The sequence below is a fragment of the Amblyomma maculatum genome, chromosome 10, assembly GCF_055883805.1.
Source record: "Amblyomma maculatum isolate TAMU_Amacu chromosome 10, ASM5588380v1, whole genome shotgun sequence".
NCBI lineage: Eukaryota > Metazoa > Arthropoda > Arachnida > Ixodida > Ixodidae > Amblyomma > Amblyomma maculatum.
In genome coordinates, this window is record NC_139353.1 from 178,285,584 (window position 1) to 178,395,842 (window position 110,259).

General features: G+C 44.2%; 2 protein-coding genes and 1 long non-coding RNA gene across 3 annotated transcripts; 2 read left to right on the top strand and 1 right to left on the bottom strand.

Moving 5' to 3' along the window:
• The first annotated feature begins 8,229 nt into the window (after positions 1-8,229).
• LOC146178015 (uncharacterized) lies at positions 8,230-28,232 on the top strand. The gene is made up of 5 exons (XM_084580704.1): positions 8,230-8,373; positions 12,669-12,820; positions 25,691-25,758; positions 26,403-26,489; positions 28,090-28,232. The coding sequence occupies exons 1-5, from the start codon at positions 8,275-8,277 to the stop codon at positions 28,215-28,217; spliced, it is 534 nt and encodes a 177-aa protein (XP_084436830.1). The 5' UTR covers positions 8,230-8,274; the 3' UTR covers positions 28,218-28,232.
• On the bottom strand, positions 17,882-23,626 carry LOC146178016 (uncharacterized). Its single transcript, XR_014701130.1, has 4 exons — positions 22,987-23,626; positions 21,003-21,175; positions 20,449-20,529; positions 17,882-18,540 (listed from the first exon to the last, which is right to left on the bottom strand). It is a non-coding gene; the product is annotated as an uncharacterized LOC146178016 (long non-coding RNA).
• An 8,043-nt stretch (positions 28,233-36,275) lies between the features above and the next one.
• On the top strand, positions 36,276-70,185 carry LOC146178017 (uncharacterized). The gene is made up of 5 exons (XM_084581915.1): positions 36,276-36,411; positions 46,350-46,501; positions 65,557-65,624; positions 68,167-68,253; positions 69,687-70,185. The coding sequence occupies exons 1-5, from the start codon at positions 36,316-36,318 to the stop codon at positions 69,812-69,814; spliced, it is 531 nt and encodes a 176-aa protein (XP_084438041.1). The 5' UTR covers positions 36,276-36,315; the 3' UTR covers positions 69,815-70,185.
• The last annotated feature ends 40,074 nt before the right edge of the window (positions 70,186-110,259 follow it).

Genomic DNA, 110,259 nt, shown 5'->3' on the forward strand with positions numbered 1-110,259 from the left:
TACATCATTCGGTGCAAATTAACTATGTAACTAGGAGAACACCTTATCAGACTATGCAGTGTTATTAGACTGGCGGAGTATATTTAATACACCGCAAATCATATGGTGGTACACGTCGGGACCATGGCCATGGGAACACATGCAAAACAAAACTTAGCAAAACAATTTTCCACTTTAGCAGAGCGCCAGTAAACACGGCAGGTTTTTAAAAGTTAGCGAATGTTTTCAAGAAAAAAACTGTGACAAAATATGCTGCATCATTTCGGAGCCAATCAATGTTTAACGTGCCTCGATAAATCATGAAACCTAGCTCTCCATTGGGTGCTTTTCGCAATCGCGAGAGCCAGTCTTGTTTTGCTGCATGTCGCATAGGCTACGTTCCCTCTTAAATACTGCCACTCAAATGATCCAAGCTTTAAGCTGGAGATAGTCTTTACTCGGCACGATGAACGAACCGCGCACAGCAGCAGACGACTAACAGTCCGTCTGCTCACACGAATGTCGTTCGCGGTCGCCGGCGTCGTCTGCGATCGAATAGAGCGTTGGCTGCGCTGCCATCAGCTACAATGGGCCGTTCTCTTTCGTTCTCTTGCTTTGATGTTTAAAAAGTGCTCTTTGAATTAGTTTTGTCTATGGGTTGCTTACTTTGAACGATCGGTATTAGAAAAAATTTAGTGCTTAAGCGCAGCATATCAAACTCTACGAGAATCTTGCGAGATAGAGAGAAGCCCCCAGCACATTGCGAGCCTATAGATGGTATGGACGACTTCACAACACATATTTTAGCGGTATTTATATTCGTCTGTTCAAGGATGTTTGTGGTTGCTCTGTGCGAACAAAAAAAACGACAACATATGTGCCCTCTGAAGACATAAAACGGCTTTGAACTTTTGGCTTCCACGTATTCGCATGGATGGTACGCCCATTTTTCACCCGTAGTCTGTGGCGGCGTCACGAACAGCACCTATGTAAACACGGCTCTGGCCCATACATGTAAGGCCTGCGGGAAGCTTGATACTTACTGCTTCAGGCTTTAGCGATCCTGGCGACGAAGTACACCGGCACATTCTCATACACAACGAGAGCAACATGCAGACGGTTTAGCGAACGCCCGCAGAGATAGGGATATCTGCGTACGCGAGCAACGTGTACGCAGTAAGCAAGATTCGTGCTGCGTATTACGCATGCGCAGTAAGCAGCACGCAGGCCGCCTACGTACGCAAGTGTTGTGCGTATGCTTACGTATGTAGTACTAAAACTCTCTAATGTGCAAATACTGTGGGACGAGAGGTCCTCTCGATCACATAATGTTGGAATGCCCACAATCCCCAGTGATTGGATAAAGTATCACATGTAGAGAAGCCTGCGAAACCTTGTAGGGAAGCGCGTACCCAGCGATTAAGCGACGCACCATCCATCTGGCGGAACAGGCCGCAACAAGCCAAGGGCTACCTGCAAGCCCCTAATCCGCGGGTTCACAACTCCCGGTCTTCCATGCATTCCGATAGCGGGGAAGAGGACGCCATTTTCCGGTGGAAATAAAAGGTATCCAACCTATCAACCAATTCGATTTTGTCGTTCTTCTATACCAAGGTAGCAACTACCGTTCAGTTTTTATTCTCACCAGTATGTCTTCTTGTTCTTGCTCTTGTAATTCGTCTTCATCGAGCCTTTGGATGTAACGGACGGACGGTCACCGCCAGTATGAGGGCTGGCTTTCGCCTTAAGAACAGGTCAAATACTTCAATGATTACAGTTGAGGGATGGAATTAGTTCACGTGTGTTTATCTGTTATAACGTGTTTTGAAGGAGTCTGTCCAACGTACAAAGAGCCAATCTCACGATAGAGGCAATTGGCCAGAAAAAAAAAACCCTGGCTGAGATTAAATTATATGCTGATAAAAAAATATGCAGGGAAAAAATTACTGGCGACACTGAAGTTTCACCTTTAAGGGGATAACGCGATAGCGTAGGCTAGCAACCCACATATATTCACCCTAATTGTGGCCACATTCACTCAGTACAATTTCACCGTAATATTAAAGCATTCGGTCACTGCATTTATAGGCTCATAGTGAAAATCCAGCTTCGGCGAATAAATGAATGAATAAAAACTTTATTTTCCCCGAAAAGGAGCCCTTCACCTCCGACCTTCGGCACGCAGGCTGGTGGGCGGGTCAGGAGGGCCCCGCAGGCTGAGGTCAGGTGAGGTTATAAGAACTCTTCACGTCCTCAGCCGCCAGGCATGTCGCGTGCCGCTGAACTGCGGGATCTCCGCTCAGTAGCCAAACCTCCCAGACTTCTCTACTGTCAGTGTCCAAACTCGGAAATATACAGTACAACCGGCGCGAGAGAATAACGAAGGGGCACCTGAGGTCCTCGCAAATAGCGAACGAAGCGGCTGCACTGTTGTCGGCCGGTCGAAATGCCATTACGCACGATGCTTTTGGGTTTTAGATTCCGCCTGCAAACAGCATCAGTAAATTATATTGGACAGCCTGCCTGGTGCATACAACCAGGAAATATCTCTTCTTGACTGCGTAGGCAGTACTCGGACGCTGTTTTCATTGTAAACCGAAAACCGCTCATGCGCTACTGTAATCCATAGGTTTCTTGTGTTGCTACCGCCGCACTCTCTTGAAATTGGCCCGACAATGGCGATGCTTTTGGGCACACACGGAAACTCTCTCTCGCTACTCTCTACGTTCTAGCTGAATATGGTGCGGTCTTACAGTACCCGTCGTGGCAGTCCGAACAAATACATATCGGACAGTCTTGTGAATGACAGCTTTCAGATCATGAGGGACCTCTCAAATATGCCGCATTGTGCATTAAAGAAAACTGAGTGACTCTCCTTCCACCCGCCCCTCGAATTCTATTGTAATATGAAAACGTTTGCAGTCTATAAACACGAAATAATGAAACGAACAACAATTGGGTGCTAACTACTGGTTTTTACGAAAAAGAAATCTACCTTTGATACGTTGCAGCAAAGAACCATTGAGATAGCAGGTTTAATTAAGCATTGCTTCCTTAACACTGCACTTGTCCTTGCTTGCCACTACATGTCATCGGAGGCACTGAGAATCGCACTGCTATTGGTATTAACAAAATTTCTCCGCTTGACAACCTGTTGATTGCGCTCGGTAGGAAGCGCTTTCAACGTTTGACTGCAACTTGTACAGAGCGGGTGCGTGCTTTTCACTCACGCTGCTGGCGACTAAGAAGCCAAGTTTTCGGTGGTATGATAGGTATTGCTCAAATTTCGCGCCCCCATGTATCGTATCTATCGGCGAATTTACTAAGCAAGTTCATCATCCTATTTGTAGAGCTACATTTCTCAGGGAATTGTGTCACCCTTTCAGATTAAAGCTGTGCTTAACAAACCGGAAATACCTGTCTTTTTTCAGCGATCTGTCCAGAAATGTGTTTTTCGTAACTACCTAAAATAATTTCTTTCATTGGAAGAGGGAAAGACGGGGTGCGGCAGGTGGGAGGTTGGTGCCGAAATCTGCCACTGAATTAAAATTTTGAGAGCACCATTAATCTTAGCTTTCATGGACATGAATCAAAAGTGTCAGTGACGCGCAAACCTCCTTCGTGGCGCCTTCTTGCGAATTTTTTGCGTATTATTTTTTTCCGTACACTTACTCCTCACTGACCTGCATTGTTCGACTCGCTAATAACTCGCTCCTAAACTAGCGCCTTTGCAGTGTACTGACAACTGAATACTGACTAACATTCAACCATAAGCTATCATATGGCGTGAAAGACCACCCGACATATAAACAAGTCTACGCTATCACCTAGCCGAACGAACTTCTCTGCGTTGCTAATAAAACATTTATTTGAGAAAATAGGTTTTGGATTAGGGCGGGGCTGAAGCAGGTCCTATGTCCGCGACTAAGTTGGCTGAAACTGCTGTCCCAGCTCTCGCAAGTTTTACCGCAAAGCCGCTACTAAACAATTCCACCTCCCAATCCACCCACATTGTGTTTTCTTAGTATAGTCTGCTTTTTGGTCGCAAAACGTGTACTCCTCTGAGGAAGCACCCGGGTTAATGGCGTGCAGTTTATTTGGCTGTTATAGGACAGTGTTTGTGACCACATGAGGTCAGTAGCGTGCCTGATTAATATCTACAAGCAGATGATTCGGTTCCCCCGCCCATTGACTGAAATTAAGATTTTAAGTCCGTGGCCACGGCGATCGTCTGCGGTGAAGGCCTCCCAGGCACTGCTCCTCTTTATGAAAAGCACAGGCCTAATCAAAAGACTACTATTTTGCTGTTATGTTACGTGATATGACTGTGACGTGATGTGATGCGACATATGTCTGTGATGTGACTGTACTAACTTCACCCATCCGTCTCTCACAACTTTTATATCCACTCACCTCTTTCGCCAGTTCAGGGCAGGAAATTGGTTTCTTTTACGGGTTAACGTCCTTGCCTTTCCTCATCATCTTCCTCCTCTTCCGCCTCCTCCCATACCCCTTATGCAGGCTTTGTGGCCTGCCCATCAAGTTCAGTAATATACTCACTTGTCTTAACGACATTTGAGTCACGCTGCTAGCTTCGAATCACAATTTATGGAATGTTGAAACTTCCTTTTTACCGCGTCGCTCCGCGTCTCAGGTTAAGCCTCCGTGGTGGATTCGGGTATCTTGTACAATGCGGCGGCGGCGCTGCTATGTATTATCCGCTCAAAGGGAGCTTGTCTACTGTCTCAGATATGTTAGAAAGGTAGGAATCCATGATTTCTATAAGGAAGAACATTCTGCCTTCCTCCCTTGGCTACGTGCGGGATGGTGATACTCTCAAAATATGTGATACCTCTAAACTGCCTTTCTGGCCTACAATCGACGAGACTGCAGTGCAGACCAAATATACTTCGGCATTCCCACGCAAATGCGTGCGTGACCAAGACAACGATGTATGCGGCACAGCGCGCGGGGAAGAAGACGATGCTTGCAAATCAGCACAAGATGAACGGGAAACAAGATGAACGTATGGGGGGCCATAAAAAAAAAAGATGGCATTAATCAATTTTTTATTTTATGTTAGTTCTCAACATAATAAAAAAACGCACAGGAACGCATTCACATGCAGCCTCCCGACAACTTGGCGCAGGCATAAGTCACTTACTAATGCATTCCGATCCTGCCTCATTTTATCGCAAGTTCGTTGCGTAAGTAAAAAAGTACTGTACACTACACACAAATCACAATAATAAATATAATGACGCCGTAATCATGGCATACAGAAACTAACGTATAAAATTACAAGCTTTTTAAATAGTTATCATCCTGCTTTAAACATTATTCGTGAAAGCAATTTATTGAATGCTTGCAAAAAGCATATCGTTTTGCTTCTGTGGTTCCTCAAGGTATAACCATTCTATTCACTTTAATTGTTTTGGCGTGCTTTTTCTTTTTTCGTCGCCATAAAGGCGTTCATAAATATACGATGTTAACTGCCCACGTACATCTTCACACACCTCTTCTTTGTCCAGCACAGGTGCGTGGAGATGTACTTGGGTGTAGAATTCGTGACTGTCATGCTTGGACGATGTTTGAGTTCTGCGGGGAAGAGAGTGCTACGATCTCCTTGGCAAAGAAGAGGTGTGTGAAGAAGATGTACGTGGGTGTAGAAGATGATGAGTGGTGAAGAGGAACTGTGTTCATATTCATACTGTGACATATATGCTCTGCATCGCTGGACGTTTAAGAAGACAACGATCAGCAACAGTGACACAGAAGAAGACAAAGTGGTAGCAACGTTTAGTGCTACGTTTAGGTTGACGCTGCTGTGCTTTGTGTGCTGTGTCATCCTGGACTAACCTTCGTGCACTAACCTTGCCACGAATCAATAATATAATTGGTAGTGTGCGCCTGGGTTTTGTGGTTCTTCTCCATGTGATTGTGTTACTCTACAATTCTGGGTACTATGCAGCATCAATTTTCCCCTCAAGCTGTTCTTTTGGTTCTTAAAAGCCAAAAAACTATCCGTGAACAGACCCACAAAGTGACGATATGACAACGGTTACACTATGCACTTATCTTCATCGATCATTGCCTGCCTTCAGTGAGTGTATGTTACCTTTAGGTTGTGTTCAGAGACATCCTTCAGCATCAATCGCCGTTTAACTCGCTGTGAGCGTCGTCTGCTCGAGTGCTCATATATGGGGTATGATTTGGAAATATGCGTCCCGGGGGAAGTGGTGAAGGGGGGGGGGGGGGGGGGTACGCGCGATGTAGCGGTCCTCGAGCGCTGCATGCGTTCGCTTGCAATTTTTAACTGAATATTAAGCTGTAATTTCAATCGGTACCAACGCTTTTTTTTGTTTCTCGGAAATTCTGGTCTTCAAATGTGTGCCATTATCCTAATTACGCGAGGATAATGTTTTTTTATTTTTACGTAAAAATTTAAAAACACAAGTTACCGCACATCTATGGATGGGCCCACATGGTGCCTAATGTAACCTAAGTCAACAGGCTACACACTGACATATCTAGTCTGCGCCAGAGTATAGTGCCGGAGTAGTCGCCTCACCACCACGCATATGGCGGGCAAGCGGCCTTGACTATGCTGACGGTGCGGTTAAAGCGGCAAGCGGCAGCGAACCCGTGGTGATCCCGGCTCGCTGTTTTTGAATTGCCAATGCCAGTCTGGCGACTGACTAATTGGCGCTTGCAAGGTACTATATGGAGTGCTTATAACACTCGACGTTTGCTCCTGCTTCGTATTCGCCCGAGTTGTGCTCTTATACACGACTAATCTAGATATACTCATTAACCACGCTAGCCTCCACTTGCTCCACGTTGACGAGGAGTACAGGAAAAGCTACATCGGCAATATTCGATATTCCTAATATCCACTGTGCTTAGCATGATAAAAAAAAATCAATTAGTTAATTAGGTGGTTTGGTTAGAACATTTTAGGCTCTCACATAATAGAATTAGTTACATTGTGTCTCTGACGTCCACTACAGTCATTTTCTCTTCTATCCGTTTATATTAGAGTGACGTTGCGTGAGCTGATTTAGGATACTAAATTCCGTAAATAAAATCAAATTTTACGAAACCAAACTCTACATCACTGTGTTTTGTGAATATGTCTATATAATCTCCAGTTTGGTTTCGTTTGGCTTGGTTTGTGGGGTTTAACGTCCCATAGGAACTCAGGCTATGAGAGACACCGTAGTGGAAGGCTTCAAAAATGTCAATCACCTGGGGTTCGTTAACGTTCCAGTAGCGAGGAGCCTGTCAGGTATACTACCTGGCCAGCACCTGCATCCATCAATAAAGAGATCCGCGGTGGTGGCGCAGTGGTTAGGGAGCATGGTTACTGCGCCCAAGGATGCGGGGTTTATTCTCGGCTGCTACGGCCGCTTCTTGATGGAGGCTAAAAGCAAGGCGCCCGTGTGCTATGCAATCTCAGTGAACGTTAAGAAAGCGAAGCCCTCCACTATAGCATCTCTCATAGCCTAAGTTGCTTTGGGAAGTTAAACCCACAAACCAAACTAAACCTTAAATAAAGTGCGCCTCCTCTTTTTGTTAATTTCAAAGGCAGAGCGAATTTCTACACAACAATGAAATAACAGTTGAAATGGGGTCAACGTTCTATCGTATAAGCCTTAGCTAGGTCGGATAGATTTCATCCAGAAGAAACAGGATGCCCCATTTTACACGCTATCTATCGTTTCAAGAGTTCGAGGCCATCTGTTTCTGGGTCGAGATTGTTCATGGGGGCAGATAGATTTATTTTTCCACTCGTTGCTCCTTCTGTTTCCTTCGGAGAAGCAACGAGAGTCGGCGAGACGGACCATTCAGGCCTTATATGTTATCTGAGTAAGAATGTTGCTGAAAAAAGAAAACGGCTGAAAGCAGAGACTACAGCGAAATCCCGACCTCAAGAACGACACTTAGGTAGTGGAAACCTGTATGCGCGTGTTTTTAAATGGAACTCAGTTGCCTGGACATTGCATAATCCGTCACAAGAATGCCGGAACAACAAATAGACAAACACAAAAGCATATAACAGTAGGGCCCGGCCCTCTGTCTACCTCTCCCTGTAACGAAGGAGATAAGCAAAGGGCAGGCCGAGGGCCCTCAAATGGACTTGCAGGGGGAAAAGCACGTGGCGCAAGACTGGGGGCACCTCCTCTCTAGGTCTGTCTCAAACACACCCTCCCTATCTGCTCCGTTTAACCCGTCCTGCTTCATAAGAACACTGCCCAGACGAACGGCGCCTTCGTGTGAACTTGTGCAGCAGACATGGGTTGGCTCAACCTTTCGGCGTGTATGCTTTTCGCCGGGATAATCACGGCTAACATTGTGGCCGACCGGCGTCGTGAGCCTACGGACGTTTTTAGGGTGAGTACACTTCCTAGCAGCTTCACCGCGAATAAGTGTATACTCAGCAAAAATTATTCTTATACATTCATGTGGCCTAACACCATATAGGCTGTGCTGCTATTTGGAAGCGTAAAGTAAATTATGGTGTGAATCGATTCGCGTCAAACAAAAGCACTCCGTTCGCAATTGCTTTTTGCGGTTAAGTGCAGATTAAAAGAGGGAGCTAAAAGAACACCAAAAAATGTTTCCCAATCGTGGAATATGCAACAGGAGGAGAAAGCATATTGCACTTTACCTAAAGCATTTTATCCCATAAAAGAAGCACGGCGTTAAAACTGATATACGTACGAAAACGCTTTCTGACAGCCACTGACTGCCATAATTTATGAATTTAAGCAATATTCAGAGTGACAAAAATAATGTTTAATCATTTACCAAGTTGAAATATACAAAACGGGTATCAGAGCCTAACTTGAGGGAGTGAACATTTTGCACAGTTGTTTTGAGTGTCAGTATTACATTTTGCAAATAAACGTATTCTACAAGGTCGTGTTATGGTGACAAACAACTGGGTCATAAGCAACAACTTAATAGCAGAGAAAAAGATCACGTTGCTGAAAGTTGATTATTATCAGGGAGTAGTGAAGTCAAGTTTTAGCCAGTCATTTGAAATGCCATGTTGCTTCTTTCTATGCCAAATGACAGCGGCAAAATGAAGTGTAACACTGATGAGGATTGCAGTTCACATCAGGCAATTCTTCAATGCAAATCGTCTTTCAAAAGTTATGAAAGATAGCGTCAGAGAGCGTTTTTATGCCAAGCCGGATCATATGTACTCTATATATATTGATTAATTAGACCAACAACAAAGAAAAGTAGCTAATGAGTATTTTCATTGAGTTTAAGAAGTTGGAAGAGTTTCTAGAGAATGGTCGATGCTCCCCTGTGCAGCTAAAATGCAATAACTCAGGTACCTCCTTTATGGGCGCTGCCCTTCTCCTCTACAATGGTTTCCTCGAAGTCTAGCCTGTCACATGCTTTGTACTATGCGGCCGCCGCTATACTATCTTTCTTCAATTTTATCATCCTCTTCTCTCTGCTTCATTTTTTCTGGGAGGTTCTTGCTCTCGGAAATTATTGTCCCCGGTCATGTCGACCAACAAATCTTGAATACCAGCCTTTCAATTAGAATTGCTCATGAATCATAAACATCGTAAGTTTTCATTCTACCTTACGACTGCGTGTTAATGAGTATGTGCTCGATTGTAGAGGGTGCTGACATTAAGAGAATTAATCACTAACCGAGTATCAACAAGCACATATCGAACGAGTATCTGCAAGGCGCGCCGCAAACAGTAGTCATAGATCTGTGCGTCATACCCCCCCGAAAAAAAAAATAAAAAAGGCGCACAGCTCAAGTTTCTCTAAATACTTGAGACTCCTAATTTTAGCTTTTGGCATTTTTCGCGGTCTTAGGATTTTGAGCATATTGTCACCAACACACGTAGCAAGCAGCACAACAACCGAGCTGGCCCTTTTTAATCAAGCGAAAACTCGAGAAAGAAGAGGATGACGCTTAGCCATGTGCTAAGACATTGGGCCACTTGGTGGAGCCAGAAGATGGTCAGCGGTGTGGCAATAGCTAATAGTGTGTGGGAATGCTCACCTAGTCCTCAATACTGTGTAACAGCATTTCGGCAATGTGTATCTACGGTACGTTAGTAAACCACTATAAAATAGATGCCCCCCCCCTGTTGCACAAGCCTTCTTGAAGTTCGACGTGCGGGAAAAATCTCGTGATCGCATCTCCCTTGAATACGAGCATCTTGCTGGCAGAATTGTTCACTCCTAAATTCTGCTTTCTGCTTTCCTCTCGGATATTTCATTGAAATACCTCGCGCTTTTGTCTGCCAATCATCCCTCCTGAGTAAGAGGCGCCTAAAATGAATTACTTCACGTAAACCTGCTGGAAAGCTTACTGGGTGCGTTCTTGTAGCTAAAACGAACGCTTTCTATTCACAGCAGATTCAGTGCTATTTTGCGGGAGGAGACCTCGGCGACGTGTTTACTGGAAGGCGGGCTGAGTAATATATATTTATCCTTTGTGAAATAAATGTCAGCCATGGATTGAAAATCATTCTTTCTGAAACTTTATGCCTAATGAATGGAGTTTCAGTGGGAGCCCCATTGCGCTCGCCGACTGTTAGACATAAAGAAGTCTTCGTATCGATGTAAGGCTGATAATTTATTGAAAACCTTATGGCACACTGCAAGAGATATTCCTTGCACCTTTGTGAATTTTAATAATAGAGAGTTTTAGTTTAGCTTTACAGGGATAGCTATTACAAGGTAAAATAATCATTTGTACTGCAAGCAACCTGTTTCTAAATAGAGTCTTAGTGAAGCGTTCAAACGCTGCTAAACGCGGTATACTTTGTATGCAGGCAAGAGTCCGTTTATCATTGGTTGTTTCTACTTGTTTATTGTAAAAATATTATATACCAGTATTTTAGAGGCGACAAATAGCATAACACTCATTTCGGATACTTAGCACTTCTTGCAATGCCTATGCAATTAAAATTATGCGCAATAAGAATTATGCGAATCTAGTAGTGCCACTAGTTACGGGAATGCACAGTAAAAACCACTATAACATTACTAATGCAATCATGGAAATATTTGCATGTTTTAATCTTGACTACCGTATTAAAGAGCCAAATAAATAAAACGCCACTAGAAAACACCAAACCCTATTGTGCTTTGCACCTATTAGTTGTGCACCACTCGGAGCAGCCGCAGACAGTAACATTGCAGATTGAAGCTCCATTAAGCTTGAGGGGCCATAATCGAGGGTGTATCCCCAAACCCGTGCTTAATTAAAGTCTAAATTTGGTCGCTGACAATAAGTCATTGTCCAAGATACGTGCAAAACCTCTGCTGAATTACAGCCTCAACTTCATCGCCGAATCAAGACCAACCCTAGTGAAAGGTATCTCCAAAACTGCGCTGAATTAGAGCCTAACCTTTGTCGTCAAAGCAAGGTCTGCCATAGTGAAAGGCAGCAACACCAGTGGGTGTCGAAAAAGCGTAAGACTTAAACGACTCCTTAAGAATTAAGCTCATGCTTATTAGCAAACAAAGTGCGTAGAAGCGCCAACGTTTACTTCTGAAAACTACGTACACATGCTAACATTATCTCAGCGTTATGCGCATGCGCACACTAGACCAAATATTCATGTAAACAGGCAATCACTTTTTTTTTTAAAATCCGGTATACTAAACCTCTCTTATGCCACCCTCGCAGCAACTGACACGCTTAGGTTTTAGGGACGACGCGCCGATAAAACGGAAACGACGTGGTGCTATAGGACGCTATATCTGTCACCGCCTAACGGCACCCTCGTGCCTTCCTCATCCCACTGGGGTCTGCGATTACAGCGCGTGATATTCGTTTTTAATTGCATTACTGAAGAATTTGACAATGGGAGTTTTAAACTTTACTAATAAGTACAAGTTAACAAGCCCAAAAAGTATCACGTCTCAACCGTATTATAAGGCACAACACCGCTGACAGTGCTGCGTACAGAAGAGGGCTGTACCTCCAAAAATCGAATTTTCAGAATACTCCCAGTTTTAGTAACAACACCCTCTATATCTAGCACCGAGATTGGAAATTCCCCACTTCAGGCTCATCACCGCAATGAAATTGGTTAGTTAAGTTTCCGCATTACGAAAAACGTATTCATGATTTGCGAGTTACGGAAGGCAGTGGCACAATCGTTTTCTATTCGTGGAACTCTGTACTAATAGTTCAGAGGCACCAGCAGGGAAAGGCTCCACTTAAGTTTCGAATAGGTATCGTGGCTCAGGTGACAAGAAGCTGTTCCTTTTTTGTTTTTCGTTTTATGTCAATCTCAATAGTTCTGAGTTGACAAAAAAATAATTGCACAATTCTCCATTCAGCGGGAAATTCGGTGGTGAATCCAGTCTCAAAGTAGTAATGGTCATCGTATTATGAGCTATTGCATGGCCAGAAAAGTAACTAGAAGAGAGAGGTAAAGTTAGAGAACGAAACAGCACATGACTAAAGGAAACGGGATGATAGATAAAACCCACCGCAGAGCTGGTGACGAGACAGACGCGGAACTTGTCTCTAGTGCACTAGGGCATATCCATAGTGGTACTATTGCTGGGAAAGTGCAAGGTCTATGAATGTCGTTGTGAAAGGAGGACTCCGATTTTTTTTTTTTAGAAAGTTGCGCTTGCTTCAAACACCTCTCATTCGTATTATTCTTTTCTCTTTTCTGCCCCAGATGTTTGGCTTGTTTCGTAAAGTGGTCGCCATCTCATCTTCCAGCAATGACACGTCATTCAAATGCCTGAGAGCCACTTTGACCAGCTACAATCTAGAGGAGAAAAAGGCCACCTACGTATGGCATCTGAAGGCGCGCGGAGAAAAGCCGGCGTAAGTATTCTTCGTACTATATTGCAATCGTGCATCCCTGCCTTCTTTGAAATATCGAAGGTATTCAGCTGAGGCCTCCAGGCCTTACTGTTCTCCGCTCAAATAACGGCTTCAACGGTCATGGCATGGATTGTGCTTGGAGCCGCCGGAGTGGTGATATCATCTACTGTGATTTAAAAATCCCCTCTGCAACAATGTATACCTTCGCCGCTTTGCCTCCCTTGTAGCTTACTTTGCCAAATAACTCCGATAAACTTACGAAGTTTGCTAAATCTCGCAGGCAGGGACTAATTTTGTGAATTGCGCCAGTGTTGAACCAACAAAGAGAAGTAAAATTTGCATTTATAATTAAAATATATCTCCAGTAATAAACAGGGATTACTAATGCTTCCTCGTTCCACCATACAAACATGCAAAAATATAAACTTGGCCGAGATTTAAACCGACTCCCTAAATTATTACTATACTGCTGGGAAGCACGGTGCGGTTGGACATTGATGAGCAGTGAGTGGGCACACAAACATGTGAAAGAGGAGCTGCTAAAGAAGATTGCCTATAATAATGTATAGTTGTACTAGACGGCAAGACGAATCTGTGCGAAGGGGAACCATGCAGTCGCGTATTACACTCCAAAACAGGCCAGCTTTCGCCGCTTAGCTGATTAATGAATTTCACAGGCGAAATTCAGCATTAAGGCCGTGAGCGCTGTAATCCTTGAAGAATAGCGTGGCGCGAGCACCGTGGTAAATGACAAATATAGAGTAGAGGTCTGCAAACGTGCATAAAGAGAAATAAATTCTTTCGAGTCTTGCACATGTGAGGAGCCACTAGCATAGACAAAACAAATATGGCTTATTTCCAGGCTTCGTGAAATCCTGGATGTGATGAGCCTCCAAAACAGCCGTCAAACTGAAATCAAATCAATTTAGTCCTTAGCATCTAAAAATGGCGGATGGCGTTCAGTGGCAAGCGCTGATTTGCGTTCAATAATTGCATTGTTTTAATTTGTTCAGTAAAATTCGTCGTTATGTTAATTATCTAGGCTTGGGCCTGAATAACTCCTACCACATGGTGAGCTCTTTTTGTGCCCGTAGTTTACCGTCTGCTCCGAGCTTTCCCAACTTTTCTGCCCTTCACATATAATATATATATATATATATATATATATATATATATATAGACATGGTTTGCTTGTTACTAATGGGTCAGAGTTAAATTCAAACAGTATGTCACGCAAATTTTCCGATTGTCTATTTTAATCCAAAAGTTTCGGACAGTTTCCAACAGTTTCGTCAAAGTAGAATTCAGTTCAATTCAATTTTGCCTTGAAGAAGGACGGTCCACCGTCCGAAACTGTTGGAATAAATTAGATAATCGGGAAAGTTGTGTGACATCCTGAATATATATATATATATATATATATATATATATATATATATATATATATATATATATATATATATATATATATATATATATATAGGGAGGGGGTTGAATCTCGAATGGGTCCGGTAGGTCATAAACTTGAAGTAGGTGACACACGATGAAAAAACAACACTTTAATCCGACGTTTCGGCCGGGGTCCGGCCTTTGTCAAGGAATGTAGAAAGAAGCTGTCGGTTCCCATTTCTTATATACATGCACAATCGAAACACGTGACCAGCCACTGTCAACAAATAAACACCAAAATATCAAAAACAAGATTTCACACGCGTGAGGTAATGGCGGTGCAACGTATATAGACCGAATGACACGTGTTGCGCTTAGATCATGCATCTTAATATGTTGCACAAAGAAAAGAAGATATATCACTAAAGAGACTGCTGTCACTATCAGGGCACAAAACAAAATATCGCGAGGTTATAATGGGTGGAGTACATGTCACATTTAATCCTGCAATATTCAGGAGGGGGAGGGGGGGGATTGATCAACTGAAATATCATTCTCATTGGTAGGCGACAGTAGCAGATAACACGTCAGTAGAATTTAACAGTGAAATATAACTGTGATATAGCGCGGTACACACACAAACAAAAAGTAAACAGTCACTCAAATCGCGGCATGGTGACAAAACTCGATTTTCTGCTCAATGCTATGGGGACAAAAAGAAGCAATTAAAGTTAACTGTTCGTAACAGTGTTGATAAAAGGAATCGTGGGCAAGGTTATAGGATAAGGTGTAATGATCAGTGCATGTTACGGCGGGAAGCAATATGACAGTGAGAAACTGGCAAACATGAAAAGATCAGTGCAAGTAAAGCTTGGCATCCTGTGAGGGGCTTTGGGCTGTGACCGTAAAAGCGCAAGCGAAGAGGCAAACAGTGCAAAATGCAGCCAATGTCGATTAAACATGATATATTTTAAGAAGTTGCCAATGGTGCTACCATTTAGTTAAAATGCTACGACGAGAGACAAGTTAGCTTGCCAATGTTTTCATTCAGACCACAAGAAACCGTGTTAAACTTATGTATTAAAAATGATTCGCGAACTTCGCGTTCATGGTGGGTTCTGAAGCCTGATTCCAGTAAAGTTACTTGCATTTTTTCAAAGGGGTGCTTGGTAATGTTTACATGCTTAGAGATAGGAAGGTTAGGCAGTGTATTACAATGAGCTTTATGATTATTAAATCGGTATCTGAAGGGTGTTTCGGTTTTACCAATGTACTGAATTTCCCACGATTCCTTTTATCAACACTGTTACGAACAGTTAACTTTAATTGCTTCTTTTTGTCCCCATAGCATTGAGCAGAAAATCGAGTTTTGTCACCATGCCGCGATTTGAGTGACTGTTTACTTTTTGTTTGTGTGTGTACCGCGCTATATCACAGTTATATTTCACTGTTAAATTCTACTGACGTGTTATCTGCTACTGTCGCCTACCAATGAGAATAATATTTCAGTTGATCAATCCCCCCCCCCCCCCCTCCCCCTCCTGAATATTGCAGGATTAAATGTGACATGTACTCCACCCATTATAACCTCGCGATATTTTGTTTTGTGCCCTGATAGTGACAACCGTCTCTTTAGTGATATATCTTCTTTTCTTTGTGCAACATATTAAGATGCATGACCTAAGCGCAACACGTGTCATTCGGTCTATATACCTTGCACCGCCATTACATCACGCGTGTGAAATCTTGTTTTTGATATTTTGGTGTTTATTTGTTGACAGTGGCTGGTCACGTGTTTCGATTGTGCATGTATAAAAGAAATGGGAACCGACAGCTTCTTTCTACATTCCTTGACAAAGGCCGGACCCCGGCCGAAACGTCGGATTAAAGTGTTGTTTTTTCATCGTGTGTCACCTACTTCAAGTTTATATATATATATATATATATATATATATATATATATATATATATATTTATTTATTTATAGCGAAGATGACTACCACGTCATTTTTTTGCGTCTACGTTTCGACCGAGGTCCTGTCTTTTTCAAGACTGTGGTTACATTGCTTGAGTTACAGTTTTAAAGGTTTGAAAATTGTACAGATGCAGGAAAGAAGAACCACTAAAAAAAGGAGAAAGACAGCCGTGGGGATCTGTTGAATGCGAGGAAAGAGGGAGAAGACAAAACCTCAGGGTGGGCGGCCAAACCAAGAAAATGCGGGGAGCATGAAGATTTCGAAGGCCGGAAAAGAGGGGGGAAGCAGATTATCAAAAACAAAAAACGATGGTGGGGAGCGGGGGGGGGGGGGAGAAAAAAGCGAGAGGGAGGGTGGAATGATGAGAAAATGGACAACACAGTTTTGGCATGGTCGGAGACGACGGCGCCGGCAGTGTCTCTTCGTGAAGGTAGTTAACTAAATGCAGGTGAACTGGGCTAAGGTTATCTTCACAGTGAATCTGTTACTTGGAATGCTTCGATGGGTCAGTGACCCCGAAGGGCCGAAAGGATTCGCGGATGTACATTTATGCCGCAATACACTGCTTCAAATTTATGAATAAGATAATATTCACTTTGCTCACGCTCACGATTAGTTTTGAGTTGCTTTGTAGTAACTTTTAGTTTTAAGAATTCATGACCTGTTTGATTAGTGCGCTTGGATAGGGGAAGGTTAGGTAGTGACTTTGTGTGTGCGCGGTGATTATTGAATCTGATTCTGAAGGGAGTGTGGGTTTGACTTATGTGTTGTATCTGGCAGTGGCCATATTCCAGTAGGTATACAACGTTGCCAGAGTCGCAGTTTAAGTTTTTTTTTTAATGTCATGTTTGAAAGCTGAATGTGTGCTGTTAGCCTGTTTTGTTGTCTGCATATGTTTCCACAACTGGCATCGACTTTTGCCACAAGGTAGGCAACCGGCGGGAGGTATTTTGTTTACTTAATGTAAACTAAGTAATTTTGTATATTTGTAGCCGTCTGAAGGTTAACTGGGGATGATGTGGGAAAATTTTGGAGAGTCGGTCACTCTACTCAATAATAATAAAGTGCTTCTTCAAAATGTTATTCATATTGGGGGCGTTATTTATAAAGGTTAGAATCAGGTTTCATTTTGCACCATACAACCTCATATAACTATTTATATATACACTGTAAAAACAAAAACACCTTATTAGGTGTTTTCGCATGTCTATAACTAACACCCATGCACCCTTGAAAAAAAGTGGCTTCAGAGTGCCAGTACACCCTCAAAGATGGTGCTTCGGTTGGTCATAACACCCTTCTATGGGGCCAATGCACTGGGGTGTTTTCACCACCTTTACACCCTATTGCAGGGTGGAAGCAGTGGCATTGCACCCTTACACCCCTTGATAAAAATCAGTGCCGATAACGTCCATATATTGCATTCCCTAATTAGGAATTACTTTTGCCACTACACGTTCCTTAATGCTTTTCCTATGTGCACATGTGCAATCAAGCTTAATGATATTCCTTTTAACCACCTGTAATGCCAAATGAGTATGTAAAGAGATGCTGCATGCCATTATTTTGACATCGCGAATGGCCCATGCCAGTATGATTGTTTTTTTTTCACATTCACAGAGCATGTTACAAAAAAAAATGTCACACAGAAGGAAACTGGAAGTCTTTTATTCGGCATAGAAGGGTCAGGGTTCGGGCTAGTGGGTGCTCGGGTGCTGGTGGAGGGAGGGGGGGGGGGCAGGGGGCACTTGTGTTCTGTTTTTTCATTGATGCGCGCAATGGAACCTCATTTATTTAACAATACTGCCACTCTCCACCGAGAGCCTAGCAGACGGGCAAAAACATACATGGTATGTACGTAAATACCTAAAAAAATGAAAGAAGCAAAACAGTTCCAACAAATGCAGACAACAAAGTATACAATTTTTTTCAAAATCAGAACCGAACAATGAACACTACAGCATGGCGACATTTCTTAAAAAACAACAACAAAACTTTTAGTCGTATGCAACAATAATCGCAGTACACAATATTGATCCTATGCTCAGTGTCAACGCGTGCGCCTGCATAAAATTCGGCCTTAAGCGATGAAATAAAGCGTCGTGCAGCGCATCTTGGCTTCGACACGCAGACGCCCAAAAAGAGGTGCTCTATAAAGCAGCACAAATTGTCGGACCCCTTGTCATACGTCAGATTGAACAGCCAAAATCGACCCATTATTGGAACAATACCCTAAGTAGAGTCGATGACTCGAAGAAGCTTCCGCTGCTGAATGAAGGAGAAATGCTCTTCAGCTTCTTTGATGCTGCTCCCAGTATATCCGACGCACGGCGTGGCAGGCTTTTCTTCCTGTTCCTTGATAAAATTGTGAAAGAAGTGCATAACAGAGCAGCTGTATAAATATGAACTGCACCTGGCAAAAACCAAATTCAACATATTTTCTACTCTATATTTAGAATACGCCAATGCCCCTTTAGTGTACAGCAGGTGCTGGAAAAAGGCCCTATCGGAAACCACTGGTGGTTATCTCACAATTAACAATGCAGAGTATTGTTATGGTTGGTTCAGAAGGTACAAAGCCAACAGTCTGATCAAGTCATAAATGAGAGCACATAAGGTCAACCCATTTTTATTCATGCAGCATGCTGTTGCATGGTAATTTTAGATTATGCAAGCTATTTTATCAAACAAAAATGGCTACACTCATCAAAAGTACCTGGATAAGACAACTTCTATGCTGCCCCACGAACTTTTCATTTCACATGAACTGGAATGCTTATTATGATAGTTAAAAATGTAAATAAAGAATAAACAGCACTGGAGCACGGTGTTTACTAATAAAATATTAACAGCTGGCTCAATTGAAGGCTTCACACAAGGCCTACAACATACCCTGCACTGGCCAAGTAGATACTGCAGAACCAAACAAAAAAAAAAACGCGGAAAGAGCATACTTAGTAATGGGGCACTACAAAAAAAATCAAAGTGCATGTAATACATACACATAATGCATTTCTGAACTTTTGCACGTCTTCTTGTGCTAAGTATGAACCAGAAAAGCCCTAGGGCATCGCAATGCTTCCTGAAGTGTTTACATTTAAGGTTTAGTAACAAGGAAAAAGTGTTCTCGCTGCTCTATGTGGCAGTTCTGAAACTTAATCACACATTATTCATTGAAAGTGTACACTGGAGCTTTGAGTTGAGCGACAATTACATGTGCAACAGCAAAGCATTACCAAACAACCAATTCGCAGAAGCTCTAAAAAATGTCAACACTGAAGCATGGTATGTTAAAACATTTTCCACGCATAGCACATTGTATGCATAGACATCCAGAACATCAGTGGTGAGCCTCAAGAGGCGGCAGGAAGCTCAAGTGTTCAAGAAGTTGTAATCGTTATAGCGGCAGGCAGTCTGAGCACTTTGAAATACTAAAGTTTCGAATACTAAAAATATGTTCACTAACTTGAAATGCAAAAATAACAATTTGGATTTATTGAGAATGTTTACTATAAATGAGAATGTCTATGACAGTGCCACATGGTTATGCATGAAATGTTAGCATCTGTAGTTGAAGGCATTATATTTATACAGCATGAACCTTGGAACACAGCAGTATTTTCTCCCAACCAACGTGGTAAACCTCATCTCAGAAGAATTAAAATTATTACATCATTTCAAACTTGGCTAGCAAATTACAGCATTTTTTTAAAACAACTATTAAACTGCATTACCCACCTTCAGAAGCCTGTAGGATAAGACAATGTGGCAAATATTTCTTTTGAAGCAGTCTCAGATTTTATATTCCAGACATTAGGAACATGTTAGGTACTAGCATGCATGAGCAGGTTGAGAGACCCCTTTCCAGCAAATGCTAAACCCCACCAAGCTGCCTGCAAGAGCCATCTGATAAAGCACTGCTGGTCCACTGCAGCAGAGTGCTTAGTCAAATGGCACACTGCACCAATCTTGACATTACCAGTGCTTCATCAGGTGACTCTTGTATGCAATACGACGTGGTAAGCATGTGATGACAGGAGTCTCTTAAAAGTGCTTTTGATTGTACTTAGTGCAAATAATCCTTTCACAGCAAAGAATTCACAGTTGTGATGAAAACTTGTGTAGTATTTCTATTTGAATTATGAATCACTAATACATATTACAAGTTAGACTGTAAACCATTTTAGAAGCAAAGAAAATTTGCTAATAATGTCGGTTTCAAGTAGGCTTCCTGAATATTCAAATGAGAAAGAGAAAACTTACAAATGATACAAACAACATCCAGAGCTCCCGGCTGGTTCCCTATGTTTGCCAAGAGTTGCAGAATGCATACTGTCTGTACATCTACAATAGAAATAAGCAACACAACAATGGTGACCTCCTTGCCGGTAAAAAGAGACAGCCAAGTTTTGAGGCGATAATTTATTGTCTAATTTAGGAAGGCAAATAAACAAAATTGGAAACATGTAGAGGCACGCAAACTGAAAGCCAAACATCTGACAGCAAAAATTAGCAAAGCTTATGAAGATTTGAATCAGGTATCACATAATTCTCTGCTACTAGTTGAACAGATTCGAAAAGGCTGCACCATTACAATGGAGAAGAACAATAGGTAATTTAAATTTAGCTAATGCGAAAATTGTTACATATGAAGAAATGTACAGGCTAGTTATGCTTTTATTATTCTTTCTGATGCTCAGCCATGTTTTTAGTATATCTATAAGGCAATGCAAAATGGCAAAAATGTAGGTATTTAGCGAAAAACTGCCAATTAAATAGCACATGCAGCAAACAGAAGGAAACAGCTTAATACTTACGCTTCTTTCTCCTTTCACGCATTCCCTCAGAACATACTTCGAGCACCCGGGCAATGTCCTTTTTTTTTTGCACGAATGGTGTCCTTCAAAACCAAGACAAGTGTCTTGTTAAGGCCAATTTCAACTGCCTCTTTGCCGTCCTTCTTGATCAGCATGTTGACGTCATGTAAGAACTGCAAGTTTGTGTGAATGGTAGCCATAAAGAATTCATTTTACTCAATGTTTCAAGTAACTGAATATTAAAAATCATTGTACACAAGCTAAGGCAATTGATGCCTTTGTACATATCTGAAAAAAAAAAAAAAAAAAAACTGGCATTAGCAAACAGCAAATACAAATATTTACTAAGGTTAGAAAACTGAAAAAACCATCAGTATTTTGCCACTCATCGCCAAACTGCAAGCAATATTAAGGAAAGTCTAATATAAAAAATAACAAAGCAAAAATTATGATCCTCCTTCCCTCAACTTGGCACACGGCTGAATGGCAATAAAATATGTAATATATCTCTAAACTAAGGGTCCCCGCTCAGCTTTAAAAAGTAGGCTTCAATTCTTAGAGACAATCTACAGACATGCAGCGTTAGCATATGAAAGTCAAATTGTTTTCTGGGCCCTTTAAATCAGTAAACTGCTTTCAACACATACATTACAATTTTTTTAATAACAGTAAGTCACAAATTTGCCTGCAATATGCGCACTGTGATGAGCAAAGAAGGTAAACATATGCGACTATGGTTATGATAACCGCTTCATATGTACATTTAAGCAAAAGACAAAAAAAAAAAGTAAACATCTAGTCAGAATCAAACTCTGTAATAGCAACATCCGGTACAATATTTGGCCACATGATTCAAGCTGTCGACCTCTACTTGAATGCTGAGGCATCAGCATCGAATATCCATTTATTCTAGTCTAAAGACACTACAAAAATCAAGTAATGCGGTCAAACAGTTATGTTGAAATGTGACCACAAAAATAATGAAAACTGGATGGTTTGAACCACATCAGCTGACTTAGCACGTGTACAAGTGCCTTAATTGAAGTCTTGCTGAAAATAAAATACGTACCTAAACGATTCTTCGAGAGCGAAAGTAAACGCCATAACAAAAGCAGCATAACAAAAATGCAAATTCACATTCCATGCAACCGCAAAATATGGTCCCCGTAAAATGAAAAATGCTCCCATTGTGATTAAAAAAGGCAAATCCAGACGCGGGGAAGTTAACATAGGCTGATGATAGCGGCATATAGTCTACGCAGTTTGGAATAAACTATTATGCAACCAGGCCGGCCGACCAGCGCACTTCGATGCCGAGAGCACGAGCGCAGAGGCGTGCCGCGCTGAACGGCCGCCGAGAACGAACATAGCCTCCTCGAACAAAAAGTGTAAACAGAAGGGCTGCGGGAGGACGCTCCCTGAGCAGCAGGACGGTGCGCGCCTATGCTCAGAGTAAATAAAAAAAAAAGGGGGGGGGGGGTCGCAGCGCTCCGAGTGAAAGATGACGCCGAAGCATGAAAGAGGTTTCAGGAGAGCGAGCGCGAAGTGTAAGAGATAAGGGAGGAGGGGGGAGGGGGGAGTCGAGAGTGCTAGGAGAATTAAGGTAGTACGCCAACATGACCTTGCCGCACGAACGGAAACGGTAGAACAAAACCGAGTCGTTGCGAACTGAGCGCAAGTATCAAACTGTCAAGAAACGAAAATCGTTTCGTGAACCTCCTGCGCGTACAAAATGCAAGGAAACGTAGCACATACATAATTTCTGTTCAAGAAAGCCAAGACTGATGTTCTTGCGCGAAATCTGCGTAACTCGCCGCGACATCTACCACATGTGCGATGTCATTTTGGCAGCCAGGTGAAAACAAGCGCGTGTCTCACGTTTTCATTTCAATTCTGGAGCGTTCCGGCACAAAAGGACACAGAATGCAGCAATCCGGTAGGACACTGTTCCCACAAAGCGCAATATGCGTGAGAATAGGCTTACCTTTACAGACGATTGCATCAGCCGCAAAGTACGCTGTCCGCCTTCGTATCACCGGCACCGAACCAACCAGTGCGATTTCAGCGCGAGTGCAATGTAGTCGGCGCATATACCTCTTAGTCACGCAGAAAAAAAAAATCGTCCATGCCTTCTCCTTTCGAACATCTCAAACATAAAGCGGTGCAGCAGTCCTTCGGCCTGAGCAAAGCAAAAAGAAGCCCGGACACTTGCCGACACGATAAATGCCCGTTGGCGTTAAACACCACATGTAGAAGGCACTTCACAAGCGTACACACTTCTAAACACATATGCATGGGAAATGCAACACATTTCACGAGGGTACACAATCGAAGAAGCACATTCAGCATTCGCCGAAACGTGGTCGAAACGCACCCCACAATGCTAACGGCCATATTGTGAAATTTGAAAAGAGCGTTCGTAGCTACCGGCGGCCTCCTGGCGGTGAAATTTTCTTTCAGTTTCTGTTTCATTTTTAGAAAGCACTCGTGTGTAATTTTAATTTTAGCGTTACTTTTGGTGCTTTATTTAGGTGTTGGGTTATATTAGCAGCGCCGCTTGTGTATAAAAGGCTACGAAGTTACGCAGCCATATACCCCCAGCATGTTAGGTGATATTGCTTGCCCGTAACATCCTAAGGCATATTCTCCAACCAAAGCACCCCTTTGGCATGCAAGAGGTGATTTCCAATGACACGAACACCCTAGACCCAGGGTGTAAGGGTGTTTTGGTTCAGACAAATGCCCAAAAAGGTGTTTTTGTTTTTACAGTGTACCGTGTGTAAAGTCTTTTCGTTAATGCACTCGAGAAAGGCTGCTAAATGTTTCGTTCGGCTAACTAGCGAGAGAAAAGCTCTGCCGCACATAAGCAGTGAAGGCGCCAAGAGTCAAAAGCAATTCACAACGTTCTAGGATATTCTAATTACCATACTTAATTACCTACAAGCCGACAAGCAGGGCGCTCAAAAGCAATACAACTACACCGTTATGTAACAAACAACGTTTTTAGGCAACACACAAAACGGTTTTTCTAGCCATTTCAGTGTAATAGTTGATAGTTCTGCTCGAGAAAATGATAGATGTCACAGCACATGGAGAAAATGTTAAAAGTTTTAAATGTATGTAATTTTTTGATACCTGTTTTCGAACAGGAAAACTCGGTACCGCGGTTATTCTTTTTAAACTTTATTTTATAGTTGGAAGCCACACACACAAATGCATGGGGCGAACTTTTACATGATGATGCAATTTGGGAATTGATAATTAGAGGGACATGAGCAGAAATGATGGTTGCATTTTGATCACAGCGATTGTAATATCCCTCATGCATTCCGTTTTTCAATCGTGTCTGGCATGAACAGATATCTCCGAAGTTACGGCGACGGTGTTCAGACAGGCAAACCCTACGCCAACAATTTGCGGCAATGGCCTAGGCAGAGCTAGCTGAAATAATCGTAGTGCATAATTATATAAACCAAGAGACTTGGAACTGAAAACACCTTGCAATGATTTGGATTATTCTAATTTCAGCTTCTTTTCATTTATTTTCCATGAAGGGGCTATTCGAACAGAAATAAAATTTTTTTGCTAAGACATTATTAATTTATTCTTCTTCGCATGGAGTCCTTAGACTGTGTTCAACGTGCGTATATAAAAGAGATCAGAAAATCCTCACACGAAGGAATAGCTACCGGTATGTGGACAGCAGATTTTCGAACTGAAGAAACCTTGTTTTAGCTGTAATTGAGAAAGAGTTGGCCCCTCGCCCATGAATGTGGGGGAAGTTGAAATGCTTAAAAAAAACTTGCACTCTCATCACTGACACCATCCATCTCCTCTGCACACCAGTCAGCTAAATGATTTCTGTTTTGTGTGACGTGGCTGCAAAAGTAAGGAGGTAACCCAGAGAAGACAGCTGAGTTAGTTGGTGCGTTTTAGTAAATGACTGTGACATTGCAACCAGCGTGGAGAAAGACAAGGGACAGCGACAATAAGATACCGACGGATCACCACGCTACACTTCAATTGACGTTTTTTCCACACATAAAATTTGACATTCAAAATTAGCATATGCCCAGGCGACTCACTCTTTTTCCCCCTCTCCCCTAGTATTTCTTATGATAGCTTGATTTTTGATAAAAAAAAGGGAGGGGGCAGAAGTCTCTCCTGAGCACGCGCTATTGTCAAGAAAAAAATTCTCTTAGGTGCGAAATAAACGTCAGTTGCAGTCTAGCGTGCTTTCCCGTTGGTACATTATTGTCGCTGCCCATTCTCTCTTTCTACGCTAGCAGCAATGTTCCAGCCATTTAATGAAGTAAGTTAAGATACGACATGCATTTATATGAAGATTCGGGGCTTCTTGAACTGCTTTTTGGTCAATAAAGCGCACTACAATGACAGCACAACACACAGACACAACACACGTTCAGGGCAACACGCTGCAGAACACCTGGATTGCCTTTAGCGTTTGACGTCCACCGAAGTGCTGCCGCCATGATTTCCCGTCCTCCAGCCCCCCGCTAAACACCGCTCATTAGAGTCCGGGTAAGCCCCCTGACGCCTGGACTTGGAGCAAACGCATCCATTTCAGTAGAGTGGTCAAAGAAACAATATTGGGCAGGTTACGTAAACAATCTTCACTAAATTGTTGCATTGGAATATCTAATCTTCCCGTAATTTCCTTTTCTCAGGAGAAACATCACCTTCGACATCGAGGGCGGTGATATACCGGATCAGGCCACCTACTTCGTCAACAACGGTATGTATTGTAGTAGGATGTCGGGATTCACGAACTTTCTGCAATTTACGGATGGCTGCAAGCCAGGAAGTTCTGGCACTTTGCTAACAATTAGTTAGGATTGCTATCAGTACATATCAATTCAGGCCCACTTCTTGTCCTTCATTTTCGTTTTATGTTTTGCCTAAACCGGACTGCAATTCTCTAACAACTTTAAATAAGGCGCAGTTGTAATCTTCATTACCGACTACATGTGGAAGGCGAAATCCCAGTGGCGCGCTGTTGTGGTGCCTAGCAGTGCACATCAAAGCACAGGTGTGAAATAAACCCGCGTTCGGGATGAATGCAGTCGGTAGTGACTTCTGCTAATTAGCTACACATTCTGGATCGAATCGGGTCTGATAATTAGAATACAACACTGCAAACATCATCTGCATGTATTTCATACTAAGCGAAAATTTGTTTGTGGTCTTGCTATGCTGGAGAAGACTCGTTAACGCTTTCTGCAATGTTCGTTTTTTTTTTTAACCAGCTGGCCCACTTTGATCATAGATGATCGAAAACTGCACTAACGCTTTGCTATAGCTTTTATTTTAGAAAACGGAGCTTTTTTATAATTCCCCTATGCTTCTCATGTGACAAGATTGGTTTCCTTTCACTTTCAGACCGAACTCGTCCACACACTGCATACTACAACTACACTGACTACGAGAACTGCATGGTTATGATTGTTCCATACAACGACCACGACCGTGAGAACGCTCTCTATTTACTAATTAGTACCAAATTATATTTTGGAAGCACTTGAAAATTTTGGCTCTAGTGATTGATGATTGATTGGTCTGTGATAGGGATGACGAATTATAAAATCATTTTAAAATTTTCATTAATTGCTGCGTTAGATATGAAAAAAATTGGAAAAAGGTGGTTAAAAGCTCTCAAAGTGCTCAGAATGAAACGCCAATGCTTGATGAGATTTATTAAGAAAAGTTAGCGAGTGTATAGAATCAACAATTTTTTAAAATAATTTTGAAATGTCCTCAGAATGAAATGCACATGTTTGCTTATGCTAAGTACTGCTGTATACAAATAATTATATAAATATATCAAAAGTAATAACGAATTAAACTAAAACTTCGAAAATAAAAATAACGAATAGCAGACATAAAACAAAAAATTTAAACAAAACTGAAGTGACATCTTCCACGTGTGTTAGAAACACTATTGCCTCACAGTCATAAAAGCGGAGCTTTAGCATAGCCCTGATTATGAGCCAGGTTTTGAGGACAAGCGAAACGAAAAAAATACTCAAGCGTTAACATTATCTTAACCCTTATTTATTATTTTCCTAATACGTCATTAGTTTTTTTTTTTCCTGTCCAGGGGACCTCCTATGACAAAATGAATAAAATTTGTGGGTAACATACTAGGCAGGTATAAGAAAGGAATATAAAGGTGTGCAGAGAACAACTTATAATACTAACAATAATATATAATACAATGCAAACTACAAACAGTATAGAAAATTCAAAATAATCAAGAACTGGAAACAAAAGTGCACTAATTGCTGAAATCTGAGAATGCAATTTGGTAAAAAATAAAGAATTAATGTAAAGACAGAAACTTATGATCCAGAAAACATCTTCAGTCGGAGGAACAACACCAGGTGGAAAAAAGTAAGTCCTTAAAGAATAATGAAATGAATGAAGAGTACGCTGTGATTTGATTTCGGATGACAGTGAACTCCTCACAGATATGCCTGAGAAGTATACAGTTTGTTTGCCATAAGTAGTCCCGATTTTGGGCAATAGTAGATTATGATGTTCAGCAAATCTGGTGTTATTATTGTTAAAGAGCTTGAAGGACACACCCACTAAGAACGAGATGATTATTACGCGTTTTAAAGATAATTGATGCTAACCTAAATTTAAGCTGTAGCGACAATGGCAGTATGTTAAGTGTGCGAAAAAAACTGACAGCGGATGCACGATAAGGGCTGAAAGTAATCATTCGGAGCGCTTGATTTTGAAGGTGGCGAACACATGAAAGGTGAGTGTTGTATGTGTTACCCCAAGATGATATGCAATACGAGAGGTGGCTAAGTACGAAGGAGAAATATACCATGCGGAATGTAGGTAGGTCGAAGTAATGCCGGGCTTTAATTATCACGTGAATACCAAAAGCTGCTTTCAATTTAATGAATTGTATGTTGATGAATAGTGTAGGCGCATAGTGCTCTATCACTGGCAACGTGTGATATCCGCGGACAGCATAAATGCCAAAATGTCGGAGCCCCTTTGTGGTTACCTCCATAAAATGCTCATGGTGTTTTGGCTTGTCTCTTGCGTCCAGACTGTCTACTTTGGGTGAAACGGTCCGTGGTCCACAATGTTCCACAGAACTGCCTTGACAACTACGAGGAGACATGCGACGTTAGGTTTCCCCAGTACGAGCATGACCTCTGCGGGAATGACGAATAAAGTCTTCAGCTTCTACCTTGTGTCTTGTTTTATTTGATGCCGACACCTTTTAAGTGCAAAAGTGGTGGTCTCACAAATATATGTCATTGTTCTACTGCGGCTGTGCAAAACGCTTGTGCACTAATTATCAAGCCACCATTGTTACAGTCAGTCATGAAACGATTTTGTCGGCTTTGTTTATGACACTATTAACTATAATTTAACGTCGATACAGGGATGTATTTATAGATATATGCAAAGGGCTAGGTGACCAGATGAACAACTTCATGCCAGCGGCGCCCAGCACGAATCACACACACTTCGTCGTTCTTCACCTTCCACACACGAGCACAGCACTTTGTCGTCATCGTCCCTTAACATAATTCCCGGCGGCGAAAGCACCCTACGTAGAAAACGGATCAGGTGCATGATACGGCTTGAGGCGAACTACGTGAACAACTTCGGTGGCAGGGAGGGTGGATGATGTCGGAGAATCAAGAGGGGCAACCTCATATGTCCCATCAGTCATCTGACGGATCACGCGATAAGGGCCGTTGTACTGGCAAAGAAGCTTCTCAGAAAGACCGCAACGCCGAGAAGGAGACCAAACGAGAAAGAGTGATCCTGGGGCATAGTGTACTGTGCGATGCCGGCGGTCGTAAACAGACTTCTGGTAGGTCTGGGAGGCGGTGATACGATAGCGGGCAATTTCGCGGGCCATAGTTGCTTGGCTGATGGCGTCACGTGCGCACTCCGAGGTCGACTCCAAAGATGGCGGCAACAATGTATCCAATAGCAATGCGGGATGTCAACCAAATAGAAGATAGGAAGGCGAATTGCCTGCGGTGTCATGTCGCCACGAATTGTAAGCAAATGTTACATAGGGTAAGGCTATGTCCCAATCACAATGATCGGGTGCGACGTACATAGCATTTCAGTGAGGGTCCTGTTCAGTCGCTCGGTAAGCCCGTTTGTTTGAGAATGGAACAGGCCCGGAGTATGTCGTCAACTACCCGGGACAAAAAGTAGCCGTCGCGGTCCTTCAGCAATTGACATGGAGCACCGTGATGAAGGATGACATTTTGAATCAAGAAATTGGCGACATCGGTGCACCCGTGTAGCCTATCGGGTGGCGTAGTCGGTCGCAACAGCGATCCAGTGGTTGCCCGAACTGGACGTCAGAAAAGGTCCGAAGAGGTCTAGTAAGACACGATGGAAGGGTTCGAGGGGCACGTCGATAGGCTGCAGAAGACCGGCAGGCAATGTGGATGGGCGCTTTCTTCGTTGACAGACCTCCACCAATAATGTAACGTAGGTACACGGATGTATTTAAGGATATTTACAAAGAGGTAGCTGGGACCAGACTAACAACTTCATGCCAGCTGCGCTCAGCACGAATGACACACACTTCGTAGTTCTCCACCTTCCACACGCGAGCACAGCACTTTGTCGTCATCATTCCTTTACAATAGCATTACCTTTAGACATTGAAGTCTGAACTGTTCAAGGGAATTCGAACAGAAAGAAAGCTCTCGATTTCGACATACAGCTGTAAGTGCGTGCTATATAAGATGCGCTGCTGCTAGTAGCCATGATACTTCCGATGTTCCTGCATTAGGGAACATTGCAACTAATCTTAGAGAAGCCATTTATCCCGAAATGTGTGAGTAAGCTAAAACCTCCAGGTTTTTTAATGACTCGGGGAAAATGATTTCTGCGTTACAGTGTAAATTGACGGGCTTTATTAACCTTGGGAACGGGACCAACTACGCGTCAGAGAATCGCCATGAATCTCACGTGCTTACCAGACCGCCGCACAAATCGTTTTCTCCAGTGCGACTATTTGCATAACGCCTGAGTTGATTGTCGTAAGAAACTGACAGAATAACCGCTGCCTCAATCAAAATGCACAAAAAGGCGGAAGTCTTAATTGCTTCATTGTTGTCATCAGCAAAAGTGTCCCGCTTTTGCGGTGGCTCTGATTGACTGAGACGGGATAACGTCATGAAGGTCTCGACCAACCACACAACCCCACCACAGTATGCGCGAATGCGTCTTATATGGCCATATGCTGATCAATGATTAGTTACTAACGACTAATAAATAGTATATAAATAATTATTCACTAATTACTAATAACCAACCATTTATTTATTATTGCAACTTACTAATTGACTACTGAATAATAAATAATCCTCCACTAACTATAAATACTAATTATTGGTTACTTAAATACAATTACTGAATAGCGCCAGTGGCGCAATCAATTAAATAATTGCTAATTAATGCCGCGTACCCGGTAAACACAACCATACCACAGTAAACGGAGAACTGCGAAGATGCAAGGAGCATAAATGCACTCGCAGAATGTGAAATATTAGTCGCTTGCTTTTCTGGTAGCAGCATTCACCGCCACATGCGCAGCAGACGCGTAGCAGAATGCAGCGCTCAGGCCTTTCATCACTTTATTCGCCAGAGTGTCTGAATTTCTTTTTTCTGTTTCTGCGGATATATAATATTGGTTTCTATATTAGGCTCTTTCTTGTCTTGCGACATGTACACTTGTGGTCACCACCAGACACGTCCTGTTCTATTACCGGGTGCGCAAAAAACTACTATGTAAATAGGCACTGAGTCTGAAGAACAGATGGCTTGAGGCGATGTGGATTCGAAAATAACAGCGAGCAAGATGTCCTACGTTCACTGCTTATAAGGGATTTATATCACGGAGCACACAAAAAAAAATGAAAAAACAAGTGAAGTGCAAGTACCGTCATCAGCGACGATTCTCGTAAGTAAACTGTGAGCGCAGGCAACACTTTTTGAGGACGGATCCCGGGAGCTAGGCTACATTAGGCGTCACTCGAAGTAAGTCATAACTAAGCACCCTTGAGTTATGTCGTAGCTGTTTTGGACCTGAGAAGCGACTTTCTGGATCCAAATTCAAAGAAATAAATGCGTCACTTCCTGCCGGCAGAAGGGCAAATTAATTACAGGTTCCGTTCTTAAAATCAATTGGATGCAGTGTCATTAAGTACCTATACAAAGTCAGCTAGATAGCTGTCGCAGTTTTGCCGCGGCTAAACATTAAGCGGCCCAGTGTTCCAACACAAGGAAACGGCTTGAAGCAGATCTCGTCAGCAAAGGGTTACCACTTAATCACGGTGTACGTCAACATGAAAGTGTGCATTAAGCCACCATTCAAATTCTAACGGTTACGGGTCGCGGATGCTTTGAGAATGTTTTCAAACTTTTTACCCGTGTTAGGACTCTCTTAGAGGTAAAGGAGATAATATGAGTAGAGCCTGAGATCATATTTCGCTAGAAAGTCTATTACACACAGCGAAAAGTTGGCACTCTGTCTGGTGGTGAGGGACGCTAGGAACATAAAAAAATCTCGCCAATAGCAAAGTGCGCCGCGAATACTAGTTGAGCGCAATGCTTTGCTTGAGCGAAGACGCTTCTTCGCGACGTGCAGACAGATACAGTTAGCATCTGATTCTTGTAATATACTTGCTGTAGTAGTTTTAAAACAGTGGCAAATAATTCTTTTGGGAAAGCAATTTTCAACGCCAGGAAGTGAACTTCGGTTTCCAAATATAGCTCTATTAGGAGCCCTTATGACAACCTTGAACTTTGTGTTTATAATGGCGTTTATAAAATTCAAGCAAATAAAAAAAAATCTTCGTGAACTTCTCTTCCTAAAATAAAATCTCAATCGAACTTCATCAATAGGTTGCAGTGGCATCCTCTGCGGTATTTCTGCTCATTGCAAAGGTGGGATTCTTCCACGTTTGGTGCCCAATGAAAGCGCAGAAATAACGCTTCGAAGTAAGCGGCCGTGGACATGGTCCCCGGCCTGATTCCTTTTCATCAAGCGTCATCCGGCCGCTCGTTTTCCAGAAAAATACTAACAGCCGGCTTTGGGGTACCGAAACTTGGCTTTTGTCGTCATGTTCAAGTGCTTTCGCGTCCCTTCTGTGCTGTTTCCAGCAAGGCAATCCGTTTTGAATGACCAGGCCGACGCCAGTTTGCAGCTTTATTTTTCCGTAATGACACCGCACGCATATCGCAACGTTTATACGGTGTGCGCGGCCCAAGTTTGTGGGAAAGGGCGATTTAGTCATATAGGCTCGTTGAGTGACCTGGATGCCATGGAAACGTCTTTCAGTGGTTGTACCTCGTTGGGGCCAAGCTCTTCCCTAGGCGGCGTCCATTGTAATGTATCAGTCGCGCAGAACCATGTGGTAAGGGCGTGCTAGGCAGCCGATGCCCTGAAACAACTCGGGAAATTCCTTTCAGTGCTGTTCATGTGCACAGTGTTCACAGAACGCGACAACAGACCTAACGCTTCACTTGCAGACAGTCCCAATATGGCCTGGTTGCCCTTTTTTACAATGAAGAAGTCGAAGTACCCACTTTGGTCGGTCATAACCACTTGGAGCGTAGCCACGCCGATGTGCTTTATAACGTCACCGGTGTATGAGCGGAGGACGGAGGGGCTTGCTCTTAAAGCAGACTTCGCTTTGAGCCTTTGAAAAACGGAGTAAGGCAATAAATTCGCTTGCGAGCCTGTGTCTACTTTCAGAGACACTACTAGGGAAGCCACTCTCGCGTGAATGACCCAATCAGCTCTGTTGCCTAAGCAGACGTCGAGTATTTCAAAACCTTCCTGCTTGCCGCGTACTTCGCTTACTTGAAACACGCTTTTGCAACAGGCCGAAAAATGGTTAGCGCCACGGCACCGGAAGCATGTTTTGCCGAACGCTGGGCATCTGCCGCGTTCATGGACACGGTTGCACTTGGAGCATTCGAACTGCCGGCGTGTTTTTATACGAGCGACTTCCTGTTCTCGTTGAGCCTCGTCCTGCTCTGAACATTCTGCCGATATGCTTTCAAGATCGTCGCCAGTCGGTCCAAGACGTCGACGTTCATGCAGTGAGCGTGACTTTAGAGCTGGTGAGCAAGAAAATGTTTGATCGACTGGCAGAAGCGACAGCCTCTGACCCAGACTTGCAAACAGGGGAGAAGAAATTGAAGGCTCGATGAAACCTTTTGGTCCTGAGTTATCAGAAGTTAAGGGTATTATCATGAAGGGGACAAAGGTTGTCATTCCGAAGAATATGAGAGCTGAAATACTGGGTCGTATTCATGAAGGTCACTTAGGCATAAATAAGTGCAAAGCAAGAGCCCGTCACTTGGTATTCTGGCTGAGACTGAATACGGACATTGAAACCATGGTGAAGACCTGTTCTGTTTGTCAAAAATACGCTTACAAACAAGAAACCTAACCAGTGCTGCTTAAGCCGATCCCAGGCCATGCCTGGTACAGGGTGGGTGTTGACATCTTTATGTACGGCGGAAACTCCTACCTGTGCGTGTTCGGTGGGTTTTCAAACTTTCCTGAAGTCGAAAAGCTTACTCACACAACGACATGCACTGTCATTGCTAAGCTTAGCTCAGTTTTTGCACGGTATGGGATTCCGTTGGAAGTCTGCACCGACAACGGTCCTCAGTTTTCATCACATGAATTTGCTTTGTTCGCCTCTAGATACGACTTCAAGCATGTCACGTCCAGTCCGCGATTCCCACGGTCCAATGGCCTCGCCGAGAAGGGAGTCCAAATTGTCAAAAGAATAATGAAGAAGACTGGCGAACTCAACGAGGACTTCTTGTTGGGCCTTCTCGGTTATCGCTCGACTCCACTAGCCGAAGGCCGGTCCCCTGGGGAGCATCTTCAAGGCAAAAAGTTGCGCACTCGGCTACCAGACTTCGTGTCATGCTCCAGTCAACAGCAGTCCCGGCGCCAACCACGCCAGCAAAGGCCCTCAAAAGGGAAAAATCTGCCTGAACTAAAAAAAGATGCAGTTGTAGGAGTACGAGGGAATGCATGGGACTGCAAGGCTCGAGTCATGGGCCTGGTAGCACCAAGGTCCTATCGCGTCCTTACAGAGGACAACAACCGACGACATCTTCTAGCCACACGTGAGCCATTCCGAAGCGACTTAACGGAATATGACTCTGGCAGCGAAGACATTTCTCAGGAAAACGTGGAAGCGTCGCAGTCTACAATACAGTCCACTCAATTTGTGCCAAGGCGATCCACCCGACAAAAGAGACAGCCCAATCGTCTTCACTACGACCAGAATTTACAAGTGTCGCATATTGTGCTCTCAGACTTTTAAAGATTACACCGAGGAAGATGTAATGTATCAGTCGCGCATGCGCTCTGGCCGTTACCATGCAGCCGCTTGTAGGCTATAAATACCAGCATGCATCCCGAATAAACGCTCTTCTTGCTTTCACGCTGCTTGTTCATTGTTGGGCGCTGGAACATCCATCTACTCCTTTAATCATGAAGGCGTGCCCTGACTGCCGCCTTTGATTTCATGGAGCGGTTAACTCGACACTCCTAGCCTGTTTTAGGCTTTGTACGCATGGGGCACTCGTGCTCGACGCTGTGCCGTACAGGTGTGGCGCTGGTTTGGTTGTGTACTTTTTTCTAAGAGCATACCTCCTACGCAGAGGCACGGTCGCTCGATGGAAGCGCCACGGTGCGAGCGATCTAAGGAACGACAAGAGTGCGTGTAAGGGTGCCTTGTTACAGCAGGCTTCAGGCGAACTGCGCGGATGTGTGTGTCCGAAGTGCGTGGAGAAAGAAGCATTTGTTTTGTAATCTTGGGGATTAATATAACTAGTGTAGTTTTTAGTCTTTTATTTCTTAGGCATATTGTTTTAATTTTTATTTCCTTGTTTGTTGGTTGTTTACTTGTATGTCATTCTGAGCTGCTTCGTTTTTGCTGTCAACGAAGGTGTAAATATTACTGTCGGTACGAAATTCCAAAGCTCCCAATTTCTCTAGCAACCTTATGGCGAACTACACACCCAATGCTGAAACCCTTCTGAAAAAGAGAACAAAAACTTGCCCCGACATCTTTTTTGAAATAAACCATTTCTATTTTCGCGTGCAGTTGTGTGGTAGTTGGTGCAAAGCTTGGGTTGAGTTTCAATGAGGCCTCTGGTTGAAGATGGGCATGGGCGAAGTTTTATGTTATTTAGTGCAACGTCCACAGGTGTTTCCTTCACGCCCCTGCATCAAAAAACCTTATGTGGACCTTAAATATGACTGATAACTGCCATGACCTAAATTGTGCTATTAGCTCCTTTTAAATTAAACTAGTTTAAATAGCTATCGCAAATCCAAGTTCACAGCAAATTTGTTTTAAATCGATCTTTAATGCAGAATGAGTGAGCTCGTCATATATAATGAATGACTACAGTATGTAAAATATTTATGAATGCATGAATATAATTTGGTGCAAATGTGTTGTATGAATGTAATGTGGCCATATTGTATATCACTAGGTCAGCGCCTCTAGTTTTGATTGAAGTGTGCTCACGTCTTCATTGGTACTTTTGACACTAGAAGAAAATTAGAACAGAAGGGAGGTACACATTTATTATCAAGCGTCCTGGTACTCGTCCTAGGAAGTGCATCCACATGAATTCGGTTGCCTCCTTTTTGAGCCAGAGTTCTGCGTCGTAGGCTGAGACCATCCTTTCCTATGGCAACATTATTCGCCAGTTTCTGTGGCTACACTTAGCTGTAGCTTCTGCCTGAAGTCAAAAGACAACTATCTTTGCTGTACATCTTTCGGCTAAACATCTGACGAAGAAGATAAGCGACCGAAAGCACACAGCGAAGCGGAAACCCGAAACTAAGGGAGCCTCGCTTAGACAGCATATGGTTACTCTACTCGTATAAGAGGAGCTCAGTTTCCCACGTACTGCATCTCTAGGCCCCGAAGGGCAAAGACATGAATAAAAAAAAATATAGCAACACAGACGTGGTGCCTGCACTTGGTCGCTCGCTGCTGGCGAAAAACATTACGTCGGCACTTTCAAATAACAAACACATCGGAGCACATAGTAGCGTTTTACTGGCTGTAGCCTCCTCTGCTCTTCTTTGTCTTGTTGAAGCTGTCCTCTCGCTCCTTGTTTACTTTCACGCTACCCGCTCTAGCCGGATAAGAGCACAGTGGCGAGACGGTCAACGCCATAGCCAGCCACCTTGCTCAGCCGAAGTGCACATCTGACTGGTCCTTTACGTGTTGCCGAAATGGGCTGGCTTAAGTTTGCGGCATGCTTGCTGCTCGCCGGATTGGTCACGGCTCATTACGCAAATCATCTTCGTTTTCCAGTTGATGCTTTTAGGGTGAGTGCTGCTATCCTAGAGGCGGGCGTTCAATAATTCTCCAGTTCATTCCAATCAACCGGATTCCCTCAAATATGTATAGGGATACGTTTTACCCGCAGCTAACGCTGATATTTTTTGGGCCTTAACAATAACAAAACAATCTAATTGACATAATTTTTCTCTATAAACCTTACTTTCAGTCCCTGGTTTCATTAAGTATTTCAAATTGTCAACTAATCGAATTGGCGATTAAGCAAAGCCCTAATGGTAGATGCGAAAACGCTTTTCAAACTGCCTTTTCATTCTGCGAATTTGCTTTCTTTATCGTTTTTTGTGGCAAGAAAGACTCATTACCTGTCTCCTTACCTGCTGCGAAACTTGGTCTTTGCGCAGACTTTGCGCAGACCTAACTGTTTGTGGCATGATCTGTGCAACCTTAAGATCCCTTGTAACCTGATTATTCATTCGGCGTCGCTAGATAACAGGTCAAGGATAACGTTCACAGTTAGAGCCGACGGAGGCAATAGTTGCGATAAGACCAGAAAAAAAAAATACTCCCCGGTGTTTGCCAGTAGTAGTTTTTGGGTATTATATTCGTTGTGAGGACCAAATTGAGACCACTAACCTTGCGTACGGAGATCTAAGACTGCATCACGCTTCTTATCCCCCCCCCTCCCCCGCTGTAGTGCAGTGGTTAAGGCGCTCGGCTTCTGTGCCCTAGGATGCGAGATAGAATGCCGGCTGTAGATGCTACTTTTCAATGGAGAGGAAAACCATCCCGTTAGTGTCCTGTGAGATGTTAGTTGATGTCGAACAACCCCGATTGGTCGAAATTTCCGGAGTTCTCCCCTACACCGTCTCTGATGGTCTTAATTGCTGTGGGACGTTGATGCCTACAAAACAAAAGTAGACGTCTTCTTTGGAGCTAGCCCTGTTATAAGTTGCCTTTCCCACGATCGCCCATTCAAGAGAGAAGACGACCAGTTATGTATATGAGGAATAGAACCGATAACTGAAGTAGAGAGCTCCTTTTGAAAATTGACGTTTACGATCGCGCCTTAAAGCGATGAGTGGTGCTACTTGCGAATACCGCTGCAACATATACTTTATTTAAGCAAGCGAGGGCTAAACACGGTTTGACAAGTAAAACGCCTTGCGCGTGCTTTTACGGAACCAACCTTTCATATTTAGGTAGCCAAATTTGAGGCAGGTGAGTTACTTCTGCATTTAGGGAACCCGACTGGCAAATAGTTCGCCGCGAAATCCTATCGTGTTTATCAAATATTTTTCGGTCGTTGATTAGACGTGTTTCTTAAGTCTTATGTCACAAATTTTGACAGCGATGCATCGCCCCAAAAGCGTGAAAATAACTATATGTTAACAGTGAAATCTGCTGGTTTCAGTTCCGGGCCACGAAGTGTTCCTTTGAACGGTATAATAGGATTGCTGTACAAGACAGCATAAACAATAAGCCCAATCTTATTATTTTGTTGGAAGTACACTTGTCCTATGTTGGGCCAACACGTTGGGTCGACAATACCGACCAATACTGGGTCAATGTTTTGTACTGGCTGGGATGATCGCACGAGCTGAAAGCCTATCTAAAGGACAGAAATTGTATCATTCTTACCTCTGAGAGCCTTAACATACTTAGAGAAATCTTAAGCGACAGTGTGCCTGCCGCTGAAGAGCAGACCTTATGACATGACAACCTTTGAATTGGCAAAGAGTAACTGAATTTCTACAGAATAGGTATTCAGCTCTAACTGAGGATGGCGACATTACCCTAGAGGCAAGGAATAATAATTTCAGAGATATCATTACTGAGTGCGCGGTAGAAGTAGGCGGTAGGATAGTTAGAGAGGATACCGGTAAGCTGTCTAAGGAGACGAAAGATTTGATTAAGAAACGGCAGAGTATGAAAGCTTCCAATCCAACAGACCAGATCGAATTGGCCGAGATATCAAAGCTAATCAATAAGCGCAAGGTGGCCGATATAAGGAAGTATAACATGGAGAAAATTGAGCATGCTGTAAAGAACGGGGGAAGCCTTAAAGCGGTAAAGAAGAAATTGGGCATAGGCAAAAACCAGATGTATGCGATAAGGGACAAGGCGGGCAACGTCATCACTAATATGGAAAAGATAGTCAAAGTAGCCGAGGAGTTCTATACAGATCTCTACAGTAGCCAAAGTAGTCAGGACCGTAATGAGATTGGCGATAGGGAAAAACAGTCAGACGTTCCACCAGTGACGAAGGACGAGGTCAAGAAAGCACTAGAAACTATGAAAAGGGGGAAATCAGCTGGAGAGGATCGGATAACTACAGATTTGCTGAAGGACGGGGGGGATATCGTGCTAGAAAAACTGGCCACCCTGTATACGCAGTGCCTGGTGTCATCGACGGCACCGGAAGCATGGAAGAATGCAAACATTATCCTCATTCACAAGAAAGGGGACTCTAAGGACCTTAAAAATTACAGACCAATCAGCTTACTGTCTGTTACGTATAAGGTATTTACTAAGGTAATCGCTAATAGAATCAGGACAACCTTAGACTGCAATCAAGCAAAGGATCAAGCAGGGTTTCGGAAACGGTACTCTACTATCGATCATATACATGCCATCAATCAGGTGATAGAAAAATGCTCGGAATATAATCAGCCCTTATACATAGCATTCATTGATTACGAAAAAGCATTTGACTCAGTTGAAACCTCGGCGGTGATGCAGGCATTGCGAAATCAGGGGGTAGACGAGCCGTACGTGAAAGTGCTGGAAGATATATATAGTGGCTGCACAGCAACCATAGTTCTGCATAAAGAAAGTAACAAAATTCCCATAAAGAAAGGTGTTAGGCAAGGAGACACAATCTCCCCAGTACTATTCACAGCTTGTTTAGAGGAAGTATTCAGAGACTTGGAATGGGAGCAGTTAGGGATAAGGGTAGATGGAGAATACCTCAGTAATCTGCGATTTGCTGATGACATTGCCTTGCTAAGCAACTCGGGAGATGAACTGCAAATAATGATTGATGACCTAGACAGGAAAAGTAGAAAGGTAGGCTTGAAAATCAATATGCAGAAGACTAAGGTAATGTTCAACAGCCTCGGGAAGGAACAGGAGTTTACATTAGGTAGCGAAATACTGGAAGTAGTAGGCGAATATAACTACTTAGGACAGGTAGTAACCGCAGATCCGGACCATGAAAAGGAAATAACAAGAAGAATAAGATTGGGATGGAGCGCATTTGGCAAGCACTCGCAGATTATGAATAGCAGCTTACCGGTATCGCTCAAGAGGAAAGTATACAACAGTTGCATCTTGCCTGTACTCACCTATGGGGCTGAAACGTGGAGGCTAACCAAGAGAGTTCTACTTAAGTTGAGGACAACCCAGAGGGCTATGGAACGAAAAATGGTAGGGGTAACATTAAGAGATAGAAAGCGTGCAGAGTGGGTCAGAGAAATAACGCAAGTTAACGACATTCTAGTGGAAATTAAGAAGAAGAAATGGACATGGGCAGGACATGTAGTGCGAAGAGAGGATAACCGATGGTCGCTGAGGGTAACAAACTGGATTCCAAGGGAAGGAAAGCGTAGCAGGGGGCGGCAGAAAGTTAGGTGGGCGGATGAGATTAAGAAGTTCGCAGGGGTCAAGTGGATGCAGCTAGCACAGAACCGGGTTAAGTGGAGAGATATGGGAGAGGCCTTCGCCCTGCAGTGGGTATAATCAGGCTGATGATGATGATGATGAACTGAATTTCGGTCTAAAAAACGTAAACCGACTACGGCATCCTCAGGTACGCCTCACAACATCTTGAATGCACAATGACTAACATTTCTGCTAAAAATGAAAACCTGAAACACAGACTGGTAGCAACAACATCTAGAAGCGCTCCTTCGCCTATGGGCAGACAGCATCATCATGATTATTAACCTGACTATACCCACTGCAGGGCGAAGGCCTCTCCCATATTCCTCCAATTAACCCGGTCCTGTGCTAACTGCATCTACTTGCACCTGCTAACTTCTTAGCATGACATAACCTGGAGATAGCGCTGGCTTTTAAGGGCTGCTACTTGTTTATTCCCAAAATCACTAAATAGAAGCCAGAACTATGCCATAAAATGAAGAACATTTTTAAACGAAAGGATTCTCGCAACAAAGTGTTTATTTTTCCCTGAATGCGGGACGTGTCAAGATAGAAATATATTATTACTGTAAAATCTTGAAACCGCTATGAGAGCTCCTTCCAACGTCGCTGAATGCCAGAACAGAATTATAATTCCGTGTTTGTCCAGCAGTGCCACCCTAGCTATATGCCGATATGAATGAAGGAATTTTAAACTAAGCACAGTTACAACAGCTCAGTTCCTTCTCTTGCTGGCTCCACCGTCTGTGTGTGTGCTTCTTCCAGCAATTGTTAACATACTTGTCCCGCTCAACAAACGTAACAGCTCACGTGAAGGAAAAGCCTTTCACAGAATAGCTCTGAAAATGCAGGCAAGTACCGCAGCATAGATATTGTGTACATTACTTGCTGTACGTCATTACAAGATCGTCTTGCTACTTCATACGTACTAAGAGTATAGGCGAGAGAAAGGGAGATCGCTGTGCATAAGTCAAATGCCGAATTTTCCGCAAAGAAGTCGATGACTGAGCCTGCTATGCAAGTGCTTAAGCATCTACCAGGTGCTCTATATATACCGGCAGATATCTTTATAAAAGTAAAGCCGAAAGCCTAGATTACACGAAGTGCAGGAAAGTGAATCGCTGAGTCTAATCACAGTAACACGTAATTCCTGTTTATATATAAACACTGCACATCTGAGTTCACCATGTTAGTGGATTCAGCTCTTGGACAAAAATAATGAGACGGAATACTGGCCATGAGGCTGCCTGTTTATCACCGGTTAGGTGCTTGTCTCATAGAAGACAACTTGACGCTGACATGTAAGGCTTTATGCCGATTTTGATTTGTTCTTTGTGGTTCGCAGTGTACTAATAAACACATTCGCAAGCAACGGAATATGCGCGTGTTCCTATTTTATTGTTAACTTGTTAACTGTAGATAAAAACTTTAAAGTGATATTTACTGCTCTGTACGCTAATACAAATCTTACAGAGTCCGCTTTGGTAAGAATCTGGGGAGCGATCTCCTCTTTATTATGAGCACTCGCAGCCAGATTAATGACCGAATTCATGTTTTTGTCAAGGATGTGGTGTTTCAGTGTGAAACATGCCCGAAAAACCTCGCTGCTCGTTTTGTGTCGGACTACCCTCATGCTTGCTGTGACAAATCTATCCAATACCTAGGTTTGGACCTCTGTATACATGAAATGTTCAATATCACTAAGAAGGATGTGTTTGTTTTATCCGGTAACAGAAATCCATTTTGGATTCATAGCTATGAGTATTCTTACCGCTACACGCATCTCTTCACGTTAGCACTAATGATATTTGGATTCGAACAGGTTTAGGGGACACTAGTTTTTTTTTTTGTTATCACAAAAAAAGTTGAAAAAGCAAAATCCGCCATATTTTATTGAATGCTTAATGATCAGTTTTCTTCTCAAATTAGTCGCATATTTCTTAATCACTGAAAATGCCAGTTGCGTGAGCGCTAGCGCGACCTATTACACAGTAGGAGCATGTTGTCCCCTACTGCAAGCGCAAAGACATTGGAACTACAATACAAATCATATAAATGTACAATGCGAGGTCATTATTGACTCCTGTTCTCGGCTGCCCTTGTATGTTACCGTACAAGCGTATTTTATTAACTGCGAGCCTAATTTTTGCCTCTATTATGTCATACATGTTCTCTAACATACAGTCGTAAACTATGTGAAAGACATCATGGCATAGGTGCAAATCTCAGTTTTAACTGAGCCGGGCCAACAACCCTACATGACCTAGGAGTAGTGCATGACTCGTGATGCAAGGGTAAAATTGAAAATTGATTTATAGCAAAAGAAAGGCGCATTGTCTGTCAAATAGCCTTCGTGGACCCCTGACCCGCACCTTAAAGGTCCACGGAAATGGGCCCCAAGAAGCCACTGATAAACGTGTTCAGTGTGTAGAACACATCCTTTTGAGCATTAACGCAAAGTATAACTTCTTGGAACAAAGCCAGCGATTTATTATTAATTTTGAAAAACAGCGTTTTTTGAAATTCGCGGTCAGAGAGACAGTCGCTTGGCGGTGTCGCATGGAACTATTTCCTTATCCCGTGACGTCACGGGGGAGTTGACTGGCAAGGCTTGCTAGTAGCTGCCATTCGCTGAAGCCACTGCAGCCATAACGTCACGGACACACTTCCGGTAGCTGCGAAAGTCGTCTGCTCGTGCGCTGCTCGAACTCTGATCGGGCTGTTACACAGCTCGCCGCCGTTATCGGTTAGGTGATCATTGCCCATTAAGCACAACAACTGAAGCAACGCAGGGATTGGCAGAACGAAGCTGCATTTACAAGTATCTTATTTATATAACGTGGTTTCAGAAGTACCGCAGTGTCGTCCGACGAGACGTCAACAGCACGGTCAAGCACCGCACGATGGCAGCACCTCCTCGACCGCCGTAAACACCGCCGCGGCCCCTCCTCCCGCATACCGTATGCGAACTACACGGCGGATCGTTAGCACCGATGTCCGAAATAAAGCGTGCTAAAATTTGTTGGCGTCTGGAATACTGAGCCGAATATCAAGTATGAAGCCCTCGTGAGGATCGCTGACCAGCAGCAAATTGCTGGTAAGAGCGATAGCCGTGATACAAGCTAGTTTCTGCTCAAGCCAGCTGCCGCTGGTGCATTTCGGCTGATCCGATCTGCTCGTACTAGCTCTGGGATTAATGCGTCGGCAGAGTTAATCCTATATTTATTTTACTATGGCAGGATAGGATTCACTGTAAGGCAGTTTCATAAGTAGACGATTTACGACAGCGTTGATCATGTTTCAAAGCGTCGACCGCCGCGGCTTCGAAGCGAAACAGTTTAGGCCTAGCGACGACTAGGGACGGTCACGCACGGCGCCGTCGTTCGCCGCTCTCACGCGCCCCACCCCCGCGGTAATTGTGTAACGTACCTCAGTCTGCTCGCGGCATCCCGTGCTGCAACCGTTGCAAAGTCGTGTACTTTCATAGCTAAGGCCGCGCAATTTTTTGACGTTCTGCTCAGCAACAAGCCGTTCAAACGATACTGCAGGCAAGACAAGGCTTCAGTACGCAGTCGCTGCGCTGTCGGCCGTAATCAAAGACGTCGGGCGGCACCATATTCTATACACCGATCTTTAAACGTGATACAGTGGGCAAATGAATAACTTTGTGAAGCAGACCCGCTCGTACGTTTCGCGCACTCGGGCGCCGACGAGTAGCTTCCGTCAACAGACGCCGTCATAACCTCGGTTAACGACGCAAACCGAGGTCGCCAAGCTCGGTTTGCGATAACCGCGGTTAGTGGTATAACCATGATTTGGTCCGCCGTGTAACATAGGGTAACCACGGGTTCGCGGTTACACTAACCGTCGCTGCGCGAACTGGCGAACTCCTCAGGCGTGTGCGAGCGAGGACGGGTTGACGCGAGTACGCCAGCGAGCGAGCGCGCGGCAACCGGAAGTTCGTCGAAGTGACGTATGTCTGGGCGGAGCTTTGAACTTGCTTGTATTCTTTTTTTTTTTTTTTATGGCTCCCTTCGGCGTACGAGTTAAGAGGGAAAATTGGAAGGGTCATTTTTAATCGCCGATATCTCTGGTGTTGCAGAAGCTAGATCGAAAATTTTTGCGGGAGAATGATGGGTGGTTCAATAACTATGAGTGTTATGGCGTTGTTTACCCTTCTTGGTGACCCCTTTCAGTGGACCTTTAAGGGAAGGGAGGAAGATTGGTGTGGAAGTAGCAAGAGAAAAATAAGTGCTGGTAGTTGAGGCCTACTGAGTAATTCCGACTCTTGGCGATATTTACCGTGCACTTAACTTTTTTTCTTTCATTGCCTGTATTTGAGACAGTGCACACTACATAAAATATTATTTAAAATGATTACTTGCATGTGATCATTTTATGATCAACCAGTGTGAGCGGGGTTCGTCATGTTAAACTTCCCTCAGGGACAAGACAGGCTTTGCCTTCGAGAGCCACTCAGGAACTTGATCACATCTTTTCTGTATTTACACACAATAGTGCATTTTTTTTGGAAAATTAGATTTGGGCTAGCCTTGCATCTGGTTCAGAATGGTACCTGGCCATTTCGAACGCCAAATATTGTGCGAGTGAATAAACAATATTTTATCAAAAGCCACTCCGTCGTAATTTTATGCAGAGAGACATCTCATTCCATATGTGTCTACTGGAAAATATTTCTTAACTGTTCTTTGCAAGACGTCCCAGAAGTACACTTCCCCCCACCATAAAAATTCAAGAAAACATGTTCAGTTGTCTCCAATCGTCTGCAAATCATTCTGCACCCCACGAGAGAGAGTCCATTTTCTTTCAGAAATGCTTTCATGGGCAAAGTTTTCTTCTGTGTTAAAAAATAGTGGCAGTTGCTGGTACCTCCATTTGTTAGACCCGTTTCAATACATTGCTGCCCTAGCTTCGACAGTACAATGCCCTGTACCTAGCTTCAGGTAGAACAACCTCACATAAATCACAAAAGAGTTCTTCACGCTTTACAGTAGATACACACTGCTTTAAAAAATGCGCAGGTAAACCTCTAATACGTATAAAAACTTCCCTGAAGTAGCCCAAAATGCGCAATCCTATTTGCTCAGTTCCCACAACCCATTCTGGTGAGTCATTGCCCAGCCTTAACTGACAGACTGAATGCAAGAATGGGTAACTTGAGTCGCGAACATGCACCGGAGAGGCGTCCATGTGTTCTGCGAAGTCAGTGGATGCTTGAGGATAACTGCGTGCACGGATTTCGCAGGGCACACGGACACCTTTCCGTTTCGCCTTTATCAGGACGCAGCCGCCGGTGGTTGGGTTAAAACCCGGCTAGTACCCGATTCAGTATCTGGGTGTCTTAAGCACTGAGCCACCGTGGCGGAACCGTTTAAGGGTTTTAGAAAGATTCAGTTTCACCTCACCCTCCCATTTGAAAGAAGGTCATTTATATCATTTTTCACCAGCGTGAAAAAATATAACAAGCTCTAATGGAGGTACTTTCAGCACTTGCAGCGAAATCAAAATTGGTTGAGTAATACTAGGGGATAAGATTTAGGCTCCTCTATTGACATCGTACCCTTTTTTCACGCTGATTCAGTAAAGATCATGGAAGGCCAACTAGCCCTGCAGCAACTGTTGCTGAAAGAATCAGCCGAAGTGGAAGCTTTTGCCAACTAGGCCATGCCCTATCGCTCCGTGATGTCATACAAACCGCCGGCCATTCAGTTCCCATCAAAGTCACATGAAAACTAACAGATCGAGAACCATTTTCATTCTTTTTTATTCACAATCAGCACCATTTCTATTGCGGCAACAATGCCGCCGGATCTTCAGGAGAATGGCCCCAATAAAGCTATTTAAATGGTTGGAGGAACGTGACTGTATTATTGCGCTGAAGGCGTTTGAGATATCTCTTGGCTTACCAGCCAAATATTAATCACATCTCAGAAAAAGTGCTTGATATTCAGGATAACGTTATTGAGATATCGTGTAACTTTTTTCAAAGCTAACCTATTATTATTTGAGGTGCATGGTAGCCATAGCACGTAGGCCAATGTCTGGACATGTTGCCTCAACCCTTAGTGGATTTTTATTGATGCGTTGACCCATATTAGAAGGAACTATGAGATTACGAAATGAAAAGTCCTGAAGGGTGCATGTATATGCCACTCCCTTCTCAAGCGGCGTTCAAGGTTGCAGTCTTGGTGGTCAGTGTGAAGCCTTTTACAGTCCGAGAGAAATGACGCATTTTGCTCCCTCAAGCTTTCTTCACCGGAAAACCACATATGTCTTGCCACAGATGCTGAGAAGCTTTCCCCATTCCGTCGCCATGTCCTCTTCTAGCAATGACACCAGATTCAAGTGCCTGACAGGCTCACTGACACGCTACAACCAACGAGAGAAAAAGGCTACCTATGTATGGCACCTGAAGGCTCGGGGAGGAAATCCGGCGTAAGTATGTTTTAGACTCTAGACATCACAAATGAAGTGCGGCAATTGCTTAGGTTTCGTTGGTGCTATTATTTTTATGTCATATTGTTTTCCGCGATGACTGTGGGGTGTCCTGATGTCTTCCTGTTGTAGCTTACTCCCTAGTTCTGCTGCAGCTTCTTTCTTCTTGCCAGTCTAGTTTTCATAATTCGGTAGAATTATGAGTCCTGATTTTTTGTCGTGCATATTATCATATCAAAAGCATCGTGGTCAATTTCGAAGTCAGTTCGTGGGGTAATCGGCTCAGTTTGCGAATGAGCAGCAGCGGCCAGAACCTTTTTATAGGCCACGAATCCCAAGGGGTTCGTTATGGTGATTCGATTTGGTTTGGTTTAGCTTAACGTCCCAAAGCGACTCAGGCTATGATAGATGCCGTAACGGAGGACTCTGGAAATTTCGACCATCTGAGGTTCCTTAATGTGCACAGACATCGAAAAGCGATCGCTGAGGCCGGTATCCGATCCCGCACTCTTGGAAAAAGTGGTCGAGTGCCCAAACCACTGCGCCACCCCTGCGGGGCCGTTATGGTGATTCATCGGTAGAAATATATTAGCTGAAAAAGATAGCATTAGTCACCTTATCTTCTACAATGTATATTTAGATTTTTTGCAAATTCCACGTGGAATAAAGGACGGAATAAAATTGCGGCATGGGGACACTTTAGGACACTATAGAATTCAATCCGCAGTTCCCTTTCCGGATCCCCGTTCGCGTACATACATGCACTTTCGCATTCAAATAATCGCTAATATTGCAACGTTCCCCATTCATATGTCGCAAATGCTTTCAAGCATAAGGTACTAAACGATCGCTCGGTTTCGCCCTGCTCTTCGATAAACCAACTAGTCAGGAAGAACGTTCTACTACAGCATTTTCTTGTCTACCACTCCAACGAAGAAAATGAGAGCTAAATAACTGTAGCAAGTTCTAAAACAACTAAAATGGGAGCAGTGGTGTATAGAACGCTCTAGCATGTATAGATGGTACAGCTAGTTAACGAAAGAATATAATAACAAACACATGAATTTTAAGCTTTGACTCTGCACTACTGTAATAAACATGGCTCTGCGCTCCGATATATGGCACCCTGCGTCGAGAGTCGGAACTCGCAAGCCTGGTTAAAATATTCTGGTGTCTATGGAAACCATTTCGCAATGGCACCAAACGAAACAATATATTTTCTCTGTGTGAAAAGTTTTTTTTTTTTTCTTTGGTATAACAAAATTATTCAGCGGCCGTGTATGTGTTACTGAATTTTAGAGAGACAGCCTGTGACAGTGGAAGATATAAAATAGACAAGGTCGCGATTGGTTTTCGATTCAGCGACAGTGCTAGCAGATCAATCACTTTCGCTGATCACTGCACCAGAGCACCGGCTATCGCCGAAGCCTATCAGTGATTGTGTTTGACTGTTCCCTTCCCAGCCATGTAGTTCTCTTCAGCATCATCCGCAGGGGCGCGATGGGTACATGCAGAACACGCCGATTGTGCACTGCCCTTTGCAGGTGCCTGCATGGCGCTACAAAAACGCTCCATATATTCCGGCCATAGCATTGCCCTCGAATATCCCACAAGCGATACTGCGTTGCTTGGCAGATGCGAAGGGTGTCGAGTTTCTTTACTGTCATTTTGTTTTCATGTTTGTGTTACCTTTCATATAAATTTTGACACCGCTCTCACGGAAGTGATGTCATCGCTTCATATCCTAATGACATAAGGTTTGTCGTTACTACTGTGCTTATTGTCTTTACCTATCGCCACACTAGGAAATATAAAAGTCACAAAACGTAAGAAAGTACCTACAGTAATGCGAAAAAACAATGGCTAAAAGGCAGCGCGTGGCTGCTTTTCCTGATGTAAACTGATGTCTCAAAAAAGGAGCAACTGCAAATTTGTCTGTTCGTAGCCTATATTTAGGTAGCCACCACTTTTGGTTTAATTTTCACGCACAGAACGAAGTAACACGCAAAAAGAGTTACGTTCATGATGAGCGTCCTGAGATGGAATCAAATAGCAATATAATGGTGGCTGGCTTAAGTGTCTCTTGTGCAGATCCCGCGTCTGCTTCTAAGTTTTCCCACATATCAAACAAAACAGCCGCAGCATTCGTGCACCGCATTAAGGTCCTAAACCTTCATCTTACTCGAAATTCGAAAGGGCGGAGATGAGGGCTTTGCAACGGCTCTTTTCCTGCGCAAAAGTTTTGCTGCCACGCGGCGGCTCAGGATGTGTCCCCTGTAATAACAGGAACCAAAACCATTACTAATGTTGCTAAAATGACAAAAATCTTGTTGAAGTTCGCCTATGAGGTTGAAGGACAGATAGGTAGGATTTTTGGTTTGCAGCAGTCTTCGCAGGTGGCAAAGAGAGAACTTGGCCGTAAGTACAGTAGTCCACCCCCTGAGCGTGATGAGCATAGGAGACAAGTCACTCCCAAAGCGAAGCAAGCATTGGTGTTTATATCCAGTGTTTTGTCGGACAGCTGAGCAAACTGATAGAAAAAATATCGATCCCTGCTCTATTGGACTGAGAGACACCGAGATGCGGACATCGCGAGAAAGCCTCGTCATCGCAGGGAGCTTTGCTCAAAGCATCAAAAGACTTCAAGGGGACCTTATGTACAATGAGGCAATATGTACAAAAAAAGTAGAGACGAAATTTTTGTTAAAAACAGACCTCAAATCAAGGTGGTGGGAATATCGGAGCAGCTTCCTGCGAACAAGGTAGTCTTTCGAATTATCAATGAAAATGACTTGAGGTGCGAGGTAGAAGATATTAATTAGGCTCACAATGACATGAATGGGGAAACAATTAAGGCCCAATTGCACTCAATAACGCAGTGAGGAGGTTTTCGAAGCTCTAAGAGGGAGAAACCGTATGAATATCTTCTCGAGCAGATGTGCATTTTATTATAACATGTTTCTTCTATGCTCTAAAAATCGTGCCCGGGTTGGCCGCACTGAGAGATTTTGCAATTCAAGGTGCGTAGAGTTGTGAAGATAATCATTATAGACAATGCTGTGACCGCCTGAAAAACTGCAAACTTCTGTGAAGGCATGGTAGTCCACGCTAATCAAATGAAACATTCAGCACTAAACCTGAATTGGCCACTGTTCAGGTAGGCGCAGATCAAAGTGATAATTGAAATTGTTGCTGAATTGGAACGTTTTTACCGGTCAGCAGAAATCATCCTAGTATGGACACCCCAGATCCTAAAGTTTCTTAAAATCAATTTAGCTTGTTCATTCACAGTAGCGCAGCACTTTACAAATAACCAAGTTGTTTATAAGCAAAATGTGACATCAATACAAGAACCTCATGCAGTAAACAGTAAGCGCCTTGGATTTCCTAATAAGGAAACATATATGCTGGTAAAAACCTCAAACGTGCCATAGTGATTTATAAAGACAATACAGAAGTTTTTCCTATACAATTAAACCAAACTCTAGTAGCGGCTGAGGGAAATTGGCATGGAAAGAATCTCATTGTGATTATTTGTTATATATTCCGCAAACGCAAGAAGTCAACTCCATGCTGGACGAAATCAAGAAAATATTAAAGGTACATAGCAGCGGGTTTTTTTTTTTTTTTTACGATAGCTGACGACGTCATAGCTAAACATCAAAGTTGACGGGGCCATAAAAATGAGAAAAAAAATTACGTTTAAGAAATTTTAAACCGAAATAGGGTTAGCCTATAAAACTTTACCCATACTCCAACAAGATTTGAAACAGAATATGATAGAAGTTGAATAACCTCACTATCTTCTCCACATTTCTCGCTGCGCATCTAAACAGATCAGATGATTTTGGATGAGTTCACCTATAGAGATCATAAATACATATCATTGGAAATTTTGAATGAAGTGAATTTTTAGTGAATCTAAGCTGACACAAACAGAATTTAAAGTTCTAGTGCCCTTGAGGTAGATGGATTAAGTAAACAGCAAATGCCTACAATATTTCTAAAGATCATATAAATTACATAGTTGAGATGATCAAGGTAAAATTAATGCTGTAGTAAAACAGTATTCTAAAAGGGAAAATAAAACCGCAGAAATTAAACCATTATGGACACCAGAGCTGTAAACAGATACAATAACGAACAGTGCTCATAGAAAATGTTATCAGAGACGCAAGGATAACTTAAAGGACGTGTTACTGCTGATTATATATAAAAAAGAGGTAGAAAATATGACGACAGCTTCAGTGCAGCTAAAAAGGTATTGAAATAATTTTGTGGAACTATAAAAGGTCAGAATTCTTTTAATTTTCTACATACACTGGCAATAAATAAGTCTAAAAAGCAATAGTAATCCACAGTGTGGAAACCAGCGAAGGCCAAACTTCAATTTTCGGAGCAGGATTATATAGAATATATAATAGTGAACCTCTATCACATAGCACAATCTGACTAAGGACAATAAATAGCGATTAATAAAAATTATAATTTGTAAGAGGGTGATCCAACCAACAATTAAAGAACAAGAAGTTGACCTAATAGTATCATCATTTCAACAATTTATAGCGGTGGTGCTAGGCGTCTACGAACAGCTTTTATTCAATCAATGTATTATAGCAACATAAGGTTCTTTCTGAATACGTTTTTACTCTTGCCTTCGAACAGGTTGTTTGCGAGAAATTTAGAAGATCTCGAAAGTTGTATTAATCCCCAGTGGTAAAGAAAGAAATCAAGAAAATAATTTGGTGCTCATAGTGATAAATTATATCCTTAGTAAGATGCTGGAGAAGATATTACAAAGGATGTATTTATTTCTGGATAAAAACGATCTGCGATGAAAGCCCGATCAGAGTTTAAACGCTGAACCTCAGCGACTACGGCATTAAATGTGATGGAAGGAAATAATGAGCAGTAAATGGAAAAGGGTAATGAAGTTCTTATTTTATCAAGAGACATACAAAATGCATTTAGCTATATATATAGAGATCATAACAACACTACAGAAAAAGCAAGCACAAATACCACGCAACTTATATACGTTAAAATTAGAAACCTTAGGCAATAGAGTAATTGAATATGCCTAGTTAAACTGCTCTCTACTATAAAGTGAAGATAGGATTCCCCTAGAAATGATAGCAGCGCCTGTTCCTCTAGATTCTAATGATTGCAGAATTTTTAAAACTGGTTACACAAACACAATTCGATATTCAAGCCTTTGCAGAAAATATAACATTATTAGTCGACGGCTATCTAGAAAAGAGAACAAAATGGGCTATTAGCCATAAGCCATGTCTCACAGTGGGCCGATAACAAGTTTTATTGTTCAATTTTAACAAACCTTAACTTTTAATACTTGGAAAAGCCTGGCAGAAAAGGTTACGGCATGTTGAAATGAAAGGGCTGAAAATTAGAACTGAGAATATTAGGTGTTGTTTTCGATGGACAATATGCCTCATCCACACTTAAAATACATTCAAGAAAAATGACAGATATAACGTCCCTCTTGACCAAATGTATTGGTAAGGCATGACACCTGAACACTTTAAGCTATTCTATTTTAGAGCTATAAAAAAGTAATTATATAGAGTTTCCTCATATCGTACTCATCGCATTCTCATACATTATAGAAATTAAGATCTATTTGTATGTATTCCCCTTATGAAAATATGTAAAGCATAGAGAACATCTATCTTGATTCCCTGTGTCTTGAGCAATATTCCCCCTCTCTATCTAAGCATTGAAAAAGATAACAACCTGTTCATTATCTTACAAACGAAAAGCGTCTTCAAGTGTAAAATAAAATATTACAATAAAGGGAATGTTTACTGATGTGGACAATTGCATCCAGCTAAAGAAATTAGTATCTCATATAAAAAGAAGGCTATTCACCATGACTTCCAAATCTACACAGACTGATCGCAAACACAATGGGAGGCCATTTGTTGTTTTCGATAAAAGCTGCAATGTTATCTGCGCTGAATAATTTACACTTCCATAATAGGAATAATTGCATAGCACAAAAAAGTTATAAAGAAGCAGTAAATATAATAAATATCACAATCACGTAAACACTATCAGAGAATAATTGAAGATTTATCAATTATAGAGGTATTACGTAGCCCCATAATATCAATTATAGTATCTGAATTACTAGACATGAACTATTAACGGAAGGCACTGCTTACAAGATCTCTGTTATCTACAGCAAGGCTCATCAGAAAATAAAAGGAAGCAATATTGCTGATGAATTAGCCAATAAAGCATGATTGAAAGGTTTATTTAGCCATGAATAAATGACTAAATCGTCTCTTAAAAGAGAATTGTATAAAGAATAAATAACGAAGTGGAACCTAATCTAGAAACCCCAGAGCTGAGAATATTATAGTTATCAATAGATTCCAGATATTTTAATTTTACCAAAATCCTTTCTAACAAGCTATCTCTCTTCGCTAGCAGTAAGTGGCCTCGAAGGCTTTCACTTTATCTTGAATGATTTTGGCATCATCATCATCATCATCATCATCATCATCATCATCATCATCATCAACCTGACTATACCCACTGCAGGGCGAAGACCTCTCCCATATTTCTCCACTTAACCCGGTTCTGTACTAGCTGCATCCACATGACCCCCCCGAATTTCTTAACCTCATCCGCCCACCTAAATTTCTGCCGGCCCCTGCTATGCTTTCCTTCTCTTGGAATCCAGGTTGTTACCCTAAGCAAACATCGGTTATCCTCTCGTCGCTCTATATGTCCTGCCCATGCATATTCCTTCTTAATTTTCACTAGAATATCGGTAACCTGAGTTATTTCTCTGACCCACTCTGCACGCTTCCTATCTCTTAATGTTACCCCTACCATTTTTAGTTCCATAGCCCTCTGGGTTATCCTCAACTTGAGTAGAACTCTCTTGGTTAGCTTCCACATTTCGGCCCCATAGGTGAGTACAGAGCTTGGCATACAGATTTTGGCATATTATAAAGCCATGAATTTATTTGTACGAAACTTGAAGTAACATTTGATCAATTATAAAAGAATGTAGCAATGCTAAAGAACAAATTCGTGCCTTCATATTTTGACAGATGTGATAAGGCCCGAATTAGTTTAATATCATAAATGATATAAAATAATTGAAAAATTGTCCATGCCATTAATGAAAAATTGTTTCTCATAAGTATTAGTTTATCTAAAGGTCAGTAGCTAGACGAGAGGGAGAGGCACCAGAGAAAATTGCAGGCATTAATTAAAGTTGGACAAGGATGCCAACAACCACAAGCAAGTCCACTAAGTGGACAACACGTTTTATTCTCATGGGAAATGGGGCCAACACTCCCTGTGGGAGTAGTGTTCCTATAGGGAGCTTGCAAGAACGCTGACAGCGCTAGGCAGTCGGGTAACCTTGGTTTGCCCGCCATTTGTCTGCACAGCGCACCAGTCGACCGCGGCCCGCTCCACGTTCGACTTCTGCACTGTACAGGAGAATGGCGCTTGCAGCGTTTGTGCAAGCTCCCTTTAGATCTGCTCCAACTTCTTTGAGCGCTTGCAGTATTTTGCTATGTAAGTTTATCTTGTGCTCTCCAAAGGTTGGGTGTGAAAAAAAAAATCCAATGCGCAGTATGTCTCCGGACTTAACTTTCTCATATTGCGTTCAGATGCTCCCTTAAGAGAAAATGAACCAATTATTCGGCTTTGAAGTGGGCCATCAAAGCAATCGTCGTTATTATCTTGTTCCCTTTGAGTCCAGCAAACGTCGTAGTGCTACTGTTCCCAAACACCATCTCCCAAACGCTATCTGAACCTAGAGAGCGGATTAACATGTGTGGTAACCGCCGGAGTAGGCATGTTTGATGGTCAGTCTCTAGAAAATTAATATTTACGTCACGGTACTTGCAGAAAAAAACATGTCTGATCATCTTTGCGAAAACGTAGTTATAGTGTCCAAAATAACTGAGCAATCGAGAATCGTTGAGAGACCCTTGCCGGACAATTGGACAGAAGTAACAAAGAACCCTGGGAGTAGAAATGCTGTCTGTATAGGCGAATATTCGCCCCTCCTTCCATTCACTATTTTAGTGAATTCGCATACAAGTACGGTACCTTCCATTCACTATATTAGTCAATTCGCACACAAATACGCTAGCTTTACATTACATTATTAAATCTATCACCGCCTACCTTTTCAGTACATATAATGCGCAAATTATTATGCACTACTAAGGTAATGAGTTGGGAGGCAACCTGTAGATATGAAAAAACAGAGAGGAAAAATATGTACATGTGAAATGAAAAAGGAAATTTATGGCTGTCTACAAACAATTCCATAGCTTTGAGGCACATTCCACTCGCCCCCTCCTCCACCGTGGCTTTTCCCTTTTCTTTTTCTTCTGTGTAAAATTTTCCTTTCCCATCTTTTATGTTTTATGGCTGAATGCCGCTGAGCATTTGGTGGTGCAGGCTGGGCAACGTTATTTTATTTCGTTTTTAAAATGCCCACGCTAACTTCAGTTGAAAGAAACCGCAAAAATTGTTAAAACTTGCGTGCGGGCAAGGTTGCGACGGGATTCCCTGAACTGCTGGCGTTGCGTAGCTGACGTCCTTTTTTCAGCGTTTTCTAAATTCCATATAATGAACAATGAACAATGAAACGCCAGCAGATCAGAGAAGCGAAGCAGTCAGGTTGCCAGTAAAGGTAATCGAACGAAGATGAACCCCTAAAACTGAAAGCACATAAATAAAAACGGGCACTGTATCTCACAGAGATGTAGAAAGAAGAAAAAAAGATCGAGCTAAAAAAAAACCAGCTCCGTTGGTTTGGAGTCTTGTAGACTTCTCCTCTCGCTGCCGTGCTGTAAACTGAGCTCTCGACAGCTGCCGCCAAGCACTTATCACTCTCGCCATTCCGTTCCTGGCTCAAAATCAATCCCCTCTGCCCTTAGGCGAAAGCATGCAGCTTGAAAGCGTAAACGCTCAATGACATGAAGCTTACACAGGATTTCTTCTGCTGGTTGCCGGAAAACATATTAAGCGGCGAAAAACAAAATACGCTACCGAGCTCCCTTTCTAAACAAAATACAATTTAAGTGATTTAAGAATTTGTTTATATTTGTTATTCCTGTCTCACCGGTGCTTTTACTTCCTTTGCCATTCTTATTCACCATTGTTTTGCTTTGGTTGTTTTCTTCTCTGCTTGCTTCTGTTTCCTTTGATTTCGCCTTACTGACCTGCAACGGTTAGGATTTCTACTTAAGACCAATGGCAAATGCAGCCACACGTAATGAGTACTACTTTACTGTAATTTTATTTTATAATGTATTCATCACCGATGAACTTTACATACACCATCGAGCCGTTTTCAGTAGTTGTATATTATATGTCATGTGCCGTTGCGTTCTGGAACGTCTTGACCATGATCTCGTGGAGGGTTAAGGAATTTCACAAGCAGAAAATTCCTGCAATCAACTTTGCGTTTAGAAAAACAAACCCAAGCAGCACGCCGTCAATGGACCGCCAATGGTCCAATATTGGGATATATTGGTCCCAATATTGGTCAATATTGGCGTCTGATTGGGGCGCACAAAGAGCCAAGATATATGCCAACCAATTTGATCGGCTCTCCTATCAAAACCAGTATTGGCATACTATCTTGTTTACTGGCATTCAATGGCACTCAATGGCTACTCAATATCTTCCACCCAAGCTCACTCACTGGTTGTTATATCACGGCCATCCCGCCAAGCTCACTGGCCATCCAATATCTTGTATCCATGCTTATTCACTGGATATTCACAACTGGCATCCAGCCAGATTTATCGGGTACCCAATATTTCCAATCCAATCTTGCCCAGTGGTTTTGCATTATTGGCATCCAGCCAGAGCAATTGGCAATCCGGCTAGGTGCTTTTTCGTGCTATGACTAATAGGCACCTGCAAAGCCATCCCCTACTTATGCAGCGCAGATATTTTTCATGCAGCTTTTTATTTAAATAAAGCATGCTGAGGATATCAATGCACAGAAAATAATACAGCTGAAAGGTTCACTGCATGGTGATTTATTAGGTGTGCACGTATTACAGGGCATGGAAACATTTAGGCAGAACTCTTAGACTTCAGTGCTCCTCCTGTCTGCGTCCCCTTGGCAAGGTGTTCTCAGGTCCCAGGTTGGAGGAAGGCGCTGCGTTTATCGCAGCTTCTTTTGTGGTCGGTTGTAGGGGCAGCAGCTCCATGCAGCCTTTAAAGATATGGACTTCAGCAGCGTGCATAACAATGTATTTCCTTTCGCAGATAGCACCTGGAAATAAAAGCAACATTCATAAATCCCACTAAGACAAAAAACTTTTGGAAAGTGGAAGTGCAGCTAGACCATGGAGTAAAAATGCAAAATAAAGCACTACCTGCTGGCCCTCAGGCAACTTTCTTGTCTGATTTACTCAGGTTGAAATAAGCTGCATGCTCAGTGAGGCCGGCCATATTAACTTAGTTACATTGGTTGCGACATCTGGCAGTGCACGGCTTCCCATGTGGATGTGTTGTTGACGCTGGAAACATAAAACAAAATGATATTTGCCGTTATCTATTCTTAAACAGTAGTCAGTGCTTGCCCCCTTATACTTGTAGTGCCTTTGTGATCGAACACCTGTAGAAGAAAGACGTCGTCATAACTGGAAGCTTCAAATCAATAGCTTTCCTTTGAATAGATTGCCGCAATAACTAAAAAGAAACTACAAAGGAAAAAACAGACACAAAAAATGGCAGTCGCACTCCGACCGCGGCTGCTAAATTTAGTGTGCACCGCATCATTACTGCAAACAGAACGTTTTAAAAGTTGTAAAAGCTGCAGCCAAAACAACGTACGACACAGATGCTTTGGGGTTTGTATGACACACTCGAACTGAAAAAAATAAAAAAATCCGTAACTTAGCATCACGTTTGTTGTGGGAACAAGTTTGTACGTGTGGTAAAGTATAAGAACTATGGTAGCAACTGTAAATAACCTCTTTTAAGCGGCTATTTTATGACACTTCTACTACTCGGAATTAGCGCAAGAGAAAGATCAAACACGTGAATAAGCTACGCGTCGTTTAGACCATTCCAATAGCGCATTCATAACGGCAAATTACAATATTAAATATTCGCTCGCAACTAAAAATCATGTCCCAGAAAGCTAGACTTAACTCTGAGTTTTGAATATAGTTTGTAAGAGAAACTGACCACTTCAGACACACAGCACACGCGCGATGAAGTTGTAACCTGAAAATCACACAAAACACGCGTCATGTTTTACAGGACCACGTTATTCTTTTGCAATACAAATTGGCCACCTCTGCGCCGTAAATTTTGTCATTATGACCAGAGTTTATGCATACAAAATAGTGCGCTGAGAATACAGTTCAGAACTGACTGGCGTGGTGCGGTCGAAATAAATGTCTTTCCGTTCTCGCAAGCATATCGGTTATTGACATGATGATCAAGGCTGACAACATACTGCACCAAATAATGCAAAAAAAAAAGTATCTTACCATACGGCTAGGGCAGATTTGCAGACCTCAGCTGCAACAATCCAAACTGAATGCTGCCACGCAAAGTACATCCCAGGGATCTGATGCTTTATACACCTGGTAAGAAAAAGTAGCGATCTTACAAGGAGACAAAGCAAGAAATAATCTCAGAGAGCTCAGTTATGAACAAACAACTTAAAATGCTGGTGGTACTCACAAATATCCTCTTTCAGGCATGGCCATTAAAATGAATCGGAACTTTCACAAGGCTTGGTTTTTCGGTTCTGCTGTCCAAAGCTGCGGGAGCTCGAGCAGCTCGAGCGGGTGGGGATTGTGTGGCCGACCAGACGCCTCTGTATCAGCCGCTTGTGTCGAGTTTCGAGGCATGGTTGGAAGGGGGCAGAAGGATCGTTGTGTTTTCTCTCCCTCTTTTTTTTTTTTTTTTTTTTTGCTTGAGATCTGTCGAAAGAGTAGGCATAAAGCTCGAAAGGGGGTGAGAGGAATGAAAGAGGTCCCGCAGGACCACGTGAGCCCAGAAGGCTGCCGGCCAGGAAAGTTGGCGGGAAGGAAGGGAAGAGTGAGGGGGAGTGGAGTGGGGGGCATTGTGAGCAACGCCTGCCTAGCCGGGAGGAAAGAGAGGGCAGTGAAGGTCGCTGCCCCTCCGCGGTGACTGCTTTACGGGGAGAAAAGGCTACAAGACGGGAAGTTGAAAGCGGTTTTGAGAATTGCTTTAGTCAAGGCCCTCGGGCGGAGAGGCGACAAAAGGACGAGAGAATGGAAACCATATGTTCTTTGCGCCAAGCGTGTGAGGAGGAATGCGCAGAGTTTTGCCCTTGGCTTCGCTAAAACAACGAGGAGTGCGTTCGGAGCTCTTTGGTCGCCTCGACTGTTGGCTCGGTAACATTTTCAGTGGAATGATAATTTCGCTTTATTTTTTTGTTAATGCAAAATACGTTTTACCTCATAGTTTCAAATAATAATCACATACGTAAAACAATCTTCAGTTTTCACGGAATCGTCCTCGGTTCGAACAAATGGACATATTTTTTTTTATTAAAGACGGCACACAGGTCGCTGTTCATGACGGAGTGCTCTTCAAACGTCATCACGCGCAACTGAGTGATGCAACAGCCCGTATACTTGCTGTATTCCTATTAAGGAAAAGAAAAGCGAAAACGACCATAACTACGAGTACTTTAAGGTTAAAAATTCCCATGTTATTCATTTTTATTTTATTTTTTCAAATCAGGTGGACATTTAGAGTAAGAAAAAATCCGCGTAGAACTAAGCGTGGGCATATCAAGAAATACAAAATACTCGACGAGCTAAGATTGAAGAACTAAATTTGCAGTAAAGAAAAAATAGAAAGAAAGCAAGGGTCAACATTGAAACTATATCTACGAACTTGGGACAAGGTTGTCCTCAGAAAGAAGCGCGGTATAATAATCTTTCAGCCCGCGGAAGCAGCGCTTGTGAAAGCGGCAGAATATTTCACAAAGGAACCCTAATTCTCAATCATGTGTTAATTTCTTCGAGAGTGGTGTTCTCTAAAAATGCCTCAAAACTGCTAAAGTAACGCACTCGCATTACTTTTAATATATATGAATTGCAATTAGCTGCCTGGTTGACACGATGGGATAGAATTATTTAGTTCTCTGAAGGGAAACGCCTTCGGTGCGGTGATTATATAGTTGGATAATAAGGCATAGAATGCCTGAAGAATAGTTTCTGAACAATGCTTAGGAGAGTGCTGTCAAACGCTGTGGTCAAATGCATCATTATGAGCCATATATTACAGCTTTCGAACAAAAATAACTTCCGTAAAGAACATCGTTATTATGCAATTTCAATTTTGTTGCCATATATGCTGGCGACACATGTGCGCGCATTCATTACACTGTAGGTAATTGTTTTAAATTTTTATTTTTTTTTTTCGTTTGCCTTGCCCCATGCAGTGCTGTTGATTTTTTTTTATTATCTTTTACATGCACTACACTACTTTTTGGCAGTGTGCGATTTACGTCGCATTAGAATACGAGCCATTCCAGGAGAGTTCAGATTTGTTTTCTTGTCAAGTGAATTAGCTAGACATAACGTAGAATATATGTTGCTTGTATTTTTTCTTTTAGCTGAAATATTTTACGCGCTGCTGCACCGATGGCCAAAGTCGTTCAGTCTTTGTCTGTTGCTGAAGCCCACAGCAGAGCGCAAAAGAGTACAGTACAAATTTGTGTTTAGTAGATATTAGAACTCGAAGGCCCTGAAAGCAGCCCAACATATCTGTCTATAAGAACAGCTAGTACTGAGGCGTGGTATAGTCGGTGCTTATGCTGAATGCCGGAAACAGCTAGGGTAATGGCGAATCATGCAGTGCGTGTTTGATTGGCTAGCGCGATCGATCTCTCCCAGCTTGAACATGTTGGGTTTCTTTCCATCACGTAAAAAAAGGCGGAAATAATGATGCTACGCGTGCGTGTTTCCAATCATGGACAAACGTTTACAGGATGTGGATTCACCGGATATATTCGATCGTTTCTGCGTTTACTATCCAAACGTAACCCCTGGTGTTTGTTCAAGCGACACACACGTTCTGTTGCGTTCTTTGCATTTGAGTACCTTGCGTTTCTTGACTGCGCAGGATTTTTTTCGCGGACACACATCTATTAAACATTTGCTTGTCAGATCAGTTGTGTGCTCGAGCGTGCGCGTATGCTTGTACTCGTATGCGTATAAAGAGGCCCATGGAACGAAATCCCGTGCTCGACAGTTGTGCGCGAGATGTGTTCGAGGTCTGTGCATGGATATATCTGTGCACCGGATCTGTGCATTGATGTGTCAATCACTTTCAATCATCCTGATTTGACGAGATCAGAAAAACAAATCGTCTCCACCGGGAATCGAATTCCTAGCCTAGTTAACGCTTTAACCAACTGCGCTAAACCCTGGATCGCGAAACTAGCACCATACGTAATTCTCGTTGTCTACAGTGAGGATAGCGACGAGAAGGACGCTGCAATTAGTGATAATGACAATAATGACAGAATCAATGGTAATGACGCTGCGTTTAGTTGATAACGATAATGATACGTAACGCACCGTATGCAGTAGCATTAATCTCGTCTTCGCTAATTTTTGCAGTATAGATTCCACGTGCTGTCAGAATTTTTTCAACACTTGGCTAAAGTTTGGAACACTATCTGTGTTAGCTACGTCCACGCGTGATCGACATCCGGGCCTCTAGTCTGCAGGAATTGTCTCGAAGATATAATATGCAGAATTTTACATAACAATTAATCGTGCCTAAAGTCGTAAATAAAAGAGTTCTCTACCAAAATTGTCAAGTATAATCGCAGGTCATCCACAACAATTAGCGAATCACGAAAAATGTATTCAGAAAAATATATTCTACATTTTCCGTGATGGGCACTTCTGTACATTTTGTCTGGTCAGCTCAGTCAAACAATTTTAGGACAATCTATACATTAATCCCAATAAACATTATATATATGGCGGCCCAAATTACGTATGGCGTATGAATATCTTCTACAGTTGAACGTAAACTGACGTCCGGGCCAGCGAAAAATTTAGTTGCGACAAAATTAGCCCCAACACACTGTCATATTGAGATGCAAGCATTAGAAATGTCTCTGTCGGTCAGAGCTGCTTCTACTGTTTTTTTAGCGCCGCCGCAGCCTGAAATGTGCAAAGGTGGCCAGCCATCAAAGCTCGTTAGGCAATATCGACCACTAGAAACCATGATATATACAATGTTGGGATGCCATCAAAGCTGATGGGACAATATTGACCAATCTATGTCAAGATATATGCAATGTTGACAAGCCATCCATATTGGCAGAACATTATTGCCCAACCTATGCCATTAGGGTGCAATGCTGGCTAGCCATCACAGTCCATCGAACAATATTGAACAATATAATGCATATGTATACATTGTTGGCAGGCCGCCATGACAGGCGGGTCACTATTGACCAATATATGCCATGATTTATTTATTGCTGACAAGACAACCATAATGGCCGGACAATATTAACCTATTTATGCCATTATATGTGCAATGCTGGCCAGCCATCAGACCTCATTAGGCAATATTGACCGCTATAATCCAAGATATATACAATGTTAGGATGCCACCAAAGCTGGTGGGGCAATATTGACCAATGTATGCCAAGATATATTCAACGTTGACGAGGCAACCATAATGGCCGGACAATATTAGCCAAGCTATGCCATGATATGTGCAATGCTGGTCAGCCATCAAGGCTCATTAGACAATATCGACCACTAGAAACCAAGATATTACAATGTTAGGAAGCCGCCAAAGTTGGTTGGACATTATTGACCACTGTATGCCTAGATATAATCAATATTGAGAAGCCATTGTTATTGACAGGACAATATTTACCACGTTATACCATGGTGTGGAAGATATTGGCAACTAATTGCAGCTGGTTGGCCAATAATGACCAGGCTGCCTAATTGTGTATACAATAATGGCAAACTGTTCAATATGAATGGGCATTATTGACCGCTCTTAGCCGGTTGAATGCCAATAACGGATATGGGTGAAGTTCACTGGGCCAATAATGATTATGGTATAGCGTGGCTGCACATTATTGGTAGCTAAATGGCACCATTGGGCCACTTGTGGGCCAGTAATCCCCAATCAATCCCCATTATTGGGCCGATGAAATGTGCTGCCTGGGAATCTAAAATCATTCACCTTGAGCTTAGTCTGTTTACTATGTCAGCAGAAGTAAATAGGTACAATTAAAACTGTTGTTGCGACTTCTGTTTACGTCCCACCGCAGCTCTCAACTCATTTGGCGCATTAAGATGAGTACTGTTACAGTTACAAACAGCATTGCTTGGTATCGAACTCTGAACCATAAGTAAGGCAGCAACGGCTATCGCCAGACTCCAGTCGGCCTAGCAGCAGGTAATGCTTCGCTGCTGGATGGTCAGTCTGCGGTTACCCGCTAACAAAAACACTCAGCCGTAGCTGTAAAACTGGGGAAAGAAGAGGCTCTTGCTCGGCAAAAGATCATCCCGACATGTCAGAGTGTTTCGCCAGTGACCCATCCAGGAATAACGTACTAAAACCAGTGTGCACGGATGGCGCAACCTCCCGTCTGCCGCAGTGAGGGTGACAAAGATATCTCACAAGGCTTGACGTCGGCAAGTACGAGACCGTGTTGTACTTCCTGTTCATTTACAAGCTGCTAGAAGCGCTGAGGCAGACATGGACGAAAGAAGTTGACGGGACAAACGTAAAAGATCCCAAAGGAAAAGCAATAAAATGTAAAAGGTTGTTTGCTGGACTAGTTGGTATAGCATCATAACTAGTCCAGCAAAAAACCTGAAACCTGGTTAAACTATTGGGTTCTTTTAGCGTTTGTCCAGCCCACTTCTCTAGTCTATGTCTGCCTCAGGGCTTGTAGATGCTATCAGGCTATACCAACTAGCCCAGCAATAACTTGGCAAACTATATCGCGTGTTCTTTGGGTTATTTTAGCGTTTTCCGCCCCCTTCTCCCGTTCATGCCTGCCTCAGAGCTTCCAAATGTTATCCTATACCAACTAGCCAAGCGAACAACTATGTTAAGCTATATTGCTACTCCTTTGGGTTCTTTTAGCGTTTGTCCCGTCAGCTTCTCTCATCCATGTCTGCCTCAGAGCTTCCAAATGTTATTATGCTATACCAACTATCCCAGAAACTAACCTTGTGAAACTATGTCGCTACTCCTTTGGGTTCGTTTAGCGTTTGTGTCGACCGCTTCTCTCGTCCATATCTGCCTCAGAGCCTCTAAATGGTATTATGGTATACCAACGAGCCCAGCAGATCACCTTGTTAAACTATATCGCTTCTTCTTTAGGCCCCTTCACTATCCTATACCAACTAGCCCAGCAAACAACATTGTTAAAATATATCACTTCTCCTTGGGGTTCTTTTAGCTTTTGATCCATTCACTTCTCTCGTCCATGCCTCTCAGCGCTTCCTAAAGTTATGATGCTACACTAACTAGTCAAGAAAACAGCATCGCTTATGATCGGCAAAGTTAGGAGCAGTGACTTTCGGCAGGCAGTGCAGGCCACCCACGTGCCGATGATAAGCATCGATGATGCACAATCAACTTTAGGAGCTTTCGTCTCAGAATTCGTGCAAAGGGAACCGCATCGGGGCGGAAACGTAGGAAGAGTCATTACAAGTAATCTTACGTCTCCTTGCAACCACCTAGGCCACTGATATACGATTGTTTAACCGGGGCTCCAGATCTAGTAGCCTTTCTACGAGCTCTCTACGAGGACACTGCTCAATGCCTGATAATACGCAGGGTAACATGTCTGCGAATCCTAAACGTCGGCTATATTGTCTGCTTTTCATTAACGATTTCTCCTTTCTCTCTCTCTCTCTCTCGCTATCTTTCTCCAGGTAATTTTTATTTATTTATTTATTTAAATAAATAAAAAATACCTTGTTTTAAAATAAGGAAATACCTTGTTACAAAAGCCTCGAAGGCTTTATTTCATGATAGCGGGAAGTTAGGGGCAAGCATGCTAGTTATGGTCGGTGATCATTGCCTGCCTTGCGGGAAATTCCCAGAATGACAGCAGCACAAGTGGAGCCCGGGCGTCGTACCTGGATGTAGGCCATTCGCAGTAGGCGAGCATATGCATCGAGACATTGTTTTGCTTTGTAGTACCAAGAACAGCTCCACGACATTAGCTCTATTGTTCGGTGGGCACTCGTTCAACACTGTACCAATGTGACTGCTGACGATCGGTTGTCAGACTGTTCCTCAAGGCCATCATGCTTGCACGGGAGAAGCTCGTGGTGTATTATCTGCATGGAGAACAGCTTAATCACGTAGCTAGTTAACGGCTATTGCGTGCAAGGCTTGTGTATCAAGACGTGCAACATTCGGAAGCACAAATGTCCGCGCAATACGTTTAATGGAAGTCTACAGAGCGAGTGTAAGCCGGGTTTGTGTTTTGAAGAAGGTTTTGCAGGTCAAGGGCACCCAGAACCTTCCCAGCACGTTCCTCCATCGGTTGAAGTGCAGTCGAATATTTGATCGTCCGAATAATGCGTTGTAATATTTATGTCGTGAAATTTTAGAAATTGGGCACATCAGCCTGCGCCTAACTACACAGTTCCGCCGTCTCAGACTGTGATCCTCACTAAACGCTTTGATAAAGGTTTTCAGGAATGGCAAGCAGCCGCAGTTTTAAGTTTTTGGTAACATCGTTTGTGTGAAAAAAAAGAGCAGTTAAAGAATAGAGAACTTAGCTAAAAGAGTGCAAAGAACTGCTACAGCAAACGTATCCCTGCTTAGCTAAGCTAAATATCTTTTTGTTTTAATATGCTCACAATAGATATATTTGCAAATAATCCTGTATTAGAACAATGTCAAAGTGTTATGCTGCTTTGATATTTCTAAGTAACATTTTTCAAAACAAGAGGCAGTGACGTAATATCGCCTAATTTTATTTTGTTATGTTTGAAGGTCAGGCAATGTTTTTTTTTTCTTTTTTAAAGGCGAAACATCACCTTCGACATCACGGGAACCGACGTTCCTGACCAGGTCACCTATGTTGTCGATAATGGTAGGTCAATAATATTATTGTTTTTATCGTTGTTGTTTGTTTTCAGTACTACAGAAGACGAGAGATAAATATGCCCATTTTATTATACCTACTAAGGAACAACTTTTTATAATATGCGAATTAGGACCCACCTGATGAAAATCATTGTCTATTTTTGATCTCTAATAAGGCTTCAGTGCATAAATAATAATACCAAATAAATGCTAGTATCATTCATTCTTCTAAACTGCTGGTAATGCAATGATATGAACAATTAGTGGCACGTTTCAGGACCTGATTATATCGGAGTGAAATATCTGTATTCGTGTTCATGATGGCGGCAATAGAAACGAATTTCTATAGTCTTACCACACCACATGGAAACGAATAGCATCACAGTAGTATTCACAATAATGTCAAGCTCGACAACAACTATTGGAATCAATATTTGATACCAAAATACCTTCCCAGATGACAATGTCTATGCGACAAGAACAGATTATCGCTCTCTGTGTATTATGTGGTGTATATCTGCATTGCAACCTATTGGCTCCATTTTTGAAGGGGCAGCAAAGGTATCGCACTCCTGTGAGGCATGGCAACGCTTTGCCTGAGCGGTAAGGTTTCCGCTTGCTGACAAACTAGCAAATGAAATTTTCAAATGTTTTCTACATACAAATCTATCGTTAAATTTGCTTCTGTCAATACTATATTTATGGCGTCGTTGTTATCATAATTTCTGGACAAGAAGAGATAAAATAACAAGCCTGCGTCATGAACATCGAATATTCGCCGTTCTTTAGTTGAAAAACAATTATTCCATCTTTGCTAGTACTGTCTGTGCTACCAGAGGCAATTATTTTTTAACTAAGCCACGGCGAGTATTCAATGTTCGTGGCACAAGGTCTAGTAGCGACGAAATTGAGATCGTGACATCGTGGAGATATCGACATGACATTGACATGACGCCGTGATCATATCGACCTGTCATATTGTTGGTTTATACTCCGTGCGGTAGTGCCAGTCACTTATCGCCTTGCTAGCCAGTAAATATAGAAAGACCAAAGCGCATGCCCTTAATATGAGATGGTACTGCGTTTAAATTCGAATTGGTAGAGCCCTGCACCTGTATCATAACATTTCCAGCAAGAGCCAGTTCATCGAGGCTAAGAAAATATTGTTGAAAAAGAAAACCTTTTATGCAATACAATTTCGTGATATATATATATATATATATATATATATATATATATAGAAAGAGAGAGAGACTGAGATATTTTTCCAGGCGGCGCAAAACGCTGTCCTAAACTCTCTGATAGCCACAGTGGTAGGATATGACAGACCATGCGCGTGGAATTCTACAAGCTTGTTTGAAAGACCACCTACGACAGCAGTTGGCACTGCCGCTGGAACAGTGCTGCACGAGAAAGCAATAAACAAATACCCTTTGTTTTGTAGACTTCACCTGGGCCAGAAGTGCTATCTACATAAAGGGAAGTGTATGGCGATGAATTTTCTTGTGACCCCACCGGAGTGGCGCAGTGGTTACGGCACTCGACTACTGTTCCCAAGGAAGCGGGATCGAATCCCGGCCTCGGCGGCCGCTTTTCCGTGGAGGGGAAAAGCAAGGCGCCCGTGTGCTGTGCTATGTCAGTGCACGTTAAAGAACCCCAGGTGGTCGAAATTTCCGGAGTCCTCCACTACGGTGTCTCTCATAGCCTGAGTCGCTTTCGGACGTTAAACTCCACAAACGAACCAATTTTCTTGTGCTAAAATGCACTTCGGGCAGACAGTAACTTGTGTAAACACCCGTCTACGCTAGCATAAGATGTCCTTAAAAAGACCCGTCGCGTAACATTGCGTTACATCACATATGTTATCCCTCAAGTAATATGCCTGCCTTCCCTGATAGATTGTGCACACAACTTTTCAAAGAAACCAAGGTTACTTGCAGCCATGGGGACAAAATAGCAATAGAAATACGCCAGGCTTACCACATACATTTGAATGGTCACATGTGCGTAATTCAAGCTTGAGTGCTCCTTCGTGACTGTTAGATTTAATTTCTTGACTCTGATGATTACAAGCGTTTGCGGAGGCGCGTGCGTCCTGGGTATGTCGGAAAAATCAATACATGTGTTTCTTTAATCAACCTTCAGTGGTTAGTAAGCGCGCGTCCTTCTTTCGTGACCGTCATCGCGAAACCGCCCCAAATGCGGCGCCTTTCAGTCCACAGACCATCGGCTCGAGGGTCTTGGAAATGCCCGTATTACGAAGTACTTTACTCTGGGCTAGTTGGTACATGGTTGAAATGGATTATGAAGACGGCGCGAAAGGGACGAGGACGAGGACTGGTCCTCGTCTCTTTCGCGCCGTCTTCATAAGCCAGTATTACATTGGTACTATCCTGTTGAGGCTAATCTTTGTAAGTAATGATATTAAAAAAATTGCATTAATGTGTTCAAGTAATGAATTTCAAACCCCATTTCCCGAGGGATTATACATACTGAGGATGTTGATTGCTCCTCCGTGATTAAATTTGCTTATTTGTTTCTCTTTTCAGACCCCACTCACCCGCTGACTGCCTACTACAACTACACTGACTACAGAAACTGCATGGTCACGATAGTGCCGTACGACAACCACGATCGTAAGACCTTTCTCCTGTTAGCAATCAATCCTGATCAAAATGCTCGTAGGTTGTTGTGGCTGTATGTTTGAGGATGGCATTGCACAAAGACGAATGCATGAAAAACAAACCTTATTTTAGCCTTCCTTTCCGTCTTTTCAATACAAGCTGGCACTGTGTGTTTGTACGCTAGCATTGTATAACATACTGTCACAGCGTAAAGCCAAAGGAAGTCTCCGAAGACCACAAAGTGTCAGCGATCTGAGCAGGGCACGCGGTAGCGATCACATCTTTCGCAAAGACGCACCTTGGGGAGGTCGAGCAGGAGGTGCTGGACGGATGTGTGCTGAGACCCCTGTGTTCTGCAGCGCTGTGTCCTGTCTTGTTTTCAGTGCTTTATTGTCCCTGTCTTCCAACGCTTAGCATCCAGCAAAATTTATGCATCAACTGTCCGGCAAGAATGTTCTGCCAAATTACATTTCTTTCACGCGCATAGACTGGGCACGCCAATGTATAGTCCACAGTTACGGGTATGCCACAAGTTGAACATTTACGGCAAAATATTAGCGTCAGTCTCAAATTTCTAAAAGTATTGATGAAACCCGGCAGAAGAGCATTTCAAATAAAATAACAATAAAAATAATATTTTGGTAGAAAAAAGGTGTCTCAGAAATTCATCGCAGTCAGAACTTTGCTTTTCTCGCCTTGAGGGGGCACGCGCTCGCGATCGGCGCAGAGCGAAGAAATGGAATCCATCGTGTCAATACAAACGCATAACGATGCAAAATGTTTCCTCCGTCTATGTGAAATCCAGGCTCATATACATTATCAGTTATGAAAGTTAGAAAAAGAATTCTTCTATCTTTGTCTCTTGACTTATATTTTTGATTTCTGGACAAGTCCATATAATATGCGAGCAGATCCACCTTCTTCTGGCATAGTTTACTCAAAGCGAGAAGCAACCATCCAAATTGAAGAACCCAAGTCGGGCAAATTTACACTGAGCAGCAGAACACCCCAGCGCTGAGTCCTTTCACCCCTGCTGTTCAATGTTGCACTTTATCAAGCTTCCATCAAGGCTAGCTCAAAGCTCAGAGTCACCCGCGCAGCAGAAGAATCGGCGGCGGCTCCGACGCGGCTCTCCCGCTTTGTTTCATGTGACGTAACTCGCTTCTCGCGCATGCGCAATTGGGGCTCTCCGGGGCTGCGCGAAAAAGCTCAGCTTAGTGTTGATTTCGCAAAAAAATTATTGGATCTAAACATCGGAGCGTTATTTAGGAAAAAAAGGAAAATGAAAGCAATGACGACAATTCTAGGTGGCACTACGAGCGCGCAAACAACAAAAAAAACGGCATTTAAAATTATGCACATTTTGGAGCGGAATTTCACAACCAGCATGATTAAAGAAACCTGTATAAATCAAGAAACTTTGTTTCTGTTTTTCTTTCTTCCAGACTGCTTGCTATGGGTGAAGCCCTCGATTGTACACAGGATTCCTCGTAACTGCATTGTCGCCCATGAGGAGAATTGCGACGTAAGGAATCCGCTTTTCGAAGAAAATTTTTGCGGTGATGTTCAATAAAAATGACAGTCTATGTGTATTGTTCGATACTGCTTTTGAGAAAACATTGTGGGTGTTTAACCAGGGCTGAAAATTGTAGAAATAACCGCAAATAACGGAAAGCGCATACTAACGCTTTTGTATTTTTTTTTTCCAAGAATATTTGACAAATGGAATGCCCAAATGTACGAGTCATATCGGCTGTCGAAGTTGACAATGCACTTTGTGCGTTATCTCCAATTATATATGTAAACGATTAGACAATGTTATTGTTCTCTTTGTTTTGCAATGCAGCTGCTCGTGTATTGAGACAGTGCATTTTCCTGCCCACCCTACCTGGACCCAAATGAGGGTCTGTAGTATTGTGGAAATAATAATAAACTGCTTTTCAATCCGTGTTTTTTCATAATTTTTTTAATTAGGTTTTTGGGAAAGGAAGAGCCCTATACTTTTAATGAGCACAACGGAATTTGCATCTAACCAGTTGAAGGCTAGGGTCATTTTTTTATTCTACACCAGCTAGCTACACTAGTGTAGCAAAACACCATTGAATGCATTGGATATTTGCTGAACCGGTGTAGCTGATGCCGGGTAAAAAATGGCTAATATGTTTTCGTGTTTAGAAAGGAATGGTGCAGTATCTGTCTTTGAACTTCCAGGTTATTCGAATGAAATTTGCGGGACGCTGACAGCTCGTAAATTGAGTTTTGGGAATAGCAAGCAGCCTTATAGTTTTGACTGAATGCCATGCAATTGTGGACACCTACACATAAGCAGGTCAACATCATGTTTCATATATGTTCTTGGTTTATACGAACAGAAAGGGGTTTAATGTATTTGGTTGGTTTACTCGGCGGATGCGTTTCTATGGGGGCGAAACGAAGAGGCATCAGTGTGCTGTGCGATGTCAGCGCACGTTAAAGATCCCCAGCTGGTCGAAATTACTGCATAGCCCTCCACTACGGCTCCTCTTTCTCTCTTTCTACTTTCACTCCCACCTTCCTCCCTTCTCTTACGGCGCGGTTGCGGTGTCCATAGGAAACACATGAGAGTGTTACCGCGCCTTTCCCTTCCTCTAAATAAATCAGTTGGTTTATAAAAACGGAAAGGCGCAGTATCTGCCTTTGACACCATCAATGTTGTTCAAGGTGACATCGCACAACCCAGGGCTGCTTCTACATTTACTGGAGGGGGGAACAGAGGGGCGCCACCGTTTGCGGCGGGGGCTAGCCCGTCACCGGTTGTACTTGTAGGCCGTCCTTCAAACCGCCACCGCTTCAGTGGCGCACCACGGCTATTCCGACGTGCGTCTTTTCCTCTCCATCTTTTTTTTCTTCTCTATTTTCTACTCTCTACGCACAAGGCAGCGGCGGTGGCTCAGCAATAAAGCAAATAGCTGGCCCGTGCATTTTTTTTTCTTTCTTCCTACAGTTGTTGTGGCTGTAGGAAGAACGAAAAGAAAATGCACGGGCTCTTTCGCCGAGCCACCTCCGCTGCTCCGTGCGGACAGAAGAGAAAATAGACAAGAAAGAAAAGAGAAACGCGCGCCGCAACAACAGCCGTCGTCCACCACCACCGAAGCGGTGGCGGGTGCAATGACGGCCCGCAACAGATAAAAATCAGTGGCTGGCTAGCCTCCGCCGCAAGCGGCGTCGACCTACCATCCCAGCACCGTAGGGCCAGGAACTGCCACCCTTCACCACCTCTCGCCTTTGTGGCTGTAGGAACAGGAAAAGAAAATGCACGGGCCTGCTAGTGGCTCTGCTGTTGTTGTGGCTGTAGGAAAAAGGAAAAGAAAATGCACGGGCATGCTACTGGCTCTGTAGCTGAGCCACTGATTTGTTTATAGGATGGGAAAGGCGTGGTAACTGTCCCACTTGATTTCTGTGGACACCGCAACCGCGCCGTAAGGGAAGGGAGGAAGATGGGAGTGAAAGTGGAAAGAGAGAAAGAGGAGCCGTAGTGGAGGGCTACGAAGTAATTTCGACCACCTGGGAATCTTTAACGTGCGCTGACATCGAACAGCACACGACGCCTCTTCATTTCGCCTCCATCGAAACGCAGCCGCCGAGGTCGGGTTCGAACCCGGGTACTCCGGCACAGTAGTCGGGCACCTTACCACTGCACCACCCCGGCGGGGCAGCTGAGCCACCTCCGCTGCGTCGTGCTGACGAAAGAGTGGAGGGAGGTGGTGAATAGTGGCAGTTCTGGCCCTACGGGGCTGGTACGGTAGGTCAACGCCGCTTGCGGCGGGGGCTAGCCAGCACCGAATTTTTTCTGTTGTAGGCCGTCATTGCACCCGGCACTGCTTCGGTGGTGGATGACGGCTGTTGTGTGGCGTGCGTCTTTCTCTCCCTCTTCCTTTTGCTTTCATCTCTAATTTCTCTTCTGCCCGCCCCACCGGGGTGGTGCAGTGGTAAGACACCCGACCACTGTGCCGGAGTACCCAGGTTCGAATCCGACCTCGGCGGCTGCGTTTCGATTGAGGCGAAACGAAGAGGCGTTCGTGTGCTGTGCGATGGCAGCGCACGTTAAAGGTTCCCAGGTGGTCGAAATTAGTCCGAAGACCTCCACTACGACTCCTCTTTCTCTGTTTCCGCATTCACTCCCACCTTCCTCTATTCTCTTGCAGAGCGAAAGAAAGCGGAAAGCGCAGAGTGAAAGCGGAAAGAGACCAAAGATTGTTGTTGAAAACCTTTATTTCCACCGAGAAGAAGCTCCCTTTCGGGCTCCCCGGCACGCAGGCCTGATGGAGCCTTACTCAGGAGCCTCGCGAACTAAGGTCTGGTGAATATGCATTGTTGCTTCACGGCCTCAGCCGCCAGGCGGATGGCTTGCTGCTGCTAAGCGGGGTCCTCGCTTCGCAGTGCCGTTGCCGATATGACGTCAAGGATGTGACGTCACGCAATCGGAAGTAGAGTAAAAAAAAGGGCATAGGAAGGGATTGGCGCGCAATTTGAAAGTACCAGAGATGGTAAACATATGGGTAAAAAAGAAGTGAATGAATGTGTTGTAAAGTATGGGACGTCACGCGACTGTATTTAGAGCCGAAAGACGGCATAGGAAAGCACTGCCGCGCAATTTGAGAGTACCAAGAACTAAAATGGCCAAACAAGAACTGTATTGACCAACCAGAAGCAACCAGAAGCAACGGACAGCAGCATCCGTGCTTTTGCATTACTCCAATGCGGATTCTGCGGCGCTCTTTTCCTAGGCTGCAGTGCTCTATTTAAACAAGCGCTGCCTAATGCGACTTGCATTGTGAACTTCAATGATCGAACCAGTGGACTCGATGCTATCTGCCCTGCCGAGTTTAGGATTTTTTTCCCTCTTTGGAGTTCCAATAACATACGAACATTGTATCGTAGACGAACCGCGTCTACCTGACCCATCTCTTTAAAGAAACACAGAGAGAAATCGACGTCAGCATTTGTTGAGTTTCCTACTATAACAACGAACGAGTCACTGTCACTGTAGTTCTTCTAGTTATGAGATAGAAAAGGCAATAAAATTATATTCGGAGATTGCCATCATGAACGATCAAAAAGGGATCGAACCCGGCCGGCGGCGGCTGCGGTTTGGAGATGCCCGCCCTATTCTCCGACGGCTTTACAGAGTTACTCCTTCCGAATGCCGGATCATTCAGGAAGTGGAGAAAATGTTTGCCAGCAACATTATTGAGCCGTCGAGAGCAGCCCATGGGAGTCCCCGGTAATGCTGGTCAAAAAGAAAGACAATAGCTGGAGGTTTTGCGTAGATTATCGACACCTAAACATGATAACAAAGACGTGTACCTCCTTCCAAGGATCGATGACGCCCTCGACTGCCTGCATGCTGCCCAATACTTCTCCATCGATCTCCGTTCGGGATATTGGCAGATCTCTGTTAATTTATGTATTTATTTTTATTTTCCCTCAGGGCCCGGGGGCATTACAGAGGGGATTGTGATACATAAACGTATATGAAAGTACAGCAAAGTTACAGAAAAATACAGTACGTACAAGTACACAAAAAACATGCGCAAATCGAAAAAGGCAAACAAAACTTCAGAATGCAGTGGGGATAAGTAAAAACTATGGTAATGAAGTAAAAGGCAAATATTAGCATAGTAACAAGCATAGATATATTCAAAGAAAAACAATGTTGGTTTGGTTGGTTCGCGGGGTTTAACGTCCCAAAGCAACTCAGGCTATAAGAGACGCCGTAGTGGAGAACTCCGGAAATTCAGACCACCCGGGGTTCTTTAACGTGCACTGCCATCGCACAGCACACAGGCGCTTTGTTGTTCGCCTCCATTGAAAAGCTGCCGCCGAGGCCGGGATTCGAACCCGCGTCCTTGGGAACAGTAGTCCAGCGCCGTAACCTCTGCGCCACCCGGCTTTTTTTTTCTTTATTGCATGAATTGGTACAAATACATCGGTAAAAGATCGTGGTTGCAATGCCCCTTGGCTGACAACCGTGTCTAATGGACTTTCATTACTACAAGTTCGCCCATCAGACTCAAGACCTCTTCCGCAGCGTCTTGCTGCTTCAAAATGTCTTTTAGTTTATACACCCCGGCGGTGTAGAAAAACAATTTGTTCAGGAAGTAAAGGGCAAATATTAACATAGGAACAAGCATAGGTACGTTCAAAGAACAACAATGTCTTTGCGAAACGCGTCGTTATCTGGTATACATGCAATATCATGGGGAAGGTGATTCCAACTGACACGAAATCTAGGTATGATTGAGTCATGGAAACATTTTGTGTGACTAGATGGAACCCGAACTTTATGGCAGTGATCTATGCGCACTGATATGTGAGATTGTCTTGTTAATAATCTTCCTTTCAGGTAGCTGTTGTGGTAAATTTTATAAAAAAGGGATAATGATGCTACTGATCTGCGTTGAGATAGAAGTGGAAGGGTCAAGCTTGATCTCATGGCAGTTACACTACTTTTTATGTGATAGTTTGACGGTACGAAGCGAGAGGCGTGGTTCTGTACAGCTTCCAAATCGGAAACGAGTGAATCAATGCCAGGGTTCCAGACAGATGCAGAATATTCTAATTTAGAGCGTACCAGAGTTTTAAAAGCAATAATTTTAAAGAATTGGATGACGAGAGAAATTTCTCCGAAGGTACCCTAGCATGCGGTTTGAGTTATTTATGATATAGTCAACGTGGGGTTTCCAAGATAGGTTAGAAAAAATGTAAACATCTAGATACTTGTAAGAATACGCAGTCTCAAGAGAAACATTGTTAATCTGATAAGTAGTGGGTATGCTGGAACTACGAGAAATGTGCATATGCTTACACTTATTAATATTTAATTTCATATTTCATTCCTTACACTAATCAAGAACCTTGTTAATATCAGACTGAAGGCATTATTATCATCATTAATTACATGGTAAATAACGCAGTCATTATGGAAAAGGTTAATTGAAGAAGAAATGTTAGCCGGTAAGTCATTTATATAGATGAGAAAAAGGAGGGGCCCGAGAACGGACCCCTGAATCATGCCAGAACGGACAGGTATAGAATGTGAATCAACGTTACTTGCTGTAACGTATTGTGAACGGTTTGAAAGAAAACTCTTCAGCCATGCAAGTACCTTAGGGTCAACGTTCAGGTTATTGAATTTATGGAAGAGAAGCGCATGAGAGACCTTATCAAGCGCTTTAGAAAAGTCAATAAATATGCAATCTGCCTGAAGCCCGCGATCAATGATGCAATAATGGTCAAGTGTGAAGCATATTAGATGGGTTTCGCAGGAAAATGATTTACGAAATCCATGCTGGGTTATACTGAAAAAGGAATTCAACTCTAAAAAAAAAAAAAAACAAGATGCGAGTATATAACATGTTCCATGATCTCACAAGAGATGCTAGTGAGTGATATAGGACGAAAGTTGTGAGGACAATGTTTATTTTCAGACTTATGCAGAGGAATCACCTTCCCAACTTTCCAATCATTGGGAATACAACATGTTTCAAGAGTCTGATCAAATAATTTAGTAAGGATTATGGAGCAGGATGGCTTTGTGTTTATCAAAAACTTAGAATTACATTTGTCAACACTGCAGGAGGAGGAGACCTTAAGATTTTCAATAAGATTCATACCGCCTGATACCTCGAATAGAACTGGATCCATAGGAACAACATCAAAAGCAGGGCACTCGCGATTAGCAAGAGAAACGTTGTCAGAAAAAGCTGCCGCGAAAACATTGTTAAGACAAATGAGATCCTGAAAAGACGGATTTTGTGACCCCGGATGTGCTCTACCAATTCAAGGTGATGCCTTTCGGTTTATGTAATGCTCCTGCGACCTTCGAGCGCATGATGGACTCCTTACTACGCGGGCTCAAATGGACCACATGTCTCTGCTACCTCGATGACGTCATCGTATTTTCATCAACCTTTGAGGGCCACCTCCATCGTGTTTCGGCTGTTCTTGGCGTCTTCCGAAGAGCTGGCTTTCAGTTGAATTTCAAGAAGTGTAGCTTTGGTCGCCGGGAACTCAAGGTCCTAGGACATTTTGTCAACACCCATAGCATCCAGCCGGACCCCGACAAAATGCTGTAAGTGGTTTTCCTATAGGGGGTATTAACGTGACGTCACAGCTGACGTCAGTATGCAGCCGACGCCATCTTTGCGTCCTGTTCTGACTAGTACTAGTACGGGGCGGCGGTTAGCTTAGTCGTTCGTGCGCGTCCGTTTGCTCTGTCACTCTGCTTCATGCCAGCACCGTTATTATGAAAACTCAATCGGTATCATGAGTGACAGTTCGACTTATTGGCAAAGTGTGCGCGATGCGGACAGAGACCTGTACGAAACAAAACTTTGGTACCGACCCGTGTGCAGTCGATATGCGCAACTGCGCGGTAAGCGTCGGCCTATGTCCACGCATAAATATGTGCGACATTCTTGAATTCCTTGTCCTACGGACGAGCTTCGTCACAAGAAACCAATAGCAAGCCTACTGACCACTCGAAGAACGCAACTACGTCACAAGCGTCTGGGTCAAGAGCCGCGGTTGAAGCAGACGAACTCACTCTTTGTGCAATTACGTGCGTGCCGTCCAACGTTTATACCAACTAAACCGCTGAGTTTTTGTAGCTGATATCCTGCATAGAAATGGCGTTTGGTAGTCGGTATCTTTTATACAAAACGTGTTTAGTGTACTTTCCTCAATCGATCAGAAGAAGTCGGATGTTTGCATCGTCTGTGGCGGTAAGGAAGCAAGAAAAACCGCTGCCACAGGCCGCAGCGATGACACCGGTGGCGCCACCTCACTGCCTTGCGGGCTCGAAATAACTTTTTTCAACAAAACTCTTGAAATACAGCTCAGTTTTGGCCAAGCTAAACTTGATTTGTTATTAGAGATAAATTTGTTTACAAAGTTCTTCAAACATTCTGCAAAACAACTCTGCCCGCCTACGCTCCTTCGCCGAATATGCACGCGGTCTGCTTTGATTAGCAGCCGACACAGACGATGCGAACATCCGACTTATCGAATGAGGCAAGTACGGCAAACAAGGTTTAGCGAGCCCTCTTTGAAGGATTTTATTGCAGCAAAACACGACGAGGAGGTGCTGGCGGCGCGCTGCATGTATGCGCATGACTGGAGACGATACATTGCCGCGCTGCTTTTTTACCGGGAATGTGTCTTCCGAGTTCGTGAAGAACAGTCGTGCACGGATAGTGACAAGAGCTGGCTGCTAGGGCACATCCAGAAAATTCCAATCCAGCCAATTTTGACATACATTTCTCATATTTCATTATATTTGTGCGGTTGAGCCGTGCCAGCCATACGTGACGTCGCATCTCGGTGAGGTGTCTCGTTCGAATGGAGTTGCTCGTGTGTACTTCCAAAATGCCGGGGTCGTTCACGCAGCTCTTCAGCTTCAGTTGTTTACACTGTGCACGTGTCTATTACAGTCTACGATAGCTGAATAAACAACATATAGCTGCGGATGCCGCTGCTTCTAGAACCGCACGACAGCACTTGATACGTACGTTCACCCTGTTCGTTCCGTGGACACAAAAATGGCCGACTGCGCCTCAGTTACCCACGATGCACCGCGCACAGAGCGTCAGTGATACCCCCTATACCCAAATCTCGCAGCGACGTGTGTAGCTTCCTCGGACTTCACTCATATTTTCGATGATTTGTACCAAACTTCGCGGAAATCGCCCGTCCACTTACGCAGCTTCTCAAAAAAGAGGTTTCCTTTTCTTGGGGCACGAACAATCGGCGCTTTGGCCGCTCTTATTGGCCACCTTACCGGCCCACCAGTGCTGGCTCACTTCAATCCGTCAGCGCCCACAGAAGTACGCACCGACGCAAGTGGTCATGGAATTGGTGCCGTTCTCGCACAACGTCAGCTCGGTACCCCTCGCGTCATCGCCTATGCCAGCGAACTCCTCTCTGTGGCCGAACAGAATTGTTCCATAACTGAACGTGAGTGCTTAGCCCTAGTTTAGGCCATTACTAGTTCCGCCCTTACTTGTATGGGCGGCCATTCACAGTAGTCACTGACCACCACGCATTGTGCTGGCTTTCTACGCTCAAAGACCCCACTGGCTGCCTTGGACGTTGGGCCTTGCGCCTTCAGGAGTACAATTTTTCAGTGGTCTATAAGTCTAGCCAGTTGCATCGAGATGCGGATTGCCTGTCCCGTCATCCAGTCGACCCGCCAAGCCAACCTGAATGTGACAATGACACTTGCGTGCTCTCTATTTCTGACTTTTCCAACACTCGCTGTGACCCTCAGCTTTGCGAAATTATCAATCGCCTCAGCGCTGATCGCCATGACCCTTCCCTTCATTTCTTTGTCCTCCACGACGGCACCTTATACCGGCACAAAATGCGACCTGATGGCCCCGACCTTCTACTAGTAGTTCCTCAGCACCTACGCACAGCTGTTCTTGAACAGCTTCACGACGTTCCCACAGCGGGTCATCTAGGCATCTCTCGCACATACGACAGTGTGCGCCGTCGGTTCTTTTGGCCAGGCCTATATCGCACAGTCCGCCGCTACGTAGCTGCTTGTGACCGCTGTCAACACCGGAAAAAGTCATAAGTTTTACCAGCCGGACTCCTGCAGCCGATCGACATCCCCATAGACCCATTTTCTCGAGTGGGTGTGGATCTTTTAGGCTCTTTTCCACTGTCCGCATCGGGGAACAAATGGGTTGCGGGGGCAACTGATTGCACCACACGCTACGCGGTCATACGAGCTATACCAATCAATTGTGCAACTGATGTCGCTGCTTTCCTCCTCAACGATGTTATACTCGTCCATGGAGCTCCTCGCCAACTGCTCACCGACCGTGGCCGTTGCTTGCTTGCGCGTATAGTCGACGAGATCCTACGGTTGTGCAATGTTCGTCATTCTTTCACGACTTCCTACCATCCACAGGCGAACGGGCTTACCGAACGCCTTAACCGGACAATGACTGACATGCTGTAAATGTAGGTTTCTGATGGCCACCGCTGCTGGGACATAATGCTGCCGTTTGTGACCTTTGCATATAATAATCGCGCCACGACACTAACGACTACTCTCCCTCCCATCTTCAATACGGCCGTGAACCTCTGCTTCCTTTTGGCAGCCTGCTTCCTTCTGTCACCACTGCCAGCTCATGTGCTCGTGACTCCATAGCCCGAGCTGATGCTGCCCGCGTTGTTGCTCGCATCCGACTCGCAGCCTCCCAGCACTCCCAGAAACGTCGCTATGATTTCTTTCATCGCAACACCTAGTATTCTTGCGGGTCTCCACGAACTCTGAGACCACGAACTCTGCATGCGTTAGGGAGCAGTACCCATTTCCGAAAATACGGGATATTTTCGCCAACCTAAACTGGAGTGAAGTCTACAGCATTATAGATTTGAAAGATGCTTACAATCAATTGCTGCTTGACGAAGAAACCAGGAAGCTCTTGGTCGTAAACACCCTGAAAGGCCTGTCTTGTTTTAATCGACTTCCTTTTGGTGTAGCCTCTGCTCCTGCAATATTTCAGAGACGTATGGGAAGAATACTGCATGGCATTCCGGGCATTCAAGTTTACCTGGACGATGTAGCAATTGCGGAGAAACACGGAAACTCTGACACACTGCGTGAGGTTTTCAGGTGTTCCCGGCAGCATGGTGTTAAGTTGCATACCCAGAAATGTAAGTTTCAGCAAGCAGACGTTGAATATATGGGGCATCGTATAAGCGCGGACGGGTTGTTACCCAAGACAGATAACACTGCTGCCATAGCAAAGATGCCGAAGCCAAAGTACGTTGCGGAACTGCGGGCATTCTTGGGGTTTGTAAATTATTACCACGCATTTCTGGGAAACTTGGCTATGGTTCTGGAGCCGCTGCCTGAAATACTAAGAAAGAACGCACGCGTGAAGTGGGGGGGAGGAAGACAAGGTAACGCTTTCCGAACAACGAAATGGCTGTGATAGGAAGCAAAGCTCTTGGCACACTACGATCCAAGTAAGCCCCTTTTTTGGAAACCGATGCATTACGTGTGGCGTTGGAGCCGTGCTATGCCATGGAGAAAATGGGCAAGATCTAGGAATCGGGTTCCGATCGCGAAGTCTTTCAGCTACTGAGCGCAATTACGCGCAGATTGAAAGAAAAGCATGGTAGTTTTCGGTGTTACAAAGTTCCGGGAATATCAGCTCGGGAATCAATTCACGCTCGTCAGTGATCACAGACCTCTCGCCAACCTTTTCAGTCCCTACAAGCTCGTTCCAGCCATGGCCGCTGCCCGGATTCAGCGTTGGTCTCTCCTGCGGAGCGCCTTCAACTACAAAATTCAGTTCAAGTCAGGGAAGGCGCTGATTCCTGCCGACACACTTATCGTTTGCCTATGCCGGAGAAACAAAACGCTAACACAGCAGAAGATGGTGCGCGTGAGTACGTTCTTTTAACAGATAACCTAAATTTTGGTCCACTCTCAGCGAGGGATTTGGCCAAGAGGACGGGCAGTGACAACGGCCTCGCGCGTCTACCAATACGTTCACAATGGCTGGTCACGATACTTGTAGCCTAGTCAGGAGCCATTACGCGCATATATGCACAGGAAGGACGAACTGACGAGCAGTCATAGAATTGTATACTGGGGTCATCGTTCGGTAATTCTAACGTCTACAAGGCTACCAATGCAGCTTACGCTGCATGACGCGCATCAAGGTACAATGGCCATGAAGAACTTGGCTCGGTCGGTATTTCGGTAACCGGGACTTGATCGGAACATTGAGAAGCTTGTCAACGCGTGTCCAAAATACATAGAATGGGGCAGCATGCCCGCAGCCCAACAACCTGTTTCTCGGCCGAAAACTTAAGATCCCTGGTCTAGAATCCATGTCGATTTAGAGAGGCCCTTGTAAGGTCCCATGTTGATGGTTATGATGGATTCTCATACGAAATGAATCGAGGAGTTGCTATGAAGACTGCCACTTCAACGAAAACAATTGAAGCCCTGCAAACAATGTGCAGCCGATTCGGCTTGCCGAGGACTCTTGCGACTGACAATGAGCCGCAGTTTAGTAACGAGGAGTTCAGGGCATATATGATGTGCAATGACATCACTAATTTGAGGACAGCTTCTTACAAGCTACAGTCTAACAGCCTGGCGGAAAGGGCGCTACGCAGTGTGAAGCAAGGACTAACCAAAAACACGCACGGTAGTCTGCAAGCTCGCCTGGACCACATTCTTTCTCATTATCAGCGTAACCCCCATCTAAATAGGGAAACCCCGGCTTATATGCTTCTCGGTTACGAGCCGCGCTGTTTAGTGCACAATATCCTGTCACAACCTTCCCCTCTGCAGGTGCATGCAACAACTGTAAACTGCTGCGCCAGGAGGTCTGGTTCAAGAACTACGGAGCAGGGCACAAGTGGAAACCCGGTGTGGTAGAGTCCGCCGAGGGCTCGCGCATGACAATCGTTATGGCCGCAGATGGGGAGCAACATCGCCACCACCTGGACCAGCTAAAGGCCAGGAGAACCAGTGTGGAAGGCGCTGAGGTTAAACCCGAGACCCCACGGAAGCATCAATGGCTAAAGATAGCCCAAGCGTACCGGTAGAGCCGCAGTCTCAAGTGCACGGCAGCAGCGAGAGCCAGTTTCAAGCGGGCGCTGACATGCAAACGCCGTGAGGCGCACAGGCTGAGGACCGTACAAACGAGGCACCGGTGACCGGCTCTGGAGTGACACTGCGTAGGTCAAAAAAGAACACCCGACGTCCCGACCGCTTTCCTCCTTAAGGGGGGAGAACTGTGAAGCATGCACACGTGCTTATTTACCGAGATACCAGCCAAGATACATGTTAACGACAGTAGGGCGGTTACGTGGCTAGCCAAACGGCTATAAATACTACTAACTTTCATACAGCTTGTTCGTTCTTCGCCAACCACTTGTGGATTCATTTCAGGGTCAAAATATAGTTAGCAGAGAGAACTGGGAGACCTTACTGCAAAGCTTGGACCCTGAGCACGAGCGAAACATCGCCCACCTGGTGGAGAAGGCTGCCCACCTTTGCAGGCTGTGAGGTTCGAAACTGGGTTTGGGCCCACTACGGAGGAGGGGCGCGCAGCGGCGTTTACGGAGCTTCTCCCAAACGCACACCCTTAGAAAAGCCGAGCGGCAGGCCGGGGGACGCTTGTACCCATTTTTACCGGTGGGTGTCCGGCGGTGGGTTTTGAACTAACCAACTCCCGCAGCCGAGACGGGCGCTCTAACTACTAGGTCACGGCTGCGGTCTTGAACGCCGCGGCCCTCGTCTCCAAGGCCTACGTTCCGGTTGCGGGGGTGACCGGCGTCGGTTGGAAATAAAAAAAAATCGTGGCGCCTTCCATTTGGGCGCTTCCTCGAATGCCGCACCACACATCATATAGAAACAGACGCATTACAGCAGGCATCAGCAGCACTTCAAATTGGAGCACAGGAAAGAGAAGGCGCTGCATCTCACAATCATCGGCAGGCAACTTATCCCAGCCGTAAGGAAAAAGAGGAAGGTGGGAGTGGAAAAGGAAGAAAGAGGCGCCGTATTGGGGGGCTTCGGACCACAGCGCAACAAACCCGTTCGCCTCATCGCACTTTAGTGGTTCTAAGTGCCCCCTGGAATATTTATTTCCGATTTTAAGGGGCATTTTCATCTTGTGAAATAGAAGGCAGCCAAAAGAAATGGTTTGCACCGTTTGAAGTTTTATAACTGCCAGCGTTGCCCGAAATATTTACCGTCAAAAACAAGCATTTCAATGCTCTGTGAGTTGGCTTTCACGCAATGTAAGTTATAAACTGGAGTCGCTGTGCGTCATATTCCCGACAAAATAATCTACCCTTCTAGTGGTTTCGGCACTCGACTACTGTTCCCAAGGACGCGGGAGCGAATCCCGGCCTCGGCGGCCGCTTTTCGATGGAGGCGAAAAGCAAGACGCTCGTGTGCTGAGCGATGTCAGTGCACGTTAAAGAACCCCAGGTGGTCGAAATTTCCGGAGTCCTCCACTACGGCGTCTCTCATAGCCTGAGTAGCTTTCGGACGTTAAACCCCACAAACCTACCGCAAACCAACCAACGTGGTGAAATATATGCACGCGTCTCTGTTTGATGCATAATACATTCAAAAGACACCTGCTTATGGTAAATATCAGATAGCGCAGAAGAGTTTTTAGTGTGACCAAATTTATTTGAGCAGCACATATATAAGGAAGAAACAGGGCTTCATATCTTCAGTTCCGAACTGCGCCATGGTCACGCCCGAAACGCTGCAGCCGATTTTGGTTCTAAATCTTTCGGTTACTGGATGTCATGTTTTTTTTTTCAATGACAGTGATGGAGACCTTTAACAAAAGGCTCGGTAACGTTAGTTCGCAAGCAACTAAAAAAAAAAACCTAAACTATTCTTTCTCAAAAATCCCTAAAATTAAGGGAAAAAAATTCGTTAGCTGCTACCGTGCAAATTCTCCCTAAGAGAAAGGCCGCTGTGCCATACCTATGTAGTATATGTCTCGTAGGCTACTTTTTTATTGCAGCGTATAAAAGTTTCGGCGAACGTGCGAACAACCGCGACGATACCTAACAGCCTGAACATTGTAGAGCATGCCCGCGCTGACACGTAGGCATAATTTTTTTTAAGTTCTGCTGGTTTTTATCAATATACTGATGATAACTATCAAATATAAATGGCAGCGTTGGCCGAGATCGCCATGTAAAAAGGTTTGCATTTAAAAGCGCAATGTTAGATGAGAAAGAAATGAAAAAATATTTCACCCCAAAGGAAACCCAGCGCCACGCCCAGGTAAAGCTGATGCCCGTTGTTAGAACGATTCCTAGTCGGCTGAAAAAGCGTCGAAACTCCGTGTGTCCAATATATAATGTGGACGGTGAGTTTATGATAAATTGTGGTTATAGGGTTAATGGCAGAACGTGTGAAGAGAGATGACAAGTTCTTTAAACCACTGTAAAAATAATGAATTAAAGATGTAAAATAATTGGGAAAAGTGGATTGGCTCAAGGATGTCAAATTCTCCGAATGAAACTCCAACACTTGATTCTGGTAACTACCAATATTTAAACGACGGGATTGCCCTTCGTCGGCCTCTATCGGACAACAAACACGAACACAGGCACACTTATATATATATATATATATATATATATATATATATATATATATATATTGTAGTGTGGTAATCTTCATCGATATAACCACTGACATGCGTCGCGTGCTGCCACTCTCAAGGACGAAGAAGTTGTTCGCTTCCTTGCTCTTTCGCCACGCCTGACGCTTCGCTGCGAGTCTCCCCTGAGCGGCTGGAATCACCTGGGTTCACCGAATAAACACACCCCTACAACGCGCCTTCGTAGAACGTCGACGGAAGATGAAGAAGAGCGGTCGGGTAGATCAGTGAAGTTCTGTAGAAGAGCAGCGAGTTGATCGCGTTGTGCGGGTGGGAGATCTGCGTCAATAGCTTGTTGAAGAACATCGGGTGGTGTCGAAGCGGTCACTGTATCGCAAGAGCTGAGCACATTAACGTCTAATGAAGTAGGCGTTGCAGGAAGAGTATTTACAAGCTCGGGATCAAGTTCTTCAATACGACCGAGACACTCGCCGCGTAGCAGGACGGACGGGCACGAAAATGGATTTGAGACGTACATTGCACTAAGGCCATCTTCGAACTTGAGGACAGCAAATGGAAGCAGGAGGCAGGGATGGCGTGAAGCGGCGTCGGAAGGTGTGAAGAAGACAGTCGAACTAATAACGCTTTCACAGGAGAGTGGAACGAGGGCAGCAGAAAATGGAGGAATGTCTGTGTCACTGGCGACGAGGAGTTTTGCAGGCCGGGTAGGGACGTCACACAAGACGGTATCACAAAGAGGTAAAAAGGAAACTTCCGCGCGGGCGCAGTCAATAACGGCATGATGAGCGGAAAGGAAATCGTAGCCCAGGATGATGTCGTGTGAGCAGTGAGCCAGTACAATAAACTCGATGGTGTATAAGACGTCTTCGATGAGAACACGGGCCGTGCACGCTGCTGAGGGATGAATGCGCTGGGATGAAGCGGTGCGAAGCGAAAAGTCGGGTAGTGCGGTGGTCACCTTGCGAAGACGACGGCAAAGAGATTCACTGATGACGGATACGGCAGCGCCCGTGTCAACAAGAGCGAGTATTGCGACACCGTCGACGAACACTTGTATTACGTTTGCGGGAGAAGACGGAGGACTTGAAGAGTTCGAACCAAGCGCAGTTCTTGCCCCGGGAACTGCGACTGTTAGTTTCCCTCAACAGCGCCGGTAGAACGTCGGGGAAGCGGTGATGGTGAACGGCGACGAGGGGAAGATGATCGGCGAGAGGTATACGTTTGATTGTCCCGAGGAACGAACTCGGAACCGGGTTGAGTTCTCGGCGAGGGCTGGTCGGCGTCGTACGTGTAGTTCCAGGGGTCAGGGCAAGAAGGTGGAAGGCGTTGGCGGCAAAGACGGGCTACATGGCCCGGCAGCCCACAAGAGTAGCAAATTGGCCGGTTGTCTGCGGTGCGCCAAGGGTTCGTAGGGCGTTGGCGTACCCTTGGAATACGGACATGGAACGCCGACCCAGGCGATGGTGAAGGATGGTTGGAAGGGGCGGCCTGGTAGGAAACAGGTGCGGTTGGCATTAGCGGCCTGGCCGCAACTTGGGCGTACGTTAGTGGTGCCGTTACTTGCGGTGGCACGGGGCTGGTCGGAAGCACTGGGCTGGGCGAGAGCACGGAACTGGGCGAAAGGACATCAGCGATATGGTCTTGCACGGCACGCCGTATGGTAGGGGCCAAAGACGGAGCCATGTCAGGAACAAGGCGACCAGTGTCTTGTAATTGAGGGACCAGGGATAGCTGGCGGGCGACCTCTTCGCGAACGAAGGCTTTTATCTGTTGAATCAAAGGGCTGTCCTCAGATGAAGTAGAACCACCCAGTGCTAGTGTAGAAATGGTGTCGTCTCTAAAACCGGACCGCCGGGTAGAAGCGCGCTGCTTTCGAAGCTCGTCGTAGCTCTGGCAAAGTTTAATCACTTCACTGACGGAGGCAGGATTTTTCAGCCAGAGCATCTGACACGCGTCCTCGGAGATACCTTTCAAGATGTGTCCGATCTTAGCCGCTTCGGACATTACTGGGTCGACACGTTTGCACAGGTCAACGATGTCCTCTATATAACTTGTGAATGACTCGTCGGCATGCTGTGTGCGCTCACGCAAGCGTTGTTCTGCTCGGAGTTTGCGAACTGCAGGACGGCCAAACACTTCCGAAAAATTCTTCTTAAATGCAGACCAAGATGGCAGGTCTGCCTCATGGTTGCGAAACCAGAGGTTCGCCACGTCGGTCAGGTAAAAGATTACGTTACCTAGCTTAATAGTGTCGTCCCATCTGTTATAACTGCTGACACGTTCATACGCCGACAACCAGTCGTCGACGTCTTGGTCAGCCGTGCCACTGAAGAGGCATGGATCACGCTGCCGTAGAACGCCAGAACACAGTACCGTGGTTGGTAGGGGCGCCGATGTCGAGGTGGTCTCGTCTGGCATGGTGGAAGCAGGGGTCAACGTGCGGCTTCTAAGTTCCAGGGTGGATGGGAACGTACCCAGCAGCACCTGCACCAATTGTAGGGGTGTGTTTATTCGGTGAACCCAGGTGATTCCAGCCGCTCAGGGGAGACTCGCAGCGAAGCGTCAGGCGTGGCGAAAGAGCAAGGAAGCGAACAACTTCTTCGTCCTTGAGAGTGGCAGCACGCGACGCATGTCAGTGGTTATATCGATGAAGATTACCACACTACAATATATATATATATATATATATATATATACATACATATAGCAAAAAGGGGAACTCTTGGGACTTTGTTAAGAACACGTTAAAAAAAGTCAGACGTGGTGATGGAAAAGAATATATATAATTGAGGTGTCGACCGCGAGATCAGCCTTTGCCGGAAAAAACTAAGTTACCGGCAGTGTCCTATACTTATGTACTACATCTGTAAGTATTAGTGCTGATGACGGGGACCATTTAATAATAAACCAAAATTAAAATAGGTAACACTCATGCAGTCACACATGTGTCATGGCGCAGATTTTAACTGGTTTAAAATCGCAAGAAAATATTAACACGTGTTGGCGTGACATTATCGAGAATGCTACGGAGCCCACGCGTGCGCAAAAGCGTATCACTAATCATCTAAATAGTAAGCATATCATTGCACGTAGCTAATCTGCGGACTAGGAGGTGGTCGCAACAGGTACAAAAGAAAGAGAAATAGTTGGGGCTTAGCTAACGGTTAAACTTGGAGTTACGCGAGAGCTATCTGTATGGCTACGCTTATGCTCGGCTTGAAAGCAAAGGCATGGCTTTTCTACATAGTAGAATTACTCTGTGGGTTCAGATTTATTTATCTTATAGGGGGCACTTTTGAACACCAAAGTGAGACGGAAGCATCTGTTACGGGGTGGTTTGAAGCCTTCCCCTACAGCACCTCTTTCTCTCTGTTTCACTCCCACATTCGTGTGACGCGATAACGTAAGCTACTAGCTGACGCATAAACCCCCTTTTAACCGAGCCGTATGACCGGGCCTACGTGGCCTAGGAATAACGTCAATGCAAAGGTTCTGGCAGGATGATTGTAATGTCACCCTTCCATATGAAAGCAGAGGCCGGAGTTGGTAGCTCCTGCCAAAACCAGTCTTGCCTACGTCCAGTTAGTGCTCCGCCATATCAGCTGCCAGCTACCGCCTCCTACAAAACCTCTTCTTCTAGTGGTTTCTAGGCAACGGCTTAAGGTCAGTGCAACCACGACCAAGGGGTGACAGCGACGAAAGTGCGATCACAGTGAAGTGGCGACGTGGCTGGCGTAGTAGCTCTTGCTACGAAAGGAAAAAAAGAGAATTCGAAGTGATAAGGATGCCACTCATCTCCCGGCTGATCTTTCGGAGCTGTAGAAATAGCTTTATTTAGATAGACAGCTTACCTTTCTTGCGCTTTGGTTAAACCTGACGACACAGCCTTAAACTTGTGATATAAAAATTGACGATATACTTCACGTTCATAGTTTGATCGAAACCCAGATTCCAAGATAGTGATTTTTAATTGACCAATTCAATAAATCTGAATGCCTACATGCTTGGATAGGGGTCGGTTGGGTAGGCTTATACTCTGTGCCTTGTGATTGTTAAAACATAATCTCAAAGACGTCGCAGTCTACCCAATATACTGCTGCTGTTGGGCGGAAAACTCAAGCAGGTAAATTACAATGGCAGTGTCACAGGTGGAGTTGCCACTAAGTTTTATACAGTAGTTTAAAGCCGTGGTAACAGCTACTCATGCCGTTGTCATTTGAGAGCAAATTTTACAGCGAGATTTATTGCATGACCCACAGCCAGAGAAATCGGGGCGTGTGGCATAGACACATGTGTGTGTGTGTGTGTGTGTGTGTGTGTGTGTGTGTGTGTGTGTGTGTGTGTGTGTGTGTGTGTGTGTGTGTGTGTGTGTGTGTGTGTGTGTGTGTGTGTGTGTGTGTGTGTGTGTGTGTGTGTGTGTGTGTGTGTGTGTGTGTGTGTGTGTGTGTGTGTGTGTGTGTGTGTGTGTGTGTGTGTGTGTGTGTGTGTGTGTGTGTGTGTGTGTGTGTGTGTGTGTGTGTGTGTGTGTGTGTGTGTGTGTGTGTGTGTGTGTGTGTGTGTGTGTGTGTGTGTGTGTGTGTGTGTGTGTGTGTGTGTGTGTGTGTGTGTGTGTGTGTGTGTGTGTGTGTGTGTGTGTGTGTGTGTGTGTGTGTGTGTGTGTGTGTGTGTGTGTGTGTGTGTGTGTGTGTGTGTGTGTGTGTGTGTGTGTGTGTGTGTGTGTGTGTGTGTGTGTGTGTGTGTGTGTGTGTGTGTGTGTGTGTGTGTGTGTGTCCTTTAATATATCGCGGCATGTTAAGACTAAGCGCAAGAAAACTTTCACAGCGTGGGGTCCGGCGGGTAAACAAATAAATATATTTATATAGAAGCGAACAGCAGCGAAACATAAGAAAAAACTTTAATAGATGCCGCGGTTCATAACCCGTTCCTCCATCTGGTGTAAATGCGAATATGTAGTGGCTTCACTTTCTATGCCATCTTTTAGACGTTACTTGGGACCGCCATGAGTTTAAGAGGAGGAAAGGATTCCTAGAGAATGGTTACCATTCACCGGGTATGCTAACATGCGATGACTCACGAGCCTTCTCTATGAACGCTGTTCTGGTCCTGTACAATGGTTTTCACAAAATCATTCTTGTCATATGCTTCGTACTACTCGGCTGCCGCGATTAGACATTTCTTCATTTTGAATAATCCGCTTTTAGTTAGTTCATTCTTTCGAGGAGGTTCTTGTTTTTCGAAATTTACGTCTCCGGCCATGTCGACCAAATAACGTTGGATATCACGACTCGAGCCTTTACGTTCGAATTGCTGAGGAATGATAAACGTCGTATGCTTTGATTTCCCATTACGGCAGCGTCCTAATAAGTATCGCGTGATAATAGAGGCACAAATTAAGGAAATTAGTGATTAAGCGAGTAGAATGAGGATCTACAAGCAAGCAAGAGTTATTGAATCTTTTCTTCATACAGGAAACAGGCGGAGCTCAAATTTATCTCAAAACCTAACCCGCCGAAGATGTAAATAAGAGAACATCACGTGCTGATTTTAACTTAGTTATTCTTCGACGTGTTCAGGTTTTGAGCAGATGTAGCTTGTGTGTGCGACGGCTCACCCAAACCGCAACACTTCTAAACAGCGTTTGAGCAACGTGTACCTACGGAGCATCAGTAGAAAACAATTATAAAATGTCCCCCTGTTGCAAAACGCCTTGTTGAAGTTCGGCGCATAGCAAGAACCTCGTAATGTCATCTCCTTCTCAATACTAGCATCTTACTGGCACAAATGTTCGCTTTTAAACTGCTGTTTTAGGGTTTCCTTTCGGATCAATCATTCAAATATCTCCTGTTTTGGCCTAGCTGTCATCCCTCCGCAGTAAGAGGCGCCTAAATGCATTGTTTTACGTAAGCCTGCTGGAAAGTTTACTAGGTGTGTTCTTTAGTTAAGTAGAACGCTTTCTATTCACAGCAGTTTCAGGGCTGTTGCAGTGCTGTTTTGTGAAAAGATAACTCTGCGACTTGTTTACTGGAAGATGGGCTCAGTAATATTAAATTAATAATATTCTTTTATTAGCCATTATTAGGAATAGAAGGAATATTCCTAATTAGAAATTAGGAATATTAGGAAATATTAGAAACATTAGATTAGAATATTGAGCGATATTAGAGTAATATTAGTAATATTATTAAGAATGACACACAGGGACAGAAAAGCATTTTCTTACTGAAAACTAATGTGTAATGACTGAGGTTTCAGCGGGAGCCCCAGTGCGCTTGCCAACGTTTCGGCATAAAGACGCCTTCGTATCGATGTAAGGGTGATAATTTATTGAAGCGCGTATGGCCCACTTCAAGAAGTGTTCATATCAGTTACGAGAATTTTTATAATAGACAGTTTTAGTTTAGCTTTACAGGGATAGCAAATAACAAGGTAAATTACTCAGCCTTGCAGCAAGCAACCTGTTTCGATATAGTGTTTATAAAGTGGTCCAACCCATAAAACACGATATACTTTGTATGCAGGCGAAATTCCGTTTATCATTGGATGTTTCTTCTTTTTTATCGTAAAAAATATTATACATTCGTCTTTTAGAGGCAATAAACAACTTGAAACTTATTTCGGGTACTTAGCACCCCATGCAATGCCTCAGCCACCAAAATTATGCGCAATAAGAAACATAAATGTAGTGGTGCCACTGAGTGATTTTTTTTTTTTTTTTGTTTCATGGTGAATGAGCAGCTCAGGCTATCGTGCGCCAAGATTGAAGGACTGCAAAGTAAAAACCACTAGAGCTACACACTTTACTTTAGATCAAATGCTATAATGTAAATACTTTCTCACGTTAATCTTGATTACCGTATATAAATCGCTAAAATAAATGAAACACCAGAAAACACTAAACTCTTTTGTGCTTTGCCCTATCCGTTGTGCACCGCTCTGGGCAGTTGCAGACAGTTGCGTCACAGATTGAGGCTCCATTAGGCTTAAGGGGCAAAACCGAGGGCGTATCCCCAAAACTGTGCTTTATTAAAGCCTCAAATTGGTGTCTACAAAAATTCAGGGTCAAAGGTATCTCGATAACTGTGTTGAATTACCATCTCAATTTTGTCGCCGAATGAAGATCAGTCACAGTGAAAGGTGTCTTTCAAGCGGAGTTGAATAAAGCATAACCTTAATATTCGAAGCAAGGTCGGTCATAGTGAAAGGCAGCAACACCAGTGGCTATCGAAAAACCGTCAAAAAGACCGAAACGACTTCTTATAATTTAGCTTAAGCTAGTGGCACTGGCATTGAAGCATTCTAAGTACGCAGAAGCGGCAACACTTCTGAAAATAGCGTCCATACGCTAGCGTTACTTCAGCGTTAGCGTTATGCGAATGCGCGCGTTATAACCGATATTTGCCATGCAGGCAATCACCTAATGTCCGGAATATTAAACTTCTCATATGTTATTGTCGGAGCAGCTGGAACGCTTGATGTTTTAGGAGCCACACGCAGATGAAACGGAAATGATGCGGTCGTGTAGGACGCTATAGCCATCACCGCCCAACAGCACCCTGTTCTCTTCCCGATACCACGGAGGTCTGCGACTACACCACGTGACAGTAGTTTTTCGTTCAGTTAATAAAAAAATATAACAGTGATAGTCGCATCAGTTAACAACCCCGCAAGTAACGCGTCTGAACTGTACTAAAGTGTACAACACCACTGACAGTGCCTTCTGGAGAAGCGGTCCCCCTTAACTCCAAAAATGGAAGTTTCAAAATACCTCCAGTTTTTGTCGCACACCCTGTATATCTAACACCGGGATTGGAAGTTCTCCATTTCAGGCTCATCACCGCAAGGAAAGTTCTTAGTTAATGTTGCGCATTACGAAAATTGCAATAATAATTAACTAGTTACGGAAGGTCGTGGCACTAACGTTTCGATGTTAAGAGTTGAGAGGCACCAGCAGGGAGAGGTAAGCTCTTGATCAGTATGGTGGCTCAGGTGACAAGAAGCTGTTACTATTTTTTTTCGTTCTACATCAACCTAAAAGTTCTGAGGTGAATAAAAAATTAGTTACGCATTTTTCAATTCAAAAGCAAATGCGGTGGTGAAGACTGTCTCAGTGCTCTGAAGTAGTGGCTGTCGTCTTTAAACTATTCCCTGACCTAAAAAGTAAGTGGAGCAGAGAGGTAAAGTTAGAGGACAAGTGACCAAAAAAAAAAAAAACCAAAATAGTAGATGACAGCACCATAAAGCTGGCGACGAAGCAGGCATGAAACGTGCTTATAAAAACTGAAATAACATCTGTGTGTACGAAACGCTATTGCGTAACACCCTTAACGAGTGAGCTTCAATGTCGCCCTAATTGTAAACCACGTTTTGAGGACAACTTAAAGGAATAAACGTCAGGTTAATCTTTTCCCTCGTTTATTAAAGAATTTCCTAATACGCCTTTACTGTATGCACAGGGTGTTCTGCTGCTGGCATTGTGCGACAACCGCGTGCAGCACCTTAGCATCTTAGTTTTAAAGCGCCCACCTATTTTGAAATAAACCAGTTTACTGCCACGTGCAGTTGGGTAGTTTGTGTGAAACTGTGACTCAGTTTTAAAGCGTTTTCTGGTTGGAGCTGTTAATAGACAAGAGGTTATGTCATCAACAGCAATGTCCAAAACTACCTCCTTCAATCCTCTGCTCCGAAGAACCTTAGGCGAAGAATAAGTATTGTGTTAAGTACCGTTATCCAAAAATTTACTTAAATATTGCAAATCGAAACAGACTTCAAATGTATTTAAAATTGACATTCAACGCAGAATGAGCCACTCACGCTATAATATGAATGACTGTAATATATTTTGCATCAATATGCAAGCATATTATAATAGAATTTGTCATCAATACTATGTATGCATATAATTTGGTCCTATAATGTACGCCCATCTTTCTGAGTATCCGGCGAGGTACACTGTCAGGCCGACGCGTCTAGTATTCATAGAAGTGATCTTACTACTTCTTTGGCAATTGCGACGCCAAAAAGAAACTAGAACGAAAGTTACGTGGACGATTATTCTCAAGCTTTCTGTCGTTGTTCCAGGGAGTGCATGCCATGAAGTCGGTTGCCTAGCTTTCCAGTCACTGTTTTGCATTTAATGCTGATACCAGCCTCCCCTGCGGCAACATTATTCGTTGTTTTTTTTTTTCGGTGTAATCTTGGCTGTAGCTTCTATCTGGACTCGCAAGAAAGCTAACTTCGCTCTTATATATCTTTCGGGCAATCACCTGACGCAGACGATAAGCGACTGGAAGCATATAGCGAAGCGAAACGCGAAACTAAGGGAACCCCGCTTAGATAGTATATGACTACTCTGTACGCTTATGAGAGGAGCTTAGTTTTCCGTGTCTTGCATCTTTGGGCACTGAAGGGCGAAGACGCGAAGAAAAAACAATATAGCAACATAGGCCTGCTCCTACACTTGGTCACTCGCTGCTGGCGAAAAACATTTTGTCGGCAAAGGACTTTCAGCTAACAAGGATATGGGAGCACGTAGTCGCGTCTGGCTAGTTTTAGCCTCTTCCGATCTTCTTTGTCGGATTCCAAGCTGCTCTCTGGCTCCCTGTTTACTACCACACTCACCCCTTCTAGCCGGATAAGAGCCCAAAGGCAGGACGGTCAATGCCATTGCCTGTCAACTTTCTTAACCTAAGTGCTCAACTGACCGGTTCTGTACGTGTTGTCGATATGGGCTGGTTTAAATTTGCTGCATGCTTGCTGCTCGCCGGACTGGTCACGGCTCATATTTCATATCGTCATATATATCCAACGGACGCTTTTAGGGTGAGTGGGGCTATGTTGGAGGTGGGCATTTAATATTTCTCAAGTTCTTTGAAATGAACAGTATTTCCCCAAACATATATAGGTATACATTTTGCCAACAGCTAACACTTATGTTTTGTAACCTTAAAAATAACAAAATAATCCAAATGACAAATTCTTTTCTTCACCTTTCAAATTCAAATACCTTCTTCACCTTCAAATACCTTTTCTTCACCTTTCAAGTCCTGATTCTATTATTAGTTCATATACTAAAATGAATACAACTGACGAACAAGCTTCGCCTTTAGGCGTAGAAGCGAAAACCCTTTTGACACCGCCTCTTTATTCCATGAATTTGATTATTTTTAGGTTGGTATTTTGGGAAGAAAGATCAGTACCTGTGTCATTTGTTTGTGGGAAACCTACACTTACATCTAACGGCACGCAACTGGAGGTACGCGTAGGCCGTTAGTTCGAATCCTTCTCGCTAACTAGACTCTAACTTGATAGTACACATATGAAAAGTGAGGAACGGGGTTATGTGACACGAGCCTGAACCATGCAAATGATGTGTTGTATCATAATGTTGATAGTAAATCATACACCTGCTTTTTCTGTCACATTTCTTTTTTAATTTGGTGCTTATAGCGACGGCGGCCTGTTTTGGATCGAAGGAGCTATATGCCACTCGCGAATAATTTCATTTTAATGAGGGAGAAGCACCGATACATTCCTGAGCAGATTTGATTTTGTATTTGAAAGGGTATGAGCGGCACAGATCGCTTCTTACTGGCAACATAGTTATTAGGCACAAAGACGTGGCTAGGAGTCGAATATAGCGCATCCAAGCGATATTTATGATTGCACACGTTGTGAATTAAGAGCAGTGCTTTCTGAGACAATATTCTGCGAAACTGGGTCATCGAATCCACCTTGCGCAAAGCGAGCAGGTTGCTGCAAAAGGCTCTGTGCAGCCTTAAAAAGACCTTAATGTGAGTAGACAGCTGTAAATTATAAAAGACTTGTAACCCCGTTCATTCATAGATGAACATGAGACATTGTTTTGAGAAATCAAAACTAGACTCGTCGAAATTAAAAACGACTTCGCTTCTTTAAGCTCTCTTAAACAACAGATTGATATCGTCCAGAGTCAGGCGCAGCATAATGAATCTAAACCAGAGGATATTGTACGTCGACTTGATCACTCAGATAATCAGTCTTGCCGCTCTAACCTTCTGATTTTGGTGTAAATAATGCCGATCGTGAAATTTGGGCGGAGTCTGAAAATTGATTATTGACTTCTGCAAAATTAACCTCAATGTCTCAGTTGAACCCATGCACATAGAACGAGCGCACAGACTCGGGAGTTTTGACTGAATGAAACAGAGACCTATCGTAGTAATATTTGCTCACTTTAAAATCAAAGAACAGGTCCTTGCTAATGCAAAGAAATTAAAAGGAACCAATTTTACCATCTCCGAAGACTATTGCCAGAACACTCGCCAAGTCCGTAAAAACCTAGTGCTGTTTGCAAAAGGCCGAAATGGAAAATTCGCTCTCTGGCATAATAAGTTGACCATAGGAAACACTACATACACCTTTGATAAAGCTTCGCAACAGGTAGTTCCACGCTCCCCATAGCTATCCACAAGTCCCTCTCACCGCGCGACTTTCAACACCGTGTCTTTTCTTTATACTAACATAAGAAGCCTCCTTCCTGAACGCGATGCCCTCACAAGTCTCATAGACACCACCCAATGCAATGTCGTCGTACTAATCGATGCGTGGCTGAATGAACTAATAGATTACTGAGAAGGGTGGGCTAGTTGGTGCTTGTCGTTCATCAATAAACTGCGCAAAAAAACACGGACAGAGACAAAAAACACGTCCACACGCAGAGCACAGAACTTCCAACTTTTATTCCAAAACCACTTCGAGCATGACTTTTATACCCTCAAAACAACCACCACATGACACGGCCGGGATCAAAAACAGAGAATTTTTGACATATGCGTGTACACGATGCATGGACCCACCAAAGCGCCAATCTAAACTACACGGGTGTATGCAAGCTTACGCACCGTAGAACCTTGATAAAAGGATAACAGGGAACCGGAAGAATAAAAATCCTAAATGTGAAGATACTACCAATACCACTAATGAGGGCGTCAACAAAACACTGTATTATTAGCGAAACTTACTCAGCCAAGTGGGATCAGAGGCGGAACCGACAGAAATAGAAAAAAAAACGATGAAGATGCAAAGCCACTCAAAGAAGTAAGCTGAAAAGAACTAAGAACTAAGGAAACCGCCGAGGCTAAAACTGTAACGCTGAGAGTGAAAGATGGAGACAACAAAAAACACATGTAAAAGCGGCCCAAGCAATGCAAAGGCGAAAAACCAGGCTAAAATCTAAGAAGGATAAAAAAAAACACAATTACCAAGAGTACAGGTGAGGGTTTAAAAAGGACGGTTTAAAGTGTTCTTTTTTAAATACGAGTTTATTTTATCAGAAAGCAGAATGGACGGTGTGCTCACACAATTATTTGATTACTTTGCGATTAGGAGCGCCTCCATTATCTCCCTTTCCGTTTTAGTTCTAGCCGTCGCTAAGAACTCTGCGCTTTCAAGAAACGGGTGACAATCAGTTTTTTCGAACTTCTTCAATGTAAAGCTAAATTTCCTCCTGAGTTGGAAGAAAGGTTGCGAGCATAATCAGCCGCCCTCTGATTGAAACATCGCCCGGCTTGACCGATGTACATCTTGCCACAGGATACCATGCACCTGATAAATAACTTATCTGGCACATTCAGTGCACTCAAGGCCGTGATTTGAGGTGCATCTTTGCTGTCTATCATCTCGGTTAATGATTGCACACAGCTTAGCGAGCTTACAAGGCGCCACAAACACGAGTCTGACGCCGTGTATCTTACTGCAAGTTTATTTAAATTTTGAGACACTCGGTGCAGAGCAAGGCATAACTCACACTGGTTTTCGGTCTTCGTCCAGTTTGTGGTTCGCATTCTTCATCGTCTGTAGCAGTCTTTCACAAACACAGGCTATCAGTTGCGGCGGATACCCAGCAGCATACATATTCTCAGTCTGACGGTTAAGACTTGAACCCATTCTGTGCACACGTGACTTTTCTAGGGCCGAGTGGCGGGTAAGGTGAACAATCGCTCTTTTAATTAACTTTGAATGTGTACTGTCAAAGGGTAGTAACTGCTTGTTCATTCTGGGGTTGTATGACCAACAGGTATGTGAGGGCGTAAATTATAGAATAATATCCAGAAACTGGATTTGGTTGCCTTTGTAATTGATGTGTAAAATTACGCTCTTTTCCTTCACACTCGAAAATATTAAGGATAATACTAAGTGCCCTTATTCACAATTATTTTAAAAGTGGAATCAGCAGGCAACCAGAATTTGTTCCACTGCCACAAGGTCTCCCTTTCAACAGTATAGTCGGAGTATCCAAGGCTGCACAAACCAGCTGCCCAAAATTTTTATTGCGTTGTCATTGCAATGGTTTTCTGTTGTCACAGACAACACAGTACCAATACTGGGCCAATTTTGTGTGCTGCCTGGGTTGATATCTGTGAGCTCAATGTCCTTGCAAAAGAAAGGAATTGTATCATTCTTACCTCTGAGAATCATGATAAGTTAAGCTTAGAGAAATCGAAAGCGATAGGATGCTCACCTCACAAGAGAAGACAATGCGCCATGACAACTTTTGAATCGCCAAAGAGGGACTTGATTTTACGTCCACATAACGTAAACCGGTGCTGCATAATCAGGTACGTCTCCACAACCACATCTTTAGTGCCAAAAGACTAACATTTCTACTTAGAAGTCAAAACATCAAACACAGTCTGGTATCAACATCAAAAAGCGCTTCGTTGGCTATGCGGAAGCGGTACTGGCTTTTAATTGTTGCTGCTTGTTCATTTCAAAAAGCATGGTCAAAACAATGTCTTACTTTGCGTAACATTTTTAGAGGAATGGCATATGCTCCATGCAACACATACTTTATTTTTCCACTGGACGTTGGACGTGTCAATATGCAACTATATTATAATTGATAAATCTTAGAATGCCCCTGCACGTTCTTTCCAACGTCACTGAATGGCCAACAAAATTATAATGTCGCGGTTTCCCAGCACTGCAATCCTAACTATTCCAATATGAATAAAGGCCTTTTCATTTAAGCAACGTTTGCATAACTCATTTCCGTCACTTGCTGGTTTCACAGTGTGTGTGCGTCTTCCAGAAATTGTTAACGAACTTGCCCCGCTCAACAAACGTAAACGCCCATCCCTTCCCTTGCCCTTTTTTTCTCTACTTCCGGTTGCGTGACGTCACATTCTTGACGTCACCCTAATTGACTGCCTTAATTAACTACTTTAGTATTGGTACTTTCAAATTGCACGCCAATCTCTTCCTATGCCCTTTTTTGGCTCGACTTGTTGCGTGAAATCCCATCCTTGACGTGTCTTAAGTTACTAATTTAATTAACTATTTAGTATCTGATACATTAAAATGTGGCGCCAAGCTAATGAGACCAATTTCGCCTTTACTTTTACGTTTTTGCCTGTAAATAGTTACCTAATTAACTTACGGGCCTAATTATTTCTTCGGACACATTAAGTCACCCTCTATCGATTGACACCACTCATTAACCTCTACCACCTCTCAATTACACACAACTGCTGCGGACAGCTTATATATTTTTGCCTGTAATTATTTTTTTAATTAACTTACTGACCTAATTATTTTTTTCGGAAACAATATTACGTCACCCTCTTTTGATAGATACCACTCATTAACCTCTCCACTTATCAATTACCCACAACTGCTGCAGACAACGTTTATATTTTCGCCTTTAATCAATTACCTAATTTACTTATAGGCCTAACTATTCTTTCAGACACAACATTACGTCACCTTCTATTGATTTACACCACTAATTATTCTCTACCACTTATTATTACTGCCAGCTGCTGCGGACACGATTTTGGTGACGCGGTCTGCGGACAGAAATCTGTGAACATAGCGAAGTAATCATTGACAATAATAAAATTTTAAATTGTAAATCAATTTATAAGAACGGAAAGGCTCAGTATCAGTATAGAGGAGAAAGAAAAAGAAGAGGGAGAAAAAGACGCGCGCCGCAACAGCCGTCGTCCGCCACCGAACCGGTGGCGGTTGCAATGACGGCCCACAACAGATAAAAATGCGGTGGCAGGCCAGCCCACGCCGCACGCGGTGGTGACCTATACCTGTCCCAGCCCAATCAAGGCCAGGATACAGTAGCCATGTATCAGCCACCCTCCGAACTCTCCCACAAGGCTCTGAGGGGACACGACCCTTACGCTGAGTCTCTGTCACATATCCTCCGTGGACACCAGACCCGCGCCATAAGGGAAGTAAGGTAGGTGGTAAAGTGGAATGAGTGCAAGAGATTCTATAGTGGAGGGCTACGAAATAATTTTGACCATCTGTTGATTCTTCAAGTGCAGTGCCTTTGTTTCCGTTATTGCCTTTTTTTCATGCTGTAGACACAGTACAAAATGAACTATTTACAATAATAGTCTAACATATGGTGATTCTGTAATAGCTTGTCTAAGCTGGCTTCATCATATTAAAATTTCTCATGGACAATAGAGGCTTTTGCTTTTAAGAGCAATTCAGGAACTTGATCATCTCTGGTCAGTTCTGCAAACAAGTGCATGCCATCCTCGAAGTAGATCGGGCTGGTCTTGCATTTGGTTCAAATTGGTATCCAGCCAATCTTGAACACCAAATACTGTAGACGCCAGTAAGTCTTATTTCATCACATGGCACTCCGTCATAAATTCTTACGTAGAAAAATCGTATTCTATACGGGTCCATTGGAAAGTCTTTTTTGACTGTTCTTTGCCAAACGGCCCAGAAGTACACACCTTCCCAACTATGCAAGATTACAGGATCAATTATCTCCAACTGCTTGCAAATTAGACGATCTGTACCACAAGGGAGAAGTCCTTGCTTCCAGAAATGCTTTCACGACCAAAGTTTTGGTGTCTAACTTGAAGAAACGTTCAGCAGCGATTTGTACCTGCATTTGTTCTATCCGCTTTAATACATTACTGCCTTTCATCTCCACGTCATATAGAGGTTCCGATGGATGGAGGATCGTGTATAAAACAACGCACATAATTCACAATAGAATTTTTTACGCCTTATAGTAGAAAGATACTGCTGTGAGAAAACGTCGAGATAAAAATCTGACTCATATAATCACTTCTCTAAAGTAGCCCAAAAATTTTCACTTTTATGTGCTCAGTTCCGGCAACCCATTCCGGTAACGCATAGCCCAGCATTATGACAGACTGTACGCAAAAAGGTGTCACATGCGTCGCGAATGTGCAGCAGAGTCCGTGTGTTCTAGGAAATCAGTGCTCGTTCGCGGAAGGATTTTGCATTGCGCGCGGACACCTCTCCGTTTCGCTTTTATCAAAGCGCAGCCGCTGGGGGGTCAGGTTCGAACCTGGATTCCAGGTTCAGTACCTCTCCCTCCCTCCCGTGGTAAGTCACCCGACTACTGTGCCGGAGTACCCGGATTCGATCCCGACCGAGACGGCTGCGTTTCAATGGAGGCGAAACGAAGACGCTTCCATGTGCTGTGCGATGTCAGCGCAAGTTAAAGATCCCCAGGTGGTCGAAATTATTCCGTAGCCCTCCTCTATTGCTCCTCTTTCTCTCTTTCCACTTTCACTCCCACCTTCCTCCCTTCCTACGGCGCGGTTGTGGTGCCCACAGAAAAGACGCGAGACAGTTTCCGCGCCTTTCCCTTCCTATAAATCAATCAATCGATTGCCTAGCCCCGCCGGGGTGGTGAAGTGGTAAGATGCCCGACTACTGTACCAGAGTTCCCGGGTTCGAACCCGAACACGGCAGCTGCGTTTCGATGGAGGCAAAACAAAATGGTGTCCGTGTGCTGTGCGATGTAAGCACACGTTAAAGATCCCCAGGTGGTCTAAATCACTCCGTAGCTCTCCACTACGGCTCCCCTTTCTCTTTTGTCCGCGCTTCCCTTAACCGCGGTTCATGTGTCCACAGAGCTAAGTGTGACAGCTAAAGCTCCTTTCCCTTCCTGTGCACCAATTATTATACGTTCGATTTTCGAAACGAAACGAAGAGGCATCCGCGTGCTGTGCGATATCAGCGCATGTTAAAGATCCCCAGGTGGTCGAAATTACTCCATAGCCCTCCGCTACGGCTCCTCTTTCTCTCTTTCCACTTTCACTCCTCCCTTCCTCCCTTCCCTCGCGGCGCGGTTGAGGTGTCCGCGGAAAACAAGTGAGACAGTTACCGCGTCTTTCCCTTCCTCTAAATCAATCAATCAATCGATTGCCGAAAGCCGGCTCGCAGCGAGCGGACGCATCTCACATGAGCTCCGTGATTTCACAGCAAAATTTCGTATTTCTTGCCACTTGCGTTCACCAACTTTGCCCTGGACGTTCGTCTATCGCTCCGGACCCGGTGTGCTGATTTCCAGACCAAGGCAAGCAGTTTGATGATTTTTCGACCAAATATTTTTGGCCGCAACAGCTGCGACAGCTAAGCCTATCGCTGCCTCACGACATCGGCGCGTTCGCGCGCAGCGGCGGTGGCGACGTCGCGTCCCGCCAAGCCCAACACCGCCTTGACTATGCCTTACACTGTGGAAGGCACAGACATTACCGCCGCGGAGTTATCCGATGGCTCATGGACGGCATTCGAGATGCAACGCCGGTACCGAAGACCATCTCCGCCCAAGAAACAACCTGCCGAGGCCCAGACGCCAGCCACGACATCGACTGTACCGAATCCGCGGACACGCGGACGCCCTCCACCTTTGACCAAAAAGCGTCCTCTGCCCCGCCTGCCCTCGGAACACCTCAAGATCGTCCTCCGTCCACAGGGCACGCTGAACCTTCACACTGTAGGCCCCGCACGACCTGCACTTGCTATCTACGCAGCCGCCAACGTCGACCACCGCCTAGCGGTTACTGCCGACCAAGTCCGCATACACCCCACTAACAACACCATCACAGTGAGCACGCCTGACAATGCCCGTGCAGTGTCTTACGCCAAGATCGGCACCATCACCATCGACAAGACAGTAGTCCCGGTTGCCGCCTACGCCCCAGCCCCGGACAATTCCGTACGGGGGATTTTGTACCGAGCCTACAGTTACGAAAACGATGCCGAGATCCTGGCTGAGCTCCGCGCTCGAAATCCCGATCTCCCCATCGTTGCTGCGCGTCGTATGGGCAAGACGCAGCACTTCGTCGTTACGTTCGCCAACACCGAGCTGCCCCGATACGTGCGGTACTTGGGGTTTACTTTCGAAGTCTTCCCTTTGAAGCCTCGTCCGGAGGCGTGCTTCAACTGTCGCAAGCTGGGTCACCGAGCGGACGTGTGCCCCCAACCACGAATACCTACATGCCGCCGCTGCGGCGTCGCTCACGACTCCCCACCAGCCGGCCAACCACCTACCTGCCAAGCCATGTGCATCGTATGCAAAGGCTCACATCCAACAGGCAGCAGAAGCTGCAAATACCGCTTCGTGTCTAGCCACAGGCGCAAATCTTCACAGACCCCACGGACACTGCCACTGACCCAGACAGTTCGCCAAGCGGCCGCCAGTCCCGTCCCCGAGAACGCGGCCACCAACAACCACCTCCAAGGGATGAATCCTTCCCGCCACTGCAAAGCAGCAGTTCCCCAACTGACCTCGCCACAAGTCCACCACTTCAGCTGCAGGAACCAAGAGATGACTCTTTTCCCCCTCTACGTGGACGCAGTGGGAGCAGAGATAGGAGCAGGTCATCGTCCCAGAGACGCAGCTCGCGGATCAACTCCAACTCCGGAGAAGAAGGAAGACCTGCCAAACATTTGGCATGGAAGACTCCACTTACAGACAAGCAACGCCGAGCACCCGACCCACAGGTAAGGGAGCTGGCAGAGTTAGTCCGACAACTGCAACAACAGTTAGCTCAGTCTAACGCAAAAATCAAACAGCTAGAAACTGCAAATGCGCAATCAAAAAATGAACAGTCGTCTGTGGCTTGCGCTCGCCTTGAAGTCAGCCGCAATGAGGACATGGAAGTAGATCAAAACCGCCGTAACAAACGAAAGGCACCTTCGGTACCTCGGCCAGATACAGATGAAGAGAGTAATTATGAAGAGAGATTTGCACAAATAGACCAAAGACTAGCCAAGGTGGAGGAAACTATCCAGAAATTAATACCACAGCTTAACAAAGTAACTGACACAATGGAAAAGTTTCCGACTACTTTCGAAACTGTCCTAGCTAAACTCGACACGCTTACAACCAGGGTTAACGCACTAGCATCCCCTAGCAATCTGATATCTCCAACGCCAAATGCAGGCTCTTTGCCTCCCGCCAACACAGCATTCTCACGCCCAGCTGACGGTGCTTCGGCGCGTCCGTCCCCCAGCAGCATTCTCCGACCCAGCGTATTGCAACCCGCGCGAGCGGAACCTTACCCGATACGCGATGGCTAGTACACCTGTTATAGTGTGGCAATGGAACTGCAGGGGATTCCGAGCCAAGCGCAAGGCTCTGGAATATGCAGTTTTGGCCCAAACAAACAGGCCGGTAGTCATAGCACTTCAAGAGACGAATACAGAAGTAAAGCTTGCAGGGTATACAGCATACAATGAGAAAGTGTCGGCTGAGTGCCGGCCGATCACAGCTACACTTGTACACCGTAATCTAACTGCAAACCAATTAGATTTGGAAATACCGGAGGTCTCTCATACATTTATACAAATCCTGCCGAACAAACGAATAGAATCTCCCCTTTACATTCTAAACGTATATAGTCCACCTAAAGACAACAGCACGAAAATAGCCACACTCTTCCGTAAGGCGCATGTAGCCGCTCATAATGGAATGTTGCTGACTGTTGGAGACTTTAACGCACCCCATGCAGAATGGGGCTACTCAGTTAACAGTAGAAAGGGAACTAAATTATGGGAGACAGCCCAGGCGCTAGGGCATACCTTACTCGTCGACCCTGATAAACCTACGCGCATTGGTAACAGTGTAACCAGGGATACGTGCCCTGACCTTACCTTTGCCAGAAATATCCCCGATGCGAGATGGGAAAACCTAAATACAAACATAGGAAGCGACCACTATGTACTATGTACCACTTTCCGAGCTACGCATTGCAAAATGCGTCGCCAGGAAGTGAAGCACACGAACTGGGACGCCTTTAGATATGTCCGCTCGCAAAGGCCAGCGGAAAGTATAGTAGATTTAAGACAATGGACGGAGCGTCTGTTGCAAGACGCCGCAAACACTTCAAAAACTGTTGCCCTTGAGGACAGCAGCCCCAGTCCGGACGCTAAGCTAGTGCACATGATTGAAGCACAAGGAAGTATCCATGCTCGATGGCGTAAAAATAAGCATAACCGACGTTTAAAAATTCGGCTAACCCGGCTTGAAAAGGAAATCGAGGCTTACTCGTGGGAACTTAGCCGAGAACAGTGGCATCAGACTTGCGACCGCCTTAATGGGCAACTGGGCAACAAGAACACGTGGTTTTTACTTAGACATTTACTGGACCCTACGAGAACTAAGGCAGATTCCCACAAGAACCTACATAGGATCTCGCAATCTTTCCAAGGCACCGACGAAGAGCTCATGACCACTTTAAAAGATAAATACATTAACACCTCCCAGGATATACCCACACCAGATGGGTACTCAGGATTGGATAATCCTCGCATGGATAGCGTCTTTACCGTAGCAGAGATTAGGGCTGCTCTTAACAAAATTAACACCACCTCGGCACCGGGGGAAGATTGCATCACCAATAAGATGTTGCGCAATTTAGAAGACCAGTCAGTAGAGGCTCTTACGGACCTCTTCAACAGGTACTGGACAGAGGGCAGCGTCCCTGAGGAATGGAAGCACGCTAAAATTATTTTCATACCTAAACCGGGCAAAAGACTCGAGATGGGGAACCTCCGCCCAATCTCGCTAACGTCATGTCTCGGGAAGGTAATGGAACACGTTGTCTTAAACAGGCTCCTTATGCACACCGATGCGGAAGGCACGTTTCCCCCGTCCATGATTGGGTTTCGAGCAGGTCTTTCGACTCAGGACATTATGTGGCAAATTCAACAAGACATTCTAGATACAAATCGCATAAGAGCCACGCGAACCATCCTGGGACTCGATGTGAGTAAGGCCTTCGACAATGTGTCACACGCTTCCATCCTCAATCACCTCTCACAGTTACACATAGGCAAACGGACATACGACTACATCGCTGCCTTTCTGAATGCGCGTACGGCTACGCTCCATTTCGTTGACAAAGTTAGCGACAAAATTACACTAGGGACGAGAGGAACACCGCAAGGCGCCGTACTTTCACCTTTTCTCTTCAACATCGTTATGAGCGGCCTCCCGCGTCTGTTAGATGATATCCCACACATACATCATTCCATATACGCCGACGACATCACCATATGGACCAATTCTGGCTCCGATGGAGATATTACAGATTCATTACAACGAGCTATCGACACGGTACAGTCTTATGTGCAGGAAAACGGCCTTACCTGTTCACCGGCTAAATCAGAACTATTAGTTATAAGGAACAAACAAGCTTCACAGGTAAAGCCAGATTCTCGAGAACCTATCCAGTTACACATTGACAACCATCCGATACCCCCGGTAGCCACGATCAGAGTTCTCGGAATGTTGATTCAGAATAATACGCAGAACACAGAAGCTATACGCCGGCTACGCGTCACGGCGCACCAGATAGGTGGGCTGGTGAGACGCATTGCCACACGTCGCAGGGGTATGAGAGAAGCCGACCTGTGCAGGATTATCCAAGCCTTTATGATAAGCAGAATCATGTACGCTTGCCCGTACTATCATCTGCGTCGTAGGGACGAACATGCACTTAATAGCATAATTAGAACAGCATACAAAGCGGCCCTTAGCTTACCAGTATACGCTAACTCAGATCGACTACTGCAGTTAGGAATTTTTAACACACTATCTTTCAATTCAATTCAATTCAATTCAATTTATTTTCAACTCAAGGTTGAAGGCCCTCAGGCGAAAAAAGCTGTTCTAGAACAGCTTGAAGAGTGCCTGAGGGCCCATACACGGCAGCAGTTGTCCCACAGTAAATTACAGTGTAGACTCACATCAATTTAACATCCGTTCAAACAAACTCTAACAAAAATTCAAAGTACAGTAGTTAACAAAACAGTAGTTATTCATGGAAAGTATAAGAAATTTGCGTTAGGCCTCAATTCACAATGAAACTTATAGAGCCCTACAGAATTCTGACACGTCAGTACAACTCTAATCACAAAGTGAGCATGGTTATTGAAACATAAGTAGTTCATTTGGTTACAAAATAATGTCGCAATCTTTTTTTATTGAAAGTCTCGAAATATATTGCCCTCTTTTCATAGTCATTGAGAAGAAGCGGAAGTTGGTATTGTAAGGATTGACAGAGATATTCGGTACGCCGATGCGGAACAAACCACTTGTCACAGCTGCGGGTGCGGTCGTCGCTTTTTTGTTTGCTTAAACTTGCGGAGCTCTTTAAAAACGTTTGAAGATCATTGCTTGCAAAAAAGAAAGTATATATTAAGCGATATTGTAGGTAATATTGTGCTTTTATTATATGATACTTGAGAAACAGTGCTTCTGTCGGATGGTAATACGATACATTAGCAATATTACGAAGAGCTTTTTTCTGTAAAAGAAAAATTGCGTTAATGTTGCCGATCGTTGTTGTTCCCCAAACAAGCGAACAATAGTTTAAATGTGATGTGAATAATGCGTGGTAAATTTGAACTTTTATTTTTTCAGGCAGATAATAACGACATCTGGCAAGTGCTCCCACAGCTGATGACAGTGACTTGTTCAAACAATCAATGTGGTGCGACCATGTCAGGTCAGCTGAAAATGTCACTCCTAAAATCCTATGTTGGTTAACAACTTCAATAGTAGCTGTACCGTGCGTTAAAGGACGATCTATTGCAGCCTGTTTGTTTCTTGGTTTAAAAATTATGGCTTTAGATTTATTTGCGTTGATCTTAAGACCATTGGCGTTGGACCAATTGATTATCTTAGACATCTCAGTTTCCGCTTTTGCAACTACTTCGTGTATATCATGACCAGAAACAAACATGCTGGTATCATCGGCATAAAGAACATAACAGGCATCAGAATTCGGTTGAACAATATCGTTTACATATACATTGAAAAGCAGTGGCCCCAGTAGACTGCCTTGTGGCACTGAACTAATTGAAGCCCATAAGACAGCACAAGTGACCGGCCTGTCACGCAGCCTTGCGGGACGCGTAATTCTCGACAAGCTCCACATACACCCCACTGAGGAGGTGTGCGCAACATCCCATTTATCGGCTGACATAACTAGTAGACTAGTTGTTAAACCAATAGCCAAAAACATGCTACCAGGTAGACATGATGCCCGCAGGAAGACAAGGGCACAGACCCTTGAGAAACAGTACGAGGACGATCCACAAGCAGTGTACGTGGATGCAGCTCAGCCCATAAAAAACGGAGCATACGTGGCATGTATGGCCACTCCAAAGTCAACCTTCATTAACGCTATAACATTTCATGCTAGCTCCATATGCGAGGCAGAGGAAGTAGCTATCGCACTGGCCATCGCGGATCCCCACACCAAAACTATTCTAAGCGACTCAAAAAGCGCCGTTCAAAATTTCGACAAAAATTCTGTAAGCGCACTCGCGGCGCGAATTCTGCGCAACCGATCTCTCAATCACAACATCAATCTCGTATGGGTTCCGGCTCACGCGGGTAACTCCGGAAACGAAGGGGTCGACCGTCTAGCCCGAGGCTTAACCAACCGGGAGACGGGAGATCTATCGGGAACGGGCGCGCCTGTGGAGGCACCGCGCACATACGCGGAGGTAACAAACTTTTATCGCGAGCTAAGATGCACGTACCCCGCCCCTCACCCCGACCTCGACCGGGCGCAAGCCACGACACTCAGACGCCTACAAACAAAAACCATTCTTAGCCCCTACCGACTATCGTTAATTACAAACTGCGGTGACGGGACGCAGGCCACTCAAGACCATATACTGTGGGAATGCGCCAGCAATCCCCCTCCAAAGACACTCTTGCCAGCTCCCTCAGCGGAGGAATGGGACAAGCTGTTGGCCAGCCCAAGGAAAACTACGCAACTGGCCCTCGTCACGCGAGCTCAAGAGGTCGCTCCCGACTGGAGGCCACCCTAGACTCGCCCCAGCCCGAAATAATTCCTTTCATTTCGTGGCAATAAAAGTTGTTACCACCATCAGCAGATCATTTTGCGCGCATCTCAAGCCGAAACGCAGAGCCACGTTGTCTTGGCTTGCTAGCGGCGTCAGCGGCATCAGTCAGTCACTGCTATTTGTTCTTATCACGCCATACTAATCCCCAAAACCACAGACTTATGTCAGTTGAAAACTGTTGAGGCGTACCGTCCGATACCCTTACGCAACCGTGGATTATAAGATATTTGTGACGGTTCTCTCTTCTCGTCTGCAGCTTGTGACATTAGTCTCTTCGCCGCTCAACGTTTCTATGGGCCCACGCACTGCCTCCCGCAACCTCCCGATAACCTAACTGCTATCTTCACTTCTTCGACCAAAAAGCTTCCTTCATGACAATCAAGAACTGTTAGTGGAGTGTTTCTTGAAGGAATATGTGTGACAAATAAAACAGTCTGTAATTGTATATAGATGTCTAGATCAAAATATTTGCACCAATCGAAAAAGTTGAATCACCAGATCAGTTGTGCTGAAATTTCGTATTAGGAAGAAACGTAATCACCGGCAAATTTTTGCATATTCGGTAATTCCAGACACGATGCCGATTAACAGAACTTAAAAGAATAGGCTCTCCTTTATGTATCGATAAAGGCCTTCAATTTTTAAAATAATATTGGGCCCTAAAATCGAAAGGAATAAAGCTTATTAGTGGATATAATACTTAGTCGGGTATTCATTTTTCTGCATGATGTTAGCAGTTCACCTTGAAGTAAAAGCAAAGTGCATTGACAGCACGACGTATCTCTCATGGTTTCTGAACGCAGCTTTGAAAAATCTCAGAAAAATCACTGCGAATATGTTTACTTCACTTTTCTCGTTTACGCGATTTGTTTTTTGCTGGTTTCTTGAGTGCGATTGAATCTAGTCTGAATTCGTTTCCAACTAATACTACTCCTGGAGTAGGACCAAGTGACATGCAGTATGCTGTCGGTCCTTTACACTCAAATACTCCTGAAAATTTGCCTACAACACCTAGCCTCGCTGTGTTGGCTTATGCGACGTTGATGTAAAATTATACGGCTGAATGAACCAGCATTTCTTATCTGTGTCTTGTTATCTATATAGATGTCACCGTGAATAATAATAATAATAATAACTGGTTCACAGCAGAGGAAAGACGCAGTACCTGTCACATTTATTCCGTGGGCACGGGAACCGCGCCATAAGGGAAGGGAGGAAAGAGGGAGTGAAAGCCCAAAGAGAGAAAGGAGTGCCACTGTGGAGGGATCCAGAGCAATTTCGACAACCGGCGGTGCTTCCCCCATGCACCCAGGCCAGTACAAACCAAACTGGACTAAATACGGCAAACGAGCGACATATGACCACGTTCTTTGGAACTTCGCAAATGATCCGCCGCAGGCGCCACTAATACAGTTCTTTTTTCCCGAGCAATGGGAAGCCTTGCTGGTCAGCTCGAACCCGAAGATTCAACTACGGGCGATCGAGTGGGCTAATGAGGTTCCCGCCAGCCATGGACTAGCGGCCATCTCGTACGTCTCTGCTTAGACCTGCTTGAGTGACCAAATAAAAGTTTTCCAATCCAGTCGACCGCCTGGGAATTCGGATTAGTATTCTGCAAAGAAGCGCTCAAAAAATTTCTTATCTCCCTTTTAGCATTGCGGAAAGTACTTCCTCAAAAATTGAA

Excerpts from the sequence above, each read along its gene's own strand:
- LOC146178015 (XM_084580704.1), top strand. The coding sequence starts at position 8,275 with ATGGGTTGGCTCAACCTTTCGGCGTGTATGCTTTTCGCCGGGATAATC. Across the intron at positions 8,374-12,668 it reads AGCCTACGGACGTTTTTAGG|ATGTTTGGCTTGTTTCGTAA; the intron begins GTGAGTACACTT and ends TTTCTGCCCCAG. Across the intron at positions 12,821-25,690 it reads GCGCGCGGAGAAAAGCCGGC|GAGAAACATCACCTTCGACA; the intron begins GTAAGTATTCTT and ends TCCTTTTCTCAG.
- LOC146178017 (XM_084581915.1), top strand. The coding sequence starts at position 36,316 with ATGGGCTGGCTTAAGTTTGCGGCATGCTTGCTGCTCGCCGGATTGGTC. Across the intron at positions 36,412-46,349 it reads TTCCAGTTGATGCTTTTAGG|ATGCTGAGAAGCTTTCCCCA; the intron begins GTGAGTGCTGCT and ends GTCTTGCCACAG. Across the intron at positions 65,625-68,166 it reads CACCTATGTTGTCGATAATG|ACCCCACTCACCCGCTGACT; the intron begins GTAGGTCAATAA and ends TTCTCTTTTCAG.